General features: G+C 49.5%; 3 protein-coding genes, 1 non-coding gene and 1 pseudogene across 8 annotated transcripts; 3 read left to right on the top strand and 2 right to left on the bottom strand.

Moving 5' to 3' along the window:
* Positions 1-1,205: 1,205 nt before the first annotated feature.
* Positions 1,206-43,587, top strand: FBXO31 (F-box protein 31). Of its 5 annotated transcripts, XR_008554919.1 has the most exons (12): positions 1,206-1,592; positions 17,709-17,780; positions 22,578-22,664; positions 27,175-27,279; positions 28,237-28,313; positions 30,387-30,554; positions 31,120-31,194; positions 37,133-37,242; positions 37,877-38,030; positions 39,012-39,328; positions 39,578-39,710; positions 41,844-41,905. XR_008554919.1 is itself a non-coding variant. In XM_054710417.1 (11 exons), exons 1-11 carry the CDS (start codon positions 1,244-1,246, stop codon positions 42,064-42,066), a joined length of 1,737 nt encoding a protein of 578 aa, XP_054566392.1. In that variant the 5' UTR covers positions 1,206-1,243; the 3' UTR covers positions 42,067-43,587. The 5 variants fall into 5 exon arrangements, 4 of the variants coding, with proteins under 4 accessions (XP_054566392.1, XP_027998727.1, XP_054566393.1 ...); XM_054710417.1 differs by lacking the exon at positions 39,578-39,710 and having other exon boundaries at positions 41,844-43,587; XM_028142926.2 differs by lacking the exons at positions 27,175-27,279; positions 39,578-39,710 and having other exon boundaries at positions 41,844-43,587.
* On the bottom strand, positions 32,401-32,507 carry LOC114230974 (U6 spliceosomal RNA). Its single transcript, XR_003616969.1, has one exon. It is a non-coding gene; the product is annotated as a U6 spliceosomal RNA (small nuclear RNA).
* A 6,720-nt stretch (positions 43,588-50,307) lies between the features above and the next one.
* Positions 50,308-63,921, top strand: C21H16orf95 (chromosome 21 C16orf95 homolog). Its single transcript, XM_054711107.1, is given in 8 exon segments — positions 50,308-50,480; positions 51,696-51,747; positions 52,450-52,590; positions 55,446-55,592; positions 56,144-56,281; positions 57,115-57,151; positions 61,489-61,699; positions 63,661-63,921. Coding segments are annotated over 8 exon segments (918 nt in total). The 3' UTR covers positions 63,680-63,921.
* Positions 63,922-71,889: 7,968 nt separating this feature from the next.
* Positions 71,890-73,666, top strand: LOC103284743 (heparan-sulfate 6-O-sulfotransferase 1-like; annotated as a pseudogene).
* An 8,615-nt stretch (positions 73,667-82,281) lies between these two features.
* On the bottom strand, positions 82,282-86,554 carry LOC129147772 (speedy protein E4-like). The gene is made up of 7 exons (XM_054711108.1): positions 86,446-86,554; positions 85,775-85,987; positions 85,077-85,135; positions 84,802-84,887; positions 82,969-83,140; positions 82,725-82,799; positions 82,282-82,339 (listed from the first exon to the last, which is right to left on the bottom strand). The coding sequence occupies exons 1-7, from the start codon at positions 86,552-86,554 to the stop codon at positions 82,325-82,327; spliced, it is 729 nt and encodes a 242-aa protein (XP_054567083.1). The 3' UTR covers positions 82,282-82,324.
* Between the last annotated feature and the right edge of the window lie 55,412 nt (positions 86,555-141,966).

The following is a 141,966-nucleotide window of genomic DNA, read 5'->3' on the forward strand; positions in this document are numbered from 1 at the left end:
CTGCCCTCTTTTCTGCTTAGAGATTTCCTTATGGAGGTGGTGGAGGATAGCCTGGAATTTGTGGAGGTTGGGCCCAGGGAAACTGGCAGATCAACTCCTCCAGCACTTCAGGGCACTGAAGTGAGTCTTGATCAGAAAGGAGTTGTAGAGCTGCTCTGATAGCATCCGTGCCCCTGGCTTTCCTCTCTGACGACAATAACAGTTTCTTGTTATGAGTTATTTAAGGTGAAGCTACTGTCAAGAGCTAGCTTCACAGAGTCTCTAGAACACACGTGCCCTGGAGCACAGTAAACAAGGTAACAAGATCACTGACAGATGACACAGGATTTATCACCCAGCATGATTTCTCCCTTTCATTGTAATAAGGGCAGAAACGAGTGAATGTTAGTTTTCAGATAAAAGAGCTGACAGGCACAATTTAGGGTTCTATTTGGCTTCTAGAGCTTTAACAGTTGGCATTGATTCCATCTGTCACTTAATCACGCCTTCTGTGAGCAGCAGTCCTGGGGGTCATTTGGAGCTTTCCTTGCGGTGGGAGGGGGTCCTGGGGGGGAAGGATTTTCCTTGGGGAATCCTGGGGGCCACTCCTTGGGGGTCTCCTCAAGGGGAGGTCCTAGCGGTTCTAGTGGGGGGTGCGTGGGGCCCTCAGAGAGGGTCCTGGAGGGATTCATGAGAGGGGGCGTTCTTTGGGGGTTCTCTGGACCGTCCTGGGGAGGGTTTCCCGGAGGATCATCCGAGTCGTGGGCGGAGGGGGGCGGGATGTCCTCCGGGGGATCCTTAGGGTTCAGCCCTCAAACGCGGCAGCACGCCCTTTTGCTGCCCACACTCACGTCTTTAGTCGGGAAGGGGCGGCCGTCGTGCGTTTGTGGGTGACCTTCTTTTCCCGTGCAAGCTCCGCGAGGGGAACGGGAGGCCCTCAGACCTCAGCTGAGTCGAGGCCAGAGCCGCCAGGGGGTCACCGGCCTTCTGGGAGAGGGCCGGGTGGATCACACCCCCCCGCAGGTGGGGCTTCCCGGGGCGGGGCCTCTGCAGGTCCCCCGTGGGGGAGGGGCCGAGACGAGGCGGGGGCGTGGCTAGGTTTTCCGACTGGGGCGGGGGCTGGGCTCTGATGGGCGGGACTAGGCCTGGGGTCCTGGCTGCGCTCTGCCGCGGGGCGGGGCCGGCTGACAGCGGCGCAGGCGCAGGCCCGGCGGCGGCGGCGGCGGCGGCGGCAGCGGCGGCGGCGGCCGTTACTCCGACAGGCATGGCGGTGTGTGCTCGGCTGTGTGGCGTGGGCCCTTCGCGGGGGTGCCGGCGTCGCCAGCAGCGCCGGGACCCGGCCGAGACGGCGGCGGCCGACAGCGAGCCGGACACGGACCTGGAAGAGGAGCGCATCGAGGCGGGCGCGGCGGAGCTGGGCAGTGAGTGCAGCGGCCGGAGCTCGAGCCCTTCGCCACCCCCGCGCTGCTCGCTGCTGGAGCTGCCTCCCGAGCTGCTGGTGGAGATCTTCGCCTCGCTCCCCGGCACGGACCTGCCCAGCCTGGCCCAGGTCTGCACCAAGTTCTGTCGCATCCTGCACAACGACACCATCTGGAGACGGCGCTGCCGGGAGGGTGAGTGCACGCGGGGGTCCGGGCCTGGCGGGGGCTCGGGGCGGAGGTCAGGGCGTGGGGAAAGGTTCGGGGATTGGGAGGGTGCTCGGAGGTCCGGGTGGCAGGTGTACAGGCCTGGAAGGGGTCTGAGGTCCCCAAGGGCCCTGGACAGGGACCTGCCATAGTCGGGGGCCTCATGAGCAGGGTGGACTCGGGGGTCTCGGCTCCGCATGGGCCCTAGATGGAGACCTGCCACAGATCGGGGAGCACCAAGGGGCGGTTCTGGTTGTGTGTGTGTGTGTGGGGGGAGGGTGTGGGGGGGTAAGGTCCTGCCACAGATCCGGGGCGCGGGGGCGGGCGAGAAGCGTTCTCCGTGGGCACTGGGGTGCTCGGAGAGGGATGAGGGATCTCCCAGCTGCGGGAACTGGACGCCCCGGAGCCAAGGGAAGTGACGCGAGCTGGGGGGGAAGGTGGGGGGGTCCCTGTAGGTGTGAGACCCTGGAGGTTTAGGCCAGGTAGTAATCTGACATCTGCAGGCGCAACTCCTTGTCCCCAGCCCTTTGGGCGCGGGGTGGGGGTGAGAAGCAGAGGAGAGCGATCTAGGTGGGCTTGAGTAGGTGCGGAACAGAGGGGGTGTTTGGAGGTTCTTCTGAGAAAAGGACTGGTCTGTGGACAGGTGGGTGGAGCTGGATAGTGCTGGAGTGGTTGCTGTCTCCCTCAGGGATGCTGGTGGCATCCGTGAGGGTAGCGAGTAGTTTTGTAACAAATCCCAGGAGGAAGGTTTACTTAATCCAGAGTGCAAGGCCCTCTGCGTTTAAACCTTAACACATCTTTGATGTTCAATAAGCTCTCATATATTGGTAAACAGGATAGGTAAGAAAAGATCTGAACAACGCAGAACAGCAAAAGAATGAAAGTAAGAATCATCAGGGAGCATTTGAGATCTTACTGCCTGGTATATGTCATCAGCTTGGCTCAAATAAGCTTTTTTTTTTTTTTTAAGGTAAGAATCATCAGAGTCCCTACAATAAAAAATAAACCCTTAAAATTTTGGAAAACATCTCTCCATATACACATGTGGAGTCATGTACATGTTTTTACTTAAATGAGATCATACTATGTAAATTACCTTAGAGACAAGTTTAGCATAAAAGAGCTTCATACTATTCCCCTGCATACATGTGCCACAGACTAGTTCCTTACTGATAGACTTAAATTTGCAATGTTCCCTGGTCATAAACAGTGCTACCAGGATTGCCTGTGTGCATTTCTTGGAATTTATGAGACATTCAAGCACCTTCTAGAACTTCTGAGGTTATCTCCTTAGTGTGTACTTCCCGAAGTGGGATTACAGGTAGTAGGTTAGCACACTGATAACACCTTAGCTGCCCATTGCCCAGCTGTTGGAATTTGCACCCCCAGGAAGGCTACGTGAGGAGGTCTCTTTTCTCACATCCTCCCCAGCAAGGGGACCAGCCAATCGATTACTCTCTCCTGTAAACCTCAATGGCTAAGACTCCGGATTTGTTAGTGATCAGGGCAGGCTCTGTGTATCTGCTGAGCGATCCTGGGCATGCTGCTTCACCTGCCCAAGTGTTAGTGGGAAGTACTGTCCCGGAGGGTCATTTTGGGGGTTAAATAAGATGATACATATGAAGCCCTCACCCTCTAAATGGTGGGTGTTTAATTATGCTTTATGGCTATTTAAAAAAATATACATTTTTATTGATTTGGGGAGAGAGAGAGAGAGAGAGAGAGAGAGAGACGAATCAGTGGCTCCCTGTATGCACCCTGACTGGGATCATACCTGTAACCTGGATATATGTCCAGACCGGGAATTGAACCCGAAACCTTTTGGTGTACAGGACTACGCTCCAACCAACTGAGCCACACTGGTGCTTTGTGCTGGTTCATTCTTTGAAGAGGCCATACTTAAAAAAAATATTTTATTGATTTTTTTCAGCGAGGAAGGAAGAGGGATAGAGAATTAGAAACATTGATGAGAGAAAAATCGATCAGCTGCCTCCTGCACACCCCCTACTGGGGATGTGCCCACAACCAAGGTACATGCCCCTTGACCGGAATCGAACCTGTGACCCTTCAGTCTGCAGGCTGATGCTCTATCCACTGAGCCAAACTGATTAAGGCAAGGCCACGCTTTTGTTCCTTCACTTATTTTTTTTTTCATTATACCCAGTATGACAGTGAACAATCTCATGTATGTTTCTTTGGACACAGATAAGTTTGAAAAATTTTCTAAGGAATATTAGTATATCCAGAAGCAATGTTGCCGGGCAGTGGGCTTTGAGATTTGCAGGTTTTGTTTTTTTAGATTCGAAGTTTTACTAGATACTGTCCAGTTATTTCCTGGAATGATTTTACCTATTTACACACTAGGAAAGTCACAAAATATAAAATACAAATGCCCAATATGCATTATCACAAAATAGCTGCCTTTTGCGGATCAGGTTATCTCACTTAACCCAATATCTGCTGGATTTTCTCTAATGTGAATGATTCGTCTTTAAAATGTGTGCCACGCTGGGTGAGAAGCAGCATCTCAGCTTAATTTGCATATGCCTGATAACTAGTAAGGATGCACATTTCAGAAAAAAAGTTATTGGAAATTTGGATTTTTTTTACTTGCTTATCCTTAATCTTTGCCCTCTTTTTCTGTTGTTATTTTTCTTTTTTCTTTTTAATACATTTTATTGATTTTTTTTTACAGAGAGGAAGGAAGAGAGATAGAGAGTTAGAAACATTGATGGGAGAGAAACATCGATCAGCTGCCTCCTGCACGCCCCCCACTGGGGATGTGCCCGCAACCAAGGTACATGCCTTTGACCGGAATTGAACCTGGGACCCTTGAGTCCACAGGCCGACGCTCTATCCACTGAGCCAAACCGGCTAGGGCTGTTGTTATTTTTCTTATTGACTTGTGGGTTTTATTAATTTAGTCTGGGTAGATTTCTGTTTAATATATTACAGAACATTTTCTATGAAGATGGTTGACAGTTAGGTCTTTGGTTTCACTATTTCATTCTCATAGCTTTAATTTCCAGCTTATTTAGGTCAATAAATGGACAATCCTATAGGTGTCTCCAAGAGTTAGTATAATTGTGATTGGATTTATATGTAAGAACTAGAGGCCTGGTGTGTGAAATTCGTGCAGTGTGTGTGTGTGTGTGTGTGTGTGTGTGTGTGTGTGTAATCCCCTCAGCCCAGCCTGCACCCTCTCCAATCCAGGATCCCTTGGGGGATGTCCAACTGCTGGTTTAGGCCCGATCCTGGGGATTGGGCCTAAATCGATAGTCAGACATCCCTCTCACAATCCTGAACCGCTGGCTCCTAATCGCTCACCTGCCTGCCTGCCTGCTTGCCTGGTTGCCCCTAACTGCCCCCACCCCCCTGCTGGCCTGGTTGCCCCTAACTGCTCCCCCTGCTGGCCTGGTTGCCCCCAACTGCACCCCCACCCCCCCGCTGGCCTGGTCGCCCCTAACTGCTCCCCCTGCCGCCCTGGTCGCCCCCAACTGCCCCCCTCTGCTGGCCTGGTCTCTCCCAACTGCTCCCCTCTGCTGGCCTGGTTGCCCCTAACTGCACTCTCTCCCCACCTCCCCCCGTGCTGGCCTGGTTGCCCCTAACTGCTCTCCCTGCCGGCCTGGTCACCCCCAACTGCCCCCCTCTGCTGGCCTGGTCACTACCAACTACCCCGGTCTGCCAGCCTGGTCACCCCTAACTGCCCCCCCTGCCGGCCTGATTGCCTCCAACTGCCCCCCCCCCCCCCCCCTGCTAGCCTGGTTGCCCCAACTGCCCAACCCTGCTGGCCTGGTCACCCCATGCAGGCTGCTGTTCAGTCGTTTGGTTGTCCCTCACTAACCCCCCTGCCGGCCTGGTCATAGGCAGGCATCTTGTGAGGGTGTGAGGGTCAGTTTGCATATTACCTCTTTAATAGTTGTGTACAAGACAAGTGTGGTCTTAACTCTCTGATCCCCACAACTTTATCTTTCCTGAACTAGACATTAGGTTATAGTGGGTGTTAATAAGGCCAAAGTCCAGTCTATATGGGTAAAAACCAAAGCTGTCCCAGCCTTGGTAAATAGAAGTCGGGATCTTAGACTGGTTGAGGAGGTGGATGGTCCTAGCCCATCAGGTTTCCTGGTGGGATAATAATGGATCCAGTTTTTAGTGTCTTGGGAGAGTGAGTGAGACTAACTAATGAATTTGAATGTTTATGTGTTTGCTTTCTGTGTTTTGATAATTGGATTTTCCAGAACAGAAAACAAGCCACAAGAAAAACAGGATGCCATACTCCTGTGTTATTGCTTCAAAGATTTTTGGGCCATGATTAACTTTAAGGATGCCAACAAGGCATGTCTGTTTAATAGCTCTTTCTAAAATGATAGGATGATTTTGGGGCAGGAGGGAGCTACAGTAGAAACTTAAAATGAAGTAGCTTTTTATATTGTTTGGTAAGAAGTTCACAATTTCCAGTGCCCTGGTAGTAATATATTAGCAATAATAAATCAGTTATTTTTATAGAACTTTGGCCATTGTAGCCCCCTGCATGTCGGGCGGAGCTGTGGGAGTAAATATTTTCTAGTGGTATTTCTCTGTGCAGATAAAAAGATTGCTATTGAGAAGCCAAATTGGTGCTCCTGATTTGGGGCAAGTATTTGACAAAACAGGTGCTATTTCCCTCCTTACAAGAAACCAAATCAAACTAGTCTTCCAGGCAGGAGCGGGTAGATGGAGGGTAAACACGTTTTGATGCATCATTTCTTTGGCTACAGGCCTACTGCATGTGGGGCTATAAATAAGTCATCATTTCTCAGAGTACCAGGGGTGCAAGCCAAGTACATTATTTTGCCTTTGACCCTGACGGTGCTTTTTTTGGTTAATACTTCACCACCTAGTTGGTAGATTTTTAAATGCTCGCCAATTTTAACACTGTTAATTTATGCAATATTTCATGAAGTCTACCTAATGCTAATGAGTTTACAAAATTCAGACCATAGTTCTAAATCAAAATATTCAAGTAATAACAGAATATAAATAAAAAGGAGAAATGCTCATACATGTATTTTTCCATTCAACACTGAACTCTAAATATTGAGTCATAATAATTTCATATTTTTCAGCTCAGTGCCTGCTGCCACTATCAGGTTTTGAATTAATAATATATAATCTCCCCATTTCTTTCCTTGATGATAAGTGGTTTTAATGACACAGGGAATAATATTTGTATAATAGTTTGATCAGTTGTCGGTGTAATGTGGGTTTACATTCCATCAGAATTAGAAATATCTTTTTCTCATTATGTGTGATCTTTATGTCAGAAATGGGAAATTAAAAACGAATACTTAATTTTGTTTTTGCATCTAGAAGAAAATGCTATTTTCTGTTTGATATACTGATGCAAAATATGAGAAATGTGGCTTTTATTCAATATGGCTGAAATTGGAAGGGCCATCGCTTGAAGAGGTGAAATGGGCAAGTTATTGGTCTTAAGATGGGCTTAATCTTAAGATTGGCTTAAGAAATATTTGTTGCCTGACCAGCATGGCTCTGTGAGGGTCAACCTATGAATCAGGAGGTCACGGTTGGATTCCTGGTCAGGGCATGTGTCTAGGTTACAGCTCGATACCCAGTGTAGGGGGCGTGCAGGAGGCAGCTGAATCTATGATCCTCTCTCATCTTTGATGTTTCTACCTCTCCCTCCTTCCTCTTTCCTCTCTGTAATCAATAACAAATATTTAAAAAATAAGAATCTTTAAAAAATAAATAGTTTTTGATTCCTGTTAACGAGATATTTCTTGAGCCCACCAGGGAAGGTGGGTTGGCAGTTGGATAAACTAACTGTCCAGGTCATAAAAACACATGTCTCTCAACCATGAGAAGAGAAAGCCAGTCTACCTACTGGACTTACAGTAGGATCGCGAAACTACAGGGAAAACCTTTATCCTTTTCTTCTGCTTTGCTGGTTGAAAGGACTATAGTTCTCTGTATTTTTACAGGTTGAATCTCATGTGCTGCTTCATAGAGGAACCTAGTCCTTTCAATTAGCAAAGGAAAAAAGGATAAAGAAAAATGGTGCCTCTGAAGACTTCCTGTTTTTTAACCTTATCAAAGTGGGCTGGAAAGTGAATCTGGTACCCAGAAAGCATTGTGTAAAGATTGCCCCTTGGCCCTATTTAATTTGACAGACACTGGTGACTTGCCAAAAACAGTTGGTTGGTTGTTAGAGATACAGGCGCTGCCATTTTTACTGTGTTTATTAAGTGGTTATGTAATGGATGTGAAGATCTGAGTTTGTCTTTCTCGCTGTAAAGGGCATGCAAATAAATACAAGGGCAACTTTGGGCCTTTGGGGAGGAACAAGTGTCCTCCCCCAAATCAGGCCCTTTCAGGAGATGGCCTGGGTTCCAAACTTATGAGTCAGCAGCCTTTGCCAGTGATGATGGAGAGTAAACCTGGAATCGCCAGGCCTGCTTGTCTAGTATTGGTGGAGGAATAGGGATGTGTCTGGAATATTATGCCTTAGCTGGTTTGGCTCAGTGGATAGAGCGTCAGCCTGCGGATGGAAGGGTCCCAGGTTCAATTCCGGTCAAGAGCACATGCCTGGGCTGTGGGATTGATCCCCAGTAGGGGACATGTAGGAGGCAGCCAATCAGTGATTCTCTCTCATCATTGATGTTTCTAACTCTCTTTCCCTCTCCCTTTCTCTCTGAAATCAATAAAGATATACCAAAAAAAAAAAAGCCAGTGTGAGATGATGGCAGTCAGACTCATGGGCATATCTCCTGGTCTCAAAATGGGTACTGATGCAGAGCAGGTGTGCGTGCACTCAGGAAGAACGAGTGTGTGGGATAACAGATGGGCCTTAGTCTGAGTGGGTCTCCCTTGGCCCCGGGGGGCGGGGGTACCCGTCATGGGAGCTGGTTGGGGTCAAAGTCATCTAACTGGAAGAGCAGTTTCTCAAGGTCCCTATTGGCATCTTTGCAGGGGTGGAACTTGTTGGGAATAAGTCACTGATTTATGTAGGTGGTTTTAGCTGTCCTCGGGAACTATTTGTTTAGCATCCCGAATGTTCTAGGAGTTTAAGAGGAGACACCTATGGGCCATGTCCAGGTTTTGTTTTTTACATTTTTTTTCCCAAGATGAGCTGGCTGCGGAGTGTTTTCTAGATTGGCTACATTATTATATTTTTTAAGAGCATTACATGCATTTACAATAATAGCTGAGTAAAGCAGCTACTAGAGAACACACAGGGGGCTTGAAATTAGAGCTCTGTTGTTGAGGAGTGTTCTTGAGTATTCGCTCAAGAGGAGCTGTGTCAGGAAACCTAGGAGCCTCCGTACCCCACTCCTCCTTCCCACCAGCTCCCACCCTCCTGCCTTTGACTTATTTTTTAGCCTTGGAAGTAAAAGTTTTAACCATATTTCATTAAGGGTTATAATTATCTCCTAATTTAGTACAAACAAAAATGCAGTCTTTCCGATCAATACCGCCTTTTAGTTTTATTTAAAGACTGAGTTTACAGCAGGTAGGAAGCAAGCCAGCAGCATTCCTCCAGTCCACTCCGCCCTTCTCCTTGGCTCCCTCCTGCTTGCCAGGAGCCAAATCTGGGTTGCACCTTCCTTTCCTCCTGTCTCTGCCTTACCTGGTGGTACAGTGGCCTCCTCAATGGACACCCCCCCCACCACCTGTGTTTCCAGGTGCATCTCTGCTGGCTCCACCCACAGGTTAATAGTCCACTTTGCAGGCCCTGCCCATGCTGCTTTTCACCCTAAGACTCTTCAGTGCTTCTGTGTTGCCTGTGGACCTCGTCTCTGACATTTGAGCCCCTCCAGGACCAAGACTTATCTGGTGTGCCCACAAGCTTGCTTCAGATGGTGTCTTAGCACTGTGCCTTTCCAAGGTGGCAGAGTTCCCTTATAAGTGGTGTTTTTTGGGACAAGGAGGCTAAGTCCTCTCTAATTATAGTCTCCCAATTCCGAGGCAGTACACAGAGTAATGACGTCAACTTTCTTTGTCCCCTTCTTTTCCAGTGCAAGTGTATACAGACCTCAGTCACACTGGCATGGGTACCATCTTCTCTTTTAGGAAAGGAGCCTAAAGAAGCAGATGTGTGTCCATTGGGCTCTCCTGTGGGGACTAGAGAGTAGAAAAGAGAGAGAAAACTCTTGTATGCCATTCCCACCCATAGAGACTGACTAGATTCAGTGCATATTCAGAAATGTGCTGCCTGGCTAGGTAGATCAGTTAGCTGGAGCATCGTCCTGTACACCAAAAGATTGCAGGTTCGATTCCTAGTCAGCACATACCTAGGTTGTGGGTTTTATCCCGGGTCGGGGCACATATAGGAGGCAACTGATTGGTGACTTTCTCTCCCCCCTCTCCTCCCCTTTCTCTACCTCATCCCCTTCTCTCTAAAATAAAAATAAAAATATATCCTTGGGCGAAGATTAAAAAAAGAAGAAGAAATGTGTTGTGGGACAGAGTTTTTTATTTTGTTTTTGTTTTCTTAAATATATTTTTATTGATTTCAGAAAGGAAGGGAGAGGGAAAGAGAAGGAAATATCAGTGAGATGAGAATCATTAATTGGCTGCCTCCTGCACGCCCCCTATTGGGGATCAAGTCCGCAACCCAGGGATGTGTCCTGACCAGGAATCAAACTGTGACCTCCTGGTTCATAGGTTGACGCTCAAATGCTGAGCCACACTGGCTGGGCTGGGACAGGTTTTGGTTAGCCCCATCATACGGCACTGGCTTCATTGGACAGGAAAAGCAAGATGGGAGGTGGGCAGCCCCCTGGCAGATAGGTGCAGCTTCAGTGTTAACTTGACTTAACAAACTACAGGCTGTTTTTTAACTCTTGGCACAACATCTTTTAAATAGCTTTTTGAAAAATTTCTGGTTGGAATATTTGAAGTGGCAATTTAGTTTTTTATTGTGGTAACATATACTTAAAGTAAAATTTTCTATTTTAACCATTTTTTAAGTGTGCATTTGAGTGGCATCAAGTATGTTCACATTGTTGTGCAACCATTACCCTCCATCTGGTCTCCATAGCTCTTTCCATCTTCCCAAACTAAAACTTTGTTCCCATTAAAAACTAACTCCCCAACATTAAAGCATGCAAGAGACTGACATATTTCAGAAGGAAGTGGGGGGCAGGGGCAGGAAGACATTAACCAAAGAACTTATATCCATACTAGAGGTCCGGTGCATGAAATTCGTGCACTTGCGGGGGGGTTGTCCCTCAGCCTAGCCTGCACCCTCTCCAATCTGGGATCCTTCGGGGGATGTCCGACTGCCGGCAGTTGGACATTTCTCTCACAATCGGGGACTGCTGACTCCCAACCGCTCGCCTGCCTGCCTGCCTGATCACCCCCTAACCACTCCCATGCCAGCCTGATCTATGCCTAACTGCCCTCCCCTGTCGGCCTGGTTGCCCCTAACTGCCCTCCCCTGCAGGCCTGGTTGCCCCTAACTGCCCTCCCTTGCAGGCCTGATCACCCACAACTACCCTCCCCTGCCGGCCATCTTGTGGTGGCCATCTTTGAACACATGGGGGTGGCCACCTTGTGTGAGGGCGTGAGGGTCAATTTGCATATTACCTCTTCATTATATAGGATATGTATAACCCATGGACATAGACAATAGTGTGGTGAAGGCTTGGGGTGGGGGCAGGAACAAGGTGCAAGAGGGTCAATGGGGGGACAGGGGTAGGGGTCATCTGTCATACTTTCAACAATTAAGATAAATTAAACAAAAAAAGAACTCCCCATTTTCCATTCCCCACTCCCTGGCCACCACCATTCTCCTTTTTGTCTCTATGAATTCAACTCCTCTAGGGACCTTATGTAAATGAAATCATATAGTATTTGCCTTTTTGTGATTAGCTTATCTCACTCAGCATAATGTCTTCAAGGCTCATCCACATTGTAGCATGTGTCAGGATTTCTTTCTTTTTTTTTTAGAGGGAGAGAGATTTATTTATTTATTTATTTTTAATATATTTTATTGATTTTTTACAGAGAGGAAGAGAGAGGGATAGAGAGTTAGAAACATCGATGAGAGAGAAACATCGATCAGCTGCCTCTTGCACACCCCCTACTGGGGATGTGCCCGCAACCAAGGTACATGCCCTTGACCGGAATCGAACCCGGGACCCTTGAGTTCACAGGCCGACGCTCTATCCACTGAGCCAAACCGGTTTCGGCAGGATTTCTTTTCTTTTAAAGACGGTATAGTATTCCAATTTATGGATGGATCACATTTTGTTTATCCATTCATCTGTATATGGACACTTGGGTTACTTCCACCTTTTGGCTATCGTGAGTAATGCTGCTGTGAACATGGATATTTGAGTCCCTGCTTTCAATTTATTTTGTTTGTATACCCAGAAGTAGAATAATAAATGGATCATGTGGCAATTCTATGTTTTATTGTTTGAGAAAATGCACCAGACTATTTACCAGAGTATGACCAGTTGATTTTATAAATTTTCTCAAGCCCAGCTCACCCATTTTTCTCCCCCTTCCCAACTTTAAAAAATATATATTTTTATTGATTTCAGAGAGGAAGAGAGAGGGACACACACACACACACACACACACACACACACATCAATGATGAGAATCACTGATGGGCTGCCTCCTGCACAACCCCCACCTGGAATTGAGCCTGCAACCCAGATATGTGCCCTGACGGGGAACTGAACTGTGACCTCCCTTTCCCAACTTTTTAATACTTTGTTGCCATCTTTGGGGTAGGTGCTTTCAAAAAATAATTTCATAAATTATCTTATGTGCTAGATTAGTAAGGAAACTTTTTGAATTGACAGCCTGCAACACCAAATCCCATACTTAACACCTTGCTGACCAGCTATTTCAAGCCAGAACTCACCCATGTGGCTGGCTACTTTCAGTAGTTTTGGCAACCCATGATTCTCCCTTACTGATCTACAGACCAGTGTTTTGTTCTTCAATAAGAGTTCAGCTGTAGACACGCTGTTGTAGTAATTATTTTGGTAAATATGATGCCAAGAACCAAGAAAAGGCTGTAAGACGGATAATATAGTCTGTTGTAACTTTTTGCCTTCACCCCTATATATCTCGAAGTTGCAGATATAGCCACTCTCACTTTCACAAAGCATTGTTACTGAAATTCCATATTTTGTTATTTTTGTCGGATTGTATGTCTTAAATCTGATGCGTCCTCTCCATTGAGTGACAACTGCTGTTTTGCTATATGTAAAGATTTAAGTTTCAAGATAAAGTGATCCAAAAGAGGTCTGACTTGTAAAGACGGTCTGTGTTACATGTTGCCTTGTAACTCTTGTGTGTTGTGGTAACATACCTAAAGTAAAATTTATTGTGGTAACATATACCTGTGAATTATTCAGATGAAAGAATGTAAGTATTTGCTCTAACCTCTTTCTAGTCATATTTTTTGGAAATATGGCTGACTCAAGTAAAGGATCAGTTGACAAGTAATCTTTCCATTCTGGCTTCTTCGTTAGTCCCATCAATATAATTAAACCAAGAAACTTATTTATCTATACTAATAATCTATACTAATAAAAGGGTAATAAGCAAATTGGTCACCATGCCCTTGCAGTAACAACCAAACAGCAGGCTGCGTGGGGTGACAAGGCCGGCAGGGGGGTTAGCGAGGGACGACCAAATGACTGACCAGCAGGCTGCGTGGGGTGACCAGGCCGGCAGGGGGTTAGCGAGGGACGACCAAATGACTGACAGCAGGCTGAGTGGGGTGACCAGGCCAGCAGAGGAGGGCAGTGAAGGGTGACCAGGCTGGCAGAGGGGGACAGTGAGGGGCGACCAGGCCAGCAGGGGGCGTTAATTGGGGGTGACTAGGCCAGCGAGGGGGCAGTTGGGGGAGACCAGGCCAGCAGGAGGGGCAGTTAGGGGTGACCAGGCCAACAGAGGGGGCAGTTGGGGGCAACCAGGCCAGCAGGGGGCGCACTAAGGGGCAACCAGGCTGGCAGGGGGGGACAGTTAGGGGTGACCAGACTGGCAGAGGAGGACAGTGGGGGTGACCAGGCCGGCAGGGGGGGCAGTTGGGGGCAACCAGGCCAGCGGGGGGGTCACTAAGGAGCAACCAGGCCGGCAGGGGGGGGCAGTTAGGGCGACCAGGCCAGCTGAGGGGGGCAGTTGGGGGTGACCAGGTCAGCAGGGGGGGCAGTTAGGGGCGATCAGGCTGGCAGGCAGGTGAGCAGTTAGGAGCCAGCGGTCCCGGATTGTGAGAGGGATGTCCGACTACCGGTTTTGGCCTGATCTCTGGGATCTTGCCAAAACTGGCAGTCGGACATCCTCAGAGGGGTCCCGGATTGGAGAGGTCCAGGATTGGAGAGGTCCAGGCTGGGCTGAGGTCCAGGCGAATTTCGTGCACTGTTCCTCTAGTATCTATATAAGTAACATCCATCCATGTTGAAGTTTGAGCAGAGGTTTTGCACTATTTTTCTATTTGGTGATGGTATAAATTGGTTTAAGACATAATGAGATAGAAAAAAATCCTTATCAAAAAATAAATTGGTTGCTTCACGTATACTTTAGGGGTCTTCAAATTGAACAGTTACGTCTGAAATATTTGTATAATCCTTCAAGGCTGGTAAAATATCTTTTTCTGCCCATTCTTCAGAATCACTTTCACTGTCAGAGATACTCTCACATTTCCCTTTTGCCTTTATGATGGTCTAATGTCAGACTCATTACTATCTTTCAACAAAGTACTGTCTTCCAGCTGACTATCAAAGCCACTCGGCCAATCAGACAAAGTGTCTGCACATAATTTGCTCAAATGTTCTTCTCTGCCATGACATGTCTTTTTTAAAACTTTAGCCAGAATAAAAGATGGATGGAAAGAATTAGATGTATTGCTTGTCACGTCTCTGAAAATACTGACTGATGAGTTGAGAAAAAGACACGAGTTAAGTCGTGACCAGTCAGCAACGTTCGGGCACAGAAACATGAGTATACTGTGACCGGTTAGCCAGGTGTTAAGAGCAGCAGTAGGCAACATGGTTTGGTTTGCTTTTAATAATTTCAGATGGGATCTCTGCCAAAGGATAGAGTTAACACTTGTTAGGTTTTCTGGAAGGAAGGATATGTAGTACAGGCATTTACACTGGCCTTAAAGCTATTTTCAGGGCATTTTCCCTTAATGACTTATGGGAAGGTTTATAGAACCAGTAGAGGATGTGGAATTGTTTTTGGCCACTCTTTTTTTTTTTTTTTTAAAAAATAATTCCATCATGTGGAAAATACTGAACGTTGACAGGAACATTTGGTTCAGAATGACTTGATTCCACTTTGGTGGATTTGTTATAATCTTTTGGGAACATTAAGAAAAGTCCCCCTAAGGATTGCTGTATTCGTTAGCACTACATCATAGCTTTGCTTTCCTTCTGATTATTAATGGCATTTTTGTGGATGCTTTATCTGGTTGTGCCTTCACCCCTATATATCTCGAAGTTGCAAATATAGCCACTCTCACTATGTGTTATTAGCAATACTATTTGTTGACAAAGTACAGAGATTTATGATGATCATCCTTGATGAAAACCTTAGAATCACTCAGAAGTCCAAGTGATTAATGAGGGGCAATGGTAGTTTCTATCAGGTTGGAGTAACTGGATTCGTAGACATCATAAACCAAGTCACTAGCCTTCCACCATCTGAGCACAGAGGAATGCCCAAGGGACAGTGTCAGTGCCTCACAAAAGGCCATCAGCAAGAGCACAGATGGATGCATTTCAGGGCTCGCCCTGTATATAACCATTGGCCTTCAGTACTAACACATATTACAAAAGTATGCAGTTCAAAGGAGGACACCTTCCCACACCCGCTGCCCCACAATCAAACCGCTTTGTTGGTGAGGCAGACAGAGGCTGATCCTTGGCTGCTTCATGCACTGTAGCATGCTGGAACTGAGAAAAAGAGCTGGCCTTCGAAAGCCACACAGAAAGCAAACCAAAGCAACAATATTACTATGCAGTAACAATTTAAAAAAATATATATATATTTATTGATTTCAGAGAGGAAGGGAGAGGGAGAGAGAGGTAGAAACATCAGTGATCAAAGAGAATCATTGATTGGCTGCCTCCTGCATACCCCTCACTGGGGACTGAGCCCTGACCAGGAATTGAACCATGACCTGGTTCATAGGTCAGTACTCAACTACTGAGCCACACCGGCTGGGCTGCAGTAACAATTTTGAAGTGCATCATTTTTACAAGAGAAGGATAAAGTGTGTTTATGGAGAACTGGACGAAGTAGTGACAATGACTGGGGGTGTTCAGCGAGAGCCACTTGGCATCACAGAGCCACAGGAAAGTGTTAAGGTAATTCAATATAGAGCAGAGCTCTTCTCAGGGTAGACCAGTTGTTCTCGTTTGTTTCACCAATCAGGAGTGGTCTGCAAGGATTTTCACAAACTAGTCTCTCAGATTGCTGAAAACTCATGTTACATGCCTACATTATTTTACCCCTGCCCCAGAGTCTCAGCATATTTCATGATTTGTGTTTCCTCAAAAGTGCTTATAATCTGTATAATCTTCTAGAACAGCGGTCGCCAACTGGTGGTCCGTGACATCTGAAAGGTTGGCGATCTCTGTTCTAGAATGGAGTCCACATTCCTCTTGGCAAGAGGATAAACAGGTGTATTTTGCCTGATGATGAGCAAGGCCATGGTTTTAGGTCTTGAACTTCATGTCTGTTTGATAGTGGCGGTAGGGAAAAGCAGGCCTGATCAAAGGGGTTTGCAGAGTAGTAACTGCCTCACCCCAGATAGCTTCTCCAGCCTATGTGCATTTTGAGCTCTACCTTGTGTACTGTCAAAATCCCAACTGTTATGGAAGCATTTGGGTTAATAGCGTCCATTCCATTGGAAAGACCAGACCTCAGGCGGGTTCAGGCATGGTCGAAAGTGATGAGATGAGAGACAGTGCTCTGCGGCTGCTGTCCAGACTGTATCAACCCATACTTCCGATGACTGCTGAGTCACCAGCCTCACCAAGCCTCAGTTTCCCTCCCTGCGATGGGGCATAGTACTGGGCTTAGCGGTGATTGTCAGCATTTTATTACCAGGCTGTTTTATGAAGCCCCAGTTGGATGCCTGCTGAGCAGAGTGAGTGAGAGTCCTGGTGGTTATTACTGTGAGGCTCTAGGGGCCCCTTATTCTCCTCATCAGATGCTTACAGAGCACACACCTGTGCTAGGGCTGTGCTCACAACTATGAGGCTTTCTCATCCAGGCTCATAAGCCCATGCTCCTTTCTACAAATCAATCACCTCTCTGCCCCTGTCTTTTCATCATTAAAATGGAGATGACAATGGCACCTCTCTCCAGGGCTGCTGGCAGGGTAGAGTGTAGTGGTGCCCGGCAGGAGCTTGGCATGGTGCCCAGCATGCACAAAGGTTGGTCTGAGGCTGCTGTTGTCACTATTAGCTCTTGGCCAACAGGCAGTTCTGTGTTTGTGTCGATGAGTTCAATTACAGTGCTTTCCTTTTGAAACCTCACTGAGATCTGAACAGAAGGACCCAAAGTTTTGGTTGGGAAGTGTTGGGGGGAGGGTGTGGTTTTGAATAGTGGAGCCGTGGTGGGATGAGAGTAGGGACAGGGAGGATGCACTATGGGCCAGGCGAGAGGAGAGGACAGGGAGGTGGAGAGAGTGTAAGGGTCCCCTGACTGGCTGTTGCTCTAAGGTAGCCCAATGCAAAAGGACAGAAGTGTCCAGCTCCTCCTTCCTGTGTTTGCCTAGGTCTTCAATTGTAGGACCCATGTTTTTGTTCAATAGAATTAGTAGTGTGGTGGGCCAATTGGGGTTAAAAAGGCCTTCCTTCGTGGAACCCTGACACCAATGACAATCTCATTTCCATGGGAACATGCACTGTTTCCAGAACACTGAATTTCTGCCACACCATATTCATAAGCTGGGGATTGTGTGGTTTGGAATCGTGTGATCAGAGTAGCGAGACATGGCTAAGGCTTAGGCGTGCACCCTGCTTCCCTTCCTCTCTCCCTCCCTTTTCTCCTCCCCCTCCTGACAGTCTATTTCTATTACTTTGTGATTTCTTGACTGTAACATCTAGTCAATGTTTCTTGTTACAGAGTATGGTGTTTGTGAAAACTTGCGGAAGCTGGAGATCACGGGTGTGTCTTGTCGAGATGTCTATGCGAAGCGTAAGTTAATCTAATATCACCCATCATTAATTTTGTTCCAAGAGCAGACACCTTGAGCATTAATGATGGATAGTAAATTATTTTGATCGAAAACCTAGTTCCATTCTTAGACCTTAATTTTAATGTCATAATTGACATTTTATTTAATTTTTTAAAGATTTTTTAAAATTAATTTTTAGAGAGAGAAGAAAGGAGAGAAAGAGGGAAGAAGGGAGAGGGAGAAAGAGAAACATCTGTGTGAGAGGGAAACATTGATCAGTTGCCTCCTGTATGCCCTCTACTGGGAATTAAGCCCACAATCCATGCATGTGCCCTGACTGGGAATTGCAAACTTTCAGTGCACGGGACAATGACCAACCAACTGAGCCACATTGGCCAGGGTATCATTGACATTTTAGAGACAGCACTGGTAGTAATAGCACTAAAACGGGATGGGGCTTCTCTTCTTCCCCTTTCTGGGCATGTCAGTACTCTTATTTTTCAGCCCATAACAGGATATTAGGTGTCAAGGACCTATAGATCTGAGAAACATATCTACACTGGGAACAAATTCGGGTGCTTCCAGAGGGGTATCTTTTTCTGGATTGTGGGTCCATGGCCTGATTAGATGTGCGATGGCTGATAGTAACTGGGAAATAGAGCCGTGAGCCTCCCGCTGACACCCTCAGCTAACAGGGCTGTCCGTGGGCCAGTTCTTCCCTCCAGCCTGGCACTGGGCTCCAGCCCCTCAGTTCAGTCTTCCCTTCAGTTTCCTTTACTTTCCACAGTCGTCAGCAACACTCCCTGAGTGCTCCAAGCTTCCCCAGCCCCAAGTATCCTCCCAGCAGGCCTTTTCCCTGGGCCCCGTTATAGGAGGCTGTGAAGGCTCCTGTTAACACCGAGGTGGCCCAGGAGCAGCGGAGGCACAGGAAGCAGCATGCTCACGCATCACCCAGTTGGGGTGTGGCATGGATTATTTTAGCACCCAGAGCTGGGGATTAAAGAACAGAGTAAGAAAGATAATTGTGACCCAGTTCTCTTTGGCTAAAGTTGACCTGTTGACCATTCTGAAAAGGGTTTTAAGTGTTCATCTTAAAACCATCTTAGAAAATTTTGGGTTTCACATTCTCCTGAACTTTCTACTCAGTTCACCATTGAAAGCAGACCAGGTGATGTCTGCTTACCAAGTACCTTACCCAGGAACTGAGGGCCACGCTTCTCCAAGGAAACATCTGGGTGCTCCAAGCTTTCTTGCAAGGTCTGGGGGCTAGTTGGGGCCACGCTCTGAATCCCATCTTTTCCGTGGATTTGTTCCTCTCAGAGTCCCCTTCTGAGATACTCCTCCTTCACGTGGCTGCACTCCCCGCACAGGTAGAGCTGGCACTTGTGCAGAGCGGCTGACTGTGGGAAGACCCAGGCGGTGTCAGTCTCTATATCTGGGCTGATTTCAACGTCTCATCGCTTCCTCATCCCATCAGACTCTCCACACTGTGATCCCATGGCCATTTGGGAGTGTTGGATTGGTTAGTCTTTCTGTGTTAGAATTTGCTCACACTTCAGGTGATTTCCTATCAAAAGGCTCTAAGTTCTTCATGAGGCTTCCTCTTCCAGGCACAATTCTTGGTGGTTCAGCCTTGACCTCCAAGTTGTTGTCCCCTCTCACCTGCCTCAGAGAGACTTGGAAACTTGGAAAGGCTGTTGTCTGCCTTGCCACACATCAGCTCCAGTTCTGCCAACTCCTAGCACCCCCTCCTCCTCCCTCCTGTGGACCTCGGGCTTCACCCTTGCCCCCAGCCACCATTTTCACGCCGGCTACTGCCTCCTGAGTTGCTGTCCCAGCCCCCGGCCCCACTGCAAGGCTGTTCTGCTCAAGACCTTTCTCCCTGCTCCTCTATCCCCGTGCACTTTCACATTTTGGTTTCTCCTCTTGCCTCTGCTTCACATCCCACCAACCCCAGAAGCTGGGCGTCTCTCCAGAGGAAGTGAGTCTCGTGGAAGTATAACCCTTCCTGTCCTCTCATCTTATCAGCAAGAACGATGTCTGTGATTCCTCCAAAGCCCAGAGTTTCAGAGGCAGGAAGCTGGTTGCTCCCCTGCTCCCCTGCTCCCCTCCCACCCTTTATTCTATGGGAGCCCACATAGTCCTGGCTCCTCCCTCGATTTCTCAGTGTTTTATCCAGAGCTCAGTGTCTTAAATCTAGCCAGACCATAGAGTTGGAGGAATTCACTCTTGCTGTTGGCATTGGTGTTAGAGTCAAAACCAAGTACTCCCTGCACCAGTCTGTACATACACACAAGAAAGCTTTCCTGGCTCTTGTGGATGCCCACTGGCTTTTATGAGTTTCTAACAGGACACGTGCTTGTCCTTGGGAACCGCTTTGTGAGTTTCCTGGGCCATGTGATGATAGTGTCTTAAAGCAGCATGAAGACTGTTGCCTCTTTAAGAGTTGTGAGTCTCAAGTAGTGTCCTGGAGGGGCCAGGTGCTCACGTCTGCTGGGCATTCGGGCTGTGACACCCAGAGGACAGCACACCTGGTGAATAAGGCCCCCACCGAGCTCGTCTCAGGGTGGGGGAGGGGTTGGCTGGGCCCTGCTGGTGGCTGTCCTATATAGAGGGGACACCTGGGCATGGGGGGCAGGCTGGTGGTGTTTGCACATGAAGATCCAGGGAAAAGCTCCGAGATGGAAAATCTACCTCCGTAAGCGAGAGCAGGGAAAGGAAGGAAGAAGGAGTCTGGCCACTCCAGTCTGGTAATTAAAGGGGTTTATTAGGGGAAACTCACAGACAAGGCCCGTCATGGGCAGCGGCAAGATGAAAGGGAGCCTCCCACCGCTTGACAGGCACCGAAGAAATACATGGGGTCGAGGGGAGATGGTCACATACTAGTACGTGAATGCTACCAGGTGCGGGAAATTACTTCCGTGCCCTTCCAGGTCAGGACCACAACCTGTTCCAGGAACCAGCTCATAGCAAAAGGCAAGGGAGGGTGCTTATTTATATCTGAATGAACATCGTTATTTTTTTAAAATGTTTTTGTTGATTCAGAGAGGAAGGCAGAGGGAGAATGACTTAGAAACATCAATGATAAGAGAGAATCATTGATTGGCTGCCTCCTGGACACCCCCTACTGGGGATTGAGTCCGGTATTCGAGATGTGCCCTGACCAGGAATCAAACCATGACCTCCTGGTTCCTGGGTTGATGCTCAACCACTGAGCCACACCGGCTGGACTGAATGAACATCATTTATGATCAAACAGTCTCTAAGGGGGTTTGCAGAAAGCAACCTTCATTCTGGCTCAGGTTCAGCTTGCAGGACAGACAGTGGTCATGTTAAGGAACAGTCTTCTCTATAGGTGGGAAGTGACTGCTGGGGAGCAGGAGATGGTGTGGCCAGGGGTAAGTCAGGAGTGGGCAGCAGAGAGCGGACAAGGGCCATGGTGAGGTCAACAAGCACACATGCACGTGGGGCCTGGGTGGACAGAGAGGGACATCTGGAGATTTCTTTTGCCTGCTGATTCTTTTATTTTTTTAAATCCTCACCGGAGGATATTTTCTCATTGATTTTTTAGAGTGGAAGAGAGGGAAAGACAGAGAGAAATATCGATGTGAGAGAAGCACATTGATTGGTTGCCTCCTGCACGTGCCCTGACCAAGGCCTGGGCTGGGGAGAAACCTGCAACCAAGGTACCTGCCCTTAACTGGAAGCCATCCTGGGACCCTTTGATCCACAGGCCAACGCTCTATCCACTGAGCCAAACCGGCTAGGACTGATGCTTTAAAAAATTTTTTTATTGTTGAAAGTGTTACAGATATCTCCTTTCTTCCCCATTAACCCCCCTGCACCTTGCTCCCACCCCCTTGACTGCTGATTCTTTTTTTTTTTTTTAATATATTTTATTCATTTTCCAGAGAGGAAAGGAGAGGGATAGAGAGCTAGAAACATCAATGAGAGAGAAACATCGACCAGCTGCCTCCTGCACACCCCCCACCGGGGATGTGCCCGCAACCAATGTACATGCCCTTGACCGGAATCGAACCTGGGACCTTTCAGTCCACAGACCGACGCTCTATCCACTGAGCCAAACCGGTTTCGGCGGACTGCTGATTCTTGACTCTTTGAAAATGGTCGGGAAATCCAGAGAATGATTCATATTATCTTCATTTAGTATCCCAACGTGTTTAATTTGCCACCAGCCAAAGCAGGTTTCACAGTGCAGGAGCATGTTTTTGTGAGTTTGCTTTGAAGGCCTTATCCAGAAGAAAATTACTTAGCTTCTGGAACAGGTGGTGGAAGAAAGTTAACCTTAGCCCCTGGCATAGGTGGAAGAGTGAGCCAGCCTTGACTCCGAAGCGAAGGCTCTGAGTTGGGAGCTGGCAGATGTCATCCGCAGTCCAAAACCAAACAGACACAAGCAAAGGAAAGCGCTGGGCATACACTGTACAAGCTGAATATCTTAGTTGGGGCACAAGGGTTCCCTAAACAGTCACTCCAAATGTCCACAAGCTGCGTCCTCTGCTTTCCCACCGCAGTGAGGTCCATTGACCCATGACAGGAGAGGGAGGAGCGTGAGCATGAAGAGTGTCCCAAGCCTGTCACCATCATGAGTTTCTGGTGTGAATCCATAGATTAAAAGGAACATATCACAACGTTTTCTTTGTAGGCAGACCTCTCATTTTTGTCAAGTGCTGGCCTCCTAAGGTACCGGGGGTTGAGTAGGATGGTGGTGAGGGAGCAGGTGTTGAGTCATATGAAAACTGTTAATAACATCATGGAAGTGGAACCATCCTTAGCCCTTTCCCTGCTGTATCGTTCAGGTATAAACCCTCGTGTGAAGTCGGGCCGTTTCATGAAAATTCTTCCCGATTACGAGCACATGGAGTACAGAGATGTGTACACCTGCCGTATGTACCTCCTGCTACTTTGGCTGTGGCGGGGGAGCACGGCCAGAAGCTGCATGGAGAGGGACCTCGAACTCACAGCACGCAGATGCTTTGGTCCTAACAGCGAGCTGACCTCCTTGGCTTTTGCTGTCTTTTCACCTTTCCGCAGCGTTCTCTGTGGCTCAGCCTTGACCAGGAGCACACCAGCCTGGGGCTGCTGTACATATGGGCCAGGTTTCTGTGGCATCTTTTGTTTTTGAGGTAGTATCAGCGTGATCACTCTGTTGATGCACATTTATTGAGACTGAGAGGACAGCTAGAGTAGAAATGAAATGAAATGTAAGTGGTTTACTTCTAGGCTTCTTTAGTTGATCACATTTGGACAGCATACGTGAATTTGAAAAAATTACATAAACATGTACCTATATATATCTATCTGGAACTTATATCTGAGACTGAAAATGGACAAAAGTATGTAGAAACAGTTCATTATTTAGAATCCGATTCCTCTTTTGTTGTTATTGTTAATTCTCACCTGAGGATATTTTTCCATTGATTTTTAGAGAGAGTGGAATGCAGGGGGAGAGACAGAGAGAGAAACATCGATGAGAGAGACACACATTGATTGGTTACCTCCCACACATGCCTGGACTGGGGATCAAGCCTGTAACTGAGGTATGTGCCCTTGACTGGAATCGAACCTGGGCCCCTCTTCAGTCCACTGGTCGACGCTGTATCCACTGAGCCAAACCAGCTAGGGCAGAACCTGATTCATCTTGATTGGCATTACTTGGGCTCTGGAAGTTCTCCTAAGCCATAGTCCATAGCGACTAAGGCTATCTCCACTTGTTATTAGGTTGAGTTGAGATGGAGAGCATGAACTTTAGTGTCAAGAAAAACACTAAAACTATCTGCATGTGCTGAAAGCAGTGTTTACGTTTGTAGAAGTACAGAGTCACCCTGCTGCTTACTCCCTCAGCCCTGCGAGTGTGCCCTGTGTCAGTATCGCCTGTGTGGACTAAACCCATTTCTAAATCTTTTAAGTGTACAATGTCTAACAAAACCTACTCAGACCACAAGGAATAGCGTCATGTATGGAATTTCTCCTAACCACTGCCAGGCTCTGGACATGTAGCTAAAGTGCTTGCTGGTCCCATTTTACTTACTCCAGGGGAGGTGAAGATGCCAGGACTGATCAGCAAGCTTTGGGGTGGTGTCTGAGCACTGCACATTACTGTGAACACTATCCACAGTGTAGGTGTAATCAGGCCCAGAGCTGAATTGCTTGAGTAAAGACCAATGGCAAGGGGACATGTAGGAGTGTGTGTGAGCACTCAGGAGTGTGTGTGAGCAGTCAGGAGTGTGTGTGAGCAGTCAGGAGTGTGTGTGAGCAGTCAGGGTGTGTGTGTGTGTGTGTGTGTGTGTGTGTGTGAGCAGTCAGGAGTGTGTGTGAGCAGTCAGTGTGTGTGAGCAGTCAGGAGTGTGTGTGAGCCATTAGGGGTGTGTGTGAGCCGTCAGGTATGTAAGCAGCCAGGAATGTGTGTGAGCAGTCAGGAGTGTGTATGAACAGACAATAGGAGTGTGTGTGAGCAGTCAGGGTATGTGTGAGCAGGCAAAGATATGCGTGAGCAGTCAGGAGTGTGTGTGAGCAGTCAGATGTGTGTGAGCAGTCAGGAGTGTGTGTGAGCAGTCGGGTGTGTGTGAGCAGTCAGGGTGTGTGTGTGTGTGTGTGTGTGTGTGAGCAGACAAGGATATGTGTGAGCAGTCAGGAGTGTGTGTGAGCAGTCAGGAGTGTGTGTGAGCAGTCAGGAGTGTGTGTGAGCCGTTAGGGGTTTGTGTGAGCAGTCAGGTATGTAAGCAGCCAGGAGTGTGTGTGAGCAGTCAGGATGTGTGTGTGAGCAGAGAAGGATATGTGTGAGCAGTCAGGAGTGTGTATGAGCAGTCAGTAGGAGTGTGTGTGAGCAGTCAGGATATGTGTGAGCAGAGAAGGATATGTGTGAGCAGTCAGGAGTGTGTGTGAGCAGTCGGGTGTGTGTGAGCAGTCGGGTGTGTGTGAGCAGTCAGGTGTGTAAGCAGTCAGGAGTGTGTGTGAGCAGTCAGGAGTGTGTGTGAGCAGTCGGGTGTGTGTAAGCAGTCAGGGTGTGTGTGTGTGTGAGCAGGCAAGGATATGTGTGAGCAGTCAGGGGTGTGTGTGAGCAGTCAGGAGTGTGTGTGAGCAGTCAGGAGTGTGTGTGAGCAGTCAGGAGTGTGTGTGAGCAGTCGGGTGTGTGTGAGCAGTCAGGTGTATAAGCAGTCAGGAGTATGTATGAGCAGTCAGCAGGAGTGTGTGTGAGCAGTCAGGGTGTGTGTGTGTGTATGAGCAGACAAGGATATGAGCAGTCAGGAGTGTGTGCGAGCAGTCAGGAGTGTGTGCGAGCAGTCAGGAGTGTGTGTGAGCAGTCAGGTGTGTAAGCAGTCAGTGTGTGTGAGCAGTCAGCAGGAGTGTGTGTGAGCAGTCAGGGTATGTGTGAGCAGACAAGAATATGTGTGAGCAGTCAGGAGTGTGTGTGAGCAGTCGGGTGTGTGTGAGCAGTCGGGTGTGTGTGAGCAGTCAGGGTGTGTGTGTGTGTGTGTGTGTGTGTGTGTGTGTGTGAGCAGACAAGGATATGTGTGAGCAGTCAGGAGTGTGTGTGAGCAGTCAGGAGTGTGTGCGAGCAGTCAGGAGTGTGTGTGAGCAGTCAGGGGTGTGTGTGAGCAGTCAGGTGTGTAAGCAGTCAGGAGTGTGTGTGAGCAGACAGGGATATGTGTGAGCAGTCAGGAGTGTGTGTAAGCAGTCTGGTGTGTGAACAGTCAGGAGGAGCTGGGGGCGTGGCTGGGGCTGGATAGCAAAGGGGTAGGGCGGGCCAAGTCTGAAGGCATGAATTCTGTTCTTTTCCAAACCCTCTTAGAAGTAGCCTCTCTAGAACATTTTGTCCTAGACTAACCCGCCCTCCCTGCATAGCAGTGGGTGAGCCAAGGTGCCTTCTCTAGGCCTGGGGAGAGAATGCCACATAGCGCTTATTGATGAGAGCAATCCATCAGTTGCCACAGCTGTGCTGACGGGAATGGCCTGGCATGGGCTTTTAAATACAAATGGACAAGCACTTACAGGCTCATTATGTTATACATTTGCCACTGGATTCTCTTAGAACAACAATCTGTCTGGAGCTTATATCTGAGACCAAAAATGGAATTCTGACCCACCTTTGGGAAGGAGGCTTGGTGGTCGAGACTTAGGAAGTGCCTGGAGTTGTGTGGGGGTGTTCTCTTTGTTCCCAAGGGGTGGTCAGAAGTTTCCTGTAGCTTGTGAGGCTGTGCCACCACCCTTCAGGGAGAGGACTTCCAGAGCCTCTGGACTGTAGCGACTAAAGTGATGCCCTCCAGCTGCCGGTGGCTGACAGCTTACAAGAGGCTGGTCTAACTGGAGACTGCTGTCTTCTCTAAGGTCTGAGATATAAAAATACAGCAGTCATTATAGAAAACTTGCATTAGTTCCATTTCTCTGTGGACATATTTGACCTGTGCGTGGTCAGTTACCTCCAGGAGAAAGTTAACGTGTGAAAGAAGAAAGGTCATTTCAACCCCACCTTCAAACTTTACAGTGCCCAGGTGCTCGGTGTTCCAGGGCTCCTAGCATGTTCGAACGGAGTGCAGCTCAGGATTTCTTTCTACCGTTAGCCAGACTTTCCAGAGAAGTCTGCTGTGATGACTGGCTTATGAGGTCCTTGGGACCCTGCTCTGTTCCTGGACCTATTGAGTTCTCCTGGTCTCTTAAAACCATCCGGGCCTTGGTTCTGTTGGACTAGAGAGGATCAGCAGTCTTGAGTACAAGATGCTGTCCTGGAGAGAAGCAAGTCAGTATCATCTGAGGCTGCAAGTTCTGTTAGAGCTTTGTGGCCTCAGATTAGCTGCTTTTGCTGTGTCACTTATTTTCCTCAATATCAGGCCATATGTCGTTGCCTGATATTCTTGATAATTCCTGTCTGTAAGAAGTTGGAAGCATCATGGGGGGGATGTGTTGTCCTTATGACTGACATATTTAACACGTTCTTGTGTGCAAATTGATGATGACTGTCGAAGCGCATTTTGAACTTAAAAATAACTTTAACCAGAGGGTTCTGAGTTTTGAGGTTCTGACCTAGAATTCTGGCAGTGCTCCAGATTGCTTTAGTAGGTACAGGGAATATCACTCACCACAGGGTGGAGATGGACAGGTCACTTTTAACCAAAATCCAGCTCAAGGCGGTCAGGCAGGAGGAAATTCTCTTTATTCACAGGAGGGTTAGCCTCTTATTCTCGTCAGGAAGAGCCCATATTTAGAATTCGAAATTAGAAAAAGCATGTCTCTGCTCTTGCAGCAAGGCAGGAGGAGTTTCCTTTTACTGGTGGGAGAGTCAGCCTTCTGTATTGAGGCCTTCACCTGATTGGATGAGGCCCACCACATTGGGGAGAGCAGTCTGCTTTATTCCATCCACCGATTTAAATGTTAATCTCATCCAAAACAACCTCACAGACACATCCAGAATAACGTGGCCCAGTCAAGTGACACATGGAATTAATCACCACACACTGTCTGCACAGAGACCCCAGATCCTACATCTGGCAGTCGGGGACTTGTGTAAGTTGGTTGCCCATTCATTCATTCATTCATTCACTCCACAAGTACATGTGCAAAGGAAATTGAAGTGAAGGGCATTTTCCAAACTGTTTAATGCAGCTGGTCATCTCTGTGTAGTGGGATTTCCGGTTGGCACTGGGATTCCTTCTCTCCAGTTGTCTTCAGTCAATATCTGCATTGTTTTTTAAATAAGGTGGGGAGGTGCCATTTTTTAAAAAAGTGAGGTGACCCAACTTAATTCTTAATATACAGTCCCATGACATGTTGAACTCTGTCCCCACCTTTTAAAGAATCCTGTGCTTCCTCAGTTGTGTAACCTGATGGGATGCTCATAACTTCAGAAAGGCGCCCAGTCTGTGTCTTACAAGACAGCAGTTCTCTGTCCCTGGAGCTGCTCGCATAGGGGCTGGATTTCAGAAGGACCTAATTGTCTGTTTTATTCTTGTTTTTTAAAAGCTCACCCCTTTAAATATGTGGGTTTTTTTTTATTGATATCGGAGAGAGGAAGGGAGAGGTATATATAGAGAGGTATATGTGTGTGTGTTTTTTAATTGATTTCAGAGAGAGGAAGGGAGAGGTATATATCAATTATGAGAGAGAATCATCTGTCAGCTGCCTCCTGCATGCCTCCTACTAGGGATGAAGCCTACATCCTGGACATGTGCCCTGACCGGGAATCAAACCGTGACCTCCTGGTTCATAGGTCAATGCTTAACCACTGAACCACCCCAGCGGGCTGTTTTATTATGCTTTTTAAAGACAGTTTTATTTTTAGAATTCTTTAGAAACTTTGGTAGGTAAGATTTGCTTCTATTCACATGTTTACAAGGCTCTGTTGCAAGCCTTCATAATTTCTTCATAATTCTTTCTTCCTCCTCCTGCCCTTTCCTCTGATTTACTATAAAGTGAAGACTGGCTGCCTCTGAAGTGAGACGTGCTCTCTCTCTCTTCCTATAGTGCTCCACCGATACAGACACATCTTGGGATTGTGGCAGCCAGATATCGGGCCCTATGGAGGACTGCTGAATGTGGTGGTAAGTCCGAGAGCCTCGAGTGTGGATTCTTGTGAAGTCAGGACTGCTGTCCCACATGGTCGGAATGTGGTGCCTTTTCTACTGGAGGGCAAGACAGCCGCTTTATGTGTGACATTAGAGTAATCACAGGAGCTTCTCATCAGGTTATGTTTTGTGGCCCTAGCTGGTTTCATGCAGAACAGCGGTCTCCTCCCAGTGAAGGTTGCATGTGCTCTGAATGGTGCCTTTTGAATAGCCCTGGGCCCGGGTGTCGCGGTAGCTGATGTCGAAGTAAAACCCAGTCAGGTGCCCCCTGGGGAGTGCTGGTGTTTCGCTCCTGTTTTCCCTCTTGTTGGCACGTGCCAGAAGCCCCGTCCAGGAGACTGCCTGCACATCATGTAGTGGTAGTGGTCTGCCTCGCAGTGGCCGCTGGGGCCTTGGGGAGTCTCGGTGTAGCTCTGCTGAGCCCAGTCCAGGTGGGCTGCCTGGTTTTGCTAGTTACTCTGTCACTGTATATTTTGCTCACCAGGTGGGGTTTTGGACAGGGATAAATACTGCTTTTTATTTTTCACATTTGGTGGAAACATTCATTAAGAAACACATTTACATGTGTTATGTTTAATATCACTGGGGAAAAGTGTTGCTTTTAAAACATTCTCTCAGAGACAAGCCAGATAGCTCCCAGCGTGGGCCTAGTTTTTTCCTTTTAGTCAGGCCGGTGATAAGTGTTTTTCATACTGGCAGTGAGTAATAGAGTAAAAAAAAAAAGGGCTTCTGAAAGCAGGGAATAATTACGGGAAAAGGGAACCCAGACTGAACAACAGCAACTGGCTCTTGTCTCAGACCAATTAGCACTGAAGTGATTAATTTCTCCCCTCTGTCGATAGAGCTAAAAGCCGTGGATCCAGGCTGTTCTGGGAAAGCAGGAGTGTCTGCTGGGTCATCCCAACCTGGGCTGTCCCTGTCCCCTCCTCTGAGAACACGGTGCCTCTGTGCTGAGCACAGTGTGTGGGGACTGTGCCGTCCTTTGATCTGAGCTCTGTCGCTTTCTATCACTCACTGTCTCAAACACACATGAATAGGGGGAACGGTAGCATGCATTACCAATGCCCACCACAATGCGATTATCTATCGTGTGCCAAGTTTGTGGCCTCTGTCTCTGCCCTTTGGTGGTTTGTTTTCAGGCATTTTCAAGCAAATCCCAGGCCTGTGTCGCTTCATCTGTTTTACTTCAGTGTGGATCTCTAAATCTGGGTATTTTCCTACATATCCACCACATTCTCATCACACCCTACAAAAGTAGTAATAATCCCTTGGTATGTATTACTTGAGACACAGCCAATATGGAAGGTTCCCTGATTGTCTCAACACTGCCTTTGACAGCTGGTTCATTGAAATCGGGACCTAAACGATTTCACATTCCATTAGTTTGTTTTGCCTCATGGGTCTCTCCTGTTGAAAGCAGCACTCCCATTTTTTCCTCAGGTCAGTGGCCCTAGTGGGTGACACTTTCTGGATTATTCCGCCTGCCTTTTTCTCATGTCATTTAGCTCCCCCCACTTCCTACTCCCCCTTCCCCCCATTTTAGATCTGGAAGTTCTCTCTAAAAGGCTTTTTTGGATTCAGATCCAACTGCTTTTTTTTCTATTTAAAAATTAATTTTGTCCAGCCTTATTGAGGTATAATTGACAAAATTATAAGATTTATAAAGCACACATTATGGTGATTTGATATACGTATGCATTGTAAAAGGTTTCCCACCATCTAGTTAATTAACATATCCATCACCTAACGTTTATGTTCTACTCTTGCAAATTCCAGTGATACAATACAGTGTTATCAACTATAGCACATTGCTTTACATTAGAGAATTCCTAGTACTTTCTAGTTAACAAGCACTTGGTTGCGGGGCTGTGCGTGTCCCATTGCCATAGGTCAGGCGCATCTTGATGTCTCTTGGTCCTGAGGTTCTCCATGGGACTGGAGTGTGGAGGTGTGGGATGGTCATCATGGACAATTGTGGGGTGAGAAACCTCTGCCTCAGTGCCTCGCCGTAACCCTCACATGGACATGCGCCCTTTCTCCTCACCACAGGTGGATGGCTTATTTATTATTGGCTGGATGTACCTGCCTCCCCATGACCCTCATGTGGATGACCCAATGCGATTCAAGCCCTTGTTTAGAATTCACCTGATGGAGAGGAAGTCAGCCACAGTGGAGTGCATGTATGGCCACAGAGGACCCCACAACGGCCACATTCAGGTGAGGGTATGCTTGGGCTCTCTCAGACATGGCAGCCACGCGCAGTCGAGGGGTGAGGTCTCCCCTGCTCTTCCAACTTCTGGTGCCAGCTGAGTTTGCAGTGGTGTTTCTAGCTACAAGCCTGTGTCCATACAGATCAGGGGAAATGGGAGAAAATGGCTCTACCTCCATCCCTTCTGTGTATTTATGCTGTAGTGCTGTGATGTAACTCCCCAAAGAATCACTAGTTGGAACCCTCTACTGGTTCTGCATCCAGTTAAAACCATTTGTTCTTTCCAAACACAATTCCTCACTGTTCTGTTTTCAAAACGATAGCCCCCTTTTCCTGCTCTAAGAATCTCCTTGGAAAAGCACAAACACCTCTCTCTTTGGTGCACCGCTCCTCTGAGAAGGAAGTGCGTGCTCAGGTAGTCCTGAGCTCCCTTTTCTGGACTGGTCATGATTTGTAGGCATATGGGGCTTCTGTAGATGAGTGGGGTGCAGTATCGAGGAGGGGTTCATTGTCTGATGGAGATGCCACGGCTGATTTATTGTTCCCCTCTCTCCTTTGTCATGAATGCTCAAGATTGTGAAGAAGGATGAGTTCTCCACCAAGTGCAACCAGACGGAGCACCACAGGATGTCTGGTGGGAGACAAGAGGTGAGCCTGCGCTCCTTCTGTGCACAAGGAGCAGACGTGAGGTTGAATGGTTTGGCATCATCAGCATGCCACCAAGAGTGCCCTCTCCCTTGGTTCATCCTCACATTGTTGCTGCAGAAAGTGTGCCTGACCCTTTGTCAGAAACGGCCTCATATGGACTTGTGTACAAGCATACGTTTTTGTTCCCCCGCTGCTATGCAAAGAGCCGAGGTCCAAGGAAATCTCAGTGTATTGCTTGCCAGTTCCCAAAAAATAACCTGGAGGACTGGCTGTGAAAGACATGAGCTTATTAGGACTTACGTGCAGGCCAGTAAAATTACTGCAACACAGGCTTTCACAGTACAGGATTATATAGAGCACAGAAAACAAAGCAAATGGGCCATGCTGGGTGGGCATGCTTACACACACGCACAAGCTGTGCGAGATGAAAGTGCCAGCTATTCGATCCAGGTTCACATCCGAAAACAGTTTCTTTTTGGCGGCTTCCTTGGCTGAGAAGCTGGCCAGGCTCCCAAGGTCCCACAGCACCCTTACAGATGGCCTTCCTCATATTCCCGCAGGGTGGGAGGAGGAATTGGAGCTTGGGTAGGGGCCCCTGTTCTCACAGACCACACACCCACCAACCCTCAGAATGAATGACCAAGAGGAAATGGTTTTCAGTAGGCAATTCTCCTTCATCCCGAGAGCTTCTGTGTGCTGTACAGGTTTCTTCTTGGAGGTGAGTTACAGGCAGATGTGAGGACTGTTCTCAGAGACGCACTGTTCTCCCCACAGGAGGACCTGGTGATTGAGATTTTCAGACCAGGCAGAACAGTGGATAAACCTGCGTGTCAGCTACGCCTAAGAGTCTCTTTGTGCTTCCTTTTGTTTGCACAAGTAATTTTACTTGTCTTTGAGTTGTAGTTTTCTGAGGATCCAAGTCACAACACCACTTCAAAATACTATCTCTTCTTTAAAATTTTATTTATTTTTTAAAATATGGAACACTTCACAAATTTTTTTTTAAAAATATATTTTATTGATTTTTTACAGAGAGGAAGGGAGAGGGATAGAGAGTTAGAAACATCGATGAGAGAGAAACATCGATCAGCTGCCTCCTGCACACTCCCTTCTGGGTATGTGCCCGCAACCAATGTACATGCCCTTGACCGGAATCGAACCTGGGACCCTTGAGTCCGCAGGCCGACGCTCTATCCACTGAGCCAAACCGGTTAGGGCCACTTCACAAATTTGCATGCCATTTTTGTGCAGGGGTCATGCTAATCTTATCTGTATCGTTCCAATTTTAGTATATGTGCTGCTGAAGCGAGCACAGTATTGCCGTTTTTAAGAAACACTTGGACTTTTGAAATATAAAACACTCATTACAGCATCTTTATATTTATTGGGTGTGCATTTCTCAGCCAGTTTTTAAAAAAATAATTCTTTATTGTTGAAAGTATTACATATGTTCCCTTTTTTCCTCCATTGACCCCCTCCCACCACTCGCACCCCAGGCCTTCACCACCCTATTGTCTGTGTACATGACTTATGCATATATGCATACAAGGTCTTTAGTTGATTACCTCCCACCCACACTCCCTTCCCCGCCTTCCCTCTGAGATTCCACACTCTGTTGCATGCTTTCATGTCTCTGAATACACTCTGTTCATTAGTTTACTTTGTTAATTAAATTCCACATATGAGTGAGATCATGTGATACTTGTCCTTCTCTGAGTGACTTATTTCACTTAGCATGATACTCTGCAGGTCCCTCCATGCTGTCTCAAAGGGTAAGAGATTCTTCTTTTTTACTGCTGCATAGTATTCCATGGTGTAAATGTACCACAGCTTTTTTATCCACTCATCTGCTGATGGGCACTTGGTCTCAGTTTTTGAGTCTCTGATGGCTTGTGCTAGCTTGTGATCCCTTTATCATCCTGCTTATGAAGGAATCAGTGAGTTGTCCTTCTCAGCCCTTTACGTGGGCTCCACCCTTCATCAATACCAAAAGCCAGCCCTGTGGGATCATAAACTGCATCCACGGGGCTCGCCAATTCTCCCACTTGCTTGCATGCACACTCCAGTTCCAGGATTTCCGCCAATTTTGCGCACCTTTGAAGGCCAAGTCCAGGTTGTCTTGAGGCTCATTCTGCCTGAGTCTCACAGGTGCATTCTGTGTGACCCTCTTATGTGCTTTGCAAACTGTAGGTACAGCTACTGGATCCCTGTGAGCAGTAGTGTAGCCTTCAGGCCATCTCAAACTCTGCCTCCCCAGTGCAGACGCCGCCTGGCTTGTCTTTATGGATGATGGCCAAGGCCCAGCCACCACTTGACTTCCCTGCCCCTGCCTATCCAGGCCCCCTTACCCAAGGGTTCTGAAAACTTGGGGGTTGCAGAGCAGAGATAGACAAGTAATTACCCGGGTACTAAAATGATGTCTTAGCATCATCAAATAGGAAATCAGCAGAATCTGTCCGGAATAGGAGCCATCTCCAAACGCACTCTCCGCCTCCCTTGATGTTTTTTGGCATTTCTGATGTAATGACAATCTCACTCTCTCAGTTGGATATATTTTTTAGGCTTAGTTATTACTCCAGAGATATTTTCCAGTCTCATTAGAACCCTTCACAAGTTTTATTTTTAGTTCAGCATAGCATTCCATCATCTTGCTCTGATGTAATCGGATATAACCATTCTTCTGTAGGTAGACATGGGGTTTGTGCTCATATATTCGCATTTCTCCTATTACCCTCTTAATCACATGCTTGAGTGACTTACCCTCTGGGAGCCTCAGTTCTTATGTATAAGACTAGTAGCCCTGTGCACGAATACGTGCGCCAGTAGTTTGCTGCCGCCCTCCTGTAGCTCCCTCCATCCCCCCTCATAGTTTGCTGCCCTGTCCCCTCCTGTAGCTCTCTGCCATCCGCTTGTAGCCAGTAACTTGCTGCCGCCCTCCTGTAGCTCTCCGCCCACTGCCCCCCCCCCCCCCCCCATAGCTTGCTGCCCTGCCCCCTCCTGTAGCTCTCGGCTACCCGCTTATAGCTCGCTGCCCCACCCTCCTGCTGATCTGTGATCCGGTTGGTCATTACATGTCAAGGCGTAACGACCATTTGCATATTACATCTTTATTATATAGGATGGGGCCATATAATTATCTGCGGGCCCCAAGTGATCTAGGAGGGTTGAATAGGATACCACATGTGAATAACTTAGCACCAGGCGTGGCTGGAGCCATCCAGGAGGATGCCAGGTGTTATTACCCTCACTCCACTGTCTGAACTCCATGGAAACCTTATGGATCATGCAGAAATGGAATTGCTGTGTGGAAGGCCCTGAAGATGCTCCAAATTCCTCTTACATATTGTCAGTTGGTTGGTCCTTGTGTACAGCCTGCCAGGGCAGGTGAGCCCTGCCCCCCATGCTCCTGTTGGCCCTTGTATTGGCCTTGGTGAAGGCAAGACCAGTTAGCACATGGACTTTGGGTTAGTTCTGATTCTGTCACTTACTAGCTGGGTGACTTTGGAAAGGTTTCTCTACTTTTATAAGTCCCAAACCTCTGAAGAACAAGGAAAATGTTAACACCCATCTCCTAGGCCAGTGATGGTGAACCTATGACACGCGTGTCAGCACTGACACGTGTAGCCATTTCTGATGACACGCGGCCACATGCCGAGGATGAAACATTTGCTGCTTCTGAGGATGAAACATTTGCGACTAGAGTCTTGGAGTTAGTTTTTTCCTCAAAGTGACACACTACCCGAGTTATGCTCAGTTTTTTGGCGAAGTTTGACACACCAAGCTCAAAAGGTTGCCCATCACTGTCCTAGGCTGTTGTGCAGATTAAGCAATGATTATACAGTGCTAACACATAGTAAGCCAGCCCTGGGAAATATTAAACTGATTCTTATATGTTCTAGGCTCCTGAGTTTTTCCTTATGTATATATACGCTGTGAGATTATTTTATAGTAAACATGTATTTAAAAGTTCTTTGTTCTAAATAATTGGGTCTGGTTGGTATTTCTAATGACTTTGGCCTTTTCATGCAAAGTAAATAAGATTAGGACTATTCACAAGCCATCTTCTCTATGGCACTTAGCTCAAGTCTGATTATTCACCATGGCAACATTGAAATCCTTGTTCATTACATTCACTTGCTTCCATTTTTATTTGTTATTTATCTCTTTTATTTTTTAAGGGCCTTTATTCCATGAGTTGAGCCATTGAAGTGGAAGGTTTTGACTTTGGTGAAGTATAATTTGTCAAATTATTTTTTTATGGTTATTTTTTCTGTGTCCTAAAAAAACTGTACCTATCCTCAAGTGACAGTCCCTCTCTCTCCCTCTCTCTCCCTCCCTCTCCCTCTCCTCTCTCTCCCTCTCCCTCTCCCTCTCCCTCTCCCTCTCCCTCTCCCTCTCCCTCTCCCTCTCCCTCTCCCTCTCCCTCTCACTCCCTTCCACTCTAAAAATCAATGGAAAAAATATCCTCAGGTGAGTATTAACAAAACAAAACAAAACAAATCAGCTGACCAGATAAATGTGGTTCTGATTCCAGGCTCTCTGTTTAGTTCTATTAATATATTTGTCAGTCCTTATGCTCGTACCACCATCTCAATTACTGTAGCTTTATAGGAAGTCATAACATGGGCTAGTGTGGGTCCTTCAGCTTTATTCTTTTGCAAAATTGCTTTGGACTTTTAAGTTTTTTAAATTTCCATATGAATTTCAGAATCAGCTTGCTTGTTTCTACAGAAAGGCTATCCCGGTAGGATTATGACTGACATTGAATGTGTAGGTCAGTTTGTAAATTGCTGATTTAATGGGGAGTCTCCAGTTTGTAGAGACTTCTCACTATTATTAGGCCTTTTTACTTTCTTTCAGCAGTGTTGGCATTTTCAGAGTGGAGGTCTGCACATATTTTGTAATATTTATTCCCAAGTCCTGTGGTTTTGTTTTGTTTTAGGTTATTGTAAATAGGATTAAAAATTTTTATTTTACAATTTTGTGCTGCTAGTATATAAAAATTCAGTTGATTTTTATATATTGACTTTGTAGTTCTAATAGTTGTTTCGTTTACTCACTAGTAATTTTTGTTCTTTGCCAGATTTGTGCAGTAGCATACTAAAGCACTTGACAGATTGTAGCTCTTTTGTTGTTTTGGTAAATTGCTTTCACTTCCATTTATAGAGCTAATTCTAGATAATCATTAGAAACACTATATTGAATTAGGAACTCAGTTCTGTGGATTAAGTTAAATGTGCAGAATGAAGCAATTAAGCACTAAATATCCTTCCCAGTGTTTGATTCCGTAATGAATTATTGAGCTTTGGGGACTTTTTGCACATGCACTTACTGAACATACAACATTATTATGAAGGCACATTTGAGAAAGGAAAATCCACCCTCGATCCAGGCTGTCCCATGTTCCTCAGCAGCAGTTGCAGAAAGCACCTCTGGCCAACTCACTAGCACGGGACTTGGCGGCCGAGCCCTGCTGTGCTGCTGCTCTCCCAGAACCCTGAGAACTAGGCTCAGAGGCTGTGCAGTGTCAAGCCAGCTCAGCATAGACACCTCCTGGTTCATGGGCACAAAGTGAAGCTCATGTGGCTCTCCCTGGGAGCTCTGGGCCTGGACTATGGTCCCAGCTTCACCTGAAGGGACCCCTGTTCCTTCGCTTGAAGTCTGGGCTCATTGTGCTTTGGGAAAGCAGGGACCAGAGCCCATTTTTCATTGGTGGCACGCCTAGCAGGAAGGCAGGCCAGGTGCTGGGAGACCAAACACAGGGCAGCTCCCCATTCTCCTGCCCAGCCCTGTGTCCATCTGTCCACCCAGGTGGGTTCCTTTGTCATAGGTGTGCCCACAGCTATAAAAATGCTGCTTTGTCCAATGAGGATCACAGGTGAGCAGACTCCATGCCCCTGTGTCATGGTGGTTTTCACGACCTGTGTTCTCTTGGAAGGAATTCCGAACATGGCTGAGGGAAGAATGGGGGCGGACGCTGGAGGACATTTTCCACGAGCACATGCAAGAGCTCATCCTGATGAAGTTCATCTATACCAGTCAGTATGAGTAAGTGCAGCCGCCGTCTGTGGGTGCTGAGCACAGTCCCTCTCTGTGGGTCCTGTGAGTGCAGTCTCTGTGGGAGAATTGTTAACTCAGTACCTCCCTCTCTCGGTACTCCTGAGCAGTCCCCATCCCCACCTCCCCGCCTGCACCCCGTATGCTTTCCATCTTATGGGCCTGCTGTATGTGCCTAATCCTCAGGGTTGTTTTCCCTCATCCACCCTGGGAGGCCTGCTTTCTCAGCCTCTCTGTCCCTGAGCCCTGTCCCTACAGCCCCTGTTTAGTCCCTTTGCCCTGTCCCTTGCGCAGTCTTGGGTTCCTGTCCCAGGATGACAGAACAGGAGTGGCATTCCCTTCCCTCCTCTGAGAGCTCCACTCCAGCTGCCTTGGGGGGCCCAGCAGAGACATATGAGCCCCTCTTAAGCCTTGTTGGAATCAGAGGAGGTGTAAGGGTGCCATGCACCTGTGGGTACGGTGAGCATGGCTCAGGAACATGGGTGCCCCTGCTCCCCACTTACCTGGCCATGCTCATCTGCCTTCCTTGCCCACTCCCTGGGGTGGGACGAGGAGGTATGGGCTCTGCTCTGCTGCAGCTCCGTGGGACTCTGCCATGTTGTCACACTACCTACTCCCCCCACAGCAACTGCCTGACCTACCGCCGAATCTACCTCCCGCCCAGCCACCCGGATGATCTCATCAGGCCAGGCCTCTTTAAAGGCACCTACGGCAGCCACGGCTTAGAGATTGTCATGCTCAGCTTCCATGGGAAGCATGCCAGGGTCACGAAGATCACAGTAAGTCCTGGGACTACCCGCCGGATCCAGCCCTGTGTGGACTTGCCAGGTTGGCCATGGCAGGGCACTCGGGCTGCACCTTGGCTACTTGATATGGCTGGGGCCTGCGGCACCGCTTCACCAGGGAGCTGGTTGGGAGTGCAGATCCTCAGGCCCTACCCGGGCCCACTCAACCAGAATCCCAGGGGATTTTGAGCACGTCCACTTTCCTACAGGGCTCTTTTCCTGGCTGCACACTGACATACCTTGAGAAAGGGAAGTTGAAAAAACACTAATGCCCTTGTCCCACCCTACAAATTCTAATTTAATGGGGAGGGGGCTGGGTAATGGCTTCACAACCTCCCCAGGTGACCCCAAGGGCCAGCACATTGGAGACCCCTGCAGTAGCACATAGGCCCCACTGCCTGTCCTGTGCTCAGCAGCTTGTGAAAGCAGTTGGAGGGTTGTTGAGCCACGTAGGCCCTGTGTTGCCCGCTCCAAGGGCCGCCAATCATTCTGGGCTCACTTGTCATTTGCATAGTTGGGGGGTGAGTTTCTGGCAGATACACTAGAGCCGAGGTCAGCAAACTGCGGCTCGCGAGCCACATGTGGCTGTTTGGCCCCTTGAGTGTGGCTCTTCCACAAAATACCGCGGCCTGGGCGAGTCTATTTTGAAGAAGTGGCGTTAGAAGGAGTTTAAGTTTAAAAAATTTGGCTCTCAAAAGAAATTTCCATCGTTGTCCTGTTGATATTTGGCTCTGTTGACTAATGAGTTTGCCGACCACTGCACTGGAGCATCCTGAAGAAGCAGCACCACTTCCTAGTCCTCACAAAGCATTGCTCTTGAACCTCTGTCTGCCGGGATGCCTCTGCTTGGGGAAAGCTCAGGTGAACAAGAGCCTGGAACCAGGGCTGTGTCCCTGGCACAGGGGGCCTCTCCAGCAGGGAGCGTGTTTCTGCTACTCTCTGAGCCCTGCTGACCACCATCTACTTGATCCACAGGGTGACCCCAACATCCCTGCCGGGCAGCAGACAGTAGAGATCGACCTCATGCACCGCATCCAGCTGCCCAATGTCGAGAACCTCTGCAACTTCAATGAGCTCTCGCGCATCGTCCTGGAGGCTCAGGAGCAGGTGCGCCAGGAGGAGCAGCAGCAAGAAGGCAGGACTGAGGACGGCGAGGGTTCTGGGCCGCCCACTGAGGTCAGAGAGCCCGGGAATGAAGGGGCCGCATCTTTGAAGGAGGAGCCTGTCCAGTTTGTTCTGCCTGTGGGTGTGAGCTCAAGGAACGAGAACTACCCCCGAACCTGCAGGATGTGGTAAGGACAGGAGGGTGGGCGAAGACCCAGTTTTAGGGTGGGACCTGGCTCTGACAGGCCGGCGGCGGGGCTTGCTGCACCAGAATGGGAGCCTCTGATGGTTGGACCAAGCCCCAGCTCATACCTGAACAGATGGCACTGTTTCCTGGGCTGTACAGTCAGCCTTCACCTCCCTTGGGGAGCCTCAGACTGGGGGTATTAGAACTGCCAGGTGTGAAGACTCCTCCCAGAATGCCTTGCATCACGTAGTTACTAAGGTAAAAGGGAGACGAGGCAGGATGTCAGGCAGCATTGAAGCAGACAGTGAGGAAGAGGACTCTTCCCCTGCCCACACCTCTCCATGTAGAAAGCCTGCTTGGAGTTCGCCTGGCTGTCCTTGCAGGTAAGGCCTGTCGTGAGTTCTCCATCCATCTCCTAATGAAGGTAGTTCTGAAGTCAATTCATTATTTCTTCCTGTGATTTCCCTCCCTCCTTCTCTCCGTCCTCCTTTCTGTTATTTTCCTGTCCTTCTCTGCTACTTTGGGCCAGCTCTGCAATGGCCACCAAAGTGAACCCCAGCCCAGACAGCACTTGGAAAGGGGCTGGCATTGCTGCTTCCCTCCCTGCAGAGGTCCCATCCCTGATCTTGGGACAAAGGCCTCCCCCAGGCTGCCAGCTCTTCACCTGACTTGCTGTTCTTAGGGTTTTGTCTCAGGTCCCTGCTTTCAGCCACTCAGGCCCACCCCTGCCATTCAGGCCATTCCCTGGTAGATGAGTTATGAGACCCTTGACCTTAGTCCCCTATACTCCAGGGCTATTTAAGTTTTGCTAAAATGAATAAAATTAAAAATTCAGGCCCTCAGTTGCACTGGCCACATTTCAAGTGCTCAGTAGCTGCACGTGGCTTCCGGCTACCACATTAGATCTAGAATATTTCATCATCACAGGAAGTTCTCCTGTACGGTTGCCTTAGTGGACATTTTGAGGTAATAATCTGTCAGTCTCCTGGCATTACAGCTGACCCTCTCCACCTTTTTCAGGTTAGGTATAAAGGTTTGTTTCCCTTTACTTCTGGGCCAGCTGCTGTGTTGGGTGTCTGCAGTGGCTATTTACTAGCACTTATAGACTAACAGTGTGGGCAGCTGGCTGAGCTCCCTGAAAAGGATTTAGGTATCTACATGGGCTTAGCAGAAAAAAATTATTACATTTTCTTGTTATACAGTTAATGATAAAAGTGACTGAATTTGGTTTTTCCAGAGGAAGACATACAAATAGCATTCCGATATAATTTCACCTGATGTAAATATTTTTGTAAAGTTTTAAAATTTTTTATTAAAGTATAGTTGACATTCAATATTATATTAGTTTCAGGTGTATAGATCACATCTGTATACCTTATGATGTGATCATCACAATAAGTCTAGTAACCATCTGTCACCATACCAAGTTATTAGGATAATGTTGACTATTTTTCCTATGCTGTACATTACATTCCCGTTTGGAAGGCCATAAAAGAAAAAGGCTCTGTTATTCCTGTAAAGCTTGACAGGTCCTAGTAGCTTATGGCCAGCTAAGAGCCCATTAGTAGCTCACCTGGATGTTGGGTCCAGCCAGTCCGGAAGCTCCGGTCCAGACCCCTGGCCAAGCTGTAGGATGGTCCTCCACCCCCATCCTGAATATCAGGGGCTCCATGGCTTGGGAGGGCCTGCTGCGATCCTTCCCTGAATGGTTTGCGAGGCGTTGCCACAGCGCCCGAACAGGAAACATTTGCTGTGTGTTCTCTAAGCCTTTGCCTCCCTGTAGGTTCTGGTCCTTTTTCCCCACCAGGTAACTCTGAACCACAGGCTGCTCTCCCTTCTCCAGCCCAGCAGTGTCTTAGCGTGGCCGGGAGTTTTGGGGGTCTCTGGCACCATTGCACATGCTGGGAGATTCAGGCCAGCCCCTGACTTATTGTCATCCATCAGAAGCGAGAAAGATAAATGTGTTTCAGCCTCATATATAGAGATCTCAATACTTGGCCATATGATATTTGAAAGTTTGACCTTCTGAGTTAATGTCAGTTGCACGACAATAAGTCTTTATTGACTCTATTTAAATTGTTCAAAAGTTGACATAGCTACCCCAGGAATTGAGGTTTTTGTTACCTGGGCCTGCATTATGAAGATCCATGCTTTGGGACAGAGTTGTGAGGTGGAGCTGCTTGAGACCCTCCTCCTTTAGTTGGGTGAAGTGGTAGAAATCAACGTTTGGTGGGGTGATCCCGACCATCTGTCTCCCCACCCGCCCAGAGCCCCGCACCTCTGCTAGATGGCTTGGTGCCTGCACATGGAGAGTTGTGCAGGGCCCTATGAAGACAGGCTCTCTGATGCCTGCTGATGCCTTGCTTCTTGCTGGTGAATAGCAAAAAGTGGTTTGAATGGAATGAAGGGTGTTTAGAACACCCCAGGATGACACAGGGCTTGACTGGGGCCAGTGCAGTGCCTCGAAGCTCCTCTCACTCTTCTTTCCCTTGTGCTTGCCCTCTTTCTTTGTTCAGTTTCTACGGCACAGGCCTCATCGCCGGCCACGGCTTCACTAGCCCCGAGCGCACGCCCGGGGTCTTCATCCTGTTTGACGAAGACCGCTTCGGGTTCATCTGGCTGGAGCTGAAATCCTTCAGCCTGTACAGCAGAGTCCAGGCCACCTTCCGGAATGCGGACGCACCGTCCCCACAGGCCTTCGAGGAGATGCTCAAGAACATTCAGTCCCTGACCTCCTGACGGCCCCTTCCCCCCGGGGGCGCGACTCCAGACCCTGTGACCTGGGAAGAGCAGCAGCATGCACTTTGGAGATTTGACCTTCTGACCAGAGCATCCACCTTCTTGTAGGCTTCTCGACCCGAGATGCTTTCTATAGAGTGTGCAACATATGTCTGCATATTTATCAGTAGCTGATGGGAAGGCTGAGCTGAGCATGTCTTATAAAAAAAAAAAAAGAATTGGAGAAATTGAGTTTGTCTTTGGCTCACTGACAGTTTTCTAGGGAAAACAAAATCCTCCTTCAGGGAAGCTCATGACATAACTGAGTCTCCTGATGTAAGGGTCCAGTGTGTGGGGTGCCAGCTCCACCGTCCACTCTGCAGGAAGCAAATGAAAGTGGTCATGGACCTGTGAGGGCCTGGCGAGGCGAACTTCTATGCAGCCTGGGCAGGTAGTGAGGGTAGTGTTTGTGGAAAGAGAGCCCCAGGGAGTTGGGGTGTCAGTCTCAGGACCCAGAACTAAATTTCCATTTTTCTTGTTTTTCTTTTGTTTTTTTTTCTTTTTTGTGAATTCCCATTTCTATACTGACTCAGACTTTGGACAAAAGCACTTCACCCCCATCTCAGTTTCTGAATCAGGGAAATGGGGCTGGCGATACGGGTCACTAGAGAACGTCACTGCAGGCCTTTGAGCAACTTGGAGGCCCTGTGAATACCACCCCTGGTCCTGGTCTCTGGGCAGCACCCATGTGCCTGCCCTGGCCTCTCTCTAGCATTAGAACTTTCCCTTCAGCCAGTTCCTGTCAGTGCTCATTGTGTACCGCTCTCCCCGCCCGGCCACACACACACACACACACACACACACACACACGCTCTGATGTTAGAATCTCAAACTGCAGCCACATGTCCCAGGACTGGACAGGGCTATGTCTTTTTGCGACCCTGCGTTTATTCCATCTGCACGATGTACACAGGCGCTGTTCTGGGAAGTGTTACAGCACATGAGGACTGCAGCCCCTTTGTGGGCAAGAGGGCAGCTTTCTAGAATAGTCACACTGTATGAATCAGGGTGCCCCTTGGAGACCAGGACCTCTCCGGGACCCTCCCGTATGGAGACCCTGAGCACTGACTCTTCTACTGGTGGTGTGCCCGTGTTGGGTTGACACCTGCATTTGGGGAACCCCCTCTGAGGTCCTCGCTGATCTCAGTATCTATTGAAGAACAGAGCCCTAAATGCATGCTGGTCTCCAAGGACATTTCAGTTCTCCCTCCAGCCTGCACAGAGCCATCTCCACCCCATCTGCCTAGGTGTGCGCTTCACGGGGGGCAGGGAAGAGTTTGTCCCCCTCTCTGTTACTTTTCCTTGTTCGGTGGATTGCACTGAGCCCTCACACTAGGGAGGAGGGACCCCAGGAAAGGGGGCAGCTTTGTGGTATCTTCATGTAGAGACCAACCTGAGCTGTCTTGTGAAATGTGTCCTCTGTTTTCCTGATTAATTTCTCTCTTGCTTTTTTTTTTTTTTTAATAAAAACATCCCCACTGCCCTAGCTTCAGTTTGTTTGGCAACTTTGACCTTTTGCTTCCCAGTATCATAGAATTGACAAGCTCTGGGACACAACCCCTAAATGGCAAACTGGTCCTCCTAAGAGGTTCTGTGGAGACCTGAGAGAGACAAGTGGAGAAGGTGAGGTCCCTCCTGGGCAGCTGCGGGGTCACCTGCCTGGCGCTGTCAGCTGAATCTCATTAGAGATGCATGCCCATTGCTCACCTTCCAGATCCTTCTAGCAGGCCCTGCAGTCAAGTTGAGGCATGGTCCCAGTTTCCACGTCTTTGGCAGGACTGAGCCTAAACGTGTTGTCACTGCTCCTGCCTTGCAGAATGACTTTTACTCTCATGCCAAGTGTGGCCAGCCCGGAACCCTCGTGATAATTATGGCCGTGAAGCTTTGAGGAAAATAAAAATGAAGGACAACTGGGCGTGCAAGCCCTTGTTCTCTATAGTTCACCATTGCTCAAATGAATTCAAGAAAATGCCTATTTTACCTGGAGTCTGAGGCTTGCTCTAAGGCAGCGGTCACCAACCGGTGGTCCGTGAGGTCTGAGAGGTTGGCGACCGCTGCTCTAAGGAACTCCCATCTCCATCTGAGGCCTCCCCTAAGCATTGTAAAGCTCACACAGATTGAAGATGAGTTTTCTGATTCAAAACCAATCTCAAATCCGAATGATGTAACCTGCCTCCAGTGTTCGGGTCTATACACGGCTTCTACAAATACTGACCAAAATAACTCTGGGCTGTGGGCTGTTGACTGCATTCACTTCAGGCCTGCCTCTGGTGTGAGGTGAGGGCCCAGGGCCTGTGGGGTCTGTCCTGGCAGTGCCTGCGTGACGCCAGGCCAGGCCAGCCGCCAGTACAGAGCATGTGTTGTTTCCCACTCTGATATGTCTTCAGCCAGCTAGCTCTTGGTTTCCAGTTCAGCAGTGAGTGTGCAGGGACCCAGCACCAGCTGGCTTCCTCAGTCAAGGGAATGGTCAGGCAGCTCATCAGAACTTCCTGCATGAATTCACTTCGGAAGAATTAACTAGACCTGAATGACCCATTTTAGGGACCAGCAGTGCCCATGTGGTGCTTGATTTGGGAAAGGTGGCAGGTGGGCCTAGGAGTATCCTTAGACATTTTTCCATCGTTGGCGCCACCTTTGCTTGCCACCTTGCTGCTGGGAGGTTGGTGAGGCAAGTCTGTCGTGTGGACTGCAAGAAACACCTGCATCTGTATACTCGGACGTGCTCTGTTCTCTGCTACTCAAATGAAGAGGATGTGATTGGAGATTTTAGGCACAAGTCATTGGAGAGTCTTCTATATTAGGGCTGGATGTTCATTGCAATTGAACTTTTTTTTTCCAGCTATGTGACACAGGCCTGGTGTATATCCAGTTCTATCTGCTCATCCAGTTCAGACCTCCAGTGTCTACTGCTGACTGTAAACAGGTTTGGAGGCCACCTAGCCGTGGGAGAATTCCTGACTCCGCAGTCCAGACTGGGACCTCCCTTTCTGAAAACATGCCCAAGTCTGGGCATCTGGCTCACTGTGGCTGGTGCTTGCTGCTCTGCTCCTTTCCTCCCATGCCCTTCTCTCCTGACCCCAGCTCAGGCCCAGGCAAGTCCTCCTGGCCAGCGTGGAGAGCAGGGAGTGCACATAGTGGTCTGACTAGCTAGATGCAGGTGGGCCTCCATTCCTGCTTCATGCAGATCTAGCCCGGGGGCCAAGTTGACATGACAGGCTTTCTTTCCGCCCCTCTTCTCTCCCCCCCGCTTTCCCCACTGACTTTTAGAGAAAGAGGAAGGGAAGGAAGAGGGGGAAAGAGAGAACCACGGACATGAGAGAGACACATCAATTGCCTCCCGCAAACACTCAGAACAGGGCCGGGATCAAAGCTACAACCAAGGCACGTCCCCTTGACTGGGAGTTGAACCCCAATCATTCAGAGCGCCAGCCAACACTCCAACCACTGAGCCAACCCAGCCAGAGCTACAGGCTTTCTCTTTCCCTGAGAACTTGGAGCTGACTGCTGCAGCCAAGACTGATTCTCTCCACCCTGACGACACTCAGGGCTGGTATTCAGTTTATGGGTTGCCCAGGTGTCCTCGCACTGCCAGTGAGTCACTTTTTAGTGCTCATAAGCAGTGTCAAAGGAACAGAAACCTGCTCAGTCCCTTTGTCACTTAGTGAACTTGGTGACAGGAATAGAAATTTCCTAAGTTCCTATGATCACGGTGTCTTGTGTATAGACTCCGAGCAGCCAGATGTATGACTCCGAGTTTGGAGAAAGCAGTCATGTGCTTTTGGAGCCTTTTATTCTGTTCACTACCTTTGTGTTCCAGCTGTTAAGAGTGCTATGGGAATGTCCTTATTTTTTCCTGAACTTGAGGAAAAAATACCCCAATGTATGGGCCTTCCCAGTGTTAATGTAGGCTAACCTCTCTGTCTTTACTTTTGGGAGAAGATGTGGAATGTAATCTGACTAAACACTCAGAAGTGTTTAGAGAGTAGAAGAAAGCCACTGTTAGATAAGACAAAGGTCCCAAAGTCTGGGCAGTTCTTAATATTACTAAATGCTATTGTTGGAAATGTTAAAATGCACAGTATTTTGCAGAGGCAACTTTAAAGGATGAGCTTGAGCAGAACCCAACCTGATAAGTTTAGGCAACTGCCAGGAAGAAATGAATGTGTAATTAACCAAATAGTGTATACAAGTAATGGCCAAGCCTTCCCCCGGGAGACAGAGCTTTGGGTGTCAATCTCCTTTACTTGATACAAGTAAATAAAACTAACAACAACCACATCTTGAATAGGACACCCTAGGCAGCAAACCCTTTGAGTTGGGTTAACACCACAATTTGTCTGAAACTGTCATTGGAAATGGGATGTGCACATGTGTGTTTGTATTCACACAGGCACAGATCACACGGCATCCTTCGGGCCTTCCCACACTGTGAGGAACAGGGCTCTACCTGGGAGCCCCTGGAGACCTCTGATCAGGCTCAGAAGATGGCTCTGGCTGTCATGTTGAGAAGGGACTGCAGGTGGAAAAGGTGGTGGGAGATGTCCCCAGGAGGCTGCTGTGGGGATTCTGGTAAGGGCTGACATGGCCTGAACCCTGGAAAATGACAGGACTCTGGGTAAGGAGTGTGGACTTCTGGACTGGGTTGGAGGGGTGAGAGAGAAGAGCTGATGCCGCCCTTGTCCCTCTGTGCCACTTGCCCCAACGCTGTCTCGGGACCCGCCTGCTAGTGGCTCAGTGCTGGAGCCCACCTCGCAGAGACACTGTGACCACTCATTGGACCGCAGGTGCCTGGACACAGCTCAGGGTAGCTGCCATACCAACATGGGAGCCCAGGCAACAGGAGGAATTCACAGGTCGCCCTTGTTCACACAGTCATTCAGAGCGTGTCTGCTGAGCACCTTGTGGACCAGGCCAGGAGGAAGGCAAGGACCTAGACCCAATTCCTGTCCTCTTCTCAGGCCCCTCCAGGATGCGGGATGGAGCTAGGGGCTGGCTGAGCCTGGTGAATGCCCCTCATCACCATGGCACTTCTCTCTGTTCTCAGTGTTCCATGGTTGGATTGGCGAGCTTCCATTGGGCACCACAGGCAAGTGAGACACTTCTCAGAACCCCTCTTCTGATGACGCTTTGGTGATCTCAGCAAAGCACTAGGATGTGGGTGCTTGGTGTGGAGGGGTGTGTGTGTGTTGGGGGGGGGGGCAGGGGTGCAATGGTGACAGAGGCATTTGAAAAGGAACAAACTCTTCGAGCCTGGCTGGCTGGCTTGGGCTGTGCCCCTTCACAGCACTCTGATGACAGTCAGGAGGAGGGTGAGAGTGGGCTCCGTGTCCTACAGCAGGAGGATCCAGTGAAGAAGAGAAGGGAGACCGAGATGCTGAAGTTACACAGCTCACTGAAGAGAGAACGCTAGAACGTCACAGACTGAGAGGCGAGGAGATAAGGGTGACCATGAAACCCGTGATCCCAGGGAGAAAGGGTAAGAGTTTGGCAGCAGAATTGCACATGGTGTCCACCAGTGGGCACCAGGCACATAACCCAGGCCCCAGTATGGGTGAGAAAGTGAGCATCCTGTATACAGGAGCCATTATCACAGAACACACCAACGCAAATCAGTGATGCCTGGCGTTATCTTAACCCAGACCCACTACATGACCTGACTGGAAAGGGATACTTAAACTTCTGAGACCCAGAAGGCCCCTGATAAGGAACATGAAATCTTAAAAATTACAGTTTTTAGATTTTATTTAAAAATCATGTTTTAACAATCCAGGGTTTAGATTTGTAGAACTCCTCTTCTATGCCTGTGGCGGGCCAATTAGGCTGAGTGCAGGCTAAATGCAGGCCCCCCCTCGTGCTCTCAGGCAGGGACCTTTGGTTGGTGAACATACTGCACAGTTACTGCTCCATGATTCAGGGACTCGGAGCCCTCACTCCGCTCCCCCTTCCTTTTCCTGGGAACTTTGGAAACAAAAGCCTGGCACAGAAGTGTTTGGCCAGCACAGGCTTCTCTAGTCCCGCTTCCCTCCTGTGACAGTGGCAATGAGCCAACCCTTGCTTGAAGTGGGAAAGGAGAGGGAAATACGGGGGGGAGATACACTCAGGTACTGACGGTTCATGTGCCTGGCTCTCCAGCACCTTTCATGCTCTGTCTCACCTCATCTTCTCAAACTTCCTGTGGGATCGGTTCTATGGTTATTACTAGTTCACCTTTGAAGCCAAGGCTTGGAAAAGTTGGGAGACTTGCCTGATATACACAGGATTTCACAGGTCGCCCTTGCTCAGTCATTCAGAGTTGTGTCTGCGGAGCACCTTGTGGACCAGGCCAGGAGGCAGGCGAGGACCTAGACCCAACAGGCAGGGCGAGGATTGGGATCAGGCCCTTGTTATTCTGAACACTTGGGGTAGGGTGTGTGGGGTGTCCCTTGGATCACCAGCTGGCATGGTAGTTTTGCTTTCCTGGCTTTGGACATCGTACAGGTGGAATCACATGCACATTTTGGGGTCTGGCATCTGTGTGTGCTTCATTCATCTACTTTGTTGGGGGCTGCACTTGTGTGTTTGTGTTCCATGTGAATATGCCATACATATTTTTTAAAATGTTTCTCCTATGGACGTTTGGTTCATTTCCAGTTTGGAGCTGTTAACAGAAGATTGCTGTGGATGTTTTTGCCCATGTCTTCTGGTGGACATATGCTCTCATTTCTCTTGGGTGTATACCTGGGCAAGGAACTGCTTGTTATTCAATATTCATGTTTAGGTTTTATAATACTGCCAAACAGTTTGCCAACACAGTTGTATCTATTTCATGAGCAATGTATGTGGGTTCCACCTGCCACATCCTCAAAAACTTGGTATCTTCAGTCCTTTTAATTTTAGCCATTCTTGGTGGGGATAGGGACAGTGATGAGCTGTTCTTAACATGAAAGGACAAGACAGTGTCTCAGTGGTAAGGACCAGAGCTTGGGAGGGTCATGAGCCTGTCCTCCATGTCATAGCCATGTTCCAGTGGGCTTAGAAGGGAAATAGCAGGGAAGCCAAGAGCACTTCCAGGTGTACAGAAACAAGACAGCTAGCTGTAAATGAAATGTTCGGCTAATGATGAGTCCTGGATAGTTAGCTATTAAGAGGCCAGTGATGACACAACCACAGACACAGGGGGTAATGTTTGAGATAATAGCAGCTAATACGGTCAGGGCACTGCCCAATCAGCATGGGTGCTGGCCAGGAGAGCATTCATGTGTGTACTGCTCAGTCCTGCTCACAGTCTCGACCTTAATGGTTAAACAGCAGAGCCAGGAAAGCTGAGTAGTGCCTGGGAGCACCCCTGTTTGCTCCATGGTTAGAGTGCAACACAGCGGGGCACTGCCCATCAGGGCTACAGTTCCTTTTATGATGGTTTGGACAAATATTGATATTGAGAGTATTAAAGTCAGCATGAAAATAGTGAAAAGTGGGTAAAAACTCATTTCCAAAAAATACAAATTGAAGTTTGTGATAAAGGAACATATAGAGGCAGAAAGTATTTGGTTTTACGAAAATGTGAAGACATCATCCTGTTTTCATTTTAGCAACTGCCCAGCGGGGGCACCCGTGCACGCAGTGAAGGTGGAGGAAGGGGAGACTAAGGGGCAGAGGAAAAGAGGCCAAAGGGTCAAAACAGCAGCTGGACCCTCGGGTGGCAGCCGTTTTGAATTCCAAGGCCTTTTAAACCTCAGGTTTCTCAAGAAACACACATTTCTCTAAAAGCCACAATTTGAGCCCATCGGTAGGGCTGTCAGATTCAGCGAGTGAAATGCGGGGTGCACAGTTAAGTCTAAATTTCAGAAAAACAATGAACAACTTTAAATACAAGTATATGCCAAGTCCTGCGTGTGACAAACTCATGCCGAGATGTGTCCTGGCTCCCTGAAACCAGCCCTTGGCCCGCATCCGCGCGGCCCTGCAAGGGTCGCACCTGCTTCTCTCCTTCCGGTGGACAGACCCCTCTCCCGCCCCGCCTCCCCGCCCCCCACCGCTGGGTCGCCCCGCGGGCTATCCGTCGGAAATGGTGAGTGGGCATCCCCGCGGGGGTTACTGGGCTTCCCACTCCAGGACCACCCAGTCCCACCGGTAACCCGCCAACCCCGAGGTCAGTTCCACTAGGAACCAATCAGCCGCCAGCTAAGTGCACGTGCCTAGAAGGTAGCGCTTTATTGGCTGGAGATGCGCCAATCAGCGGGGCGCGCAGAGGGGCGGTCGCGTTGGAGGGCGGACCCAGAACAACGGCTGGCGGAAGGGGCTCGGTCCGCGGTCGGAGGAGGAGTATGTGTGAGGGAGAGCCAACTCGCCTGCGAAGTGCCTCGCGTGTTAGTGTCCGCCTTCATCACCACGTCCCAGTGAGCATCACCACGCCTCCACGGCCGTCTCTCAGCCGGCCGGCCCTGCCGGAGCCCTCGGCGTCCGTTGGGTCTGTTAGGGCGCATTCTCACTGAGCGCCGGCGGCCTGGCCTGGGCGTCCGGGGTCCCTGCCCCTGCCCTCGCAGTAGCTGGTATCACGTAGGCAGGGCCGAGCACAGAATGTAAGCACAAAAAGGCAAGTTTGCTGTTTGGCTGAGGATGTCCGTGGAGGTCTTCAGGCGTGGATGTATCCAGGTGCTCAGGAACTGCGGCCAAGGATGGTTGTCTTGCCTCCCAGCTTTGCTTTACTTTTCTGTGAGAAATCGGAGGAGCTGGGCCGAACTTCCTGGCCTGGGAGGCGGGGGTTTCAGCCCATATGCTCAAACCACATGGACTGAGATGGTGGTGGCCCCCCAAGGAAGCAGGGTGCTTGGATGCTATGCAGGGCTCTGCCCCACATCCTCTGTGTTTTCAAATGTTAGCCGGACGACCTGAAGCTGTTGTAATAAAATAGCAATAATAATTATGGAAATGATGAAACACAAAAACACTTGTATCACTCTTCTGGTTTTCAGGTTATTGCTCTGATAAGGTAGCGATAATGAGGATAATAATGAAACTCAAAAACATTTGTATCATTTACAGTTTCCATATTACCAAACACTTTTGACACATCCTATTCATGCCCCTGGAGATTCCAGATGGCCAGCATTCTACAATTTGTTGGGGGGAGAATGAAGAAGAGGAACAGAGTCACCCCAGAGACCAAGTACCCAGGTTTCTATGCTGGAAAGAATTTAATTAAATGTGGTTTTGACAGTGTTTTCCTTCAGTGTTCTAAGGAAGCTAGGGGGTGACAGAAAGCATCACAGGTGTGTTTGGCAGCTCCATGTCTTGGAAAGTTCTCACCAGGTTGGAATGTTCCTGTCTTCCCCAAAGGGCCTAGCTGGAGTGCGCCAGAGCAACAGGTTCAGCAATGCAGGATTCCATAATAACCCAACATCCAGGAGCCCCAGACAGCACAGGGGCCCACGCACACCTTTTGTTATCACCCCAGACGCCCTTTTAGGCTTAGAAGGATGACCCCTTTAACCCCTGGGGCTTAATGATATGAGCCAGTTCTAAGAAGGCGGCCCAGGCCCTCACCCTAGCACTCCTGTGTCCAATTTACACAAAGCCCAGAGCTTTCTAAACCTCATGCTCTTTTTTTCTAGGAAGAGCTCATTTCAAACCCTCGGGAAAGAAGTGTGCCTCACAGATCTTTTGGTAAGGAAAGCAAACCCTCGGCTGCTTTACCCCAACCCCAACACACCCCTGTGGGGTGGGGAGAGCAGAGAAGGTGGGTTCAGAAGTAGTATTCATGAGAGGATCTGGCATACACAGGAGTTCATGGTGTAGGGGCCTTCTCCAAGCCGCCCATATCTCTATGTAGCATCACCCACTGCCTCTCCCTAGCCCCCAGTTCCTCAAGACACTGAGGCAGGGATTCAGGAGGCCTGGGGGAACCAGCACTGCCCTCGAATGTACCTGCTCTGGGCATCCGCCCCTTCATCTGCCCTGAAGAGGATGCCTTCCCCTCCTTCCTGCTCGTGGGTGGGCAGGATCACATGGGATGGGGTTGCGGAAGCCTTTACAAGTGGAAAGCACTGTGTGCAGACTGACACGGAATCAGAAAGAGCAGTCATCTCTCCGCCATGGAGCTGGTTGTATTTCTCGGCAGTGCGGCAGTAAGCCGTCACCGGCCCCAGCACACCTGTTCTGCAGGCTCTGGCTGTCCCCACTGAATGACTTTGGAGGGCGAGCCGTGGTACCTGCCTCTTTCTGAGCTGCAATAGGAGCTGAGGCCTTGTCCCTGCCCTTGGACACCTTGCCTCAACCCTGGCTCTCTCTGAACCCTTCCAGAGAGTTCCTTGGCCTACGTTACAAATGCAGCATCACACTCAGTTGTCTTTTCTGGCTCTTGCTCAGATGTGTCCTGTCCCCAGCGCTGTTCACCGAGAGCCCCTCTGCTGTGAGGACCAGTCCAGATTTGGGGGCCGCCTACCGGTGCCCAGGGCTGAGGCAGCACTACCTTACTAGGTCCCTCTGTCCCTGAGACCCCAAAAGCAGGTAGGTGACTTGAACCAGGGGTTCTTTATCTGAGTCCAGGGTAAAAACTTCAGGGGACCAGTCACTCCTCAGAGTCATAAGTTCTGATTCATTGAATCAGAATTATATGAATGGGTGTTTTTTTTGTTTTGTTATATCCTCACCTGAGGATATTTTCCCATTGATTTTTAGAGGGGGGAGGGGAAGAGAAACATTGATGTGAGAGAGACACATTGATTGGTTGCCTTCTGCATGCACCCTGACCGGGGTGGGGCTCAAGCTTGCAACCGAGGTACGTGCCCTTGACCGGAATTGAACCTGGGACCCTTTATTCCGCAGGCCGATGTTCTACCCACTGAGCCAAACCGACTAGGGCACTGGGTTCTTGTAATGAGAGGGAGGAAGTGATGGCTGCATGGACAAACTGTAAGGTCTGCCCGTGAAGTTAGTGCTGTTGTCCACGTCCTTGAGGGCTCTCACATAGGCTCGTGCTCTTCTGCTGCTTTCTCCACTAGCCAGCCCCTGGGACGTGGTTCAGTGACACTTTCTTGGAAAGCCTCCTCTGGTTTGGAATGCTTTCCTAGCTCCTGGTCGCCGTCATCCCGGCATTTATTGTTTCCCATGAATGGTGTGGTGTAGTGACCCCCAGTGGACAGGATGGGGTTCCATGTGCTTTTAGTGCAGCACCTGCCAGGGAGCATGCACTCAGCAAGTGGTTAGTAGACTGGGTAGAACTGGCCAGAGTGTCCTCACCCTGCCAAGCAAAGGAGTCACAGGCAAGGGGGACAGGGTGTCCATGCCATGGTGGTAAGAAGTGCAGAGGATGGGGAGGGTCCTGAGTGCCCCAGGCCTTGTTAGGTCTTCTCCTTTGCCTAAGCCCTCAGATCCCCTCAGCCCTTCCTCTGCAGAGTCATCTGTGCTTTGCAGCACATCTCACACAGGTTGTCTGGTGAAGCCAACAGGGTCACTCAAAAGTAGTTTTTATTGTTTTCCATAATGTGTGACATGTGCACGTGGTTGGAAATTCCAGCAGTACAAAGGAGCTTGCCTCCGCCCGCTTTCCCGTTGCCCAGTCCCTATCCCAAGGCTTGCTGTGTGTATCTGGAGATTTTCTGTGTGTATCTGCTCTCGGTGGAAATCGTGCTCTTTGACGGGATCTCTAGGAAGACATTCAAGAGACCCACCTATGGGAGGGTGTGACGTAATTTGTGGCACCGGATGCCAAACCAAAGGAGTGCCCCTGGGTCCCCAATGTCCCATTTCCGACCCTCCCGCCATGGAAAAAGCCCAGCCTCTTCTTCGAGGCCAAAACGAAGGCAAGTGTCCAAAGGTTCTGGGCCATTGGTCTGGTGTCAGCCGTCTCAGTCCCATCCAGGTAGCTTAGCGCCATTCCCAGCTGCTTCCGTTGCTGTGCTGCTGTACCAGGCTCCCACTTGAGAGCCTGCCTTTGGAGTCCTCAGGGCTTCTAGGGCCACATGGTTACTATGGAGAGAGAATGCACAAACGAATGGGGCCAGGGCACATTACTGGGCTCAATGGGTCCAACTCTTAACCAGTGTATTCTTTTCCCAGGCTAGACAGACAGGTTATGCTCACCATCTTGGCTCCTACTGCACATGTGCTTACCTCCCCTTTATTGCTCTAGCCTGTTCCCTGGGGAGTGTATGAAGCTGCAGTTTCCTGGGGAAGCAAGTCTATGCTCCCCAGTTGATTATGCATAATACCGTCCGATTCCCTCGCCCCTTTCCTTTACTAATATCTCGCTACCTAAGCTAGCAGATTCTTTCACTCGTGATGTGTAATAAGTCACCCAACTCCTGGCTTGAAAGAGCAGTCACTGTTGTTATTTGTGTGTCTGGGGGCAGCCCAGCCCCATGTGTATCTGATCTTGAGGCTGGTGGGCTTGCTCAGGCATGGTCTTCCCGTGGCAATGACAAATGAGTAAGAGCAGCTGGAAACCGCTGAGGATCCTTTGGCCCAGGTCCAGATCTGGCTCTCCCTTCCTCCTCATTCTGCTGGCAACCCTGGTCTAACCAAAGTGGAGGGGTGGGGTCTACCCTGTCCCTGCCGGAAGGAACTGCGGAGTCACATGGTAAAGGGGGAGACTGCAGGGAAAGGGTGAAGAATTGGATGTGGCCTATCACAACTCATATACAAGCAATATTACACATATATTCTTTTTAAAGCTGCAAATGGTACAGTGATGTGCTTATAGTGCTATATTTCCCACTTAACATCATGTCTGACAGACTAAATTACCTTATTGTTGCCAAAGCCCATCCCATTTCCTCTGTGCCCTCCTCTCATCATTTATTGTTCTGTATAGATGGGCATTCAGGCTCTTCGGTCACAACAGCCAATGCTGCAATGCGTGTTCTGTGCACACATTTTATAAGGGTACACAAGTCCTGGGCTGCAGTCTCAGGAGTCTTTGCTGGATCGAAGACTGTCATTTTAGATTCTGATGGATGTTACCAAATGCTGGCAAAGTCCTCTTTATGCCTGAAAATGCTGACACTTAGGGAGGCTGGATGTTGTGCCCAAGGGCTGTGCCTAGAGGCCACCAGGCTCAGGACAGAGCCAGGTCTCTCGGCTCCGACCTGTGTGTCCTGCCCCTGCACCACTCGCCATTCAGAGTCCCACTGCATTCAGAGGTGCAAGTGGTGGGTAGTGAGGGCAGGGGGAGCATGGAGATGCTGGTGCCTCCCACCCCAGAATGTCTTGAAGGGGAGACCTGCTCCCTCTGCTGGGGCATTGGCTTGTGCTCGTGGGAGGGATGCAGAGAGGAGCTCACCGGGCTCTGTCCCTGAGGCTAAGTTTGTCTGGGGCACAGCTCCATCCACCTTTGGATCTTTTCCTCCCTTCCTCTCTGTTAGATCCAAAGGATGGTCCAGACTGACATCCCCAAAGCCACCAAAGTGTGCCCCCGCCCAGATTACCACTCTGGGGGCTATCTCCCGGTGCCTAGGGATCAAGCTGTGATGCCCTACTGGGTGCCCCGGGTCCTGAGGTCTTCCAAGAAGGTAAGAGGGAGGCTCTCACAGTAGGGAGCCTGAGAGTGAGGGCGGGCCTTCAGAGGGACCCAGAGATGAGGGGGAAGGTGCTGGGTTCTTTCCACACAGAGGCCTCCATTGACGTCCTGTGGGGAGGGGTCCTCTGAAAGCCGCGGCAAAGGAGCACAGAGGTGGTGTGAGGATGGGGCCAGGTCTCATGTCCTGGTGGAGGTTGGGAAGGGGGTACACTGCTCCCTGAGGAGGGTGCCTGTCTCTGCTGCCCTCCTTACCACCAGTTCTCCTACCATCTTAGCACTAGCCAAGTTTAACTAGGTATTATGGTGAAACATTAGGATCCAGGGTTAGGATTAGGGATCAGTCATCCAGGTGGGTAGTGAGGGCAGGGGGACCATGCTTGTGCCTCCCACCCCAGAATGTCATGAAGGGGAGACCTGCTCCCTCAGCTGGGGCGTTGGCGTGTGCTTGTGGGAGGGATGTAGAGAGGAGCTGACCAGGCTGTCCCTGAGGCTAAGTTTGTCTGGGGCACAGCTCCATCCACCTCTTCCCTTCCTCTCTGTTAGATCCAAAATATGGCCCAGACTGACATCCCCAAAGCCACCAAGCCATGTCGCCACCGCTTTGGGGGCTGCCTCCCAGTGCCTAGGGATCAGGCTGTGATGCCCTACTGGGTGCCCCGGGTCCTGAGGTCTTCCAAGAAGGTAAGAGGGAGGCTCTCACAGTAGGGAGCCTGAGAGTGAGGGCGGGCCTTTAGGGGGACCCAGAGATGAGGGGGAAGGTGCTGGGTTCCTTCCACACAGAGGCCTCCATTGACGTCCTGTGAGGAGGGGTCCTCTGAAAGCCGTGGCAAAGGAGCACAGAGGTGGTGTGAGGATGGGGCCAGGTCTCATGTCCTGGTGGAGGTTGGGAAGGGGGTACACTGCTCTCTGAGGAGGTGCCTGTCTCTGCTGCCCTCCTTACCACCATTTCTTCTGCCACCTTCTCTTCTTTCTCTTCTCCTTCCCACTCTTCCACCACCTTGCTTGCTTCCTCACCATCTTGTCTCCTTTCCACCACCTCCTCCCTCACCCCCTTCCAGCTCTCTCAGCCTGTCTGAGTTCCTGTTCTTATAGCCCCATCCCTGGCAGGCATGGAGGGTGGTGGCGGGAGGGAGGGTATTGGGGAAAGACCATTGCTCTGAGTTTCTGTCCTGGCTCTTTGCTTTGTTTGGCTCATCCAGGGCTCTGGGTTACAAGACAGTGGCTGCAGGTTGGCCAGGTCCAGCCCTCCTTAGCCACTGGCACCCTTATCCCATGGGTGTCCTGGGAGGTATTAGAGGCTTCCTTCTGCCTTCACCCACATTCCAGTTGCTGGTTTTCCACCATCAAGCTTTAAACTGTCCCCAGATTTAAGACCCAGAATCCTTTTAAAAGGAGACCAGGGCACTGATGTTTTACGCTGGCCGTGGCCTCTCTGGTGGATTCCAGACCAAATCCTTCTTCCCGCCCACGGATCACCAGGGTGGACACGTTTGCCCACGTACTTTTCTTTTTAGGTGGTGAAAAGACAGCAGAGTTTTAAAAGCATCAAAGGTAAATCTCCCCCGGGAAGGCAGGGCGGTCTCATGACCATCGTGATGGGGATGGGGAGACTTCTCTTATCCCAGATGCCTGTAACACAAAGACATCCACAGACTGGCACACATAGCACTTCTCCCCCTGCGCTATTGCCAGGCATCATTAATCACCCACCGTCTTTTCCCAGTGAACCCAGGGAAGCCTCAGACTTAACCCAGATATCAGCATTTTAAAAAAATTCATTTTTATTGATTTCAGAGAGGAAGGGAGAAGTAGAGAACGATAGAAACATCAATGATGAAAGAGTATCAGTGATCAGCTGACTCTCAGCTGACTCATGCATGCCCTACACTGGGGATTGAGCCCACAATCCGGGCATGTGCCCTGACCAGGAATTGAACTATGTATGACCTTTTGGCTGATCACTCAGGTCAATGCTCAACCACTGAGCCACGCCGGCTAGGCCAGCATTGGTTTTTAAGATTAAACCAGTTTGCAATCTGGAGTTAGGTGGTATTTAAAGTGTTTTTTTTAAAGCTCTAATTGTCTATAATTTATGACATACTGTGTGTTGTATATACATATATTTATGAGTTATTTATATATTCATAACACAAGGTAGTACACATTTCTACATTGTATATTCATAACATCATCTGTTCATGATACCATATTTATGCATATATTCATTACACAGTATCTTCATACATTCATGTTTGTAACCTAGAATATACACATTCATATATTCATGACAGAGTACATACATATTCATATGTTCATGAAGTAGTACATATTCATGACAAAATATATATCCATTTGTGACCCGGTATCTATATTCAGTTATGCACTCCTGTCATACTATACGAGGGCGGCACCTGCACCCTGACCGTTACATCCATTGTCTCTAAAATGAGTGGGTTGGATTTGATCTTGAAGACCCTTTCTGGTGCTGATGTCCAGCACGTCTGTTTTCTCCACATTGTATGTGAGCAAAGGAGTGGACATGTTTTGTGAGCTTGTACCACATCCTCCCCTTGGCATGCTGTAGCCAGGCTCTGAGAAGTGAGTACACCTTGATGGAATCTATAAACATAGGAGAAAATGGATGGATAGCGCGATAGGAGATTGGATGCCCGATGCCAGGGCTCCTGTGACGGGCAAGTAGTTTGAGTGGCCCTCTCAGAGCCCAAGAGAAGCTAGGTGGGAGCATGCTTGGGAAGTGAAGGGCCACTACTCTACATGCCCATCTTTTCATGTTGCAAAAGATTCATATTTTTTCCTGATTATAAAAGTAACACAATTAGGAGAAGTGTAAATTATCACAGCCTTTGCCAGGGGGGCAATTTGGAGGTGTCTGTCAAATTTCATAATATGCATAACCCTTAACCCAGCAAGCCCACGTTCGGTCATGTCTGTAGACACTCCCACATGCACCCCTGTGATTTTTAGGGCAAAATATTGGAAGCAATATTTTGTGAGGATGGACATCAGCGGGGGTGTATTTGAAACATGGCACTTGCCACTTAAAGAATGCAGCTGTTAGGGACAATGAAATGGATTCCCCCCCCCCCCCCCCGAGAAAAAACATTGTGACATGGAAAAACAAAAGCAAGCCCATATAAATTTTTTTATGAATTCCTTTTTATTTTATTTTATTTTATTGATTTTTTACAGAGAGGAAGAGAGAGGGATAGAGAGTTAGAAACATCGATGAGAGAGAATCATCGATCAGCTGCCTCTTGCACACCCCCTACTGGGGATGTGCCCGCAACCAAGGTACATGCCCTTGACCGGAATCGAACCTGGGACCTTTCAGTCCGCAGGCCGACGCTCTATCGACTGAGCCAAACCGGTTTTGGCAAGCCCATATAAATTTAAAAGCAAAAGCCCTGGCCCTGGCCAGCGTTGCTCAGTGGTAAGAGTGTTGACCTGCATACCTAAAGGTCGCAGGTTCGATTCCCATTCAAGGGCACCTACCTGGGTTGCACATGCAGCAGGCAACCAGTCGCTGTCTCACATTGATACTTCTCCCCATCCCTTCCACTCTCTAAAAATCAATGGGAAAATATCCCTGGGTGAGGATTAACAACAGAAAAAGAGTAGCAGTTTGTCCTACTCTTCTACTAGTATAGAGTTTTTTAAATAAAGTGATTTTTAGCTTTTGTATCTGAAACTAGAGCCAATGTTTTGCTTTGTTCATTATGCACCCCCACCCCAATTTCTCTTTGCAGGGCCCTTAGCTACCCTCCTCCCTGCCCTCATAGGTTACCAGTGACTGTCAGCTCAGACATACATCACCCAGCCCTTACCTATATCCTAACAGGGCTTTTGCTTCTTTGTTGTTAATCCTCACCTGAGGATTTTTTTTCCCCATTGATTTTTAGAGAGAGTGGAAGGAAGGGGAAAAAAAATCGATGTGAGAGAATATACTAATTGGTTGCCTCCCGCACTCACCCCAACTAGGGCTAGGGATTGAGCCTGCAACCTGAGGTACGTGCCTTTGCCCAGAATCAAACCCGGACCCTTCAGTTTGCGGGCCGACGCTCTGTCCACTGAGCCAAACCAGCTAGGGCCGAACTGCTATTCTAACTGTATAGTCACACACATTTATGGGTTTATTTTTATTGGTTGTTTTTGGCTTTGAATAATACTCCACATATTTAAGAAAAGCTAGCCTGGCCGGTGTGGCTCAGTGATTGAGCGTCGACCTATGAACCAGGAGGTCACGGTTCGATTCCTGGTCAGGACACATGCCTGGGTTGCGGGCTTGATCCCCATTGTGGGGCATGCAGGAGGCAGCCGATCAATGATTCTCTCATTGATGTTACTATCTCTTCCTCTCCCTTCCTCTCTGAAATCAATAAAAATACATTAAAAAAAAAAAAGAAAAGCTAAACATGCAGTTAGTTTATTGTTGAATCATATATGTATGTCAACCGATACATTGATAAAAAACAGTATCAGCCCTGGCCAGTTTTTCTCAGTGGTTAGAGTGTCAGCTGCAGACCAAAGGGTCATGGATTTGATCCCGGTCAAGGGCATGTATCTTGGTTGCAGGTTCCCCAGCCCAGGTAGGGAGGCAACCAATCGATGTATCTGTCTTATATCAATGTTTCTTTCTCTCTCTTTCCCCCCTTCCTCTTCCTCCCCAGTCTTTAGAAATCGATGGGAAAAATATCCTTGGGTGAAGATTAAAAAGCAATAGCAAAAACAGTATTATTTTTTTACTACAGCCATTGTTTTATAGTTCAGGCAGTTAATATTAATAAATTTTCAAGCCCTCAAACCCATTCAAGCTAGAGGTATTCACTGGAGAGGATGGAGAGGGCAGTATCACTGTACAAGAATTAGCATGTATCTCTTTGAGAGCTTCATACAGAGGAACTTGATTTTTTAGAGAATGGAAGGGAGGGAGGAATGGCGGGGCTGGGGGAGAGATATCTATGTGAGAGAGACACATCGATTGGTTGCCTCCCACACTGCCACATGCAACCCAGGTACGTGCTCTTGACCGGGAATCGAATCCAAGACCCTTTGGTGTGTGGGCCGATGCTCTAACAAATTGGAAACACTGGCCAGGACTGATTTCTATTTAAAGAGAAAATGCATATTTCTCATCTTGTATTTTCCTTGTAAAGAGGGGACTCATGTGCTTTTCTTCTCTTTGCTTTTGCTTAGAATTTTTTAAAAGGAAAATATGTTTGTTATATTTTATATTAGTAGTGCACCTTCATATCAGTATACTTAGAATGTACGTTTTATAGTAGTAATGCATTAGTAGTATAGTAAATACAGGAGTTGTATTATCAGGAGGGCGTGTATTTACAAAGTAGGTGTCTAGAAACCTGAGAGGGTCAAGGAGATGGGAGCACAGGAATCCCACTGGTGGTTGTGATTACTGTTAACTTTATATTATGGGAAATTTCAAGTACCCAGATAAGCCCCATGTTTCATCACTCAGCTCCAACTATCCGCTCCTCGCCAACCTGCTTTCATCTGAGCTTCACCCACCCTGCTCCCCTCTCAAAAATAAAATAAATAAATAAAAAACAGATCCCAACTAAATTCTATATCCTTCCGTCCATAAATGTTTCTGTACGCAGCTCTAAAAGATAAAGACGCAAAAAACAGCCAGGATCCAAATCCCATGATCACCATGGAAATAAGTAAACAGCCCTCTTCATCTTGATGAATGTTGGCTCAGTGTCCACACCCTGGGGCTGTGACCTGCCTTGCTGGGGCACTTGGCTTCCTGCCCTGGGTTCTGGAGGGTTGTCTAGTGTGCAGTGTGCAAACTTAGGATGGGCCTGTCCCCACACCCAGGCTGGGCCTCACTCGCTTTCTCTGCCTAGAATCCCCCCTGGACTTGCACTCCTGGCACAACCGCTGGCGGATCTGCTGCAGCAGACACCTCCTTCTCAAGTGGCTGCAGCTCCAGGCCCTTTACCAGGAAGGGCAGCTGGCCCTGGAGAGGAGAGTGATCCCCCAGCCCTCCTTCCTGCCTGTCTGCCTCAGCCTCCTGGCCTTCCTCCAGGCTGTCTTGAGGGCCATCTCGTTCATTCGGTAAGAAGGCTTGGGTGGGGACAGAGGTGCCCCAGGCCCATCTCACTCCCTGGGGTATAGTTGAGTCAAAGATGTGGGAGAACTTGGTTGTAGTTCAACAAAAAAGTGAGAAATGTGTATGGCCATGGTTAGTGTTATGCGTTATCAAGCCCAGAGTCTTGGTCATACCCAGAGCAGGTGTCTTCTCTCTCATTCCATTGCTTAATGGAAAAGCAGTAGTGAGATATGGTAGAGCTGATGGTGGGGACCGGGACACTTTGGGCCTCCCACCTTTCTTTACCTCTTTTCTGTCCCAAGTTCTAAACTCCTCCTGCCCCCAAAAGATCACCAGTTTTAGTTCCTATAAATTTTCATCATGTCAGGGTTGAAAGTGGATCTGAGAGCTTGCCCAGCTAGCCCTCTGGGGTTTGAGCACACTTTTGGGGTGGGACCTGCTGCCTCTCCCTGAGCCCCGCCCCAGTCATTGAGGCTGCATGTTGGAAAGCTCTTAACCAATCTGGACCCCACCAGCCTCCACCATGCCCCACATTTCTCACCTGGAATCCTGCTTAGTCCCTCCTCCAGGAAGCCTTCAGGGTGACTCTAGGGTTCAAGGGACGCCTCCGCTTACCCAGCTTCTTCCTTTAGTCTCCTCTGAAAAAACCTTCCTCCTCCAAATCCCACCCCCCAACCTCCACCCCATTTCACCCATTGTTTCCTAACCATTACCCCTATCCAGTCCAATTCCATTTCATCACACATCTATGTACATAGAGACATGCAAATACATATTAATATGTAAATGTATATAATTCGAATTTACATGTATTGACCTTTTAATTTTCTGTCTCGTCCATGTAATGTAAGAGGAATATTCTAGAAAATGTCCAGCACCCAAAAACAGTTGTAGGTGTCATTTCCCCATTTTTCTAGTTGTTTGTGGCAGGTTAGCTTTGTCTTTGTCATTCTTCCATGGCCAGAAGTGGGAGTCCCTTTCCCCTGTGTCCCACTTGTCTATCCTAGTGTTGGACTCCCTGGGATGATAAACAACCCTGTGATGCACATTCACTTACAAGTGACCTGGGGCTCAGCCTCTCAGGGCATGTGCTCCCAGGAAGGGGCCCGGGCAGGGCTTCGTCAGCTGGAATGGCCTGTAAACATGAGTAGGTCAGCGTTGTGAGATTTTCCTTTGCTTTTCATGAAGATTCATCTTTCTTTTTATGCTTGCCAACTCGATGTCAAATTTAGTTGGACTCCTCTGTACCCACTCTGGGAAGAGCAAAGAAAGAAGTTTGACTGTTAAGTAGATGGTCAGGGTAGGCCCAACGGAAAATTGCTGATGCCTTTACAGGTGTTCGCATTTGAGGCAGGCTCTTAGGGCAGAGGTGCAGGCATCAAGCAGCTGTTTAGGAGAGATATCCTACCTGGCTGGGGTGTATGTGGGATGCCCTGTGAGATACCCCAAACTACACAACTAGCTTATCTGAGGAGAAGCCACTGGCCGCCCATCAATTGGCCTGGCAGAGACTTGCTAGAATTGGAGAGGCCTCGGGAGGGCGGGTGCGCCCAGAACCTTCCTAACAGGGAGCCCCAAGGAACAGTGACTAAGTCAGGTGCTTGTTTTCTTGATCAGACGTGCTGTAGCTTTCATTCCATTCCATTCCTTTTCTAGTTCTGCAAGGCTGGGACTCTTTCCTTGTTCCAGGAGGAGAGAGTGGGCTCTGAGGGGTTGCGTGACTTGCCTGAGGTCCCATAGCTAAAAATGAGCCAGCTAAGGTTGCACCCTGGTGTCGCCTCACTGCACCCCTCTCCTGCCTGGACTCCTCAGGACTAAGTGCACTGGGCAACTGGATGGCATTCCCCTCCACTGTGGGGGTACCTCCACTCTCCTCCCCATGGAGGCTTCCTGACAGGCCCTGCAAGGGCAGTGTGGGCTCAGCTGGAGGACATTCCTAGTAACTGTCTTTCTCTTTGCTTTTCAGCCATTTTTGGTGGGTTTGAAGCTGGAATCTTCAGCTAGTATCAAGAACATCAACAAAAATTTCAATCATAATCATAATGAAAGTTACCAAATCAGGAGGAGTCTGTGATAGCCACTCTTTACTCAGATCACATAATTCACATCCAAGACTCAATCCAAGTTATTTCTCATGGGGGGATTCTTGGTCATACAGAGTTGCTGTGAATGCGGGTGAGATTCTGTTATAAATGTAATCAATAAAGGTTATTTGTGAAACTCTAAAGTGGCCACTTTCTTACTGATAATGATTTCCCCTCATGAAGGAGTGACTTATTTTCTACCTCTGTGTCCCTGTGGGATAGGGGCCATTTCCAAGTTTCTCTTCCCTTTGCCAAGGACAGCAGAACCTCTGGACGAGGGACCAGAAATGGTTTTAGCATCTGTTTCAGGTGGGTCTCACTTTAAATAGCATAAATTGTATGTGAATTAAATTTTTAAAACTGAGATACCATTCACATACCATAAAATATACCTTTGTTTGTTTATTGATTTTAGAGAGAGCAGAAGGAAGAGGGAGAGAGAGAGAAACATCAATGTAAGAAACATTGATGGGTTGCCTCCCATACAAGTCCTGACCAGCGATTGAATCTACAACCTGGGTATGTGCCCTGATCAGGAGTCGAACCCATGACCCTTCGGTGCATGAGACGATGCTCTAACCAACTGGGCCACACCAGCCAGGGCTAAAACATACCTTTTTAAAGTATATTATTCAGTGGTTTTCAGTATATCTAATTCTAGACCTTTTTAGTCATCTCCAAAAGAAACGCTGTATCTACCAAGCAGTCATTCCTCCTCCCCATCTTCCCCATCCCCTGGAAACCACTGACCTACTTTCTGACTTTTCCTATTCTGCACATTTCAAGTATGTGTAATAATATAATACGTGGGTCTTCTGTGTCTGGCTTCTTTCACTTAGCTGAGTGATTTTTTTTTTTAATTTTTAAAATTGATTTCAGAGAGGAAGAGAGAGATAGACACATCAATGATGAGAATCATTGATTGGTTCCTTCTGCACGCACCCTCCTGGGGATCGAGCCTGAAATGAAGGCATGTACCCTCACCGGGAATCAAACTGTTACCTCCTGGTTCATGGGTTGATGCTCAACCACCGAAACACACCAGCTGGGCATTAGCTTCATGTTTTTATTTTCATTTCTCTTGGGTATGTACCTAGGAACGCTGGGTCGTATGGCAACTTTCTCATTTACCACAGTGGAAAACTGCACCATTTTATTTTTTATATTCCTGTTGGCAAGACATGAGGGCTTGGATCTCTCCGTTCCTCTCCAACACTTAGAATCTGTCATTTTGTTACTAGCCATCCTTGTGGGTGTGAAGTAGTATCTCGTGGTTTTGATTTGCATTTCCCTGATGACTAAAGATGTTGGGCATCTTTTCATATGCTTACTGGCTATTTGTATATCTTCTTTGGAGAAATGTCTATTCAAACCCATTGTGTATATTTTAATTGGACTTTTTTATTGTTAATTTTGTGTTATGTATTCTGGATACTATATATTTATCAGAAAATATTTGAAAATATTTTATCCTATTCTGTAGATTGCCTTTTTGCTTTTTAAAAAAATCCTTTTCACTTTCATTAAAAAAAAATCCTTTTCACTTACTTTTTTTTTTTTTAATATTTCTTTATTGATTTCAGAGAGGAAGGAAGAGGTAGAGAGAGATAGAAACATCAATGATGAGAATCATTGATCGGCTGCCTCCTGCAACGCCCCCTACTGGGGATCGAGCCCGCAACCCAGGCATGTGCCCTTGGCCAGAATCGAACCTGGGACCCTTCAGTCCGCAGGCTGACGCTCTATCCACTGAGCAAAACTGGCCAGGGCTCACTTACTTTTTTTAAAAAAAAAATCCTCACCTGAGGATATTTTTTTCTACTAATTTTCAGAGAGACTGGAAAGGAGAAAGGGAGGGAGGGAAGGGAGGGAGAGAGAGAGAGAGAGGGAGAGAGAAACATTGACGTTAAGAGAGACACATCGATTGGTTGCCTCTTGCACGAGCCCCAGTTTGGGCTCAGAGGATCGAACCTGCAACCAAGGTATATGCCCTTGACTGGGAATCAAACATGTGACCCTTCAGTCCTTGGGCCAATGCTCTAACCATTTAGCAACTGTCCAGGGCTCACTTTATTATTTCTTACCTAGGAATGGAACCCACCACCTTCTGGTGCATGGGACAATGCTCCAACTAACTGAGCCACACTGGCCAGGGGCCTTTTCACTTCCTGATGTCCTTTGACAAAAAAATTTTATTTTCAGTGATCTTAATTTTCTAAGGTTGCTTGTTTTCTAGGTCATATGGTCATTTCTGAGAAACCATTGCATAATCCAAGTTTACAAAGATTTACCTATGTTGTCTCTTAACAGATTCATAATTGATCTCTTACATTTAGATTTTTCATCTATTATGAGTTAATTTTTGTAATGTTTTTATATGATGTGAGGTAGGGTTCTGGACTCATTATTTTGCATGTGGATATCCAGTTGTCCTACATAACATTCGTCAAATGATAAAATTATAGCTATGGAGAACAGATTAGTGGTTGCCAGGGGTTCAGAAGCAGTGAGTTAGGAGGGAAATGGGTGTGAATATGCAAGGGCAACATGAGGCATCCTTGTGATGGAAATATTTTATATCTTGACTTTTATCAGTGTTCTGGTTGTGATATTGCACCATAGTTGTTTTTTTTTAAAATATATTTTATTAATTTTTTTTACAGAGAGGAAGGGAGAGAAATAGTTAGAAACATCAATGAGAGAGAAGCATCGATCAGCTGCCTCCTGCACACCCCCTACTGGGGATGTGCCTGCAACCAAGGTACATGCCCTTGACCGGAATCGAACCTGGGACCCTTCAGTGCCCAGGCCGATGCTCTATCCAGTGAGCCAAACTGGCTAGGGCTGCACCATAGTTTTGCAAGATGTTACCAACTGGGACAAACTGGATGAAGGTAAGGGGCTCTCTATTGTTTCTTATAAGTACATGTGAATCTACAATGATCGCAAAGTAAAAGTTTAATTAGAAAAGCAGTACAGTTTGCTTTGGGAGATTTTGAGAATACAGGAAAGTACTCAAATCCCCCACCCTGAGCTCACCTCTGTCGCTGCCCTGGAGGAAGGAACAGACAGATTCCCACAGGAACAGACTCTGGGATGTGTGAACGGGTGTCCATTTTAGAGACTGGAAGAAGTCTAGTCGAGAGGACGGGTTGCCGCAGACATGCAGGACAAAGGCGGCTCAGTCACGGCCCAGTGGCTGGCCCTGCGGGGGTGTGGGCACATCCTTCCCTCGGAGCTGGCTGTGGCGGCGGGCCTCCAGGCTCCCCGAGGGAGGCACAGCTGCCCTCTCCTGGGTGGCATCTTCAGAGTCCCAAGGGCTACATAGGCATCAGGCGTTCAGTCAGCAAACCGTATTGCCTATCATGTGCCAGGCATTGGGGAGAGAGTGTAAGAAGATGTGCCTGAACCCGAAGTTGCTCTCAGGCAGATAGACAGTGGTGTTAAGAGTGAAGTACACGTGAGCATGGGGGTGGGAGTGCGGGGGACATTGTGCATGGCACATCCTGCCCACATGCCCATGTTGCCCCAAGGACCAGCGATCTCTGACTGGAGTGATCTTTGGCTGTGGGAGTCTGTGCAGGAACAGGTTGGATGTGTTGGGGAGTGACACCCCAGGGCGCAGCCCTCAACCAGTGCTGGTGGGAGATGTGGATAAACAGCCTCTCCCACCTCTGAGCTGTGTTCTGTACTGTCTCCTGAGGGTCCCAGCAGGCTGAGCCCCAACGGACACAGTGGTCACCTTTCTGGCAATGTCCTTTGTCCTGGCGCCTCTCCTTCCCTGTCTTCCTTCCGCACTTCCTCACAAGGCTCCCCGGATTAAAACACTGGCACTCAATCCTTGCCTCAGTCTGATTGGGGAACCTCAGATAAGACAAGGCATGCTGACTGGGACTTGAGGGTCAGGGGAGGTTCCTGGGGGCGGGGCCATCTGAGCTGAGACTTGAAGATGAGTCTGGTTATCCCAGCAACAAAGGATGAGGACGGAATGTCTGGGCAGAGGCACACAGTGTGAAGGCCTCCAGGGGTGGTCTGGGGTGTGCAACCCACATAGAAGCTCATGCTTGGGAGGGGACAGCGATAGAAGATGGGAGCAGAGGCTAGATGGTGGGAGGTTTTTAAGATCACAAGTGCATCAGACTTGCATTTAAAACGACACAATGGCTGAACCAACTTGAATGGAATGGAGGGGAGAGTGGACACAGAGACCCCTTGGAGGCTACAGCAGAAAACCTGGCAGGGCCCGGTGATGTGAGGGAGGACATGCCTGGACCTCAGTGGCGGCAGCTGTGGTTTTCTCCCAGGTATGGAGGAGTATTTGCCCCGTCATTCTGAAATCTGTCCGGAGGTGCTCCAGTGGCGTGACAGCCACCTGTCCTTAATGCAGTGACAGCTTTGCTGCAGTGGCCCACACTCGACATGCTGTGCGGTCACCAGACCTGAGCCCAGGCACTCCCTGCTGGCGTGAGTTTTCTTGAAGATGCCATGAGGAGCCACGAGAGAGCATTGCCTGAAAGTCTTGGCCTAGCATCCTCCCAGAGAAGCCAGAGGTCAGGACGGGAAGCTTCTCCATCGCCTTCTGGGAGCTGCTGATTGCTGTCTCCGGGAGAGGCCCTGGAGTCTGCGACCTCTGGGCAGAATGTGTCCCAAGTAGTTGAAGGGGTTTGGGGAAAGATGTTCCTGTGATCTGAGGCACCTCAGACTCAAGTCGGGGAGCACAAACACCTTCCCACCCCTCCCTTCTCCACTTCCCTTTTCCATCTCTCTGTCCCATAAAATTTACTGAGCAGTTACCATGCAGTACAGCTCCATCCAGGAGAACACGCCCTGATGGCGTGTTGCAGACCTGCACCTTTCCGGACAGGAGCCACAAGCCACGTGTGGCTATTGAGCACCTGAAGTGAGGCCACTGCAACCGAGGTTCTGAATTTTTAAAAAAATACGTTTTTATTGCTTTTAGAGACGGGGGAAGGGAGAGGGGGAGAGAGAGAAACATTGATGAGAGAGAAACATTGATCTGCTGTGTCCTGAAGGACCCCTGCTGGGGACTGAGCCCACAACCCAGGCATGTGCCCTGACCAGGAATTGAACTGGTAACCTCTTGGTTCATAGATTGATGCTTAACCACTGAACCACCCAGCTGGGCCTGCGTTTTTTAAATCCTCACCCAAGGATATGTTTATTGATTTGAGAGAGAGAGAGCGAGAGCGAGAGCGAGAGAGAGAGAGAGAGAGAGAGAGAGAGAGAGAGAGAAACATTGATGTGAAGGAGAAACACTGCACGTTTGTTCTCCAGCCCCAGTTGGGGCATCTGTGGAAGGTAATGGATCTTTCCCTCTCTCTCTCTTGATCTGCCCCTCCCTCCCTCCCTCCCTTCGACTCTAAAAAAATCAATGGAAAAATCCTTGGGTGAGGATTAACAACAACAACAAAAGTCAGGCTTTTAAAAATGCAAATGAAGGGCCCCAAACTACTGATCATAATTGTATTCCTAGGATAGGGTTCCTGCGAGAGCCAGAGAATCTCTTTTAACCTCTTGTCAGGGAGATACCCTAAATTCACCTTCCAGAAAAAGTCCTTTACAGCCAGTTGAGAGCTGGCCCCTTTGCCGCAAACCCATTTCCCTTGGCTTCCAGAACAACGTCGGCCTGCTCCTGCCAGAGGGATTCCTGTAGTTGACGAGCCTCTCTCAGCTCTGGGATGAAGCAGACCCCGCTGCTTCCGGAGCTGGGTGGCTGCCTTTCCTAGCGAGTGGATGCTTGGCTCATCCTCAGCCATGAGAACCCGGCCACACCGTCAGCTCGGCCCGTCAGCTGCTGCACGGAGCAGCTGCCAGCTTTCTGCCCATGCGATGAGCCCGGAGATCACAGAGGGTACTTGACAGCAACCAACTCTCCCCAGTCCGGAATGCCACAGTCGGAATGGAAAACCGTCTTGGAGCGCTCCATAGCCACCGAATCTACCGAGATTCCAGGCTAAAACAGGCTCCCGTGCTTCTGCTCCACATTGGCAAGGAAGCAGACAGTGCCCAGACTTGGGAAACACACAGACTGGAGAACCAGCATCCAGACGCTGAAGGGCTATGACCATCAGGTGCCTTTAGTGACGGGTGTTTCTGGTTGAGAGTTTTCCCCACCACAGAACCCAATGATTTATCGACTTTATTTTCATTACTTGTTCAATAGCCCTCTCCCCGCCGCAGGTGTCAGAGATGAGGACTTGGACATCTTCCGGGGGGACATCTTTCTGCTGACCACAGCTCCCTTCAAGTAGCCTCCCCTAAGCCTCGAATAGCACATTCACTGGTACCAATCCTCTGAAAGGTTCTTCCGCTCTAAGCCAGAGCCCTGTCACCTTCTGCTACCCCCGGCTCTTCTGCCTGCTCCAACTTGATGATCACCAGGATCACAGTTTAGTGCTGCGGTGCCCTGTGGGGAGCCTGGGAGTGCAGATGTTATGTTGGGCCTTGATGCCCCTGCTTTACACTGGGCTCCACACTAAGGACAATGGAAGAGTGGACGCTGGGAAGACGATTAGCAGTCTCCGCAGCCATTTCATCATGCCCATTTCAAAGATGGGGAAACGGAGCCTCAGAGAAGTTAAGTAACTTGTCATACTTTTGGATGCCTGAAAACGAAGGGATTCTGTGGGCATGGAAATAGGTAAGTTACTGAGAATGCAAGGGCCACAGGAGGGACTAGTAAGCACAGAACGTCCCACACATGGAAATCACCTGTAAAACCGCAACGGAGCCCGTGTACAGGTGCTGGAGGGAGAGTGCGGTCTGGGTCCTGGATGGTGTGATTTGGGGTGTCTGAGGCATAGAGAAACTGTCGGTCACTCCTAAAGGTCTGGGAGGACCATTTATATAAATGTAATATTTTACTGACTTACCTGGACAACTGTGACATGGGGAGTCACTTTCTGCTACCCACGGCTCTTCTGCCTGCTCCAAATTGATGACCAACACTGGGTTCAGTGCTGCCGTGCCCTGTGCGTGAGAAATGGAGCTGGGCTTGGGCCAGCTGCTGGGTTTCCACATCTCTGGGTGGAAGGTGTGGCCTCAGAGGCTGTTTCATAAGGTGGCCTGTTTTGCACCTTATCAAATTAGAACCCTGTGATGGAGAAGCTGATATACAAATATTTTACCTGGTGCCCAAAAGGAGTTAAATGTCTTATCACTTATTTCTTCACACTCAAGGACAAAATCATTGACTCGAAGCCCCCACATAGCAGCCCAGAGAGCAAGCTCTCCTCACCCAGGAGACGCCGTGGCTGTAGTTCTCCAGCGTCACCTCCCTGCAGGCTGTCTTCTCAACACGGCCCAGCTGCTGCCTCTCCTCCTGGGTGAAGTCCACGGCCACGGCCTTGAAGGACACTGGCCCCTGTGACAGCACCGTGGTCAGAACTGGGTGACGCAGAGAAGGCGTCTGGGCAAGAGCTTACCAAGCTCACTAGTAAAGTCAACTATGAACACTGTACATATTTTTATGTCACAGGTTGTGGAAGGAAACAAACCATATTGGAAATGCATGGCCTTTGTGTTCCTTCTCAGGTCAAAAACAAAAAACCCTCAAACCAAAAAAAAAAAACACCACAAAAACACACACACACACACACAAAACCACACCCCTGAGTTCTGATTTTGCAACTGAAATATCTGAGTTTGGGGGCTATAAGATGAGTAAAATATCATTTCGGCTCTCAGAAAGCTGACGTCCTGACAAGGAGATGCTGTGTAAATGAACATGCCCATTTTACCTCTTGTCATTTTCTTCAGTCCCCTTTGCTGGTGGCTCCTCCTCCTCCACGTCCCTTCGTGCTGGTGCGCAGACTCTCCCTGGTCGGCTCCTTCCCACACTGGCTGCGGGTGGTCCCCTCCACTGTCAGATCTTTGAGTCTCTGACTCCTGTTCTCCCAGCCAGCTATCTGCATGACTCAGTTTTCTACTTCCTTCCAGTTTTAGCTCAAGTATCTGATTCTTGCAGCAGTAAATACTTGTTGCTTGCATGAATGCCCGAGGTGTTATTAGAGTGATACACACAAGGTGGAGGGGGTTTAACAAGAGTTGCCAGATTAGGCTTCCTGAGCTCCCTCCGGGTATTCTACAGGATGAAGGCGGAGGAAGAGGATGAGGTGTGAGAAGTGCCAATGGCACAAGGAAGCCCCGTCAATGTTAGGAGGTTGGCATGGGGCAGAGAGACCAGGAGGGCACTTGGTTAAGGACAGCTTTGTCACGGTAAGAACTGATTCTAATTCAAGAGAGTTGAGCATACACAATTACTTTCCCGCCTAAGGCAAACCCTCAAAAGTCCAATTCAAAGAAATAAAACAATTAAGTCCATTCTCACGGGAGTACTGGTATCCTCTGAGGTTACCAACAGCAGGGATTTGTTTGAGGACATTCTTGAAATATAGAGTAGATGAGAAATCAGAGCCGCAGAACACACTTTGTACAGGGCAGGGGCTGGGCCGAAGCATAAGTGGACAGCAGACTCTCCTTGAAAATCTCCAGATCCGGGACGGCGGAGGCGCCATGGTGCGCGGGCGCGCGGGGTGCGCAGCGCCTTCTTGGCTGGGCAAGGCGGTGGGGAGCCCAGCCGGAGCCCGGGGAAAAGCCTGGGGGCTGGGGAGCTGGGATGGGCTGAGAACAGTCAGGGAGCCACAGGCAGGGCCAGGGCCGAGCCTGTGAGGGCGGCCTGGGTTCCGAGGAGCCAGGCCCGCCTGGAGTGCGGGTGCCGCGGAGGTAGGTGCGTCTGTGCCGCTCCCCGCCCCTTGCCCTCCCCGGCGGTAGTGACACGTGCGGCAGCGGTGGCAGGACCTTGGCCGAGCGCGCCAGCAAGTTGGTGCTGGAGGTGGCCGGCTCCGCGTGCTTCCTGCTCATCCTGTACCAGCCCGCTGGCTCGGGCTGACCTCTCCCCACACCCCACCCGCACTGCGAGAAGTACTCCTGTCCTCCTGTCCGGTTGTGAGCTGGTGCGCTCGCTGTGCTTCCACATGAAGGGCGACGAAGCGATGGTCTTCTGCACGACCAGAAGACGGGCGGCCCCACCTTCGGCTGCCGCCTCCTGCAGAACGCGCCTCCAGGTGCCCTGTGCCTGCCGCTGGGCCCACCGCCCCAACCGCGGCGAGACCTGGCTCTTCTCCCGCTTCTCTACGCTGGAGCTGGGGCTGCACTGGACTGAATCCAGCTCCCTAACTGCGTGCCCCGCCTGCTGGGCCGCCCTGACCCCACCGCACTGCCCACGCCCAGGACGTTCTATTACCTCTCTGCTGCGGGGCCCTGTGCCCGCTACCTGAGTGAGTGGTGGCGGGCGCACAGCCACACCCGAGGAGCTACTGCCCTGTTACGAGGGCATGGCCTGGTCAGTCTGCGTGCAGCAGTTCATGGACCGCCCCTCCCACCTGGCCCACAGCCGCCAGGTGCGCAGGCCGGGCACCTGAGTCAGGTGGGCAGCGACGGCCTGTTCTTCATTCCCCAGGGCGCGGCCGCTGCTGCTGGAGGGGGCCAAGGAGAACCGGCCGGCTCGGCCTTCTTTGGCCTGGCAGCCTTCCAGCGCAAGACGCAGTACCTGTTTCAGGGACGTTCAACCTCAAGGTGACCCGGCCCTTCATGCAGGACAGCAGCACTAGGGTGGGCGGCCCAGAGGTGGGTGTGGACACTGTCCAGTGCATGGAGGAGCTCAACGACCTGGACATGCAGCTCTCTGACTCCGCCAAGGCCCTCCTCCAGCAGCGCTACCAGCTCCCCGAGCGCAGGGAGCAGCACCCCAGAAGCCAGGAGGAATGCCCGCTGCACGGAGTCAGAGAGGCGCTGCCTTGGGAGGGCCCCGAGGAGCCAGGCCGTGTGCCCCCTGAGGACATGAGCCACATCATCGAGACGTGGTAGCGGCGGCCCCTCAGGGGCCGTGGGGGCGAGGCAAGGTGAGATCAGATAGACGGCTCACAAGGGGCTGCCCAGGACTCGGATGGGAAGAGAGTCCCACATGTGCTCACAGAGGGTAGTGCATCCTGAGCAAAGACCAGGGGGCCCGCTGGCCCAGTGGGGCTGGTTCTCACGGTGTCTCCCAGGCCTGAGGTCGGAGGAACCAGCCTGTGCCACCCGAGTTTGAAGGATGCCCCAGTCAGGTCTGCACAGACCAGGGCAGGTGGCATCCCTGCTCTCCAGGGTCCCCCCTCACTTCCCAACAGCTGGAAGTTTGAAGACAAGAGACAGTGGAGCTGAGAGTGGGGAGTGGCCCTGCCAGACCAGGGGTGTGCTTCACACCCACTGTGCACATACCCGCTCTGCTTGCACAGGCCATAGGGCTTCTTCAGGCTCAAGCAATCCCAGCAGCCCCTGGGCCTCCAGTGGCCCCATTGGCTCAGGCCCGAATGAGGCCCTCCTCCCCGAGACCATGCGCGGCCCTCTGAGGTGTTGTCAGGAATGGAGCGCCACACCTTCCCATCTTCAATGTCAGGGCCACCTGTCTGAAGCCAGGAAGACTCTACTCCAGCCCCTGGGAAGCCCCTCCCTCTCTGGCTTCCTGCTTTGGGTCAGGAGATCAGGGCGCACCTCCTGGCTTCCCCCCACCCCTTTCCGAAGTCATCAGATGGAGGAGGCTGTGGCGAATGCACCCAGGAGTGGGAAGCTGCACCCAAACTGGCCTTTGGGGTGACCACCCAGTCAGCCCGGCTCAGATAGTAAGGGGGATCGTAATTGAGGGCCCCTACCCTGTTCTCCTTTCTGACCCCTGGTACTTGTTAGTGGACTGCCCTGGCCCGAAGCCCATCACTTGCACATTTATTCAGAGCCCCTGCCTACTGCTCCCACCACCCCAGGTATAAACGTCATTAAGCCTCTGTTGACGGGAACAGGGCAGACCACAGCCGCTGCCCACGAGCCATTCGTCGTCAGGGCATGGTGGTTCTGGGTGGCCTGGAAAGGAAAGCCGGGCTTTCAGGTTCTCAGCTGGTTCGGAGACATGGCTCCCTGATACCCACGTTCACAGCCCTCCCCACCCTGAGCTCTCCCTGCGTTTCCCTGCACCCTGACCCCCCATAGCGGGCAGGCCCTGTTTCCAGCAGCCCTGCAGATTGGAAAAGCCACGTTCCAAGGCCGGGCCAGTATCTGATCTGAGCGTGCCGTCCGCAAATGAGGCCCCAAACTTGGGTCTGGGGAACTGAGTGGGAGCCCACACTGAGGTAGACAGGGTCCCTCTCTCCAGGAAAGGAAGCACACGTGCCCAGAGGCCGCAGGCCTGCCTCCAGGAGGGCAGTGGGGCCATGGCCACCCGGCCAGGGGCCAGCAAGGGCAGCAGCCTCACAGGCAGATCCGCCAGGGGTCCCCTGCCCCAGGCTCCCTCTGCCACCCCAACTGTCTCACCAGGGAGTGAGGGGTGGGGGAGCCAGGAGCCTTCCATGGCACAGGAAAAGCTGAGTTGGTGTCAAATAAGGTGGCTGGCTGCCCGGGAGGAAGTGGCTTTAGTCTTTGCTTGTCTGGCTTTGGTCCTTTCAGCTTTCTGCACTGGCCACTTCATCCGGTGTCCAAAGGCAGAGCAGCCAGCAGGCCGGGTGGGCATTGTGCCAGCCCAACCCAGGACCATGCCCAGGAGTGGGTGGTCATGCTGAGGAGGCGAGCACCCAGGTGATTTAACGGCTCCTTCAAAGGGAAGTGAAGGGCAGTGCGGCAGGAGGGGGTGGTGTCTGCTCTGATGCTCAGCACTTGGGGCCGGCGTGCTCCAGGCAAGGGGATGGCCGTGCTCCTGAGAGCTGGGGAGGCGGCCGACGCCGGGGGTGAGTGGAGAGCTCAGGCCGCTCTGCCCCAGCCTTGCAGCGGTTTCCTGCCGTGCGAGCCCCAACGTAGGCCCTGTTCTGCATGTACGGGAATGTTTTAACGTATGGCTTGTCGTTCCACGTCACACGGAAACATGGGTCTCTCCTCCGTTTATTTGCTGCGTCTGGAAGGCGGTCCTGTCTCAGGCCAGCACCCAGGCCGAGGTGCTCAGAGAGGTGCCAGCTGGCAGCTCCCCTCAGCCCCTTTGGTCTCCAGTCTGGCACTTCCCACGAAGGCCACCTGCTTTTGGGGGAAGGTTCCTTGTGCCTACAGCGTCTCCTCTCCTCCGCTGCCAAGGGCTGGGCTCCACAGATGGCTGGGGGGACCCCACCCAGGGACTTCCCAGGCCTGAGAGGCCAGAAGCAAACACGCAGTGCGTGAACCACTCCCTCCCGACACGGCCTGCAATGCCCTCTCCTGGGGGAGGAAACCGGGACCTCCTGGGAACCCGAAGTGTTTAATTTGAACCCAGGAGCATTTAAAGCTTTATTTATTTATAGGTTCTTATTTTTTTTTTTTAAAAGTGTTGAGACGAAAAAGAAACAAAATTAAAAGCAAGAAAAGAAAGGAAGTCGCCAGGCCCGTCAAGAGGCTGCCGTGGCGGTACAGTGATTGGCTGACCGGCATCAACCACAGGATGGCCTGAGCGGCCTGAGCGGTTTCCTGTTTTCAGCACACGGAGCAGCCAGATGAATGCTGGCGCTGGTGACCAGCCTGTGGCCAGGACACAGCAGAGTGCAGCACACTCCAGACCCCCCTGATTAGGGCGATGGCATAGTCACTGTCCAAATGGGAAACTTCTGTCCGGGGGAAAAACCGTAAGCCAGATGGAATACCAGGATTGCAGGTGTAATTCAACACGATCTCAGGCAAACCAGCACACACAGTCAACCCAATCCATGCCGGACCTGGGGTTTTCCCTAAACTCTCGGAAAACTGCACTCCACAGAAAGCCACGGGAGCAGCGTCACCCTGGCTACCTAACTGGCGTTGGAGAAATCGGACCCTGGTGCACTGTCGGTGTTCAGAGTTCCTGTTTTCTAAATGTTTGGTTTGGTCTTTTCAGTGAGGACACGGATCGAGTCAGGTTTCAGGTGGCAGATCGGTGTTTTACATCTTTTAATAGTAGCTCTCCTTTATGTCTCTTGTGTTGTTTCCTTGCAATCTGTTTTTTTGAGGAAATGGAGTTGTTTATCCTCAGTTTCCCACAGTCTGGATTGTGTAGATTGCATTGCCATCTGTTTAAACTTTACTTTTTAAGAAAAATTCCCTGTACGCCTTGTAGGATTGGTAGTTAGGTGGGAAATGACTCCGACCAGGCTCAGGCTCTGTCCATGACACGTGTTCTCTTTCTTCTGGAAGCCCGTTTTATCCTCCTGTCTTCGTCTTGTGAGGTTGGCTTCTGTTGATGGATACCCGTTACCGTGACCAAATGATTCTGTAGGCGAGACAAAGTGGCAATGTGCTTCTTTACCCTTTCTTCTCCTTCTTTTTTGAAAATATATTTCTATTGATTTCAGAGAGGAAGGGAGAAGGAGAGAAACATCAACGATGAGAGAGAATCATTGATCAGCTGCCTCCTGCACGCCCCCTACTGGGGATCAAGGCCACAACCCGGGCAGGTGCCCTTAACTGGAATTGAACCCAGGACCCTTCAATCCACAAGCCGACGCTCTATCCACTGAGCTAAACCAACAAGGGCTACCCTTTCTTCTTCATTTACTTGCTGGACTGCTTTTCTAAAGAAAACATCTCCTCTCTACTTGGTTCTGTGCTTCATACAAGAAAGACAATTTCCAAAATATTGAACGGGATTTTAAGTTTGTTTCATTTTGTTACTGTTATGAGCTCATGGGTTTAAAGGGCGTTTAAGTCCATTGGTGTAGATTGAAGTTGTTATTCCTTTTGATGTGTAAGTGGGTTTGTCAGTGAATTGCTTCTTCTGAGTACCTTTGAATAATTTTCTATGTATTTGATAGCATTCTTTTTTTTTTTTTTTTAAAAAAGATTTTTATTGATTTCAGAGAGGGAGGGAGAGGGTGAGAAACATCAATGATGAGAGAATCATTGATCAGCTACCTGCCGCTTGCCCCCATTGGGGATTGAGCCCACAACCTGGGTATGTGTCCTTGACTAGAATCGAACCCAGGACCTTTCCATCCATCAGCCCACACTCTATCCACTGAGCCAAACCAGCCAGTGCTGATAGCATTCTTTTTCATTCAACATTTTATTTTGAAAAAAACTTTCAATTTACAGAACAGTTACACGCGTTGTACACAGAACTCCCACATTCCTTTTGCCCAGACACCGTGTGGAGAAGACTCGCCACCCGGACACGGGACTCCAGTTTCCCCTTAATTTAAAGGAATGTCTGTCCTGCCGCCGCTGCACGAGGTGCGCCCTCGCCCTGACCCTGTCCTTACCTTGAGAGCTTACGGCTTAGAATCAGGGACCACAGGAAACTGACTAATGAGGGAAAGAACGAGGTGTCATGCTCACTTATATGTGAAACATTTAACTAAAATATTAGTGTAGAGAGTTCCTCCATGACCTCATGGACTGTCCCCCTTTGTTGGGGAAGAGAAACCCACCCCCCACACACAGATTCCTCCTTGGCTTCTCCTCACTCAGTTGCTCACACGTCATTAGCTGCCCCGTGTCCCGAATGGATGCATCTCCCGAGCTCCTCCGGAGGCCTGTGAGCACCCGCTTGTTTCACTCCTCACGTCATCAGCGTCCCCCGTCTCCGCTGCCACAGCGCTGGCCTAAACTGTTCCCGCAGCCACACCTGTTTCCCTGCCCTTGTGGGAGCCCCTTTCCACGTCCCACGTGGTTCTGAATTGTGGTTCAGGGTTCGGGTTCTGCAGAAGGGCCGCACACAAATGAAAAGAGACTAGAAGAAATTTAATTTGGCGATATGGGGGGCCAGGCGGTAGTCCAGCTCTAGTGGGAGAACTACACACTGCTCTGGCCCTGCCATCCCTTTTATGGAGGCTTTGGGGAAAACACCCATAGTGCTTAGGCAGGAAATAACAGAAATTTACATGGGACAAACAGAGGTGGAGGCTGCTTCAGCTAACAATGCCTCAACTCAAGGGTGAGTGGTTAGAGCAATTTAACGTTGTTGACAGCCTTCCTGGCTTCCTGTCCACATCTCTCTATTAGTGAAACAGTAATTGGCTTCGGCATGCCCTGACCACCGGCCATGCTCAGGGTGTCGTATCATGAACACTTTGGCTGGTCCTTGTCCCTGGTTCCTTGGAGGAAGCCCTTCAGTCCTCGGAGTGTCCTGAGTGACAGGGGTGTGTGCGCACCCCGCTGGGCCCCGTGGAGCACACCTGGGCTTATGCTGAGGAGGGGCCTCAGGGCGTGGGCCAGTCAGGCCAGAGAGACCAACCCTGGGCTTGCAGGTCAGGGATAAGGCCCGATCTCTGGGGAGGAGAGGGCGCTGGAGACCGAGTTCAAACTCCGGGCCAGTGATTGACAGGATCGTGCCTACATATTGAAACCCCAAGGAGAACCCAGGTCCCGAAAGCTCAGGTGAGCTTCTCTGATGGGTGAAGCACAGCTCAGTGCTGTGAGGGAGGCCACAGGCTGAGGACCCGGAAGCTGGGTGTGTGGGACCGCCCAGCATTCTCTGACCATCCCATCTCCCAGGAAGCGTTCCTCCACAATCCACTGTTCACGTCAGTAGTTCCTCCTTCTCCAGGCCCATCTCCCTTAACAGCGTGAACTTGCCCCAGAAATTTCCCCAGTACCCTCTTTCCTTTTCCTTTTTCTTTTTATTGATTCAGAGAGGAAGGGAGAGGGAGAGACAGAAATAGCAATGATGTGAGAATCATTGATTGGCTACCTCCTGCATGCCCCCTATGGTGAACGAGCCCGCAACCAGGCACATGCCCCCAACCAGAATCGAACCCGGGATCCTTCAATCCACAGGCCAATGCTTTATCCACTGAGCTAAACCAGCTAGGGCTGCCCTCATTTCTTCTTCTTCTTTTTAAAAAAAACATATTTTATTTTTTTGAATTTTTACAGTGAGGAAGGGAGAGGGATAGAGAGTTAGAAACATCGATGAGAGAGAAACATCAATCAGCTGCCTCCTGCATACCACCACTGGGGATGTGCCCGCAACCAAGGTACATACCCCTGACCGGAATCGAACGTGGACCCTTGAGTCCGCAGGCCGACGTTCTATCCACTGAGCCAAACCAGATTAGGGCAATGCCCTCATTTCTTTTCCAGGGTTCCTGCTTCACCACAGGCTCTACGTGTTCCTTCTACCACCTGATACTGTTATTGGAGGTTGTGAAAAGGACTCCCGTTAGGGGTAAAAGAGTGAACACTGTGTGTTCTCTTGTGCTCAGGGGTCCCTTGTCACAGCCCATTTCCAGGAAAGCTTGTCTGGTGGAGTCACCTGTCCTTGACTTTGAATTTCTGGTCATTGTCTGGGTACCCGGGATGCTTTCTTCCTTCTCTCTGCTCTTCCCCATTCTTTACCTCAATATTGTCCCCTTCTTTCCGCTCTCAGACTCTAGCTTAGGATCTGCCCAACTTCTATTATTTTTTTTCCAATATGTGGAAAACAATTCAGGATTATTTTTCAGAGTTAAGAAAGTTGTTTGAATAATCACAACCCCATTTAGCTACATTATCATTTGACAGTGAAGAGGAGAATCAAATTGACACTACCACACATATCACAGAGGTGAGAATTCATCTTTATTATATTTTTTCAAGAGATGCATAGCCCTGTGCTCTTTAATGATCTAAAATAACATACACACATGTCACCCAGGCAAGGTAAAAAATTATACTTGAATTCTCACAATTCAATAATATAGACCAAAAAATAAATAAATAAAAATTACATTTACAAGAATACAGAAGAACTGCTCAACTAGCTATAATTAATATTATATAAATATAATAGATAAAACCACAAAAACCTCTCTGACTATGGAAACAAAATTAGACAGTATTTACATATGTATTCCAGCTATAACATTAGAAAACTATTCAAAACTACCTAACATAAATACATAAATATGAAATACTAGAGGCCCATTGTTCTATATCTCTGTCCTCAAAACTCATCCTTGTTAGAGACAATTCCTCCACTGTTTCCTCCCTTCCCTTCTCTCACCCTTGGATCTCATCTTCTCGCCTCCTTCCTAGATTCCCAGGCTGTCCTTTTGTGGACATTCTGCTGTTCATTATATAGTATGAGAATAAATATAACAATCCTATGGGCAACATTTTCAAAATAAACCAATAGAATGTATGGCATACATTCAGCTATCACACACTTAGGGCTCTAATTTTATACTTTTCAAGTATTTCCCACCTTCAGATGGCTCTGCACTGTTGCACTTAGGTGTAGAAAAAACAGGACCTCCAGCTTCTGCCTCAGGGGAGATTTGAGTTAAGCAATGTGAAATGTGGGATGGAGCCTCAGGAAGGGATGGAATCTGAAAAAACCCTACTTCCTTATTGCCCTCCTACAGACTCCTCGAAGTGCTCCTAGGAACAGACAGACATAGCTATTGAGCTTGCCGGTGATCGTTGTGGGCTCATCGATCTGGAGGTAAGAGGAAGAGACAGGATGTCACATTCCAAGCAGGCGGCTCTCCACATGTAAAGATGATTACATCCTCAGGCGAGCCTAATGGAGTTTAGACTGACCTATAGGCCCCATTTTATCTCTAGTCCCCCCTTCTCAACCCCACTCTGGAACCACTGTTTCGACTTTGAAGACCCTGAGTCCAAACATTTCTTAATATACCCAGCGACCTGCTGTATAGCCAGGACTCTAGGTGACCCTGTTCGGGGGCAGCACACTTAGGGAGAGAGCTGCTCTCGCTCACTCACGCCTTGGTCCTTTTGTGCTCCTTCACATCTGAACTCGCAGCCACACTGCAAACATCACTGACATGTCAGCACCGCAGACCATGAGCCCAGGTGCCCCATCCCTGCTCCGAACCCTGGATCCTGATGTTTAACCACCATACCGAGTCTGAACGAGGCTAGTGCTACGGTGTGAGTGTTTGTGTCCCCCAAATCCATAACCCCTGAGGTGACGGTAATAGGAGGTGGGGGCCTTTTGGAAATGGTTAGGTCATTGTGTGGGGCCCCTAAGAATGAGCTTATTGTCTGCCCTTAGCAGAGACCCCAGAGAGGTGCCTCGCCCCTTCCCCTGTGTGAGGACATGGCGACATGTTGGCGTCTGCAGCGCAGAAGACGGTCCTCACCAGAACCCCACCGTGCCAGCCCCTGACCTCAGCCTTCCAGCCTCCAGAGCTGCGAGAAGTAAATGTGTAAATGTCTGTTGTTGATCAGCCTCCCCGGCTGTGGTGTTTTGCTATCGCGGCCAGAATGGACTAAGCTAGGTCACAAGATTTTAACCAAAACTTAATCCTCTGCCCAAATCTGTCACTCCCATGTGTTGATCAGAGTAAGCCATGCCGGAGGCAGTGTTTCTCAACCTTAGTTCATTCTGACAAACTTCCTTGGCCATAAACTTGAGGGGAGACGTGTAATGGTGCAAGGGGAGAGACTGGTGAGCCAGGGGAAATGAAGAACACACGGTGACCTGGCCATAGGCGATTTGTTTGCACGTAAACTTGGATGAAAACATAGCTAGTCAGGATTTATGTATTGATCTTTGGATATAGAGACCGTTCCACCTGATATCCTGTTGTTAGACATGGACTTTGTTGCAGAAAGTCCCTATAGTTGGCATTCCTGAGGGATGAAAAGGCCCAATTGAGTGAACAACAGAAAGCCACAATATATGGAAAAAATTGGAAACTTACTCACTTTTCACAAAACTCAACATTTCAATAAAGCTCTTATTTGGACCCAATTGCTCTGTTTAAAATGATTCCACCGAATCTGGAGGTCTGGCCCCCACACATCCCACTGAGGTGCCTGTGTGTCAGCTCGGGCTGGGAGCTGAGTCAGTGCCTGGCTGTGTGCCTGGCCGGTCCACTTCAGTGTGTGGACGGGTGATGGGGAGGGGGACGATGAGCGTGGGTCCAGCCATTGGATTCCTGGGATTTCTTAAAGAGGCAACAAACCCTTCCCTCTGTACCTGTGAGGACACAGACCCGCCTTCCTTCAGACCTACCTTAGGCTCGGTGTTCTCGGAAAGGAGGGTGCGATCTCGCCCCCACACCCAGAGCTCTGGATCAAAAGCCTGGATCTGGAAGGACAAACAGCCCCCCGAAAAGATGATGACTCTCCAGGTGGACCCCATTCCGTCCCTGGTCCAGCCTCCAATTCTTTGTCATCCCCAAATTCCCAAACTGGTCCCCCACGGTCCCCCATCTCTCCAATCTGGCCCCCTCTCCCTAATCCCACAGCCCACCTACCTCTTCGCACTCTTGTCGCGTGACCCTCGCCCTCCAGCCCATGGCACAGAAGAACTGGAATCGCAGTTTGTGGAACAAGGGGCGCAGGGAGCAGTTGTTCTTCCCAAAGAGGAAGGACAAGATGTCCTCTTTAGGGTCCTCATAATCCTCTTCAATGTCCAGGGCCAGGTAGCTGAGGATGGACATTAGGTTGCTGTCAGGAGCAGGGCAGGAAGGACCCTGCCTGTGGTCAGCTTCCCGGAAAGCACACAGGCTGGGTCCTCCTCACACAGGCCCTAGGGGGCCCTATCCGTGTCTCTGAGGGCCACCCAGGCACCAGGAAGCTGAGCGGGACCTGAGGGCACCTCTCAGACCTTGACGATGAAGATAAAATTCAGCGGGGAAGCCGGCCCTTCCCTTCACCCGTAGTGTGTGCACACACCTGCCTCCTATAGTGTCAGTGCCCACACAGCTCCTGCGGGCAGGGGCCGACCCGTCCATGTCTGTCTTCATCACTTTCCTACCAAGTGACTAACAGGCCCATTAACTCAACAGCACTTTTAAATTCTCTTCCCATCCTCACGTTCCCTGGCACATGAGATGGACTGTACAAGGTTGCACAGAATGAATGAATGAATGAATGAATGAGTGAATGAATGAATGAACACTTTTTCTCACAGTCAAGTGGAAAACTGATTACGTTAGAGACTCAATATAATTTGAACATTTGCAAAATAAAATTGTGCAGAGTGTTTTAAGATGTTTTGACGAGCGCCCTCCTCAACAGGTGCCTAGTTTAATGGGATTAGGGAAGGAGAAGGGGAGAGATGAGAAATAATTGTAATCCAAAATATCACGTGGTAGCAGGATTTTAATTAAAGTGCTATTGGCGTGTAGAAATCGTGGGGTCAGAGACAGTAACTGAAGATTCTGATGTTTGAATCAATTTTAGGGACATGTCTTTTTTCCAGATACATACATGTAAAAAAATACCTAGACAGAAAACACAACATAAGAACACAGGGAAGGGTGTTGGGGAGAGCAGTAAGCAAAGAATGGGATATAGGGTGGTAAGCAAGTTTGATGGAGATCATAAAGAGCTGAATTCAAGCTCAGAACCCAGACCTTGAATCAGAAGGTAATTAGCAAATGAAATTGTGGGGTGGTTGGTGAAGTGGTTAGACCTGTGTTTTGGAAGGATATTCAGGGAGACTTATCCCTGGGGAGCATTTTACAAGAGACCTGTTTTATTTATTGATTGATTGATTGATTGTTAATTCTCACCTGAGGATTTGATGTTTAGGAAGAGTGGAAGGAAGGAGAGAGCGAGATACCCATGTGAGAGACACATCGATTGGATGCCTCCCTCACTTGCCCGACCAGGGCCTGGGATGGACCTGCAACCTGTGTATGTGCCCTGACGGGGAATCGAACCCAGTACCTTTCGGTGTAGGGGACAGCACCCGTAACAACTGAGCCACCCCAGCTGGATCTGTGTTACTGAGTGAGAGCTGGAGCTGAGGAGGAAGACCGTGACGTTTGGATTGTTATGGGGGTGAGAGAGAAGGAGACAGAGGGAATTAATAATGACGAGTCCCAAGTGTATTTACTTGGGAGCAAAGTGGTGTCCATCCTTTAGGACCTTTTGTGTTTTCTTTGGCTTTGCTCAGTCTTTTCACTGTTGGCTTTAACAACGAATAGCATTAAAAAACATTATACTACAATCGGTCCGTTTACACACAAAGGAAACTACAAATAGGTTAAAAAAATAGGTGAAAGGTCAGAGACCCACTCCTCTCCCTCCATCTCCCCAGGGTATGAATACTGACTGATGGGAATAAGCAAGACACTCACAGGGCCAGGAAGAAATGCATCCGCTGGTACTGCCAGGGGAAGAGGCCCACGCGGCTGAAGTAAGCTACCACCATAGACAGGAGATACTGACGGGAAGAGAACAAACATGAAAGATCCCGGAGGAGCCAGGCTGAGGCAGGCTGCCCGTCCACACTGCAGGAGACCCCTGGGTCCCCGAAGGGAAGGGTGACAAGGCATCAGGTTGGAGAGACAACTGTGGGCTCAGAAGGCTCTCCCCTGCCCAGGACAGAAGGCAGAGCAGGAATACCTCTTACCTTGTCCGAGAGCCTCAGATTTGTGTCCCAGGCCAGGAATCTTTTAATGACAGGATCCTCTGTGAAAGAGGGTGTATGTTAGCTTGAGGACAGCAACAGGGTTGCCATGGGAGCGTTGCAGGGCCAAGAGCAGAAACACGGCCCTCCTGGGGAAGTTTCAGGATAGTGGCCAAGGCTGAGGCCAGTAGGAAGAGGGATAGAGGAGATTGTTCCTGGGGCAAGGAAGCAGTGGTGACCCCTGAACCTTATCCACCCAGTCTGGGGCAACTGAGTGACAGGTGGGGTGTCAGTCACATATCTGCAAGATTCAGAGCTTAAATAATCCAACAACATGCATGAATGTACCCCTGCCAGTGCCATGGCCATCGTCAATGGACAGTCCACCAGGGTGGGAAGGAGGCCTTATTGTGCCCTCTTACACAGATGAAGGTGTTTAGACTCAGAAGGCCAGTCAGAGCTGAGAAGTCGCAGAGGGTGCAGTTGAGACCGAGCTGCCTGATCCCAAGTGCAGACCCCTTTCAGGTGTAGCCTAGTCCTCCATTATCTCTAAGTGCCCCGATGAGTGATTGATACGGAGCCCTCCTAGGAGAGGGAGCTCACTAACCGCAGGGAATGCTTTTCTGTTGGGAAAGAGTAGTTATAGGAAGGTCCTTTTTAAAGAGTAGGATTGGAGGGTGCTCTCCAGGGTCCCTTCCTACCCAGCAGCCTGGTGAAGGCCTGATGGTGCTCAGGTCGCACTGAAGACACCCGCTGCCTCTTCAACTTCATCTTGAGCCCGCACAGAGTCTCCACGGCCCAGAGGTCCTGAGCCCCAGGGGCAGGCTCCTCCTCTGTCCCCTCCTCTGTGGGCCATTCCCTCTTCCTCTTCCGGCCGGAGGATTGAGGTAGGGCTCTGCCCTCTGCACAGGGGCCTGCGTAAAGGAACCAGGCTACAATACACAGCATTTGCCTCTGGAATTTACTGGTCACATAAACCCCTCTCCCACTCCACCCTATTTACCCCCCACCCCCCCAAACACAAACCCCTCCATTCTCTCCAGTCTCATAGACTACTGGCCTTCTCCTCAGCCATCTTTCCATCTTTCTATTCATCTTGCCTTTGTTCTATATCTCTGTCCTCAAAACTTGTCCTTGTTAGAGATAATTCCTCCACTGTTTCCTCCCTTCCCTTCTCTCACCCTTGGATCTCATCTCCTCGCCTCCTTCCTAGCTTCCCAGGCTGTCCTTTCGTGGGGATTTCCTTGTCCCCAGCCCCTGGGCTCTCCTCCGATCCCGGGCTTTCTGAATCTCTCTTTCACACACACCCCACTCAGGTCCCCCTTCCTTAATGGTCAGCCCTCTCAAATCCCTCTGCCCCCAGTCTCCTCACCTGATGGTCCTGGGATGACTTCAACTACTCTCACCTCCTGGGGGCACCCTGAGCAGCTAGGCTGTGGTCTCTGCTTCTCACGCTGGAAACTTGGGCCACCACTGGCCATGATTTCTCCCAAATCTTCCCTTTCAGGACACCTAGACTCTGATCTGTTCAAATTCTTGGAGAAGATGCTGTTGCCCACCTCCGTTGCCAAGCACCACGGAATTTGGTCCTTCCAATCAGGAAGGTCGGAAGCCTCTGATGTCATCGGTCATTCCAACAGCTGGAAGGATCCAAACCCATGTAACTGCCATGTGTGCACTGCTCCTGGAAATCAGGGCCAACCATACCTCCGGCCACTGACCCAACAGCCTCTGTCCAGCCTCCAACACCATCCTCTGTGGCAGCGTCACTCGTTACCCCTCCCTAGGAGATGCCGTGTTCTCTCCATTCTGAACTTGAAATAGGCCGCACCCTCTCCTTTCCCATTCCTATTTCAGAGCTTGGTCTGATGAGAGCGGGAGGTCACAAGGACAGTCAGGGGAAGGAGAAATGCTCAGACCTTACAAGAATGAGATACGTGTGTAAAGAAGAGCCCAGGCACACTGACTCCTCGTGTTAAATAGTTACTTAAAACACTCCGTTTGCCAAAGCTCGATGGTCACAGACACGATGTTCAGGATTCTGTCCTGGAGGACATGCATCTCCCGGCCTCAGCATCTTTTAGTCCAAGAGACTGTGGGAACCTAACACCCTAGACAACTGCACATGTGCTCACACACTCAGGTGGTGTCTACAATTTCAGGGAGTCTCTGGATTGCCCAAAGCCTGCCCCTCAATTCCAATTAAACTCTAGTCTACATATTTTCAGCCTGTGCTTCAATCTTGACCCAGACATTTCACTACCCTCATGTATCCTATGAATGAAATGTCCCATGCACAGAAATACTACGTGGATTCCAGTTCAAGGCAGGACATGACTTTCTCTGTGTAGGAGGGGAGTACAGATGCAGAGAAGAGACTAACTACCTCAGTGTCCCACAGGACCAGGCCGGTTCCCCTGAAGCACCTGCCTGCTTCATGGGTCTGCTGTTCACCTGGGCACTGGATCTTTTCCTTCCTTCCTTCCTTCCTTCCTTCCTTCCTTCGTTCCTTCCTTCCTTCCTTCCTTCCTTCCTTCTTTCCTTCCTTCCTTCCTTCCTTCCTTCCTTCCTTCCTTCCTTCCTTCTTTCCTTCCTTCCTTCCTTCCTTCCTTCCTTCCTTCCTTCCTTCCTTCCTCCATCCTTCTTCCCTTTGCTTCCTTCCTTCCTTCCTTCCTTCCTTCCTTCCTTCCTTCCTTCCTTCCTTTCCTTCCTTCCTTCCTTCCTTCCTTCCTTCCTTCCTTCCTTCCTTCCTTCCTTCTCCCGTTCTTTCCTTTTTGTGGTAAAATAACATAACACAATTTAACATTTTAACCACATTTAGGGTTAAATTCAGTGGCACTGAGCACATTCACATGGCTGTGCTACAATCACCATCCATCTCCACAACTTTTCCATCTTGCCAAACTGAGACTCTGCAGCCATTAAGTGCTGACTCTCCTGTCTCTCCCCAGTCCCTGGCAGCCACCATTCACCTTTCTGTCCTTATGAGGTTGACCACTCCCGGCCCCTCATATAAGTGGGATCAGACAGTATGGGTCCATTTATTTCTGGCTCATTCAGTCAGCATAATGCCCGCAGGGTTCATCCATGTTGTAGCCTGTGTCAGGATGTCCTTCCTTTTTAAGGATGAATAATATCCATTATAAGGGTCACGCTTTGCTTATCCATCCATCGGCTGATGGACAGGTGCTTGTTCCCATCTCTTGGCTCTGAGACTTGCTTTTGACCCATTGTTTGAACTTTGATGAGAAATTCTAGATGTACTCAAACTTTTATTTTTTTATTTTGATCACTTCATCAGCCCATACCAAAAAGGAGTGAAGTCAAATCAGCTCACCCAGAAAACAGTATGGAGGTTCCTCAAAAAATTAAAAATAGAACCACTACATGATGCAGCAATACCAGTTCTGGGTACTTATCTAAAGGAGTAGCCAAGATATGGAAACGACCTGTGTCCACCAACAGATGAATGGGCACAGAAGATGTGATCTATGCGTACAAAATGGAATGTGATTCACCTATGAGAAAGAAGGAAATCCTGCCATTTGTGATGGATGGACTTTGAAGGTATTATGCTAAGTGATATAAACCAGACAGAGAATCACAAATCCTGCGTGGTGTCACTAATGTGTGTAATTTAAACCTGGAAAAAAAAGTCACTCATAGAAATAGACAGAAAAGAGAGGTTGCCAGTGGCTGGGGTTGGGGGATTAGGGGAAGGGTGGTAAAGGGCACACACTTTCAATTAAAGATGAATAAGATCTGAGGATTTTATGTGCAAGTAAAACTGTTGTATAATTGACATTTGCTAAGAGTACAACTTAAGGGTTTTCACCGAGAAATAAATAGCCCTAGCTACTTTGGCTCAGTGGATAGAGCGTTGGCCTGCAGACTGAAGAGTCCCGGGTTTGATCCCAGTCAAGGGCACATGCCCAAATTATGGGCTCGATCCCCAGTGGGGTGTGTGCAGGAGGCAGCCAATCAATGATTCTCTCTCATCATTAATGTTTCTATCTCTCTCTCCCTCTTCCTTCCTCTCTGAAATCAATAAAAATATATTTAAACAAACAAATAAATAAATAAATAAATAGGAAAATAGGTGAGGTGATGGATTTGTTGCCTGGATGGAGAGAATCCTTTCATAATACATACATACTAGAGGCCTGATGCACGGATTCATGCATGGGTGGGGTCCCTCAGCCTGGCCGGCACCCTCTCGCAATCCAGGACTCCTCGGGGGATGTAGCAGTGCCAAAATGGCAGGTGGCCGGGGAGGAGCCCCAGCCGGGCCAGGCGCAGCTTTGCTGCTGCTCATCCTTGCCCCGCTGTGCCTGCCGCCACTGCTGCGTGGTAGCACTGCCGTGGAGGTGGGAGAGGCTCCCTCCACCGAAGCTGCTCTCGCCAGCCATGAGCCCAACTTCTGGCTGAGCTGCGCTCCTGCTGTGGGAACACACTGACCACCAGGGGGCAGCTCCTGCATTGAGTGTCTGCCCCCTGGTGGTCAGTGTGCGTCATAGTGACCAGTCATTCGGTCATTTGGTCATAACAGTCGCTTAGGCTTTTATATATATAGATATCAAATCACCATGATGCTCACTTTAAAAACATCATGATTGTATATGTTAATTATACCTTGCTAAAGTTGAAATTTAAAAAAATTTGTCCATGTGAGGTTCAGGGACTAAACATCCCCTTCTTTGCAGTCAAGGGCTTTCCCAGTTGGACCAGGTCTCAGGGACCAGGCACCCAGCCCCGGAGCTCCTCCCCAGCTTCCAGGCCAGGCTGTCCTAGCACGCCCCGCCGATGGGAAGGGCACTGCCACGTGATGACCTGTGTCCCATCGCTGTGCAAGGTCCACCTTTGGGAAGCAGTGAGTCAGAGGAGACTGACTGCAAATCGTGAAGACCGGTGCCAGTTACCTGAACAGAACGACGCGTTACCCAGAACACACAACCAGGTGGAAACACAGGCCACTAAGGAGACAGACAAGGGTGGGAAAGCCTTCTTCAGGGACAACGTCAAAACAGGGGGAAAGCGTGAGGAGAAGGTGGAAGAGCTGGACACAAAAAATAAAAATGACCGAAAAGAGAAATTAAGTCATGAAGATGGATGACAAATTGGGGGAGATACTTGCATTTCCTACTAATAGGTAAAGAGGAAGCTGTGTATTCTCAGGCCGCAGTGAAGCCACAGGAAGAGGTGGGCCTCTGCTGCCTCTGGCCACGACGGAATCCCGGGGTCCAGGTTACCCTCCCAGCTGGAGCGCGTTTTTTAAAAGGGAGACACGCCTGCACTGGCAGTTGTCAGCCCTTTGGAGAGAGAGGTGAGCCCGGAGAGTGGCCAGCTCACTGCGCACAGTCCAGGCCGCAGTTGAGGGAGGAGGGTCAGGCGAGCCCAGTGGGCCTCTGAGCTGAAGGGCCAGAGTAGGCTGTGGAGGGGGCATGGCAGCTGGGGTTCTCAGGGCAGAGACCCCGAGAGGAGCAAGGGGCGGAGGGCACCCGCGCTTCCCGTGCCCGCAGGTCAGTGCTCGTTGCTCTTGTGGATGCCCACCGGCTTTTATGAGTTTCTAACAGGACACGTGCTTGTCCTTGGGAACTGCTTTGTGAGTTTCCTGGGCCATGTGATGATAGTGTCTTAAAGCAGCATGAAGACTGTTGCCTCTTTAAGAGTTGTGAGTCTCAAGTAGTGTCCTGGAGGGGCCAGGTGCTCACGTCTGCCGGGCATTAGGGCTGTGACACCCAGAGGACAGCACACCTGGTGAATAAGGCCCCCACCGAGCTCGTCTCAGGATGGGGGAAGGGTTGGCTGGGCCCTGCTGGTGGCTGTCCTATATAGAGGGGGCACCTGGGCACCGGAGGACAGGCTGGCGGTGTTTGCACATGAAGATCCAGGGAAAAGCTCCGAGATGGAAAATCTACCTCCGTAAGCGAGAGCAGGGAAAGGAAGGAAGAAGGAGTCTGGCCACTCCAGTCTGGTAATTAAAGGGGTTTATTAGGGGAAACTCACAGACAAGGCCCGTCATGGGCAGCGGCAAGATGAAAGGGAGCCTCCCACCGCTTGACAGGCACCGAAGAAATACATGGGGTCGAGGGGAGATGGTCACATACTAGGACGTGAATGCTACCAGGTGCGGGAAATTACTTCCGTGCCCTTCCAGGTCAGGACCACAACCTGAAGGACTGCCTCCGGGACAGAGGGGACAGAGAGAGGCTGGCCTGGAAGGGCGGTGACTTGCGCGAGGTCTCCACTTTGCAGGTGGGCCTGCTGACAGGACTGACGCCCAGGCCACGTGTTGTGCCCACTGTATTACAGTGAAGTCAAGTGGGTTTCTTAGTAAGAAATCCTTTGAGCAGCACACTCAAATCTGTACACAATAATTTCAAGTCTTAGCCATGGTTGAGCGTGGACTTTCTGATCTTAAGTTGTTGAAAGAGTAAGGAAGTAGATGACTATAATAACATGTATTTTTTTATCTTATGTTTAATAATGGAGGGTTGTTTCAAAGGCTGTGCTATCCCTTCACGAATGAGAAGGGTATCCACCGAGTCACCGCATAATCACGTGGGAGTTACAGACACGCAGTTGGGTGCTCCCTCCTTAGCATTCTCCCAGTCACTTCTGAAGGTTTAAACCAGGGGTGGGGAACCTTCTTTCTGCCAAGGGCCATTTGGATATTTATAACATCATTTGCAGGCCATACAAAAATTATCCACTTCGAAATTAGCCTGCTGTATTTGGCCAAACATTTAATTAACTCAGCCCTAATGCCTTGGCAGGGCCAGAGCAAGTGATTTCGAGGGCCTTATCTGGTTTAAAGGGACAGTCTCCCATAGGGGTCTCTCATGGAGTTCTGGGTGAGAACTTACTCAGGAAGAGTACTTCCTTGGCAGGCCGGTCACTCGTGCCTGCATTTTCCTTCTCCAGGTCTCCCTCCCTTCCACAGTCTTCCGCATTTCCCCAAGAGCAGCAGGAAATGGATAACCCTCCGGTGAGTTTTTCTGGTTTTGCCATCATTCCCTAGTTTGTTTTATAACTCACCTGAGGAGGTGAATAGTTCAAACTTTAAAATGGGAAGGTAGAGTCAGACAGAACGGGCAACAGTCCGCGCCAGGCATGTCTGCCCCGTGCGCGTGTGTAGGTAGCACTATCCCTTCGGGCTCTTGAAGCCAAAGTTCACATGTGCCTCGTGCTCTTGGCATTCGTCGAAAAGAAAATGACAAGTACCACCCATCACTTGGTTTCCATGGATCAGGCGAAACACTTGTTTTCTTGTGGGATTTAAAGATTCTGTTGCCTGTCCCACTGTCACTGTGACTCCCCACAAGAAAACAAGTGTTTCGCCTGGTCAATGTAGGCCAAGTGATGGATGGTGCTTGTCATTTTTTTGCGACGAATGCCAGGAGCCCGAAGCGCCCTGGGTGCCCCCCTTCACCCCCCTCCCCGCAGGGCGTTGCCCTCCGCGCTGTGCCCGTCCCCGCGCGTCCTTAGAGGAGCCCTGCCCTGTGCAGCCTTTCGCACGGGCCTGGCCGTTTCTGTCTTCGCTGCCCGTCTGCTAACATGACACTGGCCTGCTTTCTTTTGCTTTTCGCGCTGACTTATAACTTAGTCTTAAATGTCTGTAAATGTTTCCAGTTTGGGTCATGTTAATAAACATTTTCTTCCACGTTTATTTGTCACTTTAGTTTATTTTCCAGGATTATCATGTCATTCTGTAGCATTTGCGTTTCCGGTACTTTAAATTTCTCAAAATGAGCACGCGTTTGTGGGTGGGATTCCTAGTTCAAGAGCACCCCCTTCAGGGAGTCCTGGGGTATCGCGTCTCTCGTGGTGGGGAGGTGGGGGGTTCCTTTCATTTCTCTGGGTTCTTAGTCTCCCCTTCCTGGCTCTGGCGGCCACGTTAGTCACTGTCTTTGGACAGGCCACGCGGGTGCTGTGCCGACTGCTGACTCTGAGGCTTTGCATGTGTGAGGGTGTCTTTCTCCGCCTCCCTGCTTCCCCCCCGATGGGCAGGAGGACTCTTGCTGGGCTGGGCATCCTTGGACTTGGCTGGGGCCCAGCAGGTTCCCGCTGTCTTTGTGGTCTGGTCCCCAGAGATGCCTGTGAGATCTCCGGCACGGAGCCTGTGTGTTCAGGTCTTTGCCGTTTACAATCCTCTGCGGATACTCTCCTCTCTGGTTTCACGAATGGAACTCCAGCGCCTCTTTCCTCGCCAGTCAGGGAAGGCCTCTCCTCTGAAAGGCGGGAGCCCTGTGCTCCCTCCCCCAGGCAGGGAGCGAGCGGCGCTGTCTGCAGGAAACCTCGCTCTGGGAGAGTGGGGACTGCGATGGCCCCAGAGCATTGTCACCCTGGGCCTGATGCTGGCGGGTGAAACGGGCAAGCAGTTCTGGTTCTGTGATCACAAAGCGGTCTGGGCAGTTCCTGCTCTGAAGAGTCTGTTAAGATTCACCCTGTGGCTTGTTCCCTTGTCCTTTGTAACGAACCTAAAATCCCTAAGTATCTGCAGTTCTGATTTGTGTCTTTTCTTTTTAAAAAAATCTTTATTGACTTCAGAGAGGAAGGGAGAGGGGGAGAGAGAAACATCAATGATGAGAGAGAATCATTGATCGGCCCCACACTGGAGATTGAGCCTGCAACCAGGGCACGTGCCCCAACCGGGAGTCGAACCATGATCTTCTGCTTCATAGGTCAATGTTCAACCTCGGAGCTACGCCGGTTGGGCTGATTGGTTTAATTTGTTATCCAGGTTTTCTAAAACCTACTTTCTTGAAGTTAGAAGCGCTTGTAAAGCTTCCGTTTTAAGCCCGAAGGTGAACCTGGGCAAGCTACTGAAACCTGCCACCAAGTCAAAAACCAGTCTGGAACAGTCGTGGTAACACTATTTTCAAGCAACAGTACATGACAAATAAATACAAATTGTTCTTGTGGCGGCCTGGGTCAGGCCTGCTGTAGGCTTACGCTGCAGGAAAATACAGAACCAGGGTGGCCTGGCCTGTGTGGCTCAGTTGGTTGGAGCGTCATCCGTGCACCAGAAGGTTGTAGGTTTGATTCCTGGTCAAGGTGCATGCCTGGGTTGCAGGTTTGGTCCCCAGTCAGGGATGTTTGGGAGGCAACCGATTGATGTATCTCTCTCTCTCTCTCTCTCTCTCTCTCTCTCTCTCTCTCTCTCTCTAAAATAAATTTAAAAACTGCCAAGAACACCTCCAAAAACCAAAACTGAGGTGAACATTGCCTGGCTTGCTTGTTGCCTTGGTGATTGTGGCAGACACTGCAGACCACCCTCTGTCGGCTGCAGGAGGAGCAGGCTTGGCAGGAGCAGCAGTTGAATTTCAGGCCTGTGGAGTCTGAGATCTGGGACCTATGTGTCTGGAATTTGGGGAGAAGCCTGGGCTGCTGATATACATTTGGGAAATGGCGATATTTAGTTGGTAATGGAAGCCAGGAGGCCAGATGGGACCATCAGAGCAGTGAGCGCAGACAGCAAAGAGGACAGGACCAGATCTGAGCCCAGGGCCCTCTAACTCAGGATGGCGTGGAGGAGAGAGGAGGCGGCCACGGAGACTGAGCTGGACCGGCCGGGGAGCAGGCGCAGAACCAACATTGCTCGTGTTCTGGAAGCAAAATGAAGGAGCAGAGTGCACCCTGTGTTTCTCGAGTGCCCCTCAGGCCTGCGCTCCTTGGGGCAGGGCCGTGTCTGCCGGGTTGTGTCCCCAGCAGCCAGGATTGTTCCCCGCTCTCAGAGCAAGACAGCGCTTCCTTTTTGTGTGTACACGGAGTGGACTCTGTCAGTGTCTTTCTGATGCTTCGCTTTCCTTCCACAATCTGTAAAAGGTACAACAAAAAGGTATACAATGTTCATAGTTGACTTGGTTACCAATGAACTTGGTAAGCTCTGGCCCAGACGCCTTCTCTGCGTCACCCAGTTCCGACCACGGTGCTGTCACAGGGGCCAGTGTCCTTCAAGGCCGTGGCCGTGGACTTCACCCAGGAGGAGAGGCAGCAGCTGGTCCCGTTGGGAAGACAGCCTGCAGGGAGGTGACGCGGGAGAAACCACAGCCATTGCATCTCCCTGGGCGAGGAGAACTTGCTAAGATTTATGGGATTTCCCTCAAATTCACTGACTAACTTTGAATTTGACGGGACAAATGTGAGCACTGTGCTTTGGGCACCAGGCAGGGCATGTTGGTCTTTACCTCCCCCCTGAATGGTCCTCGTTTTGGCACAGCTCCGATGGGCACTTCGGTTGTGTGGCTTATACGGCCCTTTCCTCAGACGGCCGAGATCCGGAAGCCTCAAGTTCTCTCTCATTTCTATTAACAGGGTGTCACGTGATCAAACCAGAAGGTATCATTTGGTTGGAGCAAAGAGAAGAGCAATGGATAGTAGGAGGAAAATTCCTACTTCAGACTTGCCCAGGTGTGATAGTGGATGCAGTAAGGAGGTTATTGGTAACTTGGCAGTGTTTTTTCTCAGGAAATTTTTTTTTTTTTAATCCTCACCCGAGGATATTTTTCCATTGATTTTTAGAGAGAGTGAAAGAGAGAGGGAGAGACAGAGAGGTGTCAGAGTGAGAGAAACACATCGATTGGTTGCCTCCTGCACGAGCTCCGACCAAGGCCCGGCTGGGAGGAGCCTGCAACCAAGGTACGTGTCCTTGGCCAGAATCAAACCTGGGACCCTTAGATCCACCGGCTGACACTCTATCCACTGAGCCAAACCGGCTAGGGTCATGGTCGGCAAACTGCGGCTCGTGAGCCACACGCGGCTCTTTGGCCCCTTGAGTGTGGCTCTTCCACAAAATACTATGGCCTGGGTGAGTCTATTTTGAAGAAGGGGCGTTAGAAGAAGTTTAAGTTTAAAAAATTTGGCTCTCAAAAGAAATTTCAATCGTTGTACTGTTGATATTTGGCTCTGTTGACTAATGAGTTTGCCGACCACTGGGCTGGGGCATTTCCCAGGAATTTTAAGGATCCCAAACCTGTGGAAATGACTAGGGATAGTTACTTGTATGCTTTCGCTCCCTGACGTCCAAAGACGTCTTCCTTCCCCACAAAAACTTACATTTGTAGAGCTTTTCCACGCTTACCTCCCAGAACCAAATCCAGCCACTTCTTCCTTCCTCTCAATTCTTGGGTCTCACTCAATACTATGCATTGTATACGTGTGTCTGGGACTATGCATTGTATATGTGTGTCTGGGACTATGCATTGTATACGTGTGTCTGAATAGAGAACCCACACAAGGCATTTCCGCACCTGCTTGTGGATCACGTCTGCTCTGTTAGCAAAGGCGTGTGTTCCCACTCTGTGCTGCATGTAACACTGCACAGACAGGTGTGACACGTTTCTCAGAGGCCACAGCCATGTGATTACATCAGCCGCAGCCATCTCCCGCACCTGCATCAACAGTGTTCTCTTCGGAATGGGAGCCAGCCGAGAGGTAAAAATGCTGCTGCTGTCATTTTTAAAAAAATATACTTTTATTGATTCAGAGAGGAAGAGGGAGATAGAAACATCAATGATGAGAGAGAATCACCGATTGGCTGCCTCCTGCACGCCCCCTACCGGGCGGATCGAGCCCGAAACCTAGGCATGTGCTCCTGACCGGAATCGAACCCGGGACCCTTCAGTCCGCAGGCCGATGCTCTATCCACTGAGCCAAACCAGCCAGGGCTGCTGCTGTCATTTTAGTTAGCTTTATCTAATTCAGGCACGAGCAGCTTCTCACACACTTGCTGGCGTTTGCGCTGCCTCTGCTGCAAATGGCCTGTCCATAGCCTTTGCCCACCCCTCCCACCGCCTTCCGTGGTCCCAGCGGAGGACGCTGACGAGTCCAGTCAACACACTAAAAAGCAAAAGAAAAGGGACCACTCTTTAAAGGAATCCCCTTGGACCCCAGGTGCTATAAGAGGGTGTTTCTCTTTTAGGGATGACCTGATGGGGGCTGAGGTCCTAGACCAGGGCATGTGCGAAGCATGGAAAGTCACCACGGCATAAAACACACCCCACGGTGATCCCCGGGGTCTGTGAGCGTTAGTGTGCGTGAGCTGGGGCGGGATGGCCAAACCACCAAGTGAGTACCTCTGAGTATCATCTGCCGGCAGAACTGGGGGCTGAGACGTGACGCGTCACAGACATTGGTCCTCTCCTGCAGGTCTTACTCCACAGGACAGCGAAAGCCGACACACACATATAGACAAGTGCTGGCCCTGTGGTGTTGGCCCAGGAAGAAAGGTGGGTGATGGGGTGGGGTGGGCCTCTCTGAAGGGGGGACTCTGGGCAGAGGATTGACAGGGAGGGGTGGGATTCTGGGGGGACTGCCTGGCAGAGGGGTGGCAGGTGCAGAGGTCCCGAGGGCAGACTCATGATGAGTGTGAGGAATGGCAGGAACCCATTTTGGCTGGTGTGGAGAGAGTAGCTGATGGTGGTCAGGAATGGAGGCCTGGAGGGGTCCGCTCAGGCCTCCCTGTCATGGGAAGGACTTGGGGAAGCCCTTGAGGGCTCCAGGACTGAGGGACTGGCCAGGTTGTACTCTAACATGCGCCCTCTGGTGGCCGTGCTGAGAATTGGCTGGGGAGGGCCTCGGAGAGGCTGCCTGGCTGCCTGGGAGGGTAGGAAGGAGCCCTCCACCCTCCTGTGTTTTGCAGCTGGAGAGGACAGGATTTGCTGATGGATTGGCAGGGTTGGGAGCAGGAGAGGAGCTACCTGGGAACCTGAAGTTCCATTTACTGAGCTGGGGAAGGCGGGGAAGGAGCAGGTCCTTGGTGCGCAGTGCTGAGGAGCCACTGGCTGTTGGCACTCTGAGTCTTAGTGGAAGGGAGAGGGCAGTGCTGCAGGTGTAGATCCCAGTCACCAGTGGCTTCCTTTGGAGCCAGGGGCCGGATGCGATCACCTGGGTATATGTGTGTGGCCAGAAGACAGAGACTGGGGCGGGGGCGGGGGAGGGGGGGGAGTGAGGGTCCTGCTGCCTGCATGCGCCAGGGCATCCGGGCACCAGCAGATGGGATGTTCTCTCCACCAGTGGCTCTGGGTGACAGGGAGAGCACGTGCTCTGCACAGAGACCCACGCTGCTGGGACCGCGATCGTCACTAAACGACACTCTTCGTTCCTAGGTTGAGTATGTGCCATAACAACACAAATCGCTCTGCTGTGTCTCACAGGCCTGGTGACATTTACTTCCATGTCCTGCTGGTGGTGTGCCCTTGTGTTAGTGATGTCACCTCCCCGAGCCTTGCTCTCCACATCTGAGAAATGGGCGTTGGGTTTCAGTGAGGACTCAATGAGATCATGTGAATCAAGCACTTGGCAAGGTCCTGGAGGGTGAAAGTGCCCAGTAACTAGTGGCCTCTGCATTCTCCCTCACTTCTTCCCCCTCCTCCTCTCCCATTTCCAACCCTCCCTCCGCTTCTCTCCCTGCCTGTCTCCTGGTCACTGGTGGAGAGGACATCCCATCTGCTGGTGGCCGGATGCCCTGGCGCATCTTTCCGTCATAAGTGATCACGAACTAGAGACGCTCTCTACAGCCCAAGAGGCCCGGCTTTGGGAGCCACAGTCTGCCCCGGGTGCGGGCCAGGAGGACCCTCTGTGTGCTGAGTTGCTGGGGTGCTGGCATTCCTGACCATGGGAGCTGCCTCTCTGCCTGCCCTGGGCTCAGGGCACAGGCCTGGCATTTGCAATTTACTTCTTAGGGCCTGGGAGGGTGAGGAATGTGGAATTAGTGTTAAGGGGGACAGGGCTTCAGCTGGAGAAGATGAAAAAGTTCTGGGGATGGATGGGGTGACAGCAGCACATCATGCATGTAGTCAATGTCTCTGAACTCTACACTGAACATGGTCAATGTGGTAAATTTTGTTTGTGTATTTTACCACAATTAAAAACATGGAAACCAATAACGGAGCCGTTGGCAGTTATCATTGGTGTAGGTCACGTGCCCTGTGTGCTCACAGTTGTCCTCAGCTCTGAGTATTGTACTTTTGTCTCATGAGGCCCAGGGGACCTTGAGGAGTGGTATCCAAGATGGAGCACATTGGGGGAGTTGGCTAATCTTGGACAGGGGGATTCTTTTGGCTTCTTCTACGTGTTTTATGAGGTGCCTACTATGTGCTAGGGGACATGCCAGTCCCCCATGTGGTTCCAACACCCAGTGTGAGGCCCTTTAATTGGATTCAAATGTAGCCACAGTCTTCCTGAGCCACTTAACGACCCTGGGTAACGAGCTGCCTCACTCTCAATATTTGTTTAATGCTTTAATCATGGGCACAAGTCCGTGGTAACATTAATTCCAGGGGAGCTTTAATGATGTAAGTGTTCAGCGAAGTCCCCAGCTCCTGACCCTTAGGTGCCAGATCTCTTTGGGGCCACGTGAAATGTTTTGCGTCACTTGCAAGAAAGAAAAAAAGAGATGCTGTTTTTCCTTAGGAAAAGAGGAGGTATTTCACAGCCCAACCTTGTGGGATATTTGTCAAGGACTGTGGAAAGCAAACACGTGGAAATTTCTAACACTTCTTTAAAGGAAGGAGTCAGGGTTGTCAAAACCAGAACAATTATCCTATTCCTCCATTTGCTAATCTTTTCATCCACCACCCACCCACCAACTCATCCATTCACCCTTCCATCTATCTACCCTTCCTTTCATCCATCCATTAAGTTTCTATCCATTCACCTACCCACTAACCCATCCATTCATCCTTCCATTCATTTATACATCAAACCACTCATCATTGCATCCTTCCATCCATTCACTCACCACCAACCCATCCATTCTCCTTCCATCCAGCTACCCACCCATTAACCCATCCAATCATCCGTCCACTCATTTATACATCTTTTGCCCCATCCATCCATCCATCCATCCATCCATCCATCCATCCACCCACCCACTCAGCCAGCCATTCACCCAGCCCCCCATCTATCACAGGCTGAGGTCCACTCTATTCTGCCAACCCTGGGGTCAGTGTGTGTGTCCAGCCAACTGGGAATGGCCAGTGACTTCACCTTTCTGAACTTCTGCTTCTTCACCTGTCAAATGAGAACATGTTGGTGATACACTAAGACCAAAGCCTGGCCCAGAGCAAGGAAGTGTTTAATACATGTCAGCCAAAGCTATTGTTAGGAGTAATGAGAACACACTCAGAAGTAGGTACTGTTATCCTCATTTTACAGAGGCGGATCGGAGGCAGAGCACCCCGGCTCTGTTGCCTCTCAGAACACAGATGTGAATGCGCAGGAGCCTGGCTGGGCCCAGGACCTGCCCTTGTTACCTGAGTCGCTGTGACTTCTAGATCTTTGGGGCCTCTTAGGGCTCAGGTCCCAAGGGCTCGCTTGGGAGGAAGCCAGCTGTACTTTTCTACCTCTGGAAACAGTGGAAAGATTAAGAACAAAAAGATTTGCACTTCATTATTTATTTCCTACAAACAGCTACTTTCCTCCCGACTCCCCTTAAACCATTTTGAACAAAGTTTGCTTGGGGTTTCCAGGCTTCCCTCTTATTTCTGTCCTTCCAGGTGAGAGAGAAGCTGATTATGGCCCAGTCTGGCACAGATGGACCCTGTTTGTACAGTCCCGAATTCTTCCTTTTTAAATAAAATTGAAGGCCCTGTGCAAAGACCTACAGGACTGACCTCCGGCTTTGATTCTTGGTTGAGTTTCTGAAATGCATATATGAGGCTGCTAATGCGCTGAAATAATTACCCTTGGCGAGAGGGAGGTGTTAATGCCTTAGGTGTTCGCCTGCCAGTTGTCTTGCCGTTAGTGAGGAATGTAGCGTCACTCTCTCTGTTCAGTTGCTATCAAGTTGCCAGCCCTGTTGTCGGTCCTGCTTGATGGCAGCCACGTGATGATGGGCCAGAGGAGGACGCGAGTGCCTCCATCTGTGCTCCCAGGTGGTGTCCTCGGAAAGAGACTTCAGACAGATCGTGGTGGCCAACCTCCATGATGGCCAAGGGCCCCAGCTTCTGGAATTCACACCCTGTGAGTCTTCCCCCTCATTGCACCAGGGTTGGTCTGTGTGACCAATAGAATCTACAGAACTAAGGCTATGTCACTTCCAATGTTAGGCCATAAAAGATACTGCAGCTTCCATATTGGTGTGTATCCCTCTCCCTCTCTCTATCTCTGCCTCTCTGTCTGTCTCTGTCTCTTTGTCTATCTGTCTGTCTCTGTTTCCCTCTCTCCCTCTCTTTGTTTCTGTCTTCTCCTTTCTCTGCGAGGTCTTTTGCCCTGGGGAAGCCAGCTGCAATGTTATGAGCAGCCCTCTGGGGAGCTCACATGGTAAGGACCTGAAACCTCAACAGCCATGCGAGTGAACTCAGAAGCAGGTCCTCCGGCCCCAGTAGAGCCTTCAGATGACCACAGCCCCGACTGTCAGCTTGGTTGATTTTTGCCACAGGAAAATATCTTGGATCGAGGGAGAGCTGAAGATGTTCACTGTCTTATGTCCAACCCAGTGGATGGGAAAATGGTCACTTAAGCTTTGGAATGTAAGAAGATACAAGAAATGAGCTAGAGAGCCTTCTTTGCCACAGTTTAAATCACTATAACGCAATGTTTTCTATGATAGAAAAGGAGAAGGGAAGTGGACTTGTGTTTTTTGAGTGTCAACAATAATGACAGTTACTGGGCACTGCTTCTGACCTGCCATCTGCTCCACAGACGTTTTACATGCTTGATCTTAATCCACTCTGCCTTTAACAGATGAGGGAACTGAGGCTCAGAAGGTGCTGTGACTTGCCCAAGGTCACACAGCTCTGCAGCAAGTGAGTGTGGGCTTAACCCAGGGCTGTCTTCATACAAAGGGATAAGTAATGAATGGGTCTTATGAGGAAGCGATAGAATCTCAGAGCTCGAAGCCACCAAGGTTCTGTAAACTGTGATCATGTCCTCAAAAAAAGTAAAATTAACACATACACACACAGCCTTAACTAGTTTGGCTGTGTGGATAGAGTGTTGGCCTGTGGACTGAAAGGTCCCAGGTTCGATTCCGGTCAAGGGCATGTACCTTGGTTGCAGGCACATCCCCAGTAGGGGGTGTGCAAGAGGCAGCTGATCGATGTTTCTAACTCTCCCTCTCTCTTCCTCTCTGTAAAAAATCAATAAAATATATTAAAAAAAAAAAAAGACACACAGACTGGCAAACTATCGTTTCCTAGACATGAACTTATAAGACAAAATTTTTTAAAAAAAGACATTCAGATTGAATCCTATTTAAGCATGTGTTTAATGCATTGTCTGTTTTGGAAAGGAGAATATCATGAAGGGGAACAGAAAACTGTTCAGAAATGTTTACACCTGTTGACGTTAGTCAAAATCAAGTCCAAATATTGGCGTGGGATGATCCTGGAAAATTGGGCACATGTGACTGTCATGGTTATGTAACCCAGGTGAGCTCTGGGAATCAAAGCTTCGGTCGCCCCTTCCTTCAGGTGATGTAGCCAGCGAGGTTTCAGCTCCTGGCTCTTCCTATGTCCATTACAGTTCACATTCAACATTATTTGTATTAGTTTCAGGTGTACAGCATAGTGGTTAGAAAATCACATACTTTACAAAGTGTTTCCTCCGACATTTCCAGTACCCACTTGGGCCCATATATAATTATTACAATATTACAATATTATTGACTGAATTCCCTAGGCTGTACTTCACATCCCTGTGACTATTTGTACTTCTTAATCCCGTCACCTTCTCCACCCAGTCCCCCAACCCTCCTCCCCTCTGGCAACCATCAGTCTGTGTTCTCTATGAGTCTGTTTCAACTTTGTTCTTTTGTTTTGTTCTTTAGAGTCCGTGCATAAGTGAAATCATACTGTATTTGTCTTTCTCTGTCTGGCTTATTTCACTTAGCACAATACACTCTAGGTTCACCCATGCTGTTGCAAATGGTAAAGATTTTATTCTTTAAAATTTTTTTAAAATTTATTGATTTGAGAGAGAGAGAGAGAGAGAGAGAGAGAGAGAGAGAGAGAGAGAGAGATTAGTTGTTCCACCCATCCATGCATTCATTGGTTGCTTTTGGAACTGAATCTGCAACCCTGCATATCAGGATGACACTTTAACCAACTGAGCTATCTGACCAGGGAAAGATTCCATTCTTTTTTATGGGCAAGTAATATTCCATTGTATATATGCACCACAGTTATTTTATGCACTTGTCTGTTGATGGGCACTTGGGTTGTTGTATACCTTGGCTATTGTAAATAACACTGCAATGAATATAGGGATGCATAAATTCTTTCAAATTAGTGTTTTAGGTTTCTTCAGATATATACCCAGAAGTGGGATCACTGGGCCATATTGTAGTTCCATTCTTAATTTTTTTGAGGAACCTCCATACTGTTTTTTATAATAGCTGCACCAATCTGCATTCCCACCAACAGTGCACAAGGGTTCCCTTTTCTCCAAACTTTTGCCAGCACTTGTTGTTTATTAGACTATTTTTAAAGTAAAATTTTATTGTTTTTATTTATATTCACCTGAGGACATGCTTTTACTGATTTTAGAGAGAGAGGAAGGGGAAGAAAAAGAGAGAAACATCGATGTGAGAGAGAAACATCAATCGGTTGCCTCCCATACGTGCCCTGACCAGGGATCCAACCTGCAACCTAGGTATGTGCCCTGACCGGGAATCAAACCTGAAACCTTCTGGTGAACAGGATGATACTCCACCCAACTGGGCCACCCAGCCCGGGCAGTAAAGTTTTATTATGTAATAACTTCAGATTTATTAAAAAGTTGCAGAGATGATACAGATTTTCCCAGGTACTAAGTTTCCCCTAGTGTATCTTATATAATCGTGGCGTTTGCCAAAACTAAGAAACCAAACCATTGCTATTAATTAAATTCCAGCTGGCAGTGGATTTCACCATTTTTCCACTGATGTCCCTTTTTTTTCTGTTATAGAATTCAATTGAGGATACCACAGTGTATTTCTCACTTTTTTTTTTTTTTTGAGTGAACCTGAATTTGCTTTTACAATCTTGGACTCCAGAGCTGAAGTTTTGCTGGCTAATCAGGAGCCCACTCAGCATGTCCCAATTACTTCTTGCAGTTTAAGCCTATTCCCTCCCGTGGGTGGAGGTCTCCGTGGGTAGATACATTTCATCTTCTGGCCAATTCTGATCTATTCACGGGTCTGCATGGATCGGTGTGTCAGAGCAAGTACAAGATCACCTCTGAGCTCTGTGATCCACTAGCAATGCCTGTCCTGGCTGTGGGAGTAAAACAGTGTGATGGTGCTGAGCACCTGCCATCTGGCACCAGAATGTTTCACATTTGAGCACTCAGACCCCATGTCCAGGAGGGGACCCTGCATTGGAACGTGGACATTAAATGGGTGTTCCACCATCATAGCCACACTTAGTCATAAGGTGGTGGTGGTGGTGGTGATATAAAAATAACCAGGTACCATTTATTGAGTGCTCGTATGTTCCAGGCACTGTGCTAACTGCCACGTAAGTATTGCACTCACACCTTATCAGTGAGAGGTAGGGCACAGTTGTTCTTCCCATTTTATGGATGGCAAAACTAAGACAGGTAAGTTAAGGGCCTTCATCTAGTCCCACAGCTTCCTTGCAGAGGGGCTGTTGCTCCCCAGGCGAGGCAGGCTTTGCCACGCCCTGGCTGCTCAGAGGTTCTCCGCCTCAAGCCATGTGCCACACCCTGAGAACGCATCGGTGTGGAGCTCTGGCAACCACAGTGCTCTGTGGGATTTTTTCCCACAGGCTTTGGAGCAAGAGCAGGGTCAAGTGCAACTTCATGGAGATGACGGACAGGGAGGGCCACACAACTGCATGCCCCAGAGTTTCTGCTGGATTCCGTTCAGAAACTAGTTCCTTGAGTGGGTAATGCTGTCTGTGCCAGTGGTGCAAATTAAGTTTTGGTTCCAAAGGAAAAATGACCATCCCCATAAAGGGACGCCTTCATGATTGCAAGAATAGATATTTAGGTAAAGTGCACAGTAGTCTGGGTCCTCCTGATCTGTGAAACCCTTATCCCCAAGTCCTATTCTGGCCCCACACACAGCCAGACCGGTCCACTAGTTAAAAAAAAAAAAAAAGCCTATCTAATAAAGAGGGAATATGCTAATTGACCCTCACACCATCACAAAAGATGGCAGCACCCACAGCCAATAAGGAGGGAATATGCTAATTGACTGACATGCCCTCAAAGATCGTGGTGCCCACAGCCACAAGATGGTGGTGCCCAGTCTCCTCAGCCCCGCCGGGGTGGCAGGCGTGTGGCAAAGCTAGGTCCCTACGTGCCTGCCTCCAGAGTTCCCCAGTCCTCTCAGCCCCCCAGCCTCCCAGCCTCCCAGGGCTGGCCCGAGGCACAGGCAAGCTCCGGATGGTGGCTGCCCAGCCGCCCAGGGCCGCCTGAGGCTCAGGTAACCAGGGCCGGCCGAGGCTTGTGCTGCCAGCAGTGGCAGCAGCAGAGGTGTGATGGGGTGTCACCTTCCCCTGATCGCTGGGTCACCTCCTGCCCCTGAGGGCTCCCAGACTGTGAGAGGGGGTAGGCTAGGCTGAGGGACCCCCCCCTTCCAGTGCATGAATTTTCATGCACCAGGCCTCTAATATATATATATATTTTGTATTGATTTCAGAGAGGAAGGGAGAGGGAGAGAGAGATAGAAACATCAATGATAAGAGAGAATCATTGATCTGCTGCCTCCTGCATATCCCACACTGGGGATCAAGCCTGCAACCTGAGCATGTGCCCTGACTGGTCAAAACTCAACCACAGAGCCACACAGGCCGGGTACGGTCACTAGTTTTTATTTCCATCCTCCTTCCTTTGCTCCGCTCACTCTCCTGCCAGGAGAGCCCTCCCTACCTCCATTTCTCCTCTCAGAGTCCCTTTCCTTGTAGCTGCTGCTCTTCAGCTCCGTGCCATCCTTCCCCGTGCCTGCCTTCCACTGCCCCCAGCCTGGAAGTCTCTGGAAGGTGGCACTGTGTGTCCATGTTCTCAGTGCTCAGCCCAGCGCTTGTGGTAGAGACGGGGCAGGAAGGTTCCTGAAGCATGAGCAGGTCTCCAGCTGAGAAGAGTCATGTCTTCCAGCTACTTCTTCAGAATCGCAGGAGCGTCTTATGCAACGTCTGTGGCCAGAGCAATGATGCAAAACATCCCACGCGCACTGCACTCTTGCTGCACGGCATGCTGAACATATACCGTCTTATTGCACCTCACTGTAACCCTCTGGGGGGTGTCTCACTCCTTCCTATAGCGGTTATGGAAACTGAAATTACGTGCCCAGGGCCACAAAGCCACCAGGAATTGTTGCTGAGACTTAAACCCGGCAGTGCCCAGAACACAGGCTCCCAACCGGGAAGGATCACTAGGGCCAAAGAGATGGTGGGGCAGGCCTGCAGGGTTTGGGCAAACTCCTGCCCACACCACCTCACGTTGTCTCCCTGTTGCCCATCACCTGCAGCCCAGGCTGCTGCGTGCTGAGCTCCTATGCACCTTTCCCCCTTTGCTGGGAGTTGCAGCCGCCCCCACGGAGCTAGCCTAACTCCTTAAAATGCTATTATGAAGACAAAATAAAAATCAGTTACCCGAAGCTTTGCAGAAATCTTCAAATGCATCAACACTATCCCTCCCAATGTCAATAGCTATAAGCAGTATAAAGAGATACATATTTGTTAAATTCCGCAGGTTAGTTGGTCACTGAACAAATCGATTCCGTGGGACAAGTGCCGTGGGACCAACTCACCCCAGTTCAGGACTGCTGCTCAGCCGGCAGCGGGCGACGGGGGCTCGGTTCCGTTGGGGGCTTCCTGAGGAAGTGTGCAGGGTGAACTGGGAACCTGTCCACTGGGGGCCGAGGGGGAGTGTTGCTGCGTTGGTGAAGGGCAGTCCCACAGGGTGATGCCGTGGTGGCACCTTTATGGTGGGCTGGGCTCCTGGAGGCTTCCCGGATGCGGTGGCAGAGAAGCTGGGCAGAAAGCGAGACCCGCGCCGTGCAGCGGGCAAGGTGCTGCCGGCTTACATCTGTGCACAGCTGGCTGCTGCAGAGACTGCTGGAGGATAGCACAGGGGGCGTGAAATGTTCAACACGCCAGCCTCCAATTCCCACCAGCTCGTCCCCAGACATGACCGGGCTTTCCCACTGCCTCCTGCCCCCCAGTGGTTCGTCTTGCTAAGCCGGGGCACGTGTGTCCCAGGCAAAAATGGAAAACGGATAAGTCCTTGGACCAACATCCCATTTAAAGGCCTTTCCGTGAACGTTATTTACTGCTCTTAGCCTGGGATTCCAGCACAAAGCCTAATGGAAGTCATTCCATTCAAAATAATATCTAATAGTTGATTGACTAGGTTCACAGTATTATTTATGTGTCATTATTTGCTGGTGGTTTGCTATAGAATTTGTGTGTGGCTTACGCATTCATCTCAAACCAGCCAGACTTCTTGGGCTCTTCCCAAGGTCAAATACAGAAGTGCAAATGCTCATCGCAAGGTAAGTGTGCATTACAGATGTTGGGGGATTAAAACAGTCCTTTTTTTTCAACATGAGCTGTTTGTGGTTTTCTTTGTCCCTTTCTCTAGGTAAGTTTATTTTTCCTGACTGCCATGACTACCTAAACTCTGTGCCTCACAAGCTCCAGAGAGGGGAGCTGAATTTCTGGAGGTGGAGTTGATTATATCACAGAGCAGGGTTTGAACACACAAAGCTAGTTGGCACTTAACCCACTTCCTTGTGAGCCTGGTATAGGAAATCTAAGTTCAGCTTTTTGGGTTCTCTCCTTTGGAAGGAATCCTAACTGTCACATAGTGGATGGGATGTGTGCTACTGAACACTCATTCACTCATTCAACAGTCATTTCCCAAGCACTTACTACTGTCAGGGGTTGGGCTCGATAGCAGACATGTGTGATCTCATTTAGTGCTCTTCATAACCCTGTGATGCAGGCAGTCTCCACATTTTACAGATGTGGTTGGTTTGGTCAAAGAGACTGATTAAAATTCCCCCCAGCCCCTCTACCTTTGTGCTATTTTTCTCATGCAATTTACTTCTACATATGCTATAAATTCCACAGTACACTGTTTTTATATTTTTATTAGAGGCCCAGTGCACGAATTTGTGCATGAGTGGGGTCCAGCCAGCCCGGTCCCAATGGGGGCTGATTGGGGCCAGGCCGGCAGGGGGGAGGGGACATGGGAGGTTGGCTGGCCAGCCCTGCCCCCAATCAGGATGGGGGGCCAATTGGGACCCCCATAGGGCCAGTTGGCTGCCACAGTGTGCATCATAGTGACCAGTCATTCTGGTCATTCTGGTCGTTCCGCTGTTCTGGTCACTTGGGTTTTATATATATAGGTTAGAAGCTAATGATATTTTATTGGCTGTCCTAAGGTTTAGAATATGCATCTTTAATTTTTCAAAGTTTACCTTTAAATAATATTATCACTTCATGTGTAGTGTAAGGACTTTGTAATAGCCTACTCCTGAGATTTCTACCATCTTTTGGGCTACTGTTGTTATACATCACTTTTACATAGGCTATAAATCCACAATCTTTTGCTTCCATTTTTGCTGTAGACACTCCATATTTTAGAGTGATTAAAAAAGTCTTTTATGCTTACCTGCATTTAAACAATTCCCGGAGCTCTGGATTTCTTTGTGTAGACCCAAGTTTCTGTCTTGTTTTGTATTTCTTCTACCTAAAAAAACTTACTTTAATATCTTGCAGCACAGGTCTACTGGTAAGTAATCATCTCAGATTTTGTTTTCCTGAAAATTAAAATAAATTGCTTTCATTTATGAAAGGTATTTTTTTCCTGGGGGTAGAAGTCTGTGCTGACAGTTATTTTTCCTCTCTTAGCACTTTAAAGATGACACTTCATTGTCCTCTGGATTATAGAGTTTCTGATGAGAATTCTGCTGTCATTTATATATTTGTTCCTTAATCTCTTTGGCTTTCTTTAAGATTTTCTCTTTGTCTTTCAGTATTTTGAATATGATCTTTTTTCTTTCTTTTTTTTTTTTTTTAACAATCCTGTGTGGGGTTCTCTGATCTTTTTGAATTTGTGACTTGATACCTTTCATTAATTTTGTAAAATTCTCAGCCATTATTTCTTCAAATATATCTTCTACATTGTTATCTCTGCCTCTTTTTTTTTCCGGGGATTTCAATTACATGTATATTAGATTATTTATATTGCCTCAGTGTTTTTAAAACTCCTCATTGTTGTCATCATCGTCATTGTCCTCCTTCCCTCTCTCCTTCTCCTCCTCCATTTTTTTCTCCTCTTCCTCTTTCTCCTCCAAATTCTGAAAGCCTAATTCACATCAAGGAGACAAATCCCATCTCCTTGGTACTGCCTGCAGAGGGAGCAGGCCTTCCCAAGGCCCTGGGTAGTGTGGGGAAGGGAGTGGTGGAGGAAAAGAGGACTTCCTACCCCATTACTTGATATGGTAAGTAGGTCTTCTGTTACCTGGTGACTCAAAGTGTGGTCCATGAACCAAAGCCACAATATCCCCGTGTGCTTCTTACCCTAGACCCATTGTATCAACAGACTCCAGGTAATTTGTATGCACATTACAGTTTGAGAGGCACGGTCTACATCAGGAGTCCTCAAACTTTTTAAACAGGGGGCCAGTTCACTGTCCCTCAGACCGTTGGAGGGCCGGACTATAGTTTTAAAAAAAACTATGAACAAATTCCTATGCACACTGCACATATTTTTAAAAAAAATATATTTTATTGATTCTTTTACAGAGAGGAAGGGAGAGGGATAGAGAGTTAGAAACATCGATGAGAGAGAAACATCCATCAGCTGCCTCCTGCACATCCCCTACTGGGGATGTGCCTGCAACCAAGGTACATGCCCTTGACCAGAATGGAACCTGGGACCCTTGAGTCCACAGGCCGACGCTCTATCCACTGAGCTAAACCGGTCAGGGCCACACTGCACATATCTTATTTTATTTTATTATTTTTTAAATATATTTTATTGATTTTTTACAGAGAGGAAGAGAGAGGGATAGACAGTTAGAAACATCGATGATAGAGAAACATCGATCAGCTGCCTCCTGCACACCCCCTACTGGGGATGTGCCCGCAACCAAGGTACATGCCCTTGACCGGAATCGAACCCGGGACCTTTCAGTCCGCAGGCAGACGCTCTATCCACTGAGCCAAACCGGTTTCAATATCTTATTTTGAAGTAAAAAAACAAAACGGCAAAAACACCGGCATGTGGCCCGCGGGCCGTAGTTTGAGGACGCCTGGTCTACATGATCAAAGGGAAAAGTTGGGACAGCAAAAGCACCATATGTGTACAGTAAGCAGCACTTGGTACAGTCTGGAGCCATCAGGTGGAAGGCACGGCTCCAAGCCCAAAGGTCCTGTGATCCGGAAGAGGGCCACCTCCCAGTTCTCCCCTAGGCATGAGTTTGTCTGTTCACTTTTCAAACCTTTAAATTTTGATCAAGTGCAATTTATCTGTTTTTTCCCCCCTTTATTTTGTTGCTCGTGCTTTTGGTATCATATCGAAGAATCCACCGGAAATTCCAATGTTGTGAAGATTTACTCCTATGTTTTCTTTTAAGAGCTTAAAGTTTTAGCTCTTACATTTAGCTGCTTGATCCAGTTTGAGTTAATTTTGTGTATGGTGTGAGGTAGGGGTTCAACTTCATTCATCTGACTGTGGGCAAACTTTGATTTCCTTGTTCAAAGGATCTTTAACTATTGTGTGGAGGACAGACTGTAGGGGCAAGAAGGAAGCAGAGAAACGAACTTCCCATTTTTATGTGCTTATCTGCGCCTAACAAAAGTATGCTGAAATGCCAACTAATACTGTTACAGGGGAGATGAAAGACACACCGCTCTGCAGCCATCATGGTAGTAACTGATTCAGAGACAAGAGTCAGTAGTAGATGCTAAAGCCAGTGGGTGACGGTTTCTTTTCTTTTCAAATTTTATGAGTTTATTTGAGCCAAACTGACAACATATGCTGGGGAGCAAGATCTCAAATGCTCCTGAAGTTTCCTTTAGTAGCAGAATACTTACGTGGTCTCAAAGAACCTCCCCACGGGACACTAACTACGAAGGATAAAGGATAACTTTATAGAGAAGAAACGTGCTAGACACCGCCTTAATCAACAGTAACATCGTCAGCAACGGACAGTGGACTTCATGGGCCTCCTGATCCGACAGAACGAGGACACAGCCTCACTGTGTGGAGTTCCTGCTCAGAGTGCACACCCTGGATCGAGTGACCTGATATCAGACAAAACCCAACCTGAAGGACATTCTGCACAGGAACCGGCCCCAGAAAGACCAGCAAGACCGAGGAATGTTCCAGACGAGAGGAGCCCAGGAGACATCACAACGGAATGCAGTGCGTGGCCTGGGGTTTTCTTCGATGGACAGGGCGTTACTGGGACAGTTGTTGAAACCTGAGTACGTCTGTAGATTAGGTCGTGGCGTTGCAACAAGGCGGATTCCTGACTTTGAGGTACTGTACTAAGGACTGATGCTGAGAAAGAGAATGTCCCGGTGTTAAGGAAATACAAATGGAAGCACGTAGGGACCAAAGGCTCATCATGTCTGCATGACACCTTAACTCTTAAATGGCTCCAAGAACAACGTACAGAGAGAAAATAAGGCAGACGTGGGGGAAATGCTAACTTTTGAGGCATCCAGGGTAAGGGTATATGGGAATATTTTTATACTATTCTGAACTTTACTGCAAGTCTGAAATTATGTCAAAATAAAAATTCTAATAAAAGAGAGCATTCCCCTTAAATATGACGGATTTGAGAACTGCAGTGAGCGTCACGCAGGTTGTTTGAAGCATGGGTCGCCGCCTCGCTGCCTGGCTGCCGGGCCTTCTCTCTCGTCACCCCCAGCCCAGCACCCTGCTCAGCCATCAGAGCAGTTTTAACACCACCCAAGCCCCTCCTCCGGTCCTGGCCCCCTGCCCGTGGGCCTCCTGTCCGCCCCGCTTGGGACTTGCTGCCTTTCCCTCTGAGCTACTGATAAAGCAGCCACTACGCTTAGCTATGTCCGGGGTGTCAGCTAATTTTAACCTTCACAGCGACTCTACCCTCATCTCTGTCTTATAGATGAGAAAACGGAGGCTCGGAGGGATGCACTGAGAGCCGCGTTTGAAGAGCAGGTCTGCCTCCCCCTCCCCTGCATCCCGTTCTCTTGTTAGCTTGTGGTCGCCCGTCTTCCCCGCATCAGCTCTCTCAGGGCAGGGCCCTCGTTCCGCCCTGTTCACCGACGTGTCTGGAGAACCTGGCGCAGTGCCCGCCCTGTGACGGGAGCTCAGTAGATAGTACCCGGGCGAAGGCCCATCACGGGGCTTAGCTCACTTAGCACGTGGGCGTTGGGGTTAAACCTTGGCTCCCATTCTTGGTCTGCCACTGAGAAGCGGTGTGACCATGGATAAGTTAGCTCACCTCCCTGGAACACAATTTCCGAATCCATAAAGTGCATATCCTACCCCTTCCTCATAGGGGTTGTGGCGAACATCTAATGACGCATGCACGTAAGTGCTTATCGCAGTAGCTGGCATCACGTAGATGCTCAGTCTATACTTACGGAATGGATGAGAGAATGGATGAACGAACCAGAAAGTTCCCGGTGGCCTCGATCTGTAGGGGATCCCAGCTCTGCTTATGGGAAGCAGCGATCCGGAGGGACTTACCTGGAAATATGATTTACTGCAGCAAGCCACGTGGGACTATTATCTGTGTATTTATTCGTGCGTGTTGTCTCCCACTCCCGGGTCAGTGCTCGGCACAGGCGGATCCTGCCTGCTCATGCAGGCTGCCCCCTGGCTCATGGCACGCAGGCTATTTGCTGATTGACTCATCTCATTTCGCTCCGTGACATGTTTATTGGGGCTCAGCCCTGTGCCAGGTCCTGTGCTGGGCAGGATCTCCTGCCTGACCTGACCTTGTCTGCCGCGTGCCTGGGGCTCACACCTGGCTCACCGTCTTAGTTGTGATCCTCCATTGGCCTACCAGGAGGCGCGGCATTCCCTGGCCCGGGGCCCGTTTGGTACCTGACCTTTGAAACATGCTATCAGGCAGCCCTGGGAGCCCCTGTCATTGCAGCTCCAGCCTCCTTTCCCCATGAACACCTGTGTCCGCATGTGTTTCCTCTCCCAGTTGGGACGGAAGAGGCTAAACTTCTCAAGAGGGCTCAAGGGCAGCCTGCTCACTGGATACTTCCACGCGGGCCAGCTGTCCCGCGCCTGCTGGCCAGGAGGTGGCGCTGTCGCACATTTTATGGGAGCCGGAGGTAAAGGAGAGAGAGAAATCAGTATTTTAATACTGCTTTAAAATCAAGGCAAAATCATGGGCATTTGGACCAGTTATCGGGAAGAAAACAATTCTGAAAACAAAACGCGTTAAAGCTTCCATTCAGTTGTGAGTTCTTCTCCCACGAGGACCCGCCCTAGAGGTTAGAAGAGATTCGTTAGCTCTGCCTGGAACTCTTGCAGGAAAGGCTGGTGGGGCTGAGAACCCAATACTGTTTTTCTGACTCATTGGGAAGGTGGGCTGTGGGCTGTGCCCTTGGCTCTGTGTCCCTGGGAAAGTTACAAGAACTCGGAGCCCTGGCTCCCTCATCTGAGAAGCAGAGATAAAAGTCCAGATGCCAGAGGGTGGCTGAGAGGCTATGAGATGATGAACACAGAGTGCTTAGCCCTGGGCCTGCTGGGAATTTCATGGAGGGGGCTTTGTGGGGAGTGCACACCCTCCTATTGTCCCAGGGAGGTCAAATTTACGGCGCATCTACTGCGCAGGGAGACGGGCATACAAAGACGAGCCCCCAGCGGCCTCTCGGACCTGGGGGGAAAGTGTGTGATAGTCTTTCTGGAGATTCTGGCCAAGGCCCCTGGAGGAAACTCGGGCAGGGAGGGCCCTGTTCTGCCGGCGTGTTGGCATAGGCGCCAGGAGGGGGTGCAATGAGGGTTTCTTCAAGACAGGACGTATGGGAGGGGCGTTTTGAGCAGGGGGCACAGCCTAGCAAAGGCGTGGAGATGGGAGGGCTCAGGCGTGGCAGCGGTGGGCCAGTTTGGGGGGAAGGACGGTGGTGCAAGGTGGGTCCATGTGCGTGTGGGGACTCACTCCGGGCCTGTTGGTTCTGGATGGGCCCACAGCAGGGATTTTTAAACCAGGGCTAAGGAATCCCTCAGAGCTGGGGACAAAACCAAACGGGTGTGTGTGCTTTCCTGGAGCACGATGAGACGGTACGGTGGAGGTTCCCAGCAGCAGTTCTCCGAGCCCGAGGGTTTCAGCCTTAAACTACGTAAAAGGGAAAGAGTGACCCAAGTCAGAAAGCCCCAGGCTCCTTCCCGATGCCGCTTTTCCTTCTGAGGCTCAGGCCTCTCCCTTTCTCCCCTAAGGCGCACCCCAGCTCCTCACGCAGGGAATGCATCTCCAGACCCAGAGTTGTGCAGGTCGTTTTGGGAGGTGGGCCCCCAAGGCTTTGCCTTCCAGCCTCCCCGCCCCTTCTCCCTCCTCGGTCCCCACCCGGCCACGTGAAACTTGTCTGAGCCCTTTTCGAATCTCCAGGGTTTTATCAGGATCATCTATATCAAGCATGTCAAACTCAAAGGCTAGCACGGGCCAAATAAACAAGGTGTAAGTTTAAGTAGGCCGCAAAAAAAAAAAACCCACAAAAGCTTCAATTTTCACAGAAACGTAGGTTTATTTTGATAGAGACATGCTGAATACAAAGGGCTGAAATAAATGAGTAATTGTCAACATAAAATAATAGAACATTTTAATAAAAATTAATATTTTTTCCTTGAACATTAACTTACCAGACACCGAATAACCGCACAAATTAATAAGCGTAACGCAAATAAACCTATTTTTCTCGTTCTCTGAAAGCAAAATATTGCCTGTTGCGCACAACAAACAAGTCAGTCTAAGACTAATGACGTGGCCGTCGGCTGCTAAAATACCCGCTGCTGGCATTAGTGGAGAGAAACGGTGCGCCTGCGCGTAAGGTGCGTAAGGGAAATGAATGCAACACGATTACAGTAATCAGTCATTAGCGAACGTTGTAGTTCGTTATTAACAATTATGTTTAACAGGATATTGTAAAAATTAAGTTACAAAATTAAAAAAAGAAAACTTTTCTTACATACCGTTATATTGGCTGGGCCGCAAAAATATTCGTTGTGGGCCGCACGTGGCCCGCAGGCCGCGAGTTTGACATGCTTGCTCTACATCATTTCTAAGACTGATGTCTGAACTCAACAAACAGATGCGGGGGACTCTGGGATCCCTGTGACTTATGTTCATTCCCTCGTTTCTCCCCAGAGTGAGCCAGCCAGCAGTGGGCGCTGGTCTGTGGGGCTCTCACTCTGAACTCACACGCGGTCCAGACTCGGAGACCCCTGAGTTGACTCTTGCACGCTGGCCTTTGGCTTTCTGTCCGGGGCCGGCGTCAGCGGTGGCCAGGTTTGATTTACTTGATTTACTGTGACGGGGACAGCGCCAGGGGTGTTTGGGCTGCAGACCGGGGACGTCATGGCTGCCTTTCTATGTCCAGATGGGGGCAGGGAGGCACCCCTGGGTGGAAGCACCCTTGAGTGTAAATGTCTTGAGGTGAAGCAAGGGCTGGGCGACCCTGTCCCTCATCACGGAGCATCTCACCGGAGCCTGGGGGAGGAGCAGGGCCCAGCGCCGGCCCCACAGAACAACATTTTGGTTTTCACGCTCGACATTGAGAAGCCATTAAATGGAAAGGAAACCTGCGCCCTTCCTCGCAGGCACGCCAGCCGCCGGCCGGCCCGCACAGTGCGGCTTTTGTTCGGGCCGGAGTGTAACATTGGAGTGGCAGGTTGTCGGTGCGTACACTGCGAATTTCCTGGCTTTCATCAGCTGCGCCGCTCAAATGACAATATTTAATCCCAAACGTTTCCTTCCCTGCCCTGCCCCTCCCTTTTCACCGACGAGGGGGCTCCCCCCCGTGATTTGCAAAGTAGACTTCGTTTCTGTTTCTTCAACCATAATGAAAAGTGTATTTATGATTTTTCCCCTCGTCTATTTGCAATTACACAAAACCCTCCCGAACATGGTAAGGGGCCTTTCTGAGGAGAACTTGACTTCCTGGGTTTCAGTTTTATGTATGTTCTCGCTGGTTTCTCCAGCTGCACTGACCATTTTGCTTCTAGGGGGTCAGATCTCGGCGTGACAATTCCATGTTGTTTTAATATATATGTACACACACACACACACACACACACACACACACACACACACACACACATGTCTGTCTCCTGGTGGCTCTATTCCTCTGGGGAACCCTGGTACTGGCTGAGATGAGTAGGGCTTTCGGGCTTGAGCTGTGGAAGAGGATGGCAGTCCCAGGCCACCAAGCATCTACCAACGTCAGAAATGTGCCCTGGCCGGTGTGACTCCGTTGGCTGGGCATTGTCCTGAGCGCCAAGGGGTTTGAGCCCCAGTTGAGGTGCGTGCGGGAGGCAACAGATGAATGTTTCTCTCTCACATAGATGTTTCTCTCTCTCCCTCTTACTCCCTCTCTCTCTAAATGTCAATAAAAATATATAAAAAAATAAAAACTTCTCTGTGCCTCTGTAGGACCTTTTAGGAATCTTTTGGGTTTGGTTTTGTTGATCTTCACCTGAGGATATTTTTTCCATTGCTTTTCAGAGACAGTGGAAGGGAGGGGAGGGAGGGTGGGGAGAAGAGAGAGAGAGAGAGAGAGAGAGAGAGAGAGAGAGAGAGAGAGAGAGAGAGAGAGAGAGAGAGAGATCGATGAGAAAGTAAACATTGACTGGTTGCCTCCTGCCTCCTGACCATGGGAGGAGAGCAAACCTAACCACTGAGCGACACCAGCCAGGGCCCTTTTAGGAATCTTGAGCTGTTTTCCAGCCAGCGTGTGTGTGTGTGGGGGGGCAGTGAAGTGTGACATGGACACGCAGGACACTCATCCCTGCATGTGTGTTCTGATGGCAGGCATGCCCACCTTAGTTGAACCTAGCGACCACACCCATATTTATGGCCATGGGCAGAGGGTCCTGGGAGAGGGTGCTGTGGACAGCGGACTTCTGGGGTAGACCCCGGTTACTTCTTATGGACAAGGGCCAGGTAAGTATCGATGAGTTCAAGATATATATCAGAGCTGATGAAGGCGAGGCTCTCAGAAAATGCCCCCACTCTGGGACACCATGGAAGGACATCTGCTTTCATGATTAAGGTGGCAAGTTTCAGCTCCGTGGTCGTTTGCAGCTGGGCTCACGCCCCAGCTCTGCCACACACACACGCTCTGGGGCTCTCGGGACGTCCCTTCACCCCTCAGCCTGGTGTGCAGAGGGGAGGGGCGGAGCCCGAGCCGCCGCGGAGGCTGGCTGTGATGACTAAGGGAAAGGACACGGGAAGGGTCCGTGGTGCCCTGCCGCCTGCAGGAAGCCCTCCGGTGTGTGTTGTCAGGACTGGGTTGAGGGGAGCGGGGTTTCCAGCTACACAATGTAGGGGCGTCCACCCTCAGGTGCCAACTCGGCACTTGCACAACTCTGACAGTGAGTGCCACCTCCTATGGTGCACCGGGGCCCCTGCTCCCGCACCCTAGTCCTGGCCCTCACTTTCCGCAGGTGAATGTCATGCCAGCTTTGTCAGGTAAGGGGGCCCCTCATCTCACAGGGATTACAAACCCACGCAAGCCCTCCTGGTACTGTGAGCTCTTGGAAGACAGAGACTGCCCCCATTCATGCCATGCGATTGCATGCTGCACCCTGAACACAGCAGGTGCTACATAAATGCTTACAAATGCGGACTGAATGAAGGGGGAAGACGAAGGATTCACACTTGGACTCGGTTTCCCATGAGTGAGGCCATCTGCTCCAGCCGCCACCTCCCCCTGGGGCTGAGTGCTGCTTTAGGATCGCCCTACAACTAGATTTGGACGGAAGGTTAGAATTGTATGATTCCATCTACACGAAATATCCAGATAGATAAATCTATAGAGACAGGAAGCCAGGGTGCTGGGGGGAGGAGGAGTGGGTGGGAGAGGCTGCTAATGGGGATGGGGTTTCACTTTAGGGTGATGAAAATGTCTTGAAACTAGACAGAGGTAATGGTTGCACAATCCTGTGCATATACTAAATAGCACTAAACTGTACACTTTAAAAATGGTTAGAATGATACATTTTATGTTGTGTATTTTACCACACACACACACACACACACACACTGGATTCGTCAGGACTCTGGAGGTGTCTGTGGCAGAAACAAGATTCATGGTTTATGGATTGAAGGTGGGGTCGAACAACCCAACTACAGGAAGGTCACACCCTGCCGTGACCCCACTTGCTTTCTGTTTCTGCTTCTCTGCCCTCTCCCGTTCTCCATGACCGCCACCAGCGGCCTCCGCCGCCTGGGAAGTGCGGCCATCCACACCCTGCGAGTGGTGGGCTCCTCCCACAGCATGGCAGAGTCCAAGGGGCTATGTGGTTGGTTTTGGGGATGAGTGGGCCCGAGAAGAGACCCCATATCTCAGATCGTTAGCTGACAGATGGCGGGGCGCCGGGCCTCCTGTCCTTAGGAACACATGTGCTGCAGCAATGTCACAGCTTCCCATGGGACTTCTCCAACGGTGTCTTCTTCAGGCCCCTTCAGAGAACGATCGTTTCCTCCTCTCTAAAGCCCCCAAAGGCCTACAGAAAACCCTGCACCCGGTGGCAGAATCCTTCAAAGAGACCGAGGCCCCAGCAAGGGGATGTGTTGGGAGATAAGGGCCGCACACCTGGGAAAGCTGTCATGCCCGGTGGAGCTTGGGATGGGGCGCATGGAGAGATGCTTCGAAGATTAAGCTCGAGTGTTCATGTCAGGGCAAGACTATGGAGTAGGTCCCCACAGGACAATCCCCGCAGCCCAGGGGCTGCGAGTTCCCAGGAGAATTAGGCAATTAATAATGGCTATTTGGGGCCACGTAGGCTGGCAGTTCTGATCATCTGAGTGATGTGATACTAAGCATGTGGGGTGTGAACGTGGGCGGGGGGGCGGGGGTGGGGTGAGCGTTCTGTGGGTCTGCAAGTCCATAAGCTCCGACTACATAATGGGCTTGGTGGTTGGGTCTCTCGTTGCCAGAACAGCTGTTCAGCTTTGGACTGAAAGCCGGCGGGAGATCTCCTTGCTGATCCCCAAAGATAGTTTCACCTCCTGCTCAGGAGAGAGATTGGGAGGGCTCGAAAACAAACAAACAGGACCCCCACTTCAAACGTCATTGCTGTCCTGGGGGAGGTTTCTTTCTCACCCTTAATTTTGGGATTAATTAGTTTTAGAAGTTCCTTGGCTGCTGCTGTGCATGTGTGTGCACGTGTGTACATGTGTACGAAAAGAAAGACCAGGAAGAAAGGGTGTCATGTTCTTCTGAAACCAATGATCTTCCTGCATTTCCTTTCTGTGTCTTGAGACTAGGCCCAGCTTGGGGCACCTCTGTCACCTCTGCCGTCTTCTTTGAAGAGGCTTTGAAAAAATGAAAGGGCTTGGGCCACCCCCGAGCCTTGTTCCAGAGTGGCTCCGAGCCAGGACTGTCCTCACCTCTGCATTCTGAGTGTTTTATTATTAACCCAAAGTGGTCTTGGTTGATACAAATATAGAAGCGAAAGCTGGGAGTTCTCTGATTTCCAGCTCCGGGGCCTGCACTGCTAGTGAGAGTCAGACACCATCACTCTGATGGTTCCACCGGTTGCCGCTCCTGCAGGTGGGGAGTCGGTGCTGTGCAGCTTTCTCCTCCGAACTTATTAATTTTAATTTCAAGTTATGAGTCACCAAAGACTCTTTCTAAAAATGATTCCTGAATTCTCATGATTCAATAGGTGTTAGTCATACATGAGTTTCTTTTCTTTTCTTTTTTTTTTGGGGGGGAGGGGGTTCCTTTATTACATTATAGATGACTTTGAAGATCACACTCCTGCTTGAATCCAGTTTCCAAAACAGAGTCTTCAAGTTCAAGGTCTCATGGCATCTTCACTACCCACCTAGGAAGCAGGTGCTGGTAGTGCTACAGACAAGGAAACTGAGGCCCAGAGAGGTCCAGAGGCCGGCCCAGGGGCAGACACCTCGGGCAGCCGCAGGGCAGAGCCTCGGCGTCGGGCTGGTGATGCTGATGCAAGAACCGTTCGTTGCAGCTGCGTCTGGAGTTCGGCTTGTGAGCTCCAGGTTGGAGTCTCTGGGAGTCACATGACTCTGAAGAGCAAACACATTCATCTCTCCAGCTTTCGACCGGAAGCCGGGCCTTTCCACGCCCAGTGGGCGACGTCATGCCTGGAACAAGGGCGTGTTCCTATTCCAGGGGGGGCTAGGCCATGGCTGTCTTGGAACGATGCACTGTCACAGTGGGAACAGTTTCCCAACGTCCCTCGTCAGCATCTGCCGCAGCCCTGACACCTGGGGAAGGGAGACTGTCCCCGAGGAGGACAGATGCCCTTGGGAGCGAGCCAAGCACAGACTGAACTACTTTTCTTGACGGCGAACACTTTTCAATAGTCCAGAGCCAGGGGCCATCCCCTGCGAGCACGCGCGACGTGTGGCTGTTTTGAAAACGAAGTACTCGGAGTTTGCAGAATGGACACGGCCTTTCAGTTCTTCAATTAAAGGTTCAAAAAGTGCTCTCGGGCTGTGATCCTGGGGGATGGGGAAGGCTGTTTGTTCTGTCCCCGGGCCTCCAGGAAATCTGGCCAGACCACCTACGGGAAATTAGCCTGAGACCTCAGCTTAGCTGGGAGGCGACAGCAGCCGACAGCAGCCTCTCCGGGTGCTGCTGTCCGGCCACGGTTCACACTACATAATCTAATCTTTCAAGGCTGTTTTCCTCTGGAGAGGCAGGGAGCTGAGTAACTCAACAGACACAATGCTGCTAATCCCTCTTTCCTGAGGCTGAAGGGTTTAACTCCTTGCCTTCTGTGTTAAGCTGTGAGCTCAGAGTGGGCGGTTGGGATCCACATCAGAATTTTACAAAAAGCTTTTGGTTTTGGATTCAGTGCCAGTGGAATGATCACAGCGGACACCACGCAACGTCCCTGGTTCTTCTGTTTGCCTGGCGCTGCTCTAAGCACTTCAAATAAAGTGACTTGGTTACTCCTATCCTAGGAGGTGGAAACTAATATTGCACACAGGGATGTTAAGTTACTTGCTCAAGGTTGCACAGCATGGAGGGAGTTGGGGGCTGGGATTCAAACCCAGGCTGGCTGCTTTAGAGTCCCCGGGCTTGACCCCCGTGTTCCTCATTAAAGAGGAAGGGCTCAGAATAACTCTGAACTCCCTGCCTAGTCAGTTTTATGTCATTCATTCATTCATTCATTCGCCCATTTGCATTCAACACCTGCAATGTGCAAATGCCAAGGTGATTTAGATTGTGGCACTCATTGTGCCCCCAGGAACTGGCAGCCAGACATGGGAATGAATAAACCGAGAAATAATTATGATGCAGAGAGCTGAGGCCAACAATAGCTGTGCATGGGCCGGCGTGGGGGGCAGAGGAGAGACGGGGAGCACTGAACTCAGATGGAAGCAGGAGAAAGTCAGAAAAGATTTCTCCAGGGGCCAGGAGGAGACGGCAGGGCATTTGCTGGAAAGGGGTGATGATGGAGTGCACCGGGGGTGGAGAGAATGGCACATGCAGTGCCTTCTGGGAAACTCTGGGGCGTGGCGGCCAATGTGGATGAACGTGAGAAGGAGCAGAGCAGAGGGAGAGCAGAGCCTGGACTTGGTTAGTTTGGCCTGGGCAGGGTCTTACTCAGAATCTCTTGATTTTGGGGGCGGGCCACGTGAGTAATTCCATTAGCCCTGGTTTGCTCAGCATCTTAGAAACCTGTATCTCCAGGTGGCCTATGGGGCAGTGGGGCCTGCTGAAACCATGGGATGTAGGACTCTGTTTCTGCAGAACCAGCAGCTCTCACCTGCTCATCAAAACATCCAGAGTGCCCCTGACAAAGGCTTCTTGATGGCCCAAGAGCTGCTGCTGTGGGGCTCAGCCAACTTCACCCCCTCCCCCAGGGGACCAGGGGCTCTAAAGTAAAGCCCACCCCCAGGACACAGGTCAGGGGCAGGTTCTTGACCCTCATCCATCACAATATGACTACTGGCTGGTGCAGGATGTGAGTGGGTTCCAGTTGGTTCCATCCCAGTGACAGTAGACAAACCATCCTTGCATGTTCGCTCGGCAGCCCCAGCCTGGGGCAGCACACGGAGGGACCCCTGTGGAACGGCCCCCTCTCCAAGCCCGGGCGGAGATGTTTCCTCTGGCTCGGAAGAGCCAGTGCCGAGAGCGCTGCTCGGCCAGCTGGGTTCAGAGGGGCCCCGCAATGGGAGAACACCAAGATATGTGGAGCTGGAAATTGCTGTCCACTGTTTTGAAAGGTGCAAAATGTTTAAAATAATTACTTCCAAACGTGGGACCTCCTTCCTCTCCTTCACCTGAACGCTGAGTCCGCTTCCTCTCGTCAGGCTTCTGGTAGTCTCTATTGTCTCCTCCCCTCCATTTCCTGTGCCCTTTGCTACCCTCCTCTGTTCACCCCTCCTATCTGGGGCCTGGCGCGAGTTCTAAGGGCACCTCATTAACGACTTAGATTTCTCCCGAATACTTCTTTCCTTGCTTGTTTGTTTTCAGGCATTTCTCTTAAGCAACCACATAGAGAGGGGGGCCCTGTTTGTTTTCCTTGCTTAGTGTCTCCCTGTCAATCAGTTCTTCACCAAACAAAGGCTGTGTGATCCTTCGTCCTGCCAGGACTAGTGGGAAGGGAGAGCTCCCCCACCCCCGCTCTGCATTCGCACCAGAGGATTCAGCAGACACACCTGCTCTGGGGAAGAGGGCTCATTTGGAAGGGCTGTCTGCCAGGGGAGGGTGCAAACAGAAACAGTTCACCTTTCTGTGCCAGCATAACGCCCATTTCATAGATTAGGAACCTGAGGCACAATCCGTTGCTCACGGTCACACAGTACATTATGCATGTGGATCCGAACCCATGGTCTAGCTAAACCAGCACTGTCTGTAGAAGTATGAGGCACACGTGTAATTTTAAATTTTCCCATGGCCACATTATAAAGAGTGAGAGTAATTTGAACAATATACTTTATTTAACTCAATATACCCAAAGTATTATCCTTTCAACATGTAACCAATGTGAAAAATACTGAGCGTGATGGACTGAATGTTAAAAATACTGAGCATGATGGACCGCTCCCCCCAATACATATGTTGAAGTCATAAGCCTAAAGCCGTAGTATTTGGAGGTGGGGCCTTTGGGAGTGATTAGGTTTAGACGAGGTGATAAGGAAGGGGGGGGGGGTGGCACGATGGAATTAGTGTTATTCCAGGAAGAGGAAGAGACCGGAGCTCTCTCTCTGCTGCGTGAGGCCACAGCCAGCAGTCAGCAAACACCACTAACCAGCCTCCCTGCTCTGAAAGCCAGTTGTTAGTTCCCTTGCAGAGCAGGTGAGCCACGCCTTTTGATTTTGAGGAGAGAGAGCTGAGGCAGTGCGGCAAGTTCAAGTTAAACCTAAAGCCTGCCTATGACTATTTCAATGTATTTTTATTATTTTATTTAAAAAAAACCCCTCACCCAGGGATATGTTTTTTATTGATTTTAGAGAGAGAGGAAGGGAGAGAGAGAAAGATCAATGTGAGAAAGAAACATCCATCAGTTGCCTCCCGTACTTGCCCTGACCAGGGATCGAACCTGTGCCTTTTTGGTGCACAGGACAGCACTCCAACCAACTGAGCCACACCAGCCAGGGCTCAATGTACTTTTAGAATCGAGGAGGTAAAGTTCATTTCGGACTCTTCACTTGTCAAAGGCAAAGGAAAAAGCTGTCAGACAAGTCCTAATCTCTTGCTTCTCTTTGCTTAGACTGACCCTGTTTTCTTTTCTTCTAGAACTTTATTATGTTTTTTTAATAGCAAACAATATTACATTGGAACAATGGGGAAATATTGAAAGCATATCGTAAAAATACTAAGGTGCCCTTAGAGGCAAATTTGCACATTTGTGGATTAGTAGCATACATAAAATATATAATGGAGCTATATTGTTTTCCATGCTAATGAAATACATCAGCCACTGGAAAACTTAAAAAAAAAAAAAGAGCATAGTCCTTTAAAATGTGAACTCACTTGACCTCTGTTTATAAATTTGGAAAGCAAGAAAGTGGGAAAATAGAAGAGGAAACAGTGTTCAGACATTCTGAGTTTTACCATCATCGTTGGATCAGGAGAATCCACTCTCTGTTCATTTATTAATTTGTTCCACACATATTTGAGTCCGATCCTGAGCTAGAACTGGGGAAATGGGAAGACCGATGTGGAGCCCGCCCGCCTGGGCTCCCAGTCCAGCGAGGGAGACAAGTACATACTGTAGAACCACAGGGTGGTCAGAGTTACAAAGGGAAGTGCAGGTGGATGGGAGTTTGTTAAAAGGCGGGGGGGTTGGGGGGAAGTTTACACCATAATGGTAGGTGTCTGGCCAAGGGAGGTTGGCCTGGGAGTTGGTGCGTATGCTGAGGCCTGAAGCGGGGAGTTGGCAGGTGAAGGACAGACAGGGACGAGGATGGTGCAGGCAGAGGGGACGGTACATGCAAAGGCCCCAGGGCAGGAAGGAGCTTGGGGCGTTTGACTCAGGCCTGTGCCCTGACAGAGGAGACTGTCTGTGGGAGAGCCCAGCTGGAGAAGGGGCCTCAAAGTGCCCCGTCCTCACCCCACTGCCCCGCAGGCGGGCATAGCACCCACAGTTGCCCATGTTGCTGAAAGTCAAGGGAAAGTTTCATCCCGGAAAGCTGCCCGGGAACTGGGGTCGGGGACCTGGGAGCTCCTGGAGCGAGGCATTCTTCCCGCTCCTCTTTATGACCACGGTAGACTCCGGCAGCGCCCGTCCTCCGCTCGGCACCGCCCCCGCTTGCATTTCTGTTACACTTCCCAGCTCAGTGCTTGTGGCACATTCTGCACCGTTTCTACCAGAACCCACCCTTCCTTTTCCTTTCTACCAGAACTCTGACTTAGTCCAGGGCACCCAGCCTCAGCCCCGTCTACACCACCGGGGCCAGCACACTGCAACCCGAGGGCCGCCACCTTTTTGTGTCAATAAAGTTTTATTGCAACACAGCCACATTCACACATTGATGGATTGTCTGTGACTGCTGTCACGTCACAACAACAGGGTTGGGTAGTTGTGACAGATACCGAAAGGCTTGCACAGTTGAAGATAATTACTACCTGGTCCTTTACAGAAAAAGTTTGCCAACCCGGGTCCAGGTGAGTCCCTCCCTTCCCAGCTTCCATTTCCTCGGGTGGGGGACCCAGGCTATGAAATGTGGAGCAAGTCAGTCAGCCTCTCTGAGCCTCAGTTCCTAGTTTGCAAGCACTTTATGTACATTATTTCACTTAGTCTTCCCAACAGCCGGTGAGGTAGGTGCTCTCCTTATCTTGGAACTGAAGGACCGGGGGAACAGAGAGGTCCCGTGACCCACGCAAGATCACACAGCTGGAAAGTGGTGGCGCTGGAATTGGAATCCTGTCTGGCTTCCACATCTGGGTCTTCACATCAGAGCCCTGGAGCCGAGGGCTGGTGGGAGTGGGCAGAGGAGGATAGCGGTGTGGATACCTATGATCCTAATTAGCATTCACGATGGAGAATGAGCTTGTTCACACCCTGCTCCAGTCCCCTTCACGTGTAGCTTAGAGGAGGGGTTACGCATGTAGGCTGGGAGATCACCTGCCAGGGCTGCAATCTCAGCTGTGCTCTCACCGAGCTTCAGCCTTCCCATCTGCCTAATGGGAAACGGCACTAGTAACCCCGGGGCTCCGGGAGGGGGTGTGTGGCTCCTATGGGCAAGTGCGTGGTACATGGTAAGTGCTCATTCCAACTGGCCATCATCATTCACTCAAAACCAGCCTTTGTCAAAGGGCAAGGCACAAGCTTCAACTTAACCGTTTGGTGAATCAATTACCAGAGAAGAATTGGGAGGAGAAGGTGAAAACCATTGCATGGGATCCAACCTGGGGACAGACCCTTGACACCTGAGTCCAGTTGTATCGCCCTCAGTCTTGCTGAGAGAGGTGCTTTGTGATTCCTGTGTTTCGATGAGGAGAAGGAGGCTGGGAGAGGAGCGCTCCCCGGCTCACAGCCCTCAGAGCCCTCCAGGGGGGCGGCCGCTGCCCGGCACTCTCTGCGGAGCCCTCAGCTCCTTCTCTGTGCCCGGACGGGTGCCATGCGCAGTCCCTGTCCCACTAGCCAGTGACCAGCACCTCAGAATCCAGTGATTTTTAACTCTCTGATAAGAAGTGGAAATCCAAGCCCATGTAACTCCCCTGGGATCACAGGGGTTTAAGCTGGGCCTGGATTAGGCTCCAAGCAGCCGGCTTTCCGGTCTGAGGCAAGGTTACCAGCTCAGACCTCATTTTTTTGGCCCATGAATTTCTACTGAGTCAGTTAAAAAACAAATGGATCCATTTAAGTGAAAATGCTTAGAGGCAGGGAATTTAATTACTCAATGACTTTTTTTCTTTTTCTTTTTTTAACTATTGAAATTAATTAAAAAATAATTTTGAACATGTATGGCTGACACCCTGCCAGGAACATGTCATGCAAAACATTATTCCTCTCTACATCATATGTTCATAAATCCTGACTGGTCATCTGTTTCCATAAGACCATTTGAGGCCCACCTTCAAGGGATTTTTTTTTTCCAAAGAAATTAAGACTTGAAACTTTTTCCTAAGGTAAGAAAATACTGATGTATATATGTATACATACATATATATATATATATATATGTATATATATACACACACACACACATATACACACACACATATATATCCATATATCCATATATGTATGTTATTTGTGTGTATATATATGTGTAAGTGTGTGTATATATAGCATATATGTGTGAAAGTATGTTTATATATAAATATGTCTTGTGAATATATATGCAAATTATCTTGGTATAGTTTTTAAGCTAGCTTGTAGTGAATGATCAGAAATAGCTAGATGTCAAAGCTGACTTTTAAGTCATAACCTCCAAATGACATTAGAACTGATTTGCGCTTTTGGGTCACTTCTTTGTCTCACACTTTTCCCACCTGCAGTATAAGACGTAGGTACTCGTTAAAGAAATACGCCTTCATCTCTTCAGCGCCAAATACAACTCTGTTAAGTGTGATGTATTTCTTTCCAGTGAATATATAGTTTATGTGCCCCAGTTAGTGTGTGTAAGTACAATGTTGTATTTTGCCTTTTTTCACTTGAAATTATGTTGTAAGCATTTTCCAGGTGTTACATAATCTTTACATTATTTTTGCTGGCTGCATAGTATTTCATCCACCCGATACTGAGGTTAATTAACCACATTCCCATGTCTGAACCTTGAGGCTATTTATAACTTTTTGATCTTACTAATAAAACACAGCCATGAGCAGCACTGTGTAAAGATCTTACCCCCCAGCACCAGCCTCACCTGCTGGCCCGGCAGGGTCCTGGGGATGTCCTGTATCGCCCTCTTGAACAACGCTGCTCCTGCTTACTTGTCTGCGCCCCCTCTAGACTGAAAGTGCTGGGGAGCAGGTCCTGTCGGCCAGGCCTGTTGGAATGTCCCGGTCCACATGGCGGCCCCAGTCCCAGCCAGGCGCCTGCCTCATAAGGGGCATGAGCCGAGAGCCTGGACTCTGCACCCCACGGCCAGGGCAGGAGTCGCCTCAGGCACGGGGGAGCTCTGTGCTCAATTTTCTGTAACCTCACAGTGCTCTAAAAAATAAAGTCTATTAATTAAAAAAAAAAAAATCTTTCCTGGTCTGTTCAGGATCTTAACCAAACAAGAGCCAGTTCAGATCTCAAACAAAGGAGGCCTTATCAAGAGAAAAGCTTATCTGAGATATTTGCAACAGACTGGCCCAGGAGAGCCTGGACAAACGTGCAGAACGCTCCGCTCCCCTGAAATACATGGCGGTGAGCCCTGTTCGCAGCTCCCTGCGAGGAGAGGGAACCCCCAGGGGCGTCCACAGCGGCCACGGTTCGCCTCATTGAACTTGACTATTGAAAGGTTTGTCCTCTTTCCCTGTCCCTCGGTTTCATAGATTCCTGTCTTTATGCAGCTCGGCTGGGCTTGTTTCTCTGTTTCCCCGTGTATATGAAATGCTTTGCACCAAAGGAAAATTATACAGTATAAACATTTATTCAGAAAAATGGTTTGCAGTGTTACCTCCCTGGAGTGCTTGGCCGAGAATGAAAGCCTGGTACATGCGCCTGCTGGCCGAGGACAGGAAATGGAATCCTTTGCTCAATATATTTCCAGCTTTTATGAGGCAGCGTTAGTGGAGACGTGTCAACTTCTCGCCTGAAGTACAGGCTGCAAAGGGCCCTACCCGCAAAGCCAGACAAACACCCGGGGCGGAGAAGGGTCGAGGAAATCGGCCCAGGAGTCCTGGCGACTCAGGGGTGCTCTTGGCAACGTTCATTGGAGCTTTGAGTGGGCCCCAGAATCCCGAGGGTCCAAAAGAGATGCTGATCATGCTTGTCCTGGCCCGCTAAAACCCTAACACGGTCACCTTTGCGCACATAGCCACGTGTTGTCCCACCCCACAACCTCACCTCCACTCTGGCACTTGCTTTTTCTGCTTGATTTTCTCCAAACACAACTGTGAGTTGAATTGTAACCCCAGGTACCTGTGAAGGTGACCTTATTTGGAAATAGAGTCTCTGCAGATGGCCAAGTTAAGTGAGGTCATTTGAGTGGACCCTAATCCAATGACTGGCGTCTTTAGAAGAAGAAGGGGACACAGAGGCACGAGGAGAAGGCCACGTGACAGTGGAGGCAGTGATCGGAGAGATGAATCTACCAGCCGAGGACTGCCAGCAACCCAGAAGCTGAGAAGCCCGACCAACACCTTGAATTCGGGCTCCCGGCCTTCAGAACCACGAGAGCCTAAATTTCTGTATTTTAGGTCCCCAGTTTGTGTACCTTTGTTATAGCAGCCACAGGACACTCATACACACAGAATAGCTTATTACTGATGTTTAGGGCCCGCCTTCTTACCCCATCTCTGGGGGGACCGCGCCTGTGTGTCCACTACAATCACTGCTGGATCCTGCGTGTGGGCACCTAGTAGGTCCCCAGGAGCTGTTAGCTGAATGAGTAAATTCTCACGGGTGGTCAGCACCCTTTTCATGGCGCAATCTGGGGGGCCTCCTGAAGCTTGCTGTTTGGGCCTTGAAGCCACACTGAGAGGAGACTACCTGCTGCATTCCCTCCCCGGCATGCACCACCCAGCCTCCCTCACACATTCTCTCCCAGCGCCTCTGCAGAAGGAAGAGCCGCGAGCACGCAGCGAGGGCCCGGCTCTTCCTTCTTTTTACATGTTTTCCCTGCCCTGGTCCACAGTTGTCATTCTGAACTATGCATTTTTTGCCCGAGGAGCCCTAGAGAGAGGAGAAGAAAGGGGGACACACAGGAGAAAGGAGGTGATGGGAACATTCTGGTGATGCATCAGAGCAAAAAAAAAAAAAAAACCCCAAAAAACTTTAAAACAAAGACACCAAGATCCAGGAGGCAGCACCTCCTCTTTCACACACAGAAGCGAAGACGCTCTGGTACTGACCAGGCTGCAGGCTGCCTGAGCTCAGGAGGGACCCGACCCAGCTCACGGCGTCTCTGGCTGGACAGAGCCATGACCTCGGAAACAGATGTCTAGGGTTTCCCCCAGGCCAGGCGTTCCTCCTGTGTCCTGTGGAAGATGGAGAAACATTTGCTCTGGGAGCGGGGGACGCCCCAGGACCGGGCGACAGCAGGCCATGCCTAGGCCTGGAGACTGAAGCCTTAAAGCATGGTCGGCTTCTCAAAGCAGAGTCCTGTCCTTACCCGCCAGGCATGGCAGCCTCTCACAGAAACTCCTGCCATGTGCAGGGTGTGGGACAGCCAGGGGCAGCCCCTGCTGACCCTCTCCTGTGGCCCGAATTAGAACAGGAAGGAGGCAGAGTGCGGCAGGGTTCAAGAGGCAAAAATGCGGGATGCGATCCCTCGGGGCCCCGGGAGGTGACAACATTTCATGGAACTGGAACTGGGACCCAGGTGATCTGTCTTTTTTTTTTTTAAATAATTCTTTATTGTTTAAAGTACTGTTTAAAGTATATGTCCCCTTTCCCCTCCCCCCCCATTAGCCCCTCCAGCCCTCTTCCCGTCCCCTCCCCAGGCCCTCACCACCCTATTGTCTGTGTCCCTGGGTTCTGCATACATGCACACAAGGTCGTTGATGGATCACCTCCCACCCACCCGAGATTCTGCTCTGTTCCATGCCTCCATGTCTCTGGATCCACTCTGTTCATCAATGTATTTTGTTAGTTAGATTCCACATATGAGTGCGATCATGTGATACTTGCCTTTCTCTGACTGACTTATTTCACTTAGCATGATACTCTCCAGGTCCCTTCATGCTGTCTCAAAGGGTAAGAGATTCTTTTTTTTTTTACTGCTGCATAGTATTCCAGGGTATGACTGTACCACAGCTTTTTATCCACTCATCTACTGATGGGCACATGGGTTGTTTTCCAGATCTTCGCTATTGTAAATTGTGCTGCTATGAACATTGGGCTGCATATATTCTTTCTGATTGGTGTTTCAGGGTTTCTTAGGATATATTCCTAAAAGTGGGATCACTGGGTCAAATGGCTGTTCCGTATTTAATTTTTTGAGGAAACTCTATACTGTTTTCCATGATGGCTGCACCAGTCTGCATTCCCACCAGCAGTGGACTAGGGTTCCCTTTTCTCCACACCCTCGCCAGCACTTGTCGTTTGTTGATTTGTTGGTGGTAGCCATTCTGACAGGTTGAGGTGATGCCTCATTGTTGTTTTAATTTGCATCACTCTGATGATCAGTGGCCCTGAGCATTTTTCCATATGTCTCTTGGCCTTCTGTATGTCCACTTTGGAGAAGTGTCTATTTAGGTCCTTTGCCCATATTATAATTGGATTGTCTGTCTTCCTTTTGCTAAGTTGTATGAGTCCAGATCATTTAACAAAGACTTTTTATTGAATCTCTTTGCATAATCCATTTGTCCAACATATATTTACGGAGCATGTACTAAGTGCCAGGCATCATCATTCGTACTGAGCATTGAAAGAACCCAGACCCCATCCCTGTGGGGTCCACGGCCCAGTGATTAATAAAGGCTCACACTGAGATGGCACTTGGGTCTGTATTCACTCTTTCGTCCTCACACCATTTGGTGAAAGCCAGATGGGGCTGGGAGAAGGACTGGCATTAGTCAGAGGGAAGGAAGGCACTTCCGGCTGAGCACAAGCTGAGGAGGATGTGGGCAAGCAGCTGGGGCCCCAGAACCTCCCGACCAACAGGGCAGCTGGGGCCCCAGAACCTCCCGACCATCAGGGCAGCAGGGAGGGAGCTGTGCTTTGAACCGACACCCCCAGCACCTGCCCTGCCCTCCCCACAAGGTGGAGCAAGCCGCAGCCGGACCATGCAATGTTTTGTGCTGATGGCTTTTAAATTATAATTTCATGAAGAGGGGCCCATGGCTGAGTCCTGGGGATGAGGCCTGCTCAGCTCAGTCTCTGCCGGATTCTGCTCTGAGTTGATGGGGTCCAGCTGTGTTCTCAGCTACTCCAGACCTGTGTCCTCAGCCTGGGACTTCTCCTCCCCCTCTCCCATCGCCACCCTTTCCATCCTCCTTGCTAGCTTGCCGGGTTTCTCCAAATGTTTGGGTTCAAATCCCCTTTCCCCCTTGTGGCTAGAAGGGCAATTTGTTTAATTTTTATGCATCTCGGCTGGTGGATGCTGACTGCTGCCTGGCCCCTAGAGGGCGCTCAGCAGAGGCTCGGTGTCCTCCCGCAAGGAGCCCAGAAGGACCGAGGGCTGCGGGGGCGCTGTTCCCCCAAATCAGCAGGTGCCGCCCTCACTATGCGTTCCCCATGCTAATTCAGGGGGGCCTGAAGTCCCCCTTAGACAAGTGTCGTGTGGAGACCGAGAGAAGAGACAAGGGAGATTAAATGGAGAAGACGAGACCATCCCAAAGTGAGGCTGGCCCTGCAGTGTGGCGCGGTGCACAGCTCAGGGCTGTGTCCCAGCCCAGACGAAGCTCCAAGGCCCGTCATGTTTGCCTTCTGCCAATGTGGCCGGTTGTAGCAACAAATGCAGGCAATTAGCGGCGCGCATTTTTTTTGCTCCAAGCCAGAGGGGCTGGTTTAACCATCTCCTCCCCCATCCCCCCTTCCCGCGCTGACCAAAGAGGAGGCTCCGTTGCCTTATTTCTGAAAAACGTATAAGAAAGCAGTGGTTGGAGTTGCTTTTCCTCTTGGGATTTTCAAATAAAATCAGAGCCTAATCCCTCCTCTAATACTAATTTAGTAAGGGCTGGGTTAGAACGTAGTCAGCCCCATTTATGAACACCGGTTAATATTTCTTTATAGAAAGCTATACTATTTTCAGAAGCATTTCAGACAAACATCCTAAGAAGACTTAGCGGGCTCAAGATGTTTACCTTGGACCCGAATCTTATTTCTAATTAACCGAGTCTTCAACAGTCCATCAGAGAATGCAGTTACCTGCCAAATTTCACACCTAAGGGGAAAAATATTCCCAATAAAATTTTCCTTAAAAAAAAAAAAATCCACTCTCTTTTTACCACTAAGACGTTCTCAGCATATTGAAATCAATCCCTCGCCACGAACACATAGAACACTAATGTCCCAGACCCCAGGCCTGCCGCTGTGGGTCCCAGATTTCGGGGAAACCATTTAACTCAGCATTAAGTTTTCAGCAGACACTAACGCAGGGATTCCGCGAAGACAGAGGGGCTGATGTGTGGGGCAGCGCGTCCCCGCTCTCCAGGCTGCAGACACGCATTCCTGCGATACCACACGCTCGGGGAGCGTTTAAATGACCGTGTTGTTTAGTTCACCTTACGAAAGCAACTGCTTATGGAAACCAAGGCTTTCCTGCTCTCCGTTCAGAACGACGGCGAGGCTGTGGGGTTTTCTCTTGCTTCAGTATCCAGCAGTTTAGCGTTTATTTCACGGCACTGGGTTGGACATACAAGTTTCTTTTTCTCTCAGACATCAGCTTCCTGGGATAGGACTTTGAGCTCCACAGGGGTTGGAACTTTAACACTTTTTCTGTTTTGTTTACTACTTCTCTCCTCTTCATGGTGTGGGTACCTAGGAGGCTCTTGTTGGATACTGACTGAATAAAAAAAAAAAAGTGCATTGAATAGGAGTGACAGCTTGTTTTTCCAATAATTTCCTAAATTTTAGCTATAAAGATTCTTGGGTTTTAGTTCATCTGTCTTACTTCAACAAAGATAGCTGGACACACACACACACACACACACACACACACACACACACACACACACAGCTTGTCGATGATCATAGATCACTGAGTAGAAAGTAACCCCCTTTAAAAATTTTAGCTTTTAGGCTGGCCTGAAAAACCTAAACAAAAAAAAAAAAACCCCGCTCATGTTGGTAAATTAAATTCTCAAGTTTGTTTCATGTGGTTTGGTGGAACCAGGAAAGATATTTTTGAAAGAGCTCAGATCTTAGCTTCACCACTCCCAAGCTGTGTGGCCTTGGGAGAGTCAGTCACCCTCTCTGGGCCTCACTCAGTCTCCTTACCTGTGAAATGGTGGGATTGGAGTTGACGTGCTCAGCAGTCTCAGCAGTTCAGACATCCTGGAGGGAGAATGTTTTCTTTGTGTTTCTGAAAGGTTGACCAGTACCATATTGGCTTTCTTTTGCTGGCATTCTTGAGGAAAGCTCTTTTTATATTTACTTTGCGTTTTCCTTGCAATCGGCGATCTGTCATCAAGTAATTTTGTTACTCATTTTGGTTTGAAGTTTGAGAGAGCCCGTATTTATTTACTTTAGTATTTATTCTTTACCTGCTTTCAGAAGGAATCTGAAATGATTTACTTAAACATAAAATACAAAGCATAAAAACCATTAATCCAGGAAAAAAAGGGCAAGAGTGAAGAGAGTAAAGGTGCAGAGATACAGAGAAATTACATAAACAAATCCAGGTGCAGGGGAACTATGGAAGCAAAACTCACAACTTAGCTCCGAGCTCCCTAGCAGCCAAGGCAACGAGCAAAACTCAGAGGATGCTGTTATGGCTGTGAATGCTGGGAAGCAGAAACCCAGGAGGGGTAACAGTCTTCGATTGCTTCGCCCAGATGACCCCGTAAATGTTCCTGAAATGTCCTTGATCCCAGTCAGAAAGCAAGGCTTGTGCGAGCGTTTGAAATCTTTTGCTGAAGTTCAAATCCAAGAGGCTGAAAGTTAGTGACCTTCAGTTCCAGGTGGTTAAAAAACTTACAGTTTGCTGACAAAAGTGTAGATGATATTGGCTCCAGGAATTAAGAACAGATAAAACTAAGTAAACGTTACTACCAGGGAATATAAGATAATGAAAAAACAATAACCCACAAAACCCCCAAACTACGGGGTGGAGGTAAAGAGACCTGGATTTGCCCCACCGCCTCTCCGGGCCTCAGTTTCCTCATCTGTCAAGTGACAGTGTACACTTGCGTCCTTTTATTTCTTTCTTTATTTATTTTTTAAATATATTTTATTGATTTTTTTTTACAGAGAGGAAGGGGGAGAGATAGAGAGTTAGAAACATCGATGAGAGAGAAACATCAATCAGCTGCCTCCTGCACACTCCCTACTGGGGATGTGCCTGCAACCAAGGTACATGCCCTTGACTGGAATCGAACCTGGGACCCTTGAGTCCGCAGGCCGACACTCTATCCACTGAGCCAAACTGGTTTCGGCCACTTGCGTCCTTTTAGACACCAAACACAAAGGTTCCACTCATGGGACTATCCTGGGTATCAGGTGGAACATTTTTTTTGTCTTCCGAAATTAGACCTGTTTAAGCACAAGCCTTGTGTATCAGAACACCCCGAGGCCTTCATGTTCAACTCCCTTGGAAGTAAAATGGCCCCCTTCTAAATTAACCTTTTGAAATAAAAAAAAAAAAAAGAATTTTTCTCGTCATGCGGGATTTTTCCAACAGAAGCACATTTCTGGGGTCCCGGCGTCCACATGTGGCTGCAGGTGGGGCGGCCAGCGTGGACGGTGGACGCGCGTGCCCGCGGCGCCCAGGTCCAGCAGAGCCGTCACAGGCTGAGACGCCGCCGAGCTGTGTTTTTTCCAAGAAATGGTCCCTGGGCAGCACGCTGCCCCTTTCAATGGGGGAAAATGGTTTCAAAGATTGGCTTTTGTTTTTATGGAAAAATGGTGAAAAATTTGAGGGAAAAACCACAAAACCCTTTGCTTTTATTGAAACCGCAAAAATTGATTAAATTTTTCTAAAAAAAAAAACCCCCCAGTTTTTGCTGAGGGCTGAACTTTCTTCCTTGAAAGGCTCTACTTTACTTCTCTCCTTTGGAAAGGTCTCCGGAGAGCGCCATGAAAGGTCTTTCTGTTAGCTTGGCCGCGCCGAGCCCCGCGCTCCGAGGCTCCACACACAAGCTTAGTTTTGAGCCCAAACCCTGCCTTTTGGGGATGTCTTCTTGCTCCGATCTGATCTGCAGACACTGGCTTAACTCTTCCCAGGTTCTCAGGGGGGCACGGTGCCCGTGCAGCCTGGGAGCCTCCCAGCAGCCCCTTGGGAAGGTCTCCCCGCATCGCCTCTCCCTGCATCGCCTCTCCCTGCACGAATGGAAAACTGTGTGCGTAGATGCTGCCTTTGCCAGTGGGGCCTTGAGAACTGACTTCATGAATTAATTGGTCCCCCACCTGGTGGCTGGCGAGGTTCTGTCCCTGGGCCGGAGACGAGCTGTCTGTCCCAGCTGAAATCTGTCTTTCTCTTTGCCCACAGTGGACGCACCGCCAGCTGGGCCAGGGTCCCGCTACCTTCACGTCGCATTTAGTTTCTCTTAATAAAAGCAGCCGAGGAATTCTCCTGTGCCACGAAGAGGCCGCTGGTTTCTGGCCACAGGAGAGATTTGTCTTAAAGCAAGTTGGAAGGTTTCAGGAAGCAGAGCCTCCTGGGGGCATTTTGGGGGGCCCCTCACTCAGCTCAGAGGTGGAAATTCTGACCTGGTGTGCTGAAGGGCCCACTGATGGCTGAGAGGCCCCCGCTGAGCAGGGGGCATATACCCGGCCCCTCTTTGCTGGCCTGCTCTCTCCACGGAAGGGACATTCCATTCTTGGAGCCGGCCTGTTGGGCTCCAATCCTACTTGTTTGTATCTCCTGGCAGGTTCTCTAGCCCTTTGGGCCTTGACATCTCCATCTGTCAAATGGAGACAATGACAGCACCAACCACAGATTTTTTTTTTTTTATTTTAAATGTATTTTTATTGATTTCAGAGAGGAAGGCAGAGGGAGAGAGATAGAAACATCAATGACGAGAGAGAATCATGGGTCAGCTGCCTCCTGCACACCCTCTACTGGAGATCGAGCCCAGCAACGAGGGCAGGTGACCTCCTGGTTCATAAGTTGATGCTCAACCACTGAGCCACACAGGCCAGGCCACGTAGATTTGTTTTGAGGGTTAAATAGAACAGTGCCTGGCATGCAGTAAGTGCTACAAACTACTATTTAAATATTATAAAAATTATATTCCTACCCTTTCTACTACTTCAAGACACGGTTCTCGGCAGCCTCCCGCTATCCTATCGCAAGCCCGTGTCCAGCTTGCGTGCTTCACTTTGCTACGGCCGCTGGGTTCAGCGTCAGCGCCAGTGTAAGTCCGGCCCAGAGGGATGGAAACCCCTTGACGACAAGGGACCTCAGGGTTGGGAAGATGAGCCCACCCAGGTCAACAAACAGAAGCTGCAAGAATTTGAGCCCCGACTTCAAAATCTCTGAGCTCAACCCGCATCCTATACTCCTTGGGGTCCCTGCATGTCAGTTTTATTTTTTATTGATGTGCACAGTGCCTGTTAGTCTCAGATGTTCATCATAAGGAGTCAATATTTATGAACATTGTGAAACGCTTCCCCATGATAAATCTAGTTACCATCTGTCACCATACCGAGTTATTATAATATTTTTCACTCTATTCCCTAGGTTGAACATTACACATCCCTGTGACATTTCTTTTAGTACTGGAAGTTTGTACCTCCTACCCCTTGGTTTTAAGCCAAGAGAGTTGTATTATTATGTAAAAAAACAAAAACCAAAAAAGCAGAGGTTTCGGTCTGAAGCGTTGTTCCGGTCCATCTCCATAGCGGGTGAGACCTGCCATGGTGCAGTGGCCTGTCGAGGAAAACCTCGTCCAGCCTCACAGAGGTATCGAGGGGATGGAGTGAAGAGCGGATGCCCTCCCCTGGCCTGCCCAGCTCGTGACACGCGTGACAGCCTGGGGAGTCAGCATCCCAGAGCCCCAATTCCAAGTCACCCTGGCGCCCAGGGAGCGGCCCAGAATGCTTCCCTTCTCTCTCTCATGGAGGTCACTTTCACCCTGAAAAAGCCCCCCGAGCCTGGATCTGCTCCCAAAAGCTGACCCTTCCCCGCTCTATTCTGGATTATTATTACTCCAAACACAGCCGGCCCGCTCGTCCCTGGGCAAGAAGCGTGTTAACAGGCAAACACCGCTCCCTGATCGTTGACCTGTAATTTCATTAGCTTTTACATTTCACGTAAATAGTGTATGATCCTGGGCTTGGGCGCAGCTCAGAACAAGCCTTCCTTTTGCTTTCTTATCTGATTATCTTTTAAGAAAACACCTCATTGTTCAGATTCAAGAATAACAAGTTCCCCCACATCCAGTCCTCTCAACTCTTCACATTTTTCTTCATTCTTGCTGTCCTGTTAAGCATGGTTTAATTACAGAACCATGCCTGTAAGCGATTTGCACATCTGATAATCAGATTTTCTCTATCCGCTCCCCCCACCCCCACCCCACTCTGCCACATCTGGAACAGTCCCCTGCCACTCCATGCCCAACTGGCTGCCGAACTATTTCCAAATCACATCTCTTTTCCGGTCCTGGCGGCCTGACATGCTTAGTCATAAAGTACTCAGATCCTCAGTTCTGTCATCGCTAATTCCTCCCAGGGCAGACACCGGGGAGCAGCGCCATGGTCTCCTTTCTTCCCTTCTGATTCGGTCGCGTTAAAATATAGTTTTCAAAAGATTCAATTATGACTTCCTAAGTATAAAATGAACCCATAGAAGAGATTTCACTATGTAGATCACCGGTAAGTTGGTAGGGCATGGGAGCCGGTTCAAAGGAGAATGTGAAGAACAGACTTGTCTATAGGCAATCAGAAACGGATTTCCTCAGAGGTACACCCCAGTTTCACTCCGTAGGGCAAGCGAGGTGTGTTTGGAATCATCTTGTCTGCAGACAGAATTTATTTGCACGTCTGTAGACAGCATCATGTGCATCCGTCAGGGCCCCACAGTACACAGCGGTTAAGTAGCCACTCCAAGCCCAAGGTGGCGCTGAGGGTTTGCTGGACAAGTCCCCGCATTCCAATGAAGTGTCCATCGATATTTCAATTCAATCCATCAATGTCATCGATTCCAATGAACTCCAGTAATCCTTTCCACCTATTTCAAAGTGTTTCACACTTTTTTTCTGAACAGTCCCTTTCTGTTTAAATCTATTCTGAATACTCACATGGAAAGACCACAATGTCCACACCTCGTTTTAGGAGAAGCTTAGAACCGTGGTCGGCAAACTGCGGCTCGCGAGCCACATGTGGCTCTTTGGCCCCTTGAGTGTGGCTCTTCCACAAAATACCACGGCCTGGGGGAGTCTATTTTGAAGAAGTGGCGTTCGAAGAAGTTTAAGTTTAAAAAATTTGGCTCTCAAAAGAAATTTCAATCGTTGTACTGTTGATACTTGGCTCTGTGGACTAATGAGTTTGCCGACCACTGGCTTAGAAGAACACAGGCAAGGGAGGGCGGGTCACTAGTTCAAGGTAAATCTCCTAAAAATGACACTCCAGTCCAGGAAATGCTTGGCACAAAGGCCTCCCACGGCTCCCCATTGCTCACGTGATAATTTCCAGATACTCCCACGGGGCATCTAAGCCTTTTCACAACCTGGCCATGATATATGGTTAAGTCTCCAAAAACATTTGTTAAAAAAATACATGGCTATGGCAAAAAATTCAAAGATTACAGAACCATATAAAGTGAAGACTAAAAGCTGCCTCATCTCTCAAATCTTGAGCATGGGCACAAGAAAAAAGACTAACTGGTGGACAATCATTGATTCCCGGCTGAGGGTCAACTTGAAGTTGGTTTGAAAAATCACTCAAACATTTTATCAGAAATGTCAATTTCCTCCCGCAAGGAGGTTGTGAGTGACATCGTGGCTTAGTTTTGTTGAACTTTCTTTCTCCAAACAGATTTAACCATGGAAATCCTTTCATTCGTTCCCCTCCAGAATCTTGAAACTAAGGTTCTATAGAACACACTTTGGGAAACACCTTGTAAATTAATTTGTTCACAAAAAAGGCGGGAAACAGGCAAGAGGAATGCCGCGTGTCCCCTCAGCGTGGTGCTGGGACGGCCCCCGGCCCACGGAGACTTCCTGGTTTTCCAGGGCCGAGTGCTTTTGTTTGACTCCCTGCTACTATTTATTTGGATATTTTACATATAAGAGCAGAGTCTAACGTGAAAGAAACTGGTAGAAGTGAAAATAGAAGTTCATTCAGTGTCAACGAGTTTATTAGAAAAGACGACCCCCAAACTGGCTTAATTTTGTTTAACTTGTTTTCCCCAGATGTCTTTGCCAACAAATTCTTATAAAAAAATCATCTTTTTAAAAATATGTGTTTTTATTGATTTCAGAGAGTAAGGAAGAGGGAGAGAGAGATAGAAACATCAATGACGAGAGAGAATCATGGATCGGCTGCCTTCTGTAAGCCCCCCACTGGTGATCGAGCCCTCAACCCGGCCTGTGCCCTTGAACGGAATCGAACCTAGGACCATTCAGTTCGCAGGCTAATGCTCTATCCACTGAGCCAAACTGGCTAGGGCAAAAATCATTATCTTTTTATTGATTTCAGAAAGAGGAAGGAAGAAGGAGAGAGGTAGAAACATCAGTGATAAGAGAGAATCATTGATCGGCTGCCTCCTGCAGGCCCTCTACTAGGAATTGAGTCTGAAACCTCGGGCATGTGCCCTGACCAGGGGATGTAACCGTCACCTCCTGGTTCATGGGTCGATGCTCAGCTGCTGAGCCACACGGCCTGCGCCCACAAATTCTTTATCGTATGATGAAGTAGTCAGTTTATTGAGTGAGTCATTGAATGCCACTCTCTCTGCCCCCTACCGCTCCCCATTAAACCTGCTCTCTCAACAAGTTGTTTCTCCTCCCCCAGGTGAAATCTTGGGCCAGTCCTTCCAGGCATTAAAGTCCAGTCCAGGATAATGTCAAAACTCCAAACTGTAACCCAACCTGAGATTTCTCTCTTTCCCAGATCAGGCCCCCTCAGGCTTGGAAGCCTGCAAAGGGGCAGGTGGGTCCTGGTTGGCTTATTCATTTTCTCTCCCTTCCCTTCCTCCCCTTTCTATCCCCCGCAACCCCACCAGGGTCAGCATGTGGGAGGAAGGAGAGGGAAGGCTCCGGAAAGTTCTCACTTAACTGGCCTGCCGTTTGGATCTCCTGCTTTGGAATAAGGTAGGTCCACATGCTGAGCTGTGAGGGTTCTTTGACTCCAATCACGGGGGGGGGGGGGGGGGGGGGGGGGGAGTGGGAGTCTTCACCCAGAGCTCCCTCATCACAGGCTGCTTTCTTTGACGAGGGAACATAATTAGCAAAACAACAACCTAGTCTATCTGGGCTGCATTTGTGGGGTATCTTGTAAGAAGCAAGAGACAATAGTGGTGAAAAGTGGGATCTCAGGAGGCCTCTCATAGGTTTAAAACTGGCTGTATCACCCAAGCAGAACGGCTCAGTGGTTGAGCCTCGACCTATGAACCAGTTTGGTCAGGGTATATGCTGGGTTGTGGGCTCGATCCCCAGTAAGGGGCGTGCAGGAGGCAGCTGGTCAGTGATTCTCTCTTATCATTGATGCTTCTATCTCTCTTTCCCTCTTCCTGTCCCTTCCTCTCTGAAATCAATAAAAATATATTAAAAAAAAAACCTGGCCGTTTCTCCTCCTGGCTGTGTGGTCGTGGCTGAGGGGCTCCACCTCTCTGTGCCTTTGCTTCTTCATCAATAAAATGGGCAGGATACTAGTACCTGGCGGGACGTGTGGCTGAGCTAACCCTTGGCCAAGTGCCTGGAGCGGTTCCTGACCTATCAGAGACACTCTGTATGAACTGTTCTCATACCATTTGTTATCACACAGTTTAGCTCTGAAGGACTCAAGGATGCAGATTTGAAGGTGTCTTAACAGGCAAAGTGGAAGTATCGGGGGAGGGTCACCGATTTATTGTGATAATCTGCCCAGCCTCCCTCCTTGGCCTGTTTCTGTGATTGGGGTCTGCCAGCTGCAGTACCTGCTATCCCACAGTCTGTGTGCTGAGTCTTGTGTTTCACTGTGGCATGGGGACGGGAGATGAGTCATCTGGTAGGGATGTGGCTAAATATAAGGTAAATATTTTTCTCTGTGCTGCTGAGTTTCCCAGGGCTGAGGATGGGAAAGCCAGAGGAGGAGCTGAGAGTCAAGAGGGGTTTTGGCTTCTTTAGAATAGAGTCCTGGGTAGATGATGGAAGGTATCCTTGGCAAGAGACAAGAGATGGAGAATGGAGACTTAGGCAGTTAAGCTACCAAGCTCAGGTGGCCTCCTCATAGCCGCCCAGTGGCTCACCTGAAACCTAACCTATCCACACCTGATTTGCTTCTCTGCCTAAAGTTCATTGAATTCCTGTCTGCCTCCCTTGTCCGGATAGTCACGAGGGCAAAGACCAGACCTCTTTTGCTCATGATGGTATCCCCTGACCTAGTATGTGTCTGCACACAGTAGGTGCTTAGCGTGTATTTGTTGACTACT

Source organism: Eptesicus fuscus, chromosome 21 (assembly GCF_027574615.1).
Source record: "Eptesicus fuscus isolate TK198812 chromosome 21, DD_ASM_mEF_20220401, whole genome shotgun sequence".
NCBI lineage: Eukaryota > Metazoa > Chordata > Mammalia > Chiroptera > Vespertilionidae > Eptesicus > Eptesicus fuscus.

Bases quoted from the DNA above. Each gene is read 5' to 3' on its own strand.
- FBXO31 (XM_054710417.1), top strand. From the start codon at position 1,244: ATGGCGGTGTGTGCTCGGCTGTGTGGCGTGGGCCCTTCGCGGGGGTGC. The intron at 30,555-31,119 runs GTGAGGGTATGC...TGAATGCTCAAG, and splicing joins CCCACAACGGCCACATTCAG to ATTGTGAAGAAGGATGAGTT. The intron at 31,195-37,132 runs GTGAGCCTGCGC...TTCTCTTGGAAG, and splicing joins TGTCTGGTGGGAGACAAGAG to GAATTCCGAACATGGCTGAG.
- LOC129147772 (XM_054711108.1), bottom strand. From the start codon at position 86,554: ATGGCCAGTGGTGGCCCAAGTTTCCAGCGTGAGAAGCAGAGACCACAG. The intron at 84,888-85,076 runs GTAAGAGGTATT...TCTTCCCGTCAG, and splicing joins ATCTGAGGCTCTCGGACAAG to TATCTCCTGTCTATGGTGGT. The intron at 82,800-82,968 runs GTAGGTGGGCTG...TTGTCCTTCCAG, and splicing joins CGCGACAAGAGTGCGAAGAG to ATCCAGGCTTTTGATCCAGA.